The 108,972-nt window shown below is 40.2% G+C and overlaps 5 protein-coding genes across 12 annotated transcripts in view; 2 read left to right on the plus strand and 3 right to left on the minus strand.

Moving 5' to 3' along the window:
- The window catches only part of opn7d (opsin 7, group member d), a 22,114-nt gene extending 21,620 nt beyond the window's left edge, over positions 1–494 (minus strand). The window contains exon 1 of the mRNA XM_012875487.3: positions 149–494. The gene's annotated coding sequence lies outside the window, so the exon portion shown is untranslated. The remainder of the gene's footprint in view (positions 1–148) is intronic.
- Positions 495–12,107: 11,613 nt separating this feature from the next.
- emilin3a (elastin microfibril interfacer 3a) lies at positions 12,108–15,797 on the minus strand. The gene is made up of 4 exons (XM_012875488.3): positions 15,410–15,797; positions 15,188–15,307; positions 14,576–15,105; positions 12,108–14,476 (listed from the first exon to the last, which is right to left on the minus strand). Exons 1-4 carry the CDS (start codon positions 15,535–15,537, stop codon positions 12,540–12,542), a joined length of 2,715 nt encoding a protein of 904 aa, XP_012730942.2. The 5' UTR covers positions 15,538–15,797; the 3' UTR covers positions 12,108–12,539.
- A 15,675-nt stretch (positions 15,798–31,472) lies between these two features.
- samd10a (sterile alpha motif domain containing 10a) lies at positions 31,473–48,865 on the plus strand. Its single transcript, XM_012875456.3, has 5 exons — positions 31,473–31,976; positions 33,464–33,645; positions 45,260–45,428; positions 45,997–46,137; positions 48,520–48,865. Exons 1-5 carry the CDS (start codon positions 31,964–31,966, stop codon positions 48,540–48,542), a joined length of 528 nt encoding a protein of 175 aa, XP_012730910.2. The 5' UTR covers positions 31,473–31,963; the 3' UTR covers positions 48,543–48,865.
- Positions 48,866–48,910: 45 nt separating this feature from the next.
- On the plus strand, positions 48,911–67,099 carry uckl1a (uridine-cytidine kinase 1-like 1a). 6 transcript variants are annotated; one of them, XM_036140950.1, is made up of 15 exons: positions 48,918–49,053; positions 53,701–53,885; positions 54,063–54,169; positions 56,230–56,400; positions 56,583–56,654; positions 56,789–56,978; positions 57,053–57,114; positions 58,577–58,593; positions 60,625–60,723; positions 60,801–60,894; positions 61,526–61,588; positions 61,659–61,781; positions 61,956–62,063; positions 62,294–62,450; positions 65,793–67,099. In XM_036140950.1, exons 1-15 carry the CDS (start codon positions 49,034–49,036, stop codon positions 65,873–65,875), a joined length of 1,551 nt encoding a protein of 516 aa, XP_035996843.1. In that variant the 5' UTR covers positions 48,918–49,033; the 3' UTR covers positions 65,876–67,099. The 6 variants fall into 6 exon arrangements, with proteins under 6 accessions (XP_035996859.1, XP_035996843.1, XP_021178772.2 ...); XM_021323096.2 differs by having other exon boundaries at positions 48,919–49,053; positions 53,698–53,885; XM_036140961.1 differs by lacking the exon at positions 48,918–49,053 and adding an exon at positions 50,397–50,906.
- A 5,110-nt stretch (positions 67,100–72,209) lies between these two features.
- On the minus strand, positions 72,210–106,399 carry si:dkey-70p6.1 (uncharacterized protein LOC570575 homolog). 3 transcript variants are annotated; one of them, XM_021323095.2, is made up of 7 exons: positions 105,969–106,399; positions 91,701–91,927; positions 86,358–86,415; positions 84,540–84,573; positions 83,217–83,764; positions 79,949–80,086; positions 72,210–74,554 (listed from the first exon to the last, which is right to left on the minus strand). In XM_021323095.2, exons 2-7 carry the CDS (start codon positions 91,832–91,834, stop codon positions 74,015–74,017), a joined length of 1,452 nt encoding a protein of 483 aa, XP_021178770.2. In that variant the 5' UTR covers positions 91,835–91,927; positions 105,969–106,399; the 3' UTR covers positions 72,210–74,014. The 3 variants fall into 3 exon arrangements, with proteins under 3 accessions (XP_021178770.2, XP_012731076.2, XP_012731073.2); XM_012875622.3 differs by having other exon boundaries at positions 83,217–83,563; positions 84,495–84,573; XM_012875619.3 differs by having other exon boundaries at positions 83,217–83,680; positions 84,495–84,573.
- Between the last annotated feature and the right edge of the window lie 2,573 nt (positions 106,400–108,972).

Below are 108,972 nucleotides of genomic sequence, written 5' to 3' on the forward strand. Positions count from 1 at the left end.
ATCACCTTTATATTAATTTTGATTCACTCTATCCAATCAAAACAACATAAACAAACTCAGGAATCTTCAAGTGCATCATCATCATCATCCTCATCCCTGATGTCTAAAGTCACCGTTTGGCTCTGGAGACACACATCCTGCTGCTTACCTTCCAGGGAGGAATGGCTTGTCCTCAATTAAACTCATGGAGGCCAGGTGGAGAGCCAGACGTGAAGGAGATGAGCTTGACTAGCCTCTGGGAGAAAAACGGAGAAGAGGCAAAGACGGAGGCAGAAACAGACAGGAGGGAGCGCGGGACCAGTTTCACGCTGACGCTCAGGAGTCCAACAGAGGTATGCTCTTCCCAAACGCTGACGCGGACAAGCATGTGAGCGTCCAGGTGGACGAGCGCTGGCTCCGTCACGCAGCGTGTGCGCTCCTCATCCTCGTGGACATGCACCCGAGTCTGGCTGATGTACAACGAGAAGCTCACAGTGACGGCGGGCCAGAGAGAGAGGGTGGAGGAGGAGAAGGGGGGAGGGAGAGGGATCAACATAATACTGTGAAGATCGGCTACTTTTCCTGCTTATTCTCCTCTCTTTGTTTTGTTTTGAAGGACTGTTGCTTAAAGTCTCTTCTTCATCCCCTACACTGATTACTCCTGGTGACCACAAAGAACATACGTAATCATTATAATCAGCTCCCTATTCTTTTTATGTAAAGTAATTTTGAGTTGCTCTTTTTATCCCCAACTCATTGTGTCCTTTTCACTTCTGACTTAATTGAACCCAAGTGGAGAACGCCCAAGTTGCATTTATAAAATTTCACGTCTATTAGATCATTTATTGAAGCACCTGGAATTGAGCTGCAAACCTAATCACCACGGAGTCACTGCTAATATTCTGTATATTTAGGAAATTGAACAGCTAAATAAGAACATTTACATTAAGTTCACATTCTGGAATACAGTCATACTCAATAAATAGGAGTGTTATGGTAAGGTTAATTTAGCTCAGTAAATGATATACATTATTTAGATTAATTATACAAATGGGTGTTTTTAAGCCTTTATTCTTGTTAATTATGATTATTTTCCATGAATTAAATCACTTTTAAGATATTGTGAGACAAAAGGAGAGTAAGAATAATCACATCACTGATGGACAATGTCTTCCACCCCATGGATGGAGCTGTTGCAGAGCTGGAGAACTCCTGCATCTCAGATGCTCAAAGGAGAGTTTGCGCAGGTCGTTCCTCCCAGCCGCTGTTGGACTTTACAGTCTCTGCTGCTCACAACAAACTCAATAAGTGTTTTAAACACTTATTGTGTGGTTGCACAGGTTCAGATCTGATCAAGAATCATTTGCACTGTCTCATAGATGCTAATGACCGTTTGCACACGCTTTAGCTTCTCTCAGGTGTTTGCTTGTACAATCACGCTTGTTTCATACTTTTCTCACGTTGTTCTGTAAATAGGATGCTGTCTTTCATCTATTTGACTTGAATATTGCATTTTCTTCCCCAATGTATGCATTTTCTCCTGAATATGCCGCATTATCAGTTAATAATTCTGTGATATTCTCTTTTTCCTCCTTTCTAATAAGTTAATTCTCATCTGCGTTAGAACTTAACTTTAAATTGACGTTTTTATTCATAATACTTGGTGTGTAACTCTGTCTACGTGTTTTTTTCCCCACTATAACACCCAAATTTCCCCTTTGAGGGAAAATTAAAGTATTTCTACAAGGTAAGGATATTACATCAGACTCATAAAAAAACATTTTTAACACAGAAATGTGAATGTAAAAGTTATTTTCTACTTTTAATCTGACAAAGAAGCCTCATCCGAAACACACATTTTGATTTATTGAATATGGCTGTATATCCGACTAATCTGCTGTCTGCTATTGCTGCCAGGGCCAGCTACATCATTATTATCACTTCCACTTAAATAGAAATAGAAACCTTTTTTTCCATTTATTTCCATTGCTAATGCTATTGATTCGTCTTCCTCCTGTTGTGTAGATAGATTTTAATAACTTATGATTTGGTTTTGGTACAATTTGGACATGGAGACCAGTGGTGTGTATGTAAATTATTTTTGAATTGCAACAACATACAGAAAATAACAGTGCCAGTATTGCAATTAGTGCATTACAGTCAGTTGCTTTAGCCTCTGACAGTCAGGTAAAAAGTGAGTGAAGCTTTTTAAAAACAAGGAAGACCTTATAGAAGCAACAGACATTATCAGTACAAGCCAAGCTTTGACCGAGGGCTCATATTTTAGCTCTGCATGAGGACAGGTTACAGCGCCTTGCAAAAGCATTTAGACCTCTTGAAATGTTTCACATTTTGTCATGTTACAACCATGAACCATGGTGCACACTGACAGGCCGGGTAAGGAGAACATTTATTAGAGAAGGAGCCAAGAGACACACTTTAACTCTGAAAGAGCTGCAGAGATCCCCAGCTCAGGTGGGGCAATCTGTCGACAAGACAAGATGAGCTGCAAGTCCTCTGCAGTTTCTAACAGGTGTTTCTCCAGGATTTACCTAAATTTAGCTCAGTCCATATTCTCATCAACCCTGGCATGTTTCTCTGACCCTACTGATAAAAAAGCATCCCCACAGCATGACGCTGCCTCCACCATGCACCACCATAAAGACCACTAATGGCAAACTCCAAACAGGACATCTCATTGCTTTCTTTCCAAAACAGCTGTGTTGCTTCACGCTATAAACATCTAACCAGGGCCACGGTGAAATGGTGTGATTTATACCAAAGCACATTCAGGTGTTAAAATAGTCTATGTATCAAAACCCCAATAACACACATCAAAGCTTTGTTTGCAACATGGCAAGTGTGTAAAAAATGAAGGGTTATGAATACTTTTGCACGGCTCCTCCATAAAAATGGTCAGTAAATGGTGACTTTCAGTCTCTGTTTGACCGTCACACGCTTCTGCCACTGCCCGTAAAACACATCTTTGATCAAGTGCCCATCACTCATCTACATGTATGTCATATTTCTTCTAGTTGTGTACCTTTTTTCATCGAGTTTATTATTGGCATTTGAAGAAATACACAACAGATATTTTAATCTCAGGTAATTTGTTATGCACTGCCGTCTGGTACAGCCCAAGCGCTGCATCGATGCCCTGCTTCCCCGCTGTTTGTATGTGCAAATCACTCTGATTTGTGATTGTTAGGCAGTTATGAGGAAGATTAACTGTGGGATTTGTGCTCCATTTAATCTTCGAGAAATGTTTGCAAAACAGCGGGACAGTGACTAAGATGTTAGACGGCCATCTTTCACCGTGTTACCAGTTCAAAACGAAGAAATGAGCGGCTGTGCCTCAGGATGTTCGGTAGTCCATCCACTAATTGGAATGCTGGTGGTCTGTCCTCAGTGTCCCCGAGTTAAAATCCTGCAAATGCCTCCGCTGTGTGTGTGTGTGTGTGTGTGTGTGTGTGTGTGTGTGTGTGTGTGTGTGTGTGTGTGTGTGTGTGTGGGTGGTGTGTCAATTTGATATATGATAGAAATGCTCTCAATGCATACGACTAACAGTGTGGCGATACTGGTAACGCTGCCTCATTAGGACTTGGAGAGCTCAATATGATGTAGTCCAGCTAATAAAGCATCAACAACAGTTCTGAATATTGACTAGAATTGACTCAATTAGGAGCTCAAATCACATTTCCTCAGCAGTCCAGAACCAATGTGACATTCACTCGAGAAAGAAAGTATCATTTGCGGTCAGACAGTAAATTCAGACCTTTGAGGGAGGGTTGGAGCTGCACCTAAAGCGCTGTGTCATCCTCCTTTATCATCCCTGTCCATGCAGTTTGCTGGGAGCAGCACAGCTCGCAGACTGACAGTCATGGAAAGCTGCTTAAGGGAGCGTGGCCTCTCTGCCTGAGCTGTGCCGAGGTTGCAGGGCTGTCAGAGCTGTAAAGAGCAACGCTGTCATATTAAGACCTCGGCCGGGTCCTTATTTGGTCAGTGACATGGCCGGCCGCTCGAGCATATTTAGATGATCTCGGTGTCACAGCCAGTGGGCAGCCAAAGTGTGGAGTTGATTCAGGGGCTTATGGGAAATGGCAGGAAGTATTCATGATGAGATTAAGGTTTGGGGGAGCCTGGTGTCCACGAGTAAAGCTCTATGTTGAACTAGACGTAGACGTAACAAAAGTAGAGTTTTATGTATGGCGATGTTGGAAAGTTGTTGTTTATTTAAGTTAAAAATAAGCCCAAATCAAAAAGGAGCAAGTTCTTAAAAAAACACAATCTCTGCTGCTCGAATGGATCGCCGGGTTAATATTTTCCAGTGTAAAACCACTTTTTCTTTTCTGTCACCGTATTTCCATTTAGTATTTCTTCAGTCTTTGTTCTTTTTAAGCTCCACTTTGTAAGGTTTAGTGCAGAAGACTTTGGGGAGAAACTTTTCTACTTTAAGAAACTTTACTGTAAAACACTGAACACATTAAGTGTAGGAAAGTCTGTGGATTTACTGAATTTAGTATGTTTCAGATCTAAACAGGAAGGAATATTATTTGTGTTTCAGACTTTGAAAATATAATGTGTTTAATAATAATAAGGTATTTTATTATTTTTGTTTTTATTTTTTCGGGTAGGGGTGTTGGTAGTGATAGAAATAGTACAAATTTAATTAATTACAACATTATCACAGACCTTTAAATAAAATAAGCATTCTTCCCTTTGCCCAATATTACGGTAGTTAATTTCTCTTTTTTCTTAATGTCATTTTATGTCTAAATCCTGGTAATTCCACTCTTTTCCTTTTATTATGAAATATCCCTAAACTTCTATTGTCATGCTTATTGTTGATTGTATTTGTTAAAATTAAAATAACAAAACAACAAAAGTGAACATAAAGTAAATTTATGGTGTAAAATTAGCAGTATTTCATCTTGGTTGTAAATGCTACAGTAGTTTTATTGTTGTTGTTCTTTTGTATTTAATCATTGTAAATTAATCTCCTAAGAAATCTAGGTATTTGAGTTTAGGAAAAGTCTGGAAATCAGTAGTTATAACTTGTATTTCTTCAATAGTGCACCCCAAAATGTTACACAGTGCAACCTTTTCTATTTTTAGTTTAAAAGACTTGAAAATCATTGGGAATTATCATATTTATATTTCCACTCAGAGCAGAGTTCTCCACAGGAACCGGATTACAAAACTTCAAGCTGCCCAGGATTAATCCGACATGGCACTGCTACATGATTAAGCATTGCTGCTTGAAACTTTGTTCTAATTCTTAACCATAAATAACTTGACTGTAAGTGTCATCTATAGATTTAAAACATTCTCCTTCGTTCTGGTGTCTTTTGATCTAATTAATTAGACTAGTATCCTGGCTGAAACTGAGGTGGAACGAGAGATCCACTAGGAACATAAATGTCAAATTAGCGTCATGTTGGAAGTCTGGTGCACAACCAGAGAGGAAATTATAGATACAATTAAAAACAAGCCGATAGAAAAAGGTAAAAAAAAAAAAAAATTAGAGCATCAATGATGCTTTTGGAAAAAAGTCCAAAAAAGTTCCTGCAAGGTAATTGCACTTGAAAATGACATTCTTATATTTGCCAGGTTCTAAAAAAGATTTTATTTAAACATAATGAACAATCCAATGAATATATATGGAAAACAATTTAGGCTGTTATATAGACAGGGTAATCAGTCACATAAGGTACAGTAAGGTTATATAAATGTGAGTATTAATAGAGTGCACATGTTCTTTGTTTTTTTTTGACCAAATAAATTATATTGCGACTTTAGAGGCGTTTCTACTTAATTGACTGAGAGAAAGATCTCTTTGTTCAGGTGATAGCAATCTCAGTGGGTTACAATTAAATCCACATGGTGCTAAATCATAAAAAAAAACCTTCAACCTCACTTTTCCTAACTTTATTTAAGGACATTTTTGCAAAGCTACATCTATAGTTAGCTAAGTCTATTCAGACTAATGCCATGTAAATGGTGGTTAGAAGGGAAGTTCACTTGGCTCAGACACCAAGAAAAAGCAAGTACCTGATGCAGCTAATTATCATGGCTGATATAGAGCGGAAAGAGCAGTTTTTAATTTATCATAAAGCAGCAATGTACATGCGTGTACATGCGCGCGTATGTACGTGCATGTGAACAGCTGCCACTCAGGGCTTAGCCTCTAAATGAAATCATCAGGAAAACTGACACCCAATATGTAGTGCTAATTTTTTGGGGGCCGATTCTTGAAGCTGATGTTGCTTTTTCCTCCTCCGTTTACATAATAAACAATGACAAAATAATAAGAAATGTTACACAGCTGTCAATTTAAACGAAAACCTGTGTTGCATCTATTAAACTTTTAATGAACGTGTCCCAGCAGAAAAAAAAAGCTTTGGTTCAGTGGGAAGGGGAAAAATCCCTGACCACCAGCCTGGAGATCAGACATGGTATTTTAGACAGTGGAAAACGAGTTTTATGAGATAGAGAAAGTAAAAAAAAAAAATGCACCGCTGTTCCCTCCTGTTCACAGTGAAAGAGGCAGACTTTCAAAGGGCAGATACAGCTAAATTAGACAGTTTAAATGCAATAAAAGTTGAAAACTTATCCTTGTTGTATTATTTTATTTATTTAACCAGCATATAGTCCCATTGAGATTAAAAACGTCTTTTTTTAAGGGAGTCCTGAATAAGAGGCAGCATAAAAAGTTACATAGTTAAAAGAAAATGTTACTGAATCAGCGTCAAGAGCTTTTAGTTTTGAAGTAAAAGCAGTCGATGAGATAAGTTCAGTTAATTTAAACGTTTTCTGAAGCAAGTTCCAGGAGGAGGGCGCAGAGTGAACAGCCTTCTTACCCTTATCAGACCAAGCAAAAGGGACAGAAAGAAGCAGCAACCTGTGTGAGCGAAAGGTGTTTCATACCTTTAAGATTTTTCTGTTTTTATGATATTTTCCCTTTTAAGACCAGATTTTTAAACAGGTCAGTTTGAATAATTTTGATTGTTCATTGAGTCAGTGCCTCTGCTCTTTTTCCAAGACCGCTTTAACTTTCACTAGTAATTCAATTATTACTGTATTTTGATTGTGCAATGACAGTTTAAAAAAGACTTGCAAAATCCTATCAGTGCTGACGGGATGACAGGAATTGGTTTTAAATAGCCTGTTATGATTCATTGTATTTATTTCTCTACCCAAGTACAAGCACGATAATGGCAAAATTAGTTTCCTTGTCTCACTTTGATATTGACATCTACTGCTAGCGCATAGTTGCGATAATAGAAAATAAATTATATATTGCAAAATCTTCTTCCCCCCCCCCCATTTAATGTCTAAATAGAAAATTGTGTGAGCTGAGCTTGTATTCGTTTATGGGCAGGTTTTCCTATCGACAAAGTTGTGTGTAATGCTTTGGAAAATCAAATTTTTTAAGCATTTAGAGTAACTAATAAATTATTTGTAATATAAATGAATAGAAGCATATCAGCAACAGTGTTGTACAAGCAAACCGAAAGTTCTGTCAAGGTTTTGGTCTCTGAAGGGACCCTGAAAGAAAGAATGAAACAAACAGAAAATAAAGTCGTAAAGTGACTACATTTCCTCTTGGGCTTGTGTTGTACATTTTTAGGACTTTTTATTATAATGATGATATCCAATATGTTTGGCTCCTTAGTCATGGGTGCATTTCCCTTCTCCTTTCCTTAGTAAATAGATAATAACTTCTTTTCAGACTGAGCTAACTTCCAGATGCTTTGCACCCATTCATTGATTTATTTTGGTTATTTTCCAAAACACTCAATATTTTTGCAAACGTTCTCACTACACCTTTATACTTATTATTTGCTTCCTCTGTGAGGGATAAATGCTTCAGTACAGCTTTATATTTAGCAGCTCCTTGGAAAAAAGTCAAATCCCGGAGAAGCTCAGAGTCCTTGATTTAAACGTCACCCTCTCCTGGGCTTCCTTGTTTGTGAGCCAACTGTAATCAACTCTGTCTGTTCTCTGGCCATCACTGTAATGAGGACAAAAGCTCCACAGTAGTTTAACCTTAAGCTCCTGCAGAGGACATTATACAGGATGATTCACATTTTCGAAAGCTGCCGCCCTGTGTTTACCCCAATATCCTTTGTCCTTTGTCTTCGTGCCAGCTGTGCCTTCTGTGATTTGGGTGGAGGCTGTGGTCAGTGACGCTCTGCGTGTCGTGCAGGAAGGCGTAGCTCGTCCATGAGGGGAGCGCTGAGGAGGCAAATTCACCGGAGTCATGTCTGCCCTTTCTGTCCAAGTGTCTTGTTGGAAACAAACAATGATTAATGGGTTGTTGTCTGGTCTGGTGTCAGTGTGAACCTAATGGAGACATTGGGGGAATACAAAGAAGAGAACACAGATAATTAGACAGAAATCATGGTCCTTTTTTTCAAAGCAGCATGAGACTTATTTGGCAGGTGAAGTGTTAACTGTGAACTTTTTTCCCCCCCCTCAGAAACAGTGGATTTCATTTCCTCATCTTCTTTCTGTAAAGCGGCATCCTTACTGAGGTGTGATTCACTCTTCTTTTCAGCTCCCCAAACAATATAAATGTGCTGTCTTTAATTTCTGCCAGCTCCCCTGTCCATCCTCTGTTATTTAATGTCCTCGGTTAACATTCAGCCCGTGTCTCGGGCTAAAGCGTTTTCACACAGCAGCCGACTCATTTCCCACCAAGCTGTCATTTTAACACCTGATTGTGGAGCAGGAGCTAACGGGAGAGGGTTATTAGCAAGGTCACCTTTCAACATGCCGCAATGTCCAATGAGAACCGTACAGATTTGTAACCTGAAGACAGAAATGAGATATTGGCTGCTGCACTCGAAGGCTCTTGTGTTGTCTTTCTTCATCACCTTGGCAATAATGCAAATTTGTGATATTCTTCTGGCAAGCGAGCTCTGTCCCCGTTGACTCAATTCTTGGAAGGCAGAGTATTTTTATTTTTATTTTTTTTTTACACTCTGTAGACATCTTCACTCCACTGCAGCCAACTAGATGAATATGCCTCTACTGCTCTCTTGTGGTTCTTCAGTGGGACACCAATAGAAGAAGACCATCACCAACATATAGAGCAGGACTCACCAACCTTTTTGAAACTGAGAGCTACTTTATTGGTACCGTGTCATACAAAGAGCTACCAGTACTGACTTTTGAACCAGAATAGTTAAAGTTCTCCTTAAATTTATGTAAAATAAGCATATATTTAATGCTTTCTAGATATTATAATTTTACACTCTCTATAAATGGAAGTATAATTAAAAGGGGAAGATCAATGGAATAAAATAAAACAGGTTTATGGTGGTGTTGTGCTATTTTTAGAACAGGATCATGGGCACCATGTTGGTGACCCCTGATATAGAGTATTAAAAAAGCTCACCTTCACAGTTTTATGGTTTTATGTATATCAGGATATATTAAAAACAAACCTTTATTTTAGAGGTTGTACAATTGCTCATATGCAGCCATACTTAATAAATTAGAATAGTGTAAAAAATGTATCTCAGTAACTCAGTTGAAAAAAATCACGTAGATCTGTTACTCACAGGCAGATGTGTTCAAACCTTTATTTCTGTTAACTGATCCTTTTCCATTTACAGCTAATGAAAAGGTGACATTTAAGATCAGAATATTACATCAGTCCGACGTACAGAAATGTGGGGCATTAATCGGACAAGCCTCATAGATTCCACAGTTTTATTATTTAATTAAATAAAGCCCAAACTAAATGGGAGCGAGTGTAAAAAAACAAACAAACAAGTACACCCTCTCTGCTTCCATGGTAATTAAGTTGGAAAGTAGCCGCCAGCTGGTTTTACTAGATAACGCACATGATTAAATTCTGATCGGTAAGTGAGACCAGCTCTGTAAAGGCCGGCGTTTTGGCTGTATTAGTCTGTCAGATGTAGGTGTGTGTTAGCACAATGTCAAGAAGAAAAAAGAAATATCAGCAATATCTTTAGAGATGCAGCTGCTGCTGCTACCGTTCAATCTGAGAAGGACTGTTTCCATAAATAAAGTCCATCAATCTACAGGGAGGAGATTAATCACGGGGAGAAAACATTTAGGGCAGAATCTAATATTATCAGGAGTGGACGTCCCTGCAAAATGAGCCCAAGGTTGCAGTTTGCATTGATTGAATAAACTGCTTAGAACCCAAGAGGTCTATGTCTGTCTCCACAGGCCACAGTTAGCATGTTAATGTTAAAGTTCATCACTGTACTGTTAGAAAAATATAGAATAAGTGTGGCTTTTTAGAAGGTTTGCCAAGAGGAACATGGATGATGCTTTCTTTAGTTCTCTCTCTTTTTTAGGATTGATTTTGAATTTAGTCGTGTTTTAGTTTAGTGTTTTTCTTTTTTTCTTTCTATTCCCTCTTCCCTGTTTGGGTTCCTGTCTACAGTGTCTTTCCCCTAGAATTTATTATTTATATTTACTTAATTTGATATCCTTAGGACTATGCTCGTCTCTGTTTTTCCCTCCTAGTGTTATTTAATTAGATTTCATTTTCTCTCCCTCTGTTATTTATGTACATTTAGGATCTAGAAAGGGATTTCTGTTAGCTCATCTTTAATTCTGTTTCTGTTAGATTGTTTGTTTCCTCTCTGTCGTTATTCTACCCCTTCATGTCATTCACCCGTTGCTTGTTTTGTTAATCACGTTTACCTGCCCTCATACCTTTCTCTTGGTTTATTCCTCACCTATTTAAACCACTGGTTCCTCTCCTTCACTGTCTGATCCTCTGTTGTGTCAATTCTGCTTGTTCCCTGTTTCTAGACCTCTGTAATGGAAATGTGTCATGATTAAGGGATAACTATCACAGCACAAACATCTAAAACCAACTGTCAGGAACGGTGGTAGAGGGGGAAAGATTTGGACTTGTTTTGCAGCCACAGGACCTTGACAATTTTCAGAGTATTAGGGTCATTGTAAAACCAAGAAAAAAATATGGACACATGATGTGAACATTTTCATCAAAAGCACTCAGAAATTTCTTCATTAATTTCCCACATCTACACAAAGAAAATAGCACAAATGGTGATGTGGAAAAGTCACACTGTGAAGTGGAAAATTTTTCATGCCTGTGCAAATTCTCAGTTGTCCGTTTTCATCGCAGAACCAAAAACTCTTAAATCGCTCAAGTGCGAGCCACCGGTATTGACAAAGACTCCTGGATAGGTGTCGAAACATTTTCAGAAAGAATATTTTCCATGTTTATGGTATAAATTTACAGTATCAAAGTGAGGATATTCTCTAAAATTGTGAAGTCAGAAATGATCAGAAACAAACTCAGACATTATATGTCAGCAGAGAATCAAACATTTGTGACAAAACAATCACCGGAAATCCTCAAGGTTTAGGTTGTACATTTAGGAGATGTGCTTCTGAATATTCTCAAAAGTTCAAGTGGTAGATGTGAACTATTTTCTGAATCAGAACCACACCTCCCAGGTGCAGACTCTATGTTCATAACTTTACCGCTTAAACATTAGAAGTCTTCCAGCATTTTCTATCACTAATGTCTGATTTTATATTCTCAATGAACTTCTGAGTTTTTAATGTACATTTCTGACTTCACAAGTCAGAAGATATTTTGGCTTTAATATCTCAGAAACGTCCCTTTTAATCATTGACCATTATAACTTTTTTATAAAAAATTTACAACATTTCAACATCGGACAATATTTTTTTTCCTCCCATGACCACATCACTTTATTTTTCTCTGATTTACAGTGACCCCGATATGCTGTCGTACAAACTGGGTCATGCAAACAATAAAGCAAAGTTGCATAAAGAAGAGTGGTTAAAAATGCCTCCACAGCGATGTTATTGAAGTTACTGGTTCCAAAGGTGCTACATGCTGCTCCATCATACGGCGCACTTAGTTTTTCATACTCACCTTTCCCTTTTGTTTGCACCTTTGTGTAAATGATAATGACTTGAATGGATCTGCTGCATGTTTTTGCTCACTCAATGTTAGATAATGCTGATAAATCAGATGAGTTTAAAGGGAGCACACTTACTTTTTACTATGACTGTATTCAGATTTGTTTAAAATACTGAATGACACACTGAATGACGTTTTGAAAGAAAAAACAGAGATCCTCCGGAAACCTTCTTTATTGGATTTGAAGAATCGATACGTTTTTAAGTTAAACCAAAATAACTGAGAAAAACTAAACGTTCAAATAGGGATACATTTTAAAAACACCCACGGCATAAAAACAGTCCAAAATATCTTGCATATTTATAGGCATAAGAAAAATCGGTATAAAAAACACGGTTAGCTTCACACTCACAGATTCACGTCTCATCCTTCATTCAATCACCCTATATAAATGTTTATAAAAAGTATTTGTCATAGCACCTTTATGAATTGATCTCAACATGTCATAACTTCCATCACAGTTAGCTGCCTTCTTTATTTTTACTGCATACCATAATATAGCTAAAACCCTTCAATTTCAGTGCAGGTTTATAGGTTTCAGCCAAAAAAATATTTACCCCTCAAATAGCAGCTCTCCCTATGAACTGACCTAATTCGGAGTGAACGTGTCCCCTCGTTTCACCTGTGCGCTCGTCTCTACGCTCTTGGCCGGCTCCGCCCGTGAGGTGCAGTTTCTCAGCTCGTCTTTCAGCTCAAACAGCTGCTGGGCGTGGCTGGAGAGAGTCCCGTTAACTTGCAGAAGAAGACTATTGGACTGTTTCTCCAGCTCCTCCCGGATCCTCTCCAGGTCCTCTGCCAGATAGTTCAGGCCTTTGCATTGATCCTCCACACTGGCGACACGCCCTCCAACCTCCGTTACCTCCTTTTTGACCACCATGGCTGTGCTGCGGCAACCCCTGACCTCGTCCGCCAGGCGCCTCTTCATCTCCTGCAGCTCACCTTTGAGTCGGGTCAGCCTGCGCTCGCCCGCTCCAAGCATGGAAGCCTGATGTCCGACCAGCTGGACCACTCCCTTTATCTGCTTAGCCAGACGAAGCTCTCTTTCGTGCCAGGAGCTGTTGGCCTCTCCCACCTGATGGACCACTGTGCCCAGGGAGTCTTGGAGACTCATCAGGGTGTGGTTGACAGAACGAACATTGAGCTTAAGGACCGTCAGTTCTGCCTGAACGGGAAAATCTCTTTCCTCTTCCACAAGCCTCTCCCTGAGGGCCGTTGTCTTTAAGATCTCCTGCAGTGTAAAGTTAAGACTGGTCAAACGGTCGCCTTGTAAGTCTAACACCTGCTTTATGTTCTGCTCCGCCTCTTGGTTTTCATCTGGCCCGGCAGAGTCTCCCTGAGTGGCAGATTTCTGGGACAAGGAACAAGACGAAGAGCAGAGAAGCTCCAGGTTGTTGAGATGTTTTTGCACTCTGTCCACATCTAGCTCAAGTCTCCCTCGGAGGGACTCCAGCTCCGTCTCTAGTGTTGGAACGGCGTGACCTTCCAGCAGAGCGGGGGCAGTGGCGTTACTGAGCTCCTCCAAGGCTGTCAGCAGGCGGCCCTCCAGGTCTCTGAGCTTACCCTCCATCCTGGCCTCCAAACCCAGGCCTGTCACATCATGGTCTGCACTCTTCTGTTCAGGATCATCACTTTTAATTTGTCCGGTCAGGTTGAGCTTGGCTTCCACATATGCCAGACGACCCTCCAGCATCCCCTCTATGTGGTCCTTGTGAGCACTGAGCTCCACTCCCAAGTGTCCCTGGGACCGGTTTAGACTTGACACAGACGTTTCCAGATGCTGAACTCTTTCTGCCAGTCCAGTCATGGTGCTGCAGCAGCTCTCTGGGTCTGTGAAGTCATGGAGCTGTGACTGGATGTCCCCCAGCTCAGTTCTCAGCGTTGATGTCCTCTCTTCCCCTGCGTCCCTCATCTCCTCCTCCTGCTTACGGTGATCTCTCTGGCACTGGTGGCGCTCCTCCCCAACGTTCTCCCCGCAGCGTTTCTCTGCTCTCTCCACACGTTTATCAAACTCATCAAGAATTTCTGCCCTGACTTTGCTTAGTTTAGCGTTCATCAAACGTTCAATACCGCTCCCAGGATTGCCAGTGGAGTCTGGCGGCACTTGAGCTCCATTTGAAATCATCTTCAGGACTCCATCGTGTCCTTGCACTGTTGCTCTGAGCTCTTGCAGTTCTGCCGCCTTGACCTGCAGCTCCATCTTCAGCTCTTCTACCTTTCCACTCAGTTCTGTGAGACCTGAAAACACGTGGCTGCCATCTAAGCCGTCCATGTCAAGATCTCTGGCAGGAATTTCCACAAACCCGACAGTGGGTGGATTAGATGCTGTGGCTGGAGCAGCGAGAGGGCTTGGAGCAGCGGAGAGCAAAGCTAACAGCATCCTGTTGGCGTCCTCTCTCAGCGAGACTCTCAGGCTGCTCTCCAGTCCGCTCACAGTTCCCCTGAGAGTCTCCAGACCGTGATTCAGATGGCGCATGTCCTCCTCTATTCGAAATATCCTCTCCTCTGTCTCATGGTCCAGAGCTTGGCCTGAAAAACAGAAAAACAAACATTGACTGCAGCTGGAATTCATGTTTTTAGGTTGGCCTGTGTGCAAGAATGTTTGGGTTTCTCATGTGTGAGGGTTACCTGTGATCTTCCCGTCTGGCTGCTCGTCTCCAGGGGGTGGAGCAGGGATTCCCTCTGGGATGACATCCTCTGGTCTTTGGTCATATTCCTCTCCATGCTCTTGGTCACTGTCTGAACGATGTGGCTCCTGGTGTTCTGGTTCTGGCTGAGCTTCTGGTGGGTAAGGCTCAAAGGACGTGTCGGGGTAAGAGGAGGACTTTGGTGGCCCAAAGTGAGACAGTGGGTAGGAGCCAAAACTGTTGGAGGGAGGTTGTTTCATTTGGCTCCAGGGATTGGGTTTCACAGCCGGATTAATAGGTGGAGCCTTGAACATTGGACCTTTGAACATGGACCCTTGGTGCTGCGCCCCACTAAACTGCGGGCCTTTCATTGGTGGACCCTTGAATGGTGGCATCATCCTCATTGGATGCTGGTAAATCTGTTGTCCCTCCATGCAGTTGTACCCCGAGTATCCAGGACAACAGCGCCACTCCAGTTCTGTCACGGTTTTGTGTGCTACTTTATACATGGGCTTGTAGAGCAGGCGATACCTAAGCAAAACGTTCAGCTATCAGTCAGTTTGTCAAAGCTCTGAAGCCAACATATGTAATACAAGCTTCTGTCTACACTTACAAGAGAGTTGGGCATCTTTTGGCCCAGGAGCACTTGTTGTATTCAGCCTTTACATACGGCGCCGCCCCATCCTGGACGGTGAAGGACACCGTCTTCTCAACGACGTAGGCACAGTGGTTCCTTTTAAGGAGAAGACACAAAATAGATGCTACAACCTCTAGGTCTAAGAGCTGTACCTAAAATGTGATTTAGTGTTTACCATAAAAGAGGATCTGAACTTACTTGTGTCTGCTGGTGGGTTTCCCTTGCTCCTGGTGCGGGCTGAGACCCTGATGAACCGGGAATGAACCGTGGTACTTGGCTTCAACCAGTGGCAAAAACAAGCTGATCATAACTGCAAAATGCATCATGCACAAAATAAAATTCAGCCTAAAAGAAAAAAAAAATCCAGTGGCTGTAAAACAGAAGACAAAGTTCCTCCAGGAAGAGTTATTAAAATCCTAGATAGTCCACTCCAGGAACATGAAGTATTTTCAAACGACTTAAATCTTTCTACTGGTGCAAACTGGAAAAGCAGGCAACAGAAATATTAGCAAAGACTGCTGAACTCTGTGCTGTTCCTGGTGGACTCTGCTCGAGTGACAACAGTCCAGTGTGGGTTGGAAGGACTTCAGACGCCACTAATAGGGTTCCCCCCCCCCACCCCGGCACCATCTGCATATCTCCTCCCACTGATCCTCCTCAGATGTAACACCAGAGTGACGATGAACCACATAAAACGAAGAAAGAAAACATGAATCTTAGGTTTTTCCCTCATATCCCCGATGCTTTCCCTCATTCAGCTCTGTAGACAATCCAGTTTTTATTAAACATCCAGGCTGAACGCTCCTTATATTGCTGTGGCTGAACCCATATTAGCTTTTTTTTCCCATGGTGATGTCAGAAGGAAAAAATAACACTCCACATCCACAGAGCACAGCAGAAAGCCTTGTCTTACAATAACTTGTAGCTGTATTTGGCACATAAAGACAACTTCAGGTTCTTTTATTTACATAAAAAAAGTAAAAAAGTGAAATAAATTAGCTGAATTGCATGTTTTATCTTTGGATAAATGAACATATTACCTTTGATGTTTCAAAACTAATATGTCAATACTTCTGTTATTATTAGGTTTCTTAGAAATCAGAAAAGTTGAAATGTTATGTACTCCCCGTGAGAAATTGTGTAATATCCAGATTATTGCCTGTGTCCATGTCGTCACGTTCTTTTTAATTCAGTTTATTTTTTATCACAACAAATATCATCACAAGCCACTTGACAAAACAAACAGATCTGATTTATACACAGAAATAACCATTTGGTCTATGTGAGAGCTGAGTTTGAACAGCTTTATTTAGTGGGGGGAGAGGGATGATCACACAATAATACCAAATCACTGTGTTTGCACCCCTAACAATTCCTAAAAAAAATATTGTAAAATGTATTCTTTTTTAACTATCTACAAACCTTACATCATAAATCTGCAACTTGTTGTTTACCTGGGGTTATAAATATAGTGTTGCACAAAGTCCCATGTTTCTTACCCCCTCTTCAAAGTGGGAAAAACCCGAGAACATGCCATTGAAGCGAGGCAAATATGTGCTGATCTTCATAAATCAGGAAATGGCAACTAGAAAAAAAGTCTGCTTACCTGAGCTTACCTGTGTCTACAGTCAGCATGTGCCCACAGGATCTGTGATGATGTGACTTAGCTTTCCACCAAAAGGTCCTGGGAACCTTACTGAAGTCTATGGCATCATGAACACTTTAATATACTGTTTACTTTTTTTTTTTTTTTATCTGTTGACCAGATAACCGACAGTCATTTGGTTTTCTCATTGTGTTTTCATAGTTCCTGGAGATAAGTTAACAAGTTATATGTTTGTTTGTTTTGTTTTTTCCCCGTTTTTCTTTTCTTATTTCGTTCATCAGCTTGGTGATAATCTAAAACAAAATCTCAAATCGACACAGAAATGGTTCACAAGATACAAAATCACAGTTATTTCAGGATGATGTTTGTTCGGGGGCCAGAACCCTGCAGAAAACCCGTGGAGTAATTTGAACAAACGAGTATAAGAGAAAGTCTGGATGATCTAGTGAGGTTAAATATCCTTTTCTGGTCAAATGTTGAAGGAGAAGATTTGAAGTAGTTCTGTTGCCAACAGTAGCAGCGCAGAAAAAAAAAACAAAACACAATGTGCCATGTGTGAATGTGCTAAACCAATTATTTCTTCAAGTAGTTTTTTTCCAACAAAATTCATGTTCTCTAACTAAAGGGTGAATTTTTGTAACTTCTCCAGTGTGTTACTACACTACAAGTGTGGAAGGCGCTGTATTTACGTTACAGCTGTTCAACATTTATCCAAAATGTCCACCATCTCTCCTCTGCACATGACCAAACCACCTTAGCCTTACCTATTTTACCTATTAGCGCAGCTCAATGTGCTAATCTGCTCATTTATTTGATTTCCATTTTTGGGGTTAATACAATTTTTTTTTAACTGAATTGGATTTCTTATCCGAGTTCTCTCAGTCGTACAAACTTCACAATAGAAAGAAGATTGAAAAGTCGTTATTTTACCTTTCGAGGCTGGAGTTATGCCCACAGGTAGAACTCACAAAGCGTCCTTGTTTATGTTCAATGAAAAACCAACAACTTTCAAAATTGAGTAGCCAAAAACACAAGGCCTTTGTTCTGCTTTTTTAGTTGTTTCCTTCTTTCATGCTTTCTGTTTCGTTAAAGTCTAAAAAAAAAAAGTTTCAAATGGCATGAATTTTATCCAGGAATCTCTGAAGATGTTTCAATTTTAAAGACAAAGCTTTAATTTCTATTTAACATTGTTCTTTCTGTGATCATGTCAGATCAGCTGAGCCTTGATGAAAATGTGGTTTTGCAAAGCCTCTATAGAAAAGTTCTAGATTTTTTTTTAACTTCACATACCCACTGAGCTTTAAACTCAAACTTCACAGCAAACCTCCAGAACCGGGAGCAAACACCAACAAACACTCTGTGTTTAAGACCGTGACAGTGCACACCCAGGCCTGAGTGCTTTGCCCCATAAGACCACACATTCATTCACAACACGGGTCTTTGTACTCTTTTGCTACGTTCTCCACCCTGAGCATGGAAAACAGACCATGTAGCATATTTTTTCACAAAAAGGTCCCTTTCTACCCAAAACCCTGTTAAACTTAGTCACATTTTAGCGTCATTCATTCATCACAAACCTGTTATTGTAACATATTTCCAACATTCTGAACTGTATGGATCTGCATTTCTTTAAGATCAGCTTGTCTTACCAAGGTTAACGTATTTCAATAAAATTTAAAAGCAGGTTTTAACTTTAAATTTATTTTTCGTTATATTATATATATATATATATATATATATATATATATATATATATATATATATATATATATATATATATATATATATATATATATATATATATATATATTCCGTTGTCGGTCCTCCACTCAGTATCATTAGGGAATGGAAGGTAGCAATAAATTAGATAATTTAAATCCTACAAGCATTTTCCACTTATTCTTTCCATGTTTTATGTTCCACCTTTTGAAAGCCAGATGCATGTGGTGTGTTTGATGCTGAAATATAGCCTCCGTTGGCCAAAAGACCTGTTTCTAAGTCCTGGTAGAGTTTAGCAAATCCAATATGTTTACTGTAAATTTGTGACGTTTGGACAGAAAAAACTATTTCTTGACATGCCTCTTAAACAACTGGTTGGCTTGTAGATAACATATGGTGGGAGAAGCTGGCAGTCACAAATTTAATCAAGTTGTTAATGAAAATCTGTTTCATAAAAAAAAGCCAAGACCATAAAAATCATCTGTAGCTCATAATTAAATTCGCTCAGACAAACAAGAATGAAGACAAACATATATTAAGCGGAAACTGCATTCCCACCGTTAATTAATTAATCAATTAATTGTTTTTCCATTCTTTTTGGTTCATTCTCTTTGTTCTTTTTTGATATTTTGCCATTTTCTCCCAGTATCGTTCTTCTTTCCAGGAAACCTTTTGAAATTGCCTTTAATATAATGTTCACTGTATTAAACAATCATATTACTGTAATATGACTCAAGGATTGTTCAATTAAGTTTAACTAACTGTAGGTGATTTCAAATGATGAATTACAAAATATTCGAATATTTAACATGTGATCTTCAAACTTAACTTTTAAATATGTGCAAACAGTCTGAGTTTCATCCAGCAAACTCAGACTCTTACAGTAAGTAAAGTTTTGAACTCGTAATTGAAGAGCTCACATTCAGAAATCAGTGCACCAATGCAATGCTGCAGTTTATAACAGTTTACTATAGAACTTTAATATGTACGGTCCAATTCATTAAATTAAAATGTGCGTTTAATTGAGGCTTGTTTGTCAGATTAAATTTACGTTTTTAAAGTAACAACCTTCAAGTAGGTATTAAACATACTTTTTATTCAGCCCACTTTTTTGTTTTTAGAAATGCTATTTTTATTGGTCTGATGTAATATTCTAAACGTAGATGTTCATTAGCTGTCAGTGGAAAATCCTGATAATAAACAGGAATAAAGGCTTGAAAACATCAGTGTGTAAATAGGTTGTATGTGTTTTACTAAGCTGCTGAAATTAATTACTTTTCCCTGATGTTTTAACTTATTGACCATAACTGTATTTTTTTTAAAATGAACAAAAATGTGATTTAATGGTTTTTCTGCAAGGTGGAGCATTTAAGAGTGGTGTTGCCTTGCAGTAAGAAGGTCCTGGGTTCCAATCCCTGCATGGGTGGCGTTCAGTTTGAAGTTTGCATGTTCTTCCTGTGCATGCATGGGTTCTCTCCGGGTTCTCCGGCTTCCTCACACCGTCTAAAGACACAACTGATGGGTTAATTGGTCTCTGAATTGTGTCCATGGCTGGTTGTCCTATATGTCTCTTTGTTGCCCGTGTTAGACTGGCAGCTGACCCCTGGAGATGGTTAGCATTGCTGGCTGACACAAGATCTGGCCCGGACCTTTCTGCCATGTGGGTTACCTGTGTTCATTATGCAGCTGAGATATTTAAAGCAAACCTTTGTCCCGCATGCCTGTTTCTTCCAGATCACACCTTCTTCATTTAGAAACACCCAGAATCAGCTCAGAAACATAACAGTGAGTGTTTTTACTACATATTCTTCATGAGCTCTTTGGCCCACTTCACGTCTTCACTAAGCTCCCATTGTAAGACGTGAAACATGCCACAGAGAGCCCCGCAGCACACGCTCGGGAACGGAGCTCTGCTGCTGCGGTGGAACAAGCACAGCTTTATTCTGCAGCACCAAAGCGGCCCCACCCCGACTTTCCCTCCGGTGGCATCACACAGTCCCGGTCTGTTTCGGCCTCCGCTCACCTGCGGGGTCACGCTCCTGGCGTCAAAGCTGTCGCAGTCCACGGACCTCTCAGCTCAGCCACTTGGTGAGCAGGGCGAGGCCAAGTGTGAGCGGCAGTCTGTGCAGCAGCTGTGTTATTTGTTTGTCCGCTCTTTATTTCAGTTTGGTTTTGACAATGATGCTCCAGATTCTGAGCCAGCCTGTTAATCGCCTTCGCCGTGTCTTTGGTTTGCAGTTTATTCCAACAGTGTCTGAACGGTGTGGCTTTGGTAGTATTTACCAGACAGTGCTACTGCAGCCCTGGGCTAAAACCAGAGGAGTTTTTTTCTTTTTCTTTTGAGAAACAATTTTGAATGGAGTTAACTTATCAGTGGGTTTGATTCAACATCTAATGGGCAGCTATTCAGGATAACCGGTTGTCCTGTCTGCATTGTTTTGTTTCAGATTGAACCTTTGCGTGTTCACATCCGTGCAATGAAAACAAAAATGAAGCTTGTTTCCTGTTTTTCTTCACACACGTGTTTTTTTTTTTTAATTAGCAAAAATAAATGTATTCAGAGACATCAGCGTGTCATTAGGGAAGACCGCTGTTAGCATGAACAAACCTCATTTTGGGGCCACTGGGGGAGTCGGGGGGTGCGCGGCACACTTCACACTCTTGCTGGAAGGCGGTTGTTGCCGGACAGATGGCAGCAGCGGCGGTGCGTACATCTGGAGACAGTTAGCAATCACACTAAAAGTCACTCACAGGGAGGCTTAGAGTCACTGCAGAGGAAATTCCTTCCTCCAAAGAGGGATTTGAACAGTTTTATTATTCTTTTGTTTTTCTCCGAAAAGAGTAACGGCTGATTGTTATTTTCAAGTTGTTTTTGTTTTTTGTTTTATTTTTGCTCCATGATCACTGCAACATCTAACATTGAATTTTAGTATATTTATTCAAAACGACACCTCAAGAAAGGCGAGTTACGCCCTGGACAAGTCGCCAGCCTATCACAGGGCAGCAGTCACATCAGCACTTATCTCTTATAGCACTTCAGAGGGATGGAGCAGACAGACCAATAAGTTACAACCATGCAACATTCAAAGTATTTTAAACCTCCCTTCCTCTCCCTTCTGATGCTCAGTCTGGACAGCCCCACTTCCAGCTGCTGAGTGACTATTTGTGTTAACAAGCAACAAGCAACTGTAGCTAATAAAGAGGCCCCTGAGTCCACAGCAAACCTGTAATGTTTTAATTCCCTTTAACACAAAGCATCCATCCATTTTCAATGCCCATGTTGTTCTCTTTATGGATTATTGTCATTGCATTGATGGTTGCATTAATTTAACTAATTAACTGCACATAATGTGGATTTGGACTTTGAGCTATAGTTAAAATCGACACATTCTGCAAAAACAGCAACAATCACTAAACGGTGCAGAGAATAAGCCTGCCCCCTGGTGGTGAACAACTGTCACAAACTACAGACTCAGTAGCTCTCCTGACCTTCTCTTCCAACAATGAGGAACATTATTGTTCAATAGGAAAGCTATCCCCTCTACCTTGTATCTATAGTCATGATTTTTTTATACGTTTACCTGACAGGTCGAGACTTCCTGTCGCAAACAGAAAACAATGACTATTGAAAATATATTTTGGTTAAAACTTTAAAACAAAAGCCAGCAGCTCATTGTGAACCTCAGATGTGTAGTATTAATAATGGATGCTCTTCGATGTTTTCCTCTGTGGAAACTATAAATTCAGGGAGTCCCTTTGATCTTTTTCTGATCCAATCAGGGCAAATGCGCCCATGCTTAAAGTTTTACAAGAACCTAGTGCTGACGTTCCTCTGAAGTATCCACAGAAGTGTCTCCTGCAACAGATTTAAAGTATCAAAAACAGGTTTTACTTGTGACCTAAAAACATGCAACACATCTCTGTGACTGCTGTTTAGTACAAATTTACTAGAATAGTGTTAGTGATGTTTTGAATGCTGATTGTTGAAGTCTCTCAGCTGCTATGAACCTTTTGGCAAACCTTTATAATGAGCTGGAAGTGCGTCCTTCGGTACATAGTAAGCTGTTTTCACATATGCATAGTTGCATATTATACATACGGAGGGAAAAAGCTGCATTCTTAATCCAGAGAGGAAATCTTAATTTGAATGATAATTTTTTAACCTGCCAAGCCAGATGGATAATGTGTAGCACTCTCCGTTCTGCACATTCTCACGTGTTTGCGAACACACAAGCTTGCAGGCAAGGTTAATTAGTTTTATAACTCTGTGTCTCTGTGACAAGCTTCGGAAGAAACGAGCCTCTATGTTCATGCAATTAACCCTAAAGCTGGAAAGATTTCCTAAAAATTAGGAATAAAACCCGGTTAATTTTACTATGCATTACAACAGCTAGAATTTACGTCTGGTATAACTAAATACAGTATCCATAAGTCCTTTTATAAACCCAAAGACCCTGTGGACCCCTGAAGGTGTGTGATGGTATCTGGTAAGGTGTTAGCTGCACATCTTGTCTGGAAGAACTTTTTTCTTAATTTTGGCAACTTATCTAAGTTAAAAAAGAAGTTTTTACAACAGGACTTATTTGCGCATCAAATTTAATGTCACCATCTAGTTTCATCCCCAAATAAGTGACAGTGGACCTCACATAAGGAGACAGGGAGCCAACATTTAAATCATCAAGAGTGTCACAAGAGCCAGTTGTGCAGAAAAGTATGACATCAGTTTTCTTTTCATTAAAACTCAGAAAATGTAATGCTATCCAAGCTTTGACTTCTTCCTGACATTTAAGCAGAGTATGAATGGAGTTGGCATTGTGCTGTTGCAGAGGAAAGTAAAATTGGCAGTCATCCAAATAACAGTGAAAGGACACATGAAGTTTCTGAAAAATGTAACCCAAGGGGAGGAGAAATAAAGAAAAAAAGAAGGGGACAAAATATCGAACCCTGCGGCACCCCATAGACAAGGGATACCGTGGAAGACATGAAGTCACTTACAATGACACAAACGGTTGTTTCAGTCTGCTTAGATGAAAAACATTTCAGAGCAGCACATTTAATACCAACACAATGTTCAAGAAGAGAAATTAAAATGTTATGTGTTGGGTCAAAAGCTGCCATAAGGTCTAAATGCACAAGAATGACACAAGTGCATGCATCAGTAGCACCAAATATATAATTAAAAACCCTTCAAAGAGGATATTCTGTGTTGTGAACCTATTCAGTGTTAATGGTGTTAAAAAGCAGACATAGTTTTGAGAAAAAAGTTTTTTTTCTTCAATTTTAACAGTTGTCTGATCAATATTGCAACTGTCTTAAGATTTCAAAGGACACCTGAAGCTTGAAGAAGAGGAAGGCCTCAGAAGAAAGAAATAAGACCAAAGTGTATTTGGGACCCCTGAGGAGCAGAAGAGGAGGCTGGCGCGGATTCAGGCGGTGGCGCAGGGGGCGCGCGCACCCCCCTTTTGGAGACCAAAAGTATTTTTTAAAGAGCCCGAATTTTTAAACATCCTTCATAGAATTAAGATTAATAGCCAGTACCTGTCATTTAGAACGCACTGTGATGCCGGCGCGGCATAAATTGTCGTTGCAATCACCGATACTGGCGGCGGCATTTAGTGCCCAAATATGGGCAGTAATGGCGGCCTGACGTCACATCCTGTGTCGTTTCTTAGCAGAGGCACTGCGCTCACACAGCTGTGATAAACAACAATTATTTCGGATTCCCAGAGGACTTCACCATTGAAATTTTCTAGAGCTATTGTTGAAGAAATAATGCCTACGTGCATGGCAGTTTGATGTTGCAATACATCGGGTAAAAGTGGAAAAAACATCACAAAAATAAGGAGACCGCTGCCGCAGCAGACAGATTCAACTCACATCGTTCCTTTTTGGTCTCCTTGCCTCAAATTGGTATGGCTGGATTTCGTCAAAAATCAGGTTGCTGTCAAGAAAGTCTTCTATATTATCCAAATCGCTCTCAGATGATGATGATAAATCCATGAAACTCCATCACTATCGCTAAATAATCACTCTCTGCCGCACCGGTCGTCGCCATCTTGGATAATAGCGCGCAGTGACGAGCCTGTTCTTCTTCTACTACTACTACTTCTTCTTCTTCTTCTTCTTCTTCTTCTGTTGTGTTTTCTGGCAGTTTACATCCTGTGTGCATTACCGCCATCAGCTGGACGGATATGTAATTTAGAAATATATTTTCCTATACATCTTTATATCTTAATGAAACTAAATGATATCTATACTTTCACACTCACACACACATACACACTAAATCCTCCCAGCTAATTCTGTATCTTTTAAATATTTAAGTGCTTTAAATATTTTATCTGATTGATGCTTCCCTAATAAATCAGCCATCTTTACTGAACTCCCCAATACCCTTTCCAGTTCTTTCCTCTCTTTTATATATTTTCTACAATAAATCAAAACATGTTCTACTCCTTCGATTTCTCCACAATAAGAACAATTACCTGTTGGATGTTTCCCTATTATTTTTAAACCAGTATTTAAACTAGTATGCCCTATCCTCAACCTGTTTATCCATATTTCCTCTCTTCTATTCATTATACTATTATATCTTATGATAATATCTTTCTATATTTTATATAAATGTCTTCCTTTTTCTTCTAAATTCCATCTCTCCTGCCATACATTATTTATTTTATCTTTAATAATTACTTTTATTTTTTTTCTACTTAGCGGGACATCATATTCAATTTCTCTTGCCTCAACTGCTTCTTTAGCTAATTTATCTACTTTTTCATTACCTAAAATTCCTTTATGTGCTGGAACCCATGTAAATTGAATACTTATTTTTTTGTTGCTTTATACCATATATTAAATAACTGACTTCATCTAGAAGATCTTGACGGCTTTCAGATTTTCCACTTTTAAAACTAGTCAGGCAAGACAATGAATCTGAACAGATAACTACATTTCTAGGCTTCACCTCCAGCACCCATTGTAATGCCAAAATTATTGCCAACATCTCTGCTGAAAAAAATTATAAATTATCTGCTGTTCTTCTTTTTATAGAATTTTTTTCTTTCGGAATATATACTGCTACTCCTGTTTTACCATTTTCCTGTTTTGATGCATCTGAATATATTTGTGTCATATTTTTATACCTTATAACTAAATACTGCTGAATAATTTGATACAAACCTCCACAGGACTGTTCTATTTTTTGGTTTCTAAATTTACTGTTGACATTTCAAATAACCATGGAGCAATTTTAGATGTAATTACAGTTTTACAGTATGCTATATTACTTATCCCAGAATACTCTGCATAAATATTTCCTTCCCATCCAAAACTCCTTATGTGATGGCCATATTCCCAACATTCTCTGAATATCTGTTTAGTAGGGTGATTTTCCTCATGTCCTTATAAATTTAACCAGTAATGTATTGACAGTTTCATTCTCCTTAAGTCCAGTGGCATTTCTCCAGTAATCACCTGAAGAGGAGGAATTGGAGATGTTCTAAAAGCACCACAACATATTCTAAGCGCTTTGGCTTGGATTCTATCTAAATCTAATAACAAAGAATTTGCAGCTGACTTATAAACGATACATCCATAATCCAACACAGATCTAACTAAAACATCATATATTCTTTTCAAAGATGTACTAGTTGCCCCCCTGTCATTCCCTGACAAATATCTCAAAATATTAATACCTTTTTTTACATTTATCAATGATCTTCTGTATATGTATCTTAAATGAAAGTTTTTCATCAAACCATACGCCGAGGTACCTTATGATATTTACCTGTTTCAATGTATGCCCATATAATGTAAGATCTACTGTTGGATTAACCCTTTTCCTTGAAAAACATATTACTTGTGTCTTCTCAACAGACAAATGAAACCCCCATTTATGTGACCATATTTCAACCGTGTTAATTGCTGATTGCATTCTATTTTTTAAATCACTAATATTTCCTCCTCTCACCCATAATGCCCCATCATCTGCATATAATGCTTTACTAATTCTAAAATCTATATTATCAAAAATATCATTAATCATTATATTAAAAAGCAATGGACTACATACACTACCTTGAGGAGTTCCATTTTGTATAGCATAAATATTTGAATAATTTACCCCAACTCTTACTTCGATTGTTCTATTCTTTAAAAAATCCTTAATTCAATTAAACATTTTTCCTTTAATTCCCATTTTATCCATCTTCATTAATAAACCCTCCTTCCAAAGCATATCATACGCTTTTTCAATATCAAAATGTAGCTAAGAGCATTTATTTATTTACCTGAGCCTTTCTTATTTCATTTTCTAAACAAACAATTGGATCTACCGTTGTCCGTCCACTTCTAAAACCACTCTGATAAGTAGATAAAAGACCTCTTTTTTCTATTTCTTACATTAATCTCCTAGTTATCATTTTCTCCATCAATTTACATAAATTAGAAGTAAGAGATATGGGCCTATAACTAACTACTACTACTTCTTCTTCTTCTCTTTTTTAATAGTGGTTTGCAAACAACTTTTAGGTGCATTACCACCACCTTCCAGATTGGAGTATGGATCAACCTTAATCTTATATTCTCCCCACAGAAAACAAGTATGATGATCGTTAGAAAATGTTGATAATGAGAAAACATGGGGTTCTCACAAGTTGTGTAAAGTTGTAAAGTAATGCGATATCAGGAAAACTTTTTCAAGTAACGGCAAAGTTATGAAAATTTAATTTTTGTTGCAGTTTTTGAAAAGTAATGAAAAAAGAGTGTAAAGTAAAAAAAATAGTGGACATTGACACCCATACAATAGTTATTGTGTAGTGTGTATTGTCTGATTTTAAACCTTTTAGTGCCACATGTGTTTTATTGTTAAAACTAAGAATGGTCTCCTTTATGAAAACATACTAGGCTTAAAACTATTGCCAAGCAACTTGCATATGATGAACGATGAGAGTGAGAAAGAGATCTTTACATCATATAAGGATGATCTATCATCAGGATCAACATTTAGACAGGAAGTGAAGTTGTGGCACACAAAGTGGTCATCATCAGTGGAAAAACCCAGCTCTCTCCCTGAAATTCTAAGGATAACAAATATGAAGTGCTACCCAAACATTTCTATGATTCGTCACCTTCTGTCTACGAGTGCTTCTGTGGAACGTGCTAACTCAGGTCTTAAGCAGTGAAAACTTTGCTAAGGTCGACTATGGGACAAGAAAGGTTTGTGGCTTTGCAACTCATGTATGTCCACAAGGACATTCATTTAGACATCAACAAAATCATAGGCATGTTTTGCACAGAAGCATCCTAGAGGGTTGACATTCATAAACCCATTATCATCGTCATCATAAAGTTGAAGGTGTTGTAGAAGAGAACAATATTCTTTGTCAAGTCTTACAGTTCTATTATAGGCTTATGGCTTAACTTCACCGTACATGTTCATTGGTTTAACTTACTTTAAAAAAAATGTTCTCAACATGGTTTATCTTGTTAAAATGTGTTGAAAAATCCTTTGTCACTTGAACTATACCAAACTGTTCTTAAGTCCTTGGGTCTTTCTAAGTATTTTTTTTTCTTAATATAGTTTATATGGTTAAAATATATTGTTAAAATACATGTATATTTTTAAAACTCTTGTCAATTGAACCATACCAAACTGTTCTTTAGTCCTTGGGTCTTTTTATTTCATTTTCTGTATACATATCATTTCTGGCAATAAAGAAAATCTTTGTTTGATTAATTGTTGATAAGGATAATTTTTTCTTCAAACTACTTTTTAACCTTGTGCATGCTGTAAAAAGCACGAGATTTTGACTTAAAAACCCATTTTCAATTACAATAAGGTAATCATGCTAATTCCACTTATGTTCATCCATTAAAATTATTATCAATTAAAAAATCCTTAGATGAATAATTAGGGTAGTGTAAAAGAGTAAAGATGGCATTCTTTGGTCATTTAGCCTCACATTGTCTCGACCCCATGACCCTTGACCCTTAACCCCATGACCCTTAGGTGCGCACCCCCCTTTGAAAAATCCTGGATCCGCCCCTGGGAGGTAACAGGGTCATGGACATGTGGCGTTATTCAAAAAGTGACTTGGCCGTTTCTTACTTACATTTCCAGGAAAAATCACCAATTCTACCTTCAAGAAACCTGCTATTGACCAAGCTAACTTAATAAATTACAGACCTATATCTAATCTTACTTATCTAAAATTCTTGGGAAACTAGTTTCCAATCAAATATGTGAACATTTACACACTAATGACGTATTTGAAGAGTTTCAGTCATGTCTCAGAGCTCATCATACCACTGAAACTGCTCTGTTGAAAGTCACTAATGATATTCTCATGGCCTCAGATAATGGACTTTTGTCAGTACTTGTCCTTTTAGATCTGCATTTGATACAGTTGATCACAATATTCTCCTAGAAAGACTTGAACGTGCTGTAGGGATTAAGGGGAAAGCATTAGGCTGGTTTAAATCTTATCTGACTGACAGGTTCCAGTTTGTTCACGTAAATGTTAAATCTTCTTCACACTCCAGGGTCACTTGTGGAGTACCACAGGGTTCAGTATGTATGCTTCACATTTGGTAAACTTGTCAGACAACATGGGATAAATTTTCCCTTGTTATGTTGATAATAGTCAGCTTTATTTAGCCATAAACCCTGATGAATCCAATCAGTTATGTAGACTATATCTCAAAGAAATAAAAACCTGGATGACTTTAAAATGTTCTGCTTTTAGATCCAGACAAGACAACACTTATCGTTTTCATACCAATGTCTTTGAAAAAGAAACTGCTTAGTCGGTCATGTCACCCCGGTGGCATTAACTTGGCTTCTGATAATAATATGAAAGAACCTTGGTATTACTACATGTATGCTGCATATGAGGGGGATTTCTGCAAAGTTAACAACAGGATGCAAGCGACTGTCCATGGCCACGGCATTCTCATCCAGGAGGAGCGAATGCTGCAAGTCAAATACTCCATGCAATCTGCTGGGATAGAAAATTTCTTATCAATCTGTCTGTATTATTTGATAGAATTGACTGTGTAAAGTGCCTTGAGATTACATGTGTTGTCAATTGGTTTTGTATAAATAAACTCAGCAGAAATCGAACTGTCTGAAGTTGGTTGAACAATGGTTCAAGTAAACCTGTCAAGCTTCTGAATCTTTTATGTAAATTTTTGTTGTTGTTGTGCCATATCACCTGAATCAACTCCTGATGTCTGCAGAAGCCTCAGAATGATCAAGTCAGGTAATGTGAAGGCTTGCTGAAGCAGGTAAATATCTCAAAGTAGCTGGGCATTAAGATTCAGAACCACTGGCTTAACTACACTAGAGGGCAGCACATGACAATATGAACACGTTCATCTGCACACAAGAAACATTCACATTTGAGTGTCTCTCCCTTGAATTGCCTCATTCCTCACTTAAAAGAATCTGTCACATTTTGGAATCCTCTCTTTTCTTATCCCCTTATTTTCTGTTAGATTTAAAAAAATTAAAAATCATGTTAGTTTTGTAAGGATGGTTACACAGAACTCAAATGCAGGAACTTAGGAGGCAGCTAGGATAAAATTATTAACTTTAACCTTTTTTTACACTCCATGGCAGGTTTGGGTGCTGCTTACTTCAAATATGATTTTACACACTACATGATATTTCATTAGTTTATCACCAATCTTTTTGTTGTTTTAAAAAAAAAACCTGTGTCCCATTTGAAGTATGCAATTAATTTCTTTGTCGATTGCTTTAACCACATTTTTCCAGCTAATTCAGCTGCACTCCTGCACATTTTCTTCTCTCTAGTTTTAGTGGATAATTGAATTTATTATGTAAGATTTCCAGCTCTGGATAAGTAATGGGTAAGACAGTAAAGTATGAACAAGTTGGATTGCAGCTGACATCTTCCACCCTGCACACAAACTGTTTTAGACTTTCCCCTCTGGCAAGAGGCTGCGGTCCATCAGGACCAAAACTTCTTACCACAAAAACAGCTTCTTTCTGTCTGCATCTAGCTTCATTAACAAGGCAAGTACTGTCTGTATGATTTTCAAATAATACAAATGTCTCCCCTCATGTAATTACTGTTTAATTTAGTTTCATATCATGTCTAAGCCTGCCATTTTTTCACGTCTGTAATAGTTGTTTTCTATATTTTTATTTTTTAGCCAAATTTAGGTTTATATACACTGTATCCTATCCCATTGCTTTATGTCAGCACAACACAAACCCACAATAATGCACATGTAAATATCTGCCACGTTGTTCTTCATTCTTTTATTATTCTTGTACAACTTGCATTTATTCATTCTGTGTTATATATTTCTACATTACGTCAACTGTATGTTTGTCTGCGTGTAGCACCTTATTACCAAAGAATACATACATACATACGTACATGTTTAATACTACTTGGAAGGAAAGCTTGTTCTGATTCTGATCTTTATTTATTTATTTATTTATTGTAGTTTTTGTTCCCTGTTCCCATCCATTGGTTTGTGTTAGGCTTTGTAGAAAAATCTGCAGATCAATAAATTTAGGCAACACTCTTGTATTTATAGTTGTAACTAAGAGCTTCCCTCACTTGAATCTGGAAAAATATGTCAACAATATCTAGGAGCACTTGTACTTACCATAAAATCTCAAACATGGTATCTGTTAATATTTTAATCTTTATACATTTGCTCCATAAAACATTTTTGTTTACAGTTATACTTGCTTTTTTTCCCTTCAAAAGCGCTACACAAGCTGCGATGATCTCGTAGCCTAACTGTAATAATGACGGTGATGATTCGTGACAGCAGCTTATAGGTCACCTATCGAGCCTGTACTATATATGACCCCGTGTGGCCATAACAAGTCAGGTCAGGTGGAAGTAGGCAAAGAGCTCAGCGATTGGCTGTCTGTCCTGCAGCCCTTCTGCACTAAAAGGGTCCATCAGAAAGAGAGAGAGACAGAGACTAGGGGGGTGCGCACAGAGCTCCATACGGAAGGGCAAAGGGGAATTCCCTCTGATGGATGCTGCAGTGATGATGAGAAGCCTTTTCATCCGCGCTGTTTAATTACAGGGCCCGGGGCTGCTCTCTGAGCTCACCGCGCTCGTGCGTGCTCTTGAGAAACAGCCGCGCGCGTGATTCTCACGAGGAGGGAAAAAAAAAACAAAAACAAGAAAACAACAAGGCAGAAGGAAGCGCTCGTGGGACCGGTCTCAGGGAAAACGTCCTGCGTGTCATACCGACAGCCGGACAGGACCTTTGGCTGGTTTAAAGGGGATTTAACCACCAGGAGCAGAGCAGGAGGATGAGGAGCAACGCTGCTCCTCCGGTCTGAGAGCGCTGAAACTTTTTGGAGGAGAGGAGCGTCGCTCCGCAGAGACCATGGGAAGCAGTCGCTAGACTCACTCCGGCTCGGACTCGTCATGGCTGTGGACGGTAGGAAGCTTTATTCGTTTTGTTCGTATTTCGTTCGTTCTTTAGTTAGAATACAGCGTGTTCCAGTTCCGGTTGCTTCACTTGTCAAACCAGTTCAGGCAGACCGTAACAAAGCGCCCAGTGTGCGCTCTCGGAGAGATACCAGTGGCTCCCACTCTGAAGTCAAAGCATTCCAGTATCAGCCAAAAAAAAACTGGGCGACTCTCAGTCTACAGAGAAGCGTAGATAAAACGCCCGCAGGGGCAGCTTTACGGTTAAATCAGCGCAGGGCACAATCTGGTGATGGACAGTGACAGGGTGCTGAAACGCGTAAATCAGCATCTGCAACATCATCAAAGCCCGGGCCATTTACCCCCCCAATTCAGCTCAGGTTTCCCCAAAAGCTTCCTTTTAGAGTTGGATCCAAGCTTCCTGAGAGGTCTTCGGAGGCTTTTAATGTCAAAGTTAACCAAGAGGAGCTTTTATCAGCGGCATTCACTCCAGCGAAATTAAACAAACTGCAATCTTGCTCCACTGGAAATGTTTGCCCTCTGAAAAAAGCGGTTTGGCAGTTCGGTTAATGAGGACCTCTTCCTCTTACAGAAAGAGGGGGGGAAAAAAACAAGAGGATATCTAAAGGGGGCGAAAAACTGCTCTTACAAATGGCTCTAATTATGTGTTTTATAGCGGTGAAAGGGGAGTATTAGTGTTTACAGCGGCAGGCTTACTGAGGAACACCGTTAGCCAGAACACGTATTTCAGCAAAGCTTCAAAGAAACGCAAAATTTCATGCAGAGTTTCCTTCAAGATAACCTGATGGTGCAGGGATGCCTTAATGACTACTGGACTGGGTATGGCCGCGCTGCGCAGCAGGAGAGCCTGACTGACAGAGAGGAGAGACTCACCACGGCTCTCTTTCATCTGCTCAGAAACCAGCTCCCCCCATCCCTTTTCCTTCTGCTCTCCTTTCAAATTGTGTCGGTCAACTTTGTATATACCGCGTGTGCACACTGGCGCACACACCAACACACACACACCGGCTAACACAACTGCACACGTATTTTTCAAAGTGAGAAAATCCGTCCAATCTGGCTCATGAATCCATAATGACCCAAGGCTTTCTGCCAGAATCTGTGCCAGTAACAGCGTGTTTACTGTAGTTCCACACTCTTTAATTACTGGATGTGGAGAAGCCACCTGCTGTTGAGGGGGCTTGGATCTCCGCCTGCAGGCCTCCTCGTAATGATGAGAAATTGGCTTGTCTCACAGCTCTGACATCTGCTCGCCAGCCTTTCGCTATAGGTAATTGTACCACCTGAGCACTCGATTTCAAAGGCCTGCGCAGAGTTAATGGAGCAGGTCAGAGCAGGCATTCCATAATGACGTCAACCCTGAGTAATGGTGTGTCCAGGCCTTTGTTTTGAAGTCACGCAGAGTCTGGGAGGGTTTTTGCATGGGAGTGCTGTCTATCTGATCGTTTTACTCGCCCTTGGCCTCTGTCTCTCCAGCTGCCTCCAGTTTCAGTTTCTGCAGGCCCGCTGTGGAGTACAGGGCGCTGCCGGAGGACTTCAAACACCAGCTGAGTCGGCGGACAGGTGGGAACCTAACGTGGCACGACGGTCGCGGACAGAAAACGGCCGGGGGAAGAACCGTGAAGCTTCTGCAGCAGCCCGGCACAGAGGTTCTGCAGGTACAGAAGGCCCACATGGCTTCGACGTGTCAAACGGCACACCTCCTTCTCCATGGGAGACCTTTCTGAACATTATTTTTGCGTTCATATTGGAGGCGTGCATATTGTGGTTCAGCTTCAAAGCTGAGGGAAACATTACTGCTAAATAAAATTATATTAAAATAGGGTACAGAGCCTTTCAGTCCCATGGTTTTGGATTAAAATTGATCAGAGACAGGTAAATATAATCTGGTCTTTTCTTGGTTCTAAAATTATTTAAATCTGATACACACCTCCACGCTCTCAGTATTCATTGAACAAGAGTGAAGCCAAAATGAGAAATCTGGGACAGGATTCCTATGTAGTGTGGAGTTTGCTTGAGACTATGGAGAATGGAGAAAAATATGTATAAATAGATTTTATCCCATTACCTAAACATCCATTCATCCAACCATCATATTTTTTTAATGACAAGTGTGAAAAATGTATATTATGAACTCAAAAATTGTGTTGCAAATCAGACGCACTTCAGCGGATTATCAGCAAGTGTGACCAACTCTATTACAGCAGGAGCTTATGCAGGTTGTGGGTGTGGAGCATATGGGTGCATGTCACCACAATGCCCAGGTGGAGAGACATCAGCATTGGCCTTGGAGAAACAACTGTTGTTGCATAACAAACTACAAAGCACTGTAGGTCCATTTTCAAACTATTTAAAATACATAATACTACAAGAAGAGATTATTCATAAGGTGAAACATTTAAACAGCTGCCTATCTTCCAGGGAGTGGACGTTTATCATGTTAAATGTTAAAGTCCTTTGAGGGACATTTAAAACATACTTAACAAGTATGGATTGTTTAGATGGTTGCCAGGAGAAATATTCTTCATAAAACAAATAATTGTGTATCTTGTTCTTTGCTGCTACATCAAAATGCTAATTTCTTATTTAGCCCTATCCACAGCAAATAGCACCAAAGGACTTTTAACAGAGATGCTAAACATATGGAAAAATCTGTGACAAAAGCTAATCAGATTTCATGTAATGTTAAAGTATGAACAAGTAGAATATGCTCTAAGATTATTTTATATTATATGAAATGGTGACCCCATGAGGGATTAAGCGGTTTGGAAAATGGATGGATGGATGGATGAAATGCTTTCATTTTTTACTTCAATTTATAGCAAAAAAAGACCCTTCTGAGTTTTTTTCTTCCCTTTTTGTATTTGGTTTATTTCTGCATCAAGAACTGTGAGCATGAATTCATAAGCTGATGATTTGGGTGGTACATTTGATTGTGATGACCGCCTCTATCTCCTAGAAATGATGAACAGCTGGAGGACGTTGAACCAAAATAAATGCAAATCTGATGATCTCTGCTCTCGAGTTTATAGACAGAGATTGTTACTTGTGCATTCGTAGCACAGCCAGCTCAGACTCCAGCCTGTTCCTGACCCACTCTGGCAGCTTGTTAAAGGCTTTTATGTAAAACTTTGTTGCTGGAGAGAAAAAAAAACAAAACACAAACCCACACATTCATCCCAGAGCAGCTGCCTCTGCTTTCACTGAAAGGTTCAAACAACTCCGTTATTTTTATATTTTTATTTTGGGGAAACTTCAGTCAAATTCCTTTTATGATGTTTTCAGAACGTATTTATCTGAGCCCACCACTTGCAAATACAAGCTGTTTTTACCATATTATTGCAATTACACTGCAGCTGCTTTGTGTTTTTTTAATCCTGGCATTTTCTTTTTAATCTCAGCTCTAATCGCTCCAGCTGCATGGGCGATAGCGTTAGCTCTTTCCGAGTGATGAATATAACTCGAACATGCTCCCTTTACTTTTTTTTTTTTGTCAGGACAAAAGGCTAAATCATCAACTCCATACCTAAACAGAGCTCAGATGCACACAATCCTAAGTATGCAAGATAATTTATTGGCACTCCCAGCATAATTTTTTTTTTTTTTTTAGGGTAGAAGCACAATTTAACCCTTCAAAATTTAGAAAAATCTAACACTATATTCAAAGAACATTCAATCAGTCGGAACAAATACCACAAGAAGAAACTTATTTTGTCTTAAAATCACAAATCACATAGTTTTTACCACCCTTAACAATTTTTAATGAATAAATATGCATTTACTTGAGCTTCTTACCACCTGACTAGACAACCAACTGTGAACAATATATTAGGAATAATCTAAGCCACCCTAACTGTAAATGTTATGAAAAAACGGTTTCCATGGGAGAGGAGCCTAAAAACACAAAAAGATCTCCCTCCCATGATACTTTTAGGAAACACCTCATAGCCCTGCACATATTATAAAAAAAACAAACAAACAAAAAAAACTTTTCTCCCAACACAAAAATGAATTAACAGAATATTTCAACTTTGATATAAAATATTTTAGACAAAAAAAAAAAAAACATCGGACTAATTGAAAAAGAAGAGAATAAAGAAAACTAGACTGCGGTGGGAAAACGACAAATAATAATATAACTGGAACAAGTAACCAAGAAATCGATGCAGGGATGTCACTATTTAATGTGAATATGTATGTTTAAGAACTAACGCTTGTTTTAAGGAACTGGGACTGAGATCAAATTAACTTTAAAACTGATTAAGAACAACTGGAATTTGTTCAAACAACCAGTTCACAAAGCGGAAGGGAAAATATAAACACTATTTTGAAATAAATATTGTTTCAAAAATATTTTGCTTAAAAATTAATACACGTTTAGACAATTGATTCTTAATATTATATTTTAAATGGCGAGTTGGACTACCAAGATGGTGGCAAAAAACAAATATAGAGACACAATTTGGCTATCTTAAGGTGTGATGATGTCACATCTGGAATTAGAGGCTCAGTTAACAACAAAGAAAATAATGGACTGTCTTAATATGTATGATTGCTAGCAGGGTGCTGTGGTCGATCGCAGCTCGCACAGAATAAGTTGTGTTGCAAACACAGCTACAATCTTAGCATTAGCATTAGCAGCTGTGACAATGCTTATAAGGAAATATGCTGAGATGTGTCAAGCAGATTAATGAGAGGAGATGAAGGGAAAACACCGATAAAATTGAACAAGCTCATGTTACCAGACCGTCAGCGCTCTACTGAGACAGAGTTTGAATCACCAATAGCCTCAGCTCCCGCTTGTTCTGGCCCAGCTCCGGCCTGACACAGTTCTACCATCAAAATTAAGCAAAACACAATGAAGAATAGTTATATTGTTTTATCCATGACTACTTTTCTCTGCCTGGACATTCATGAACTGGTCTGGACGTGCAGGAGGACGTCCAATAGGCCCAGTGAGTGGTAATAGAGAGTTGTGTGCTTGCCACTCTCTGTCTAGCCGCTGGGGTGAGCGTCTGCTCTGACTATCGCATGAGTCAGGCGTGCCGAGCTGTGGTTTCAAATGGGGATTTCTCCAGGTGGAACAAAAACTACTTCATCGACGTAATCAGAGACGACGTCTCTTCTTGGCAAATCTATAATCTATTTCTTTTAGATTATTTTCTGCAAGAACTCAGAAAGCCTGTTACAGGTGGCTGGTCTTATTTTCGGCTGGGTTAACCACCAGGTACACAGGATCTAGGGCTTCCACAGAGATGCAGTCTTCTATTAATTTTATTTTATTTTATTATGAGATAAAGACGTTCACACGTGTCTTTTAACGCAGCCTGTGGAGATTTTCACGCAAAGATTAAGAATACTGCTTCACTCGTGCTTTTGTAACTGTATGAAATCACCTCGAATCCAGCTGTCCTTCCTGGGAGTTGTCATAAAAGTGGGTTAATTAGCAGTGCATTCTGGGATTCGGGGTTTTTACCAATCTCTTATTGTTCTCTGTGTGTAGTGAAGTCCCTGTTTCCTCTGGACCTAAAACCATCTAAATGTCATTCCTGAAAATTGAGAGTCCTCAGACCAGGCAACGTTGTACCAATCCATTTTTGTGTTACTGCGGCCTCCCTCACCTGTTTGTAGCTGAGAGGAGTGGCAGCTGCTGTGGTCATCTGCTGCTGTAGCTCAGTTTCTCATTTTCTGTGGTCAGAGATGGTTTTCTGCATACCTTGAGTATAACAGGTGGTTATTTAAGCTAATGTTTCCTTTCCATCACCTCAAACTCCTGTAAAATCATAAAGGCCCTGTTGCCCACACAGCTTTTAACCCACTGCTCATTTTCTGTTTGTTTTTTATGGACTATTCTATGTATTCCTGAGAAAATATTAAGGATGAAATCCCAAGTGTAAAATCAGTAGTTTCTGAAACACTCAGACCAGCCCATCCAGCAGCAAAAACTAATGTCACAATCAAAGTCACTTAAATCCTCTTTCTTCCCCATTTTTGTGCTCTGTTTGATCTTCAGCAAGTCGTCTTCCCTTAAATCCAGATGCCTAAATTCATCAAACAGCTGCCATTAGCTTCACTGAGCTGCTATTTGTGAGACCATTCAGTTGAACAGGTGTACCTAATAAAGTGGCTGGTGGACGTGTGCCATCTTGCAGTGAAGTTTGACTACTCTGAGCTTTATTTATAAGGATTGTATTTTATTCTTATTCAACTTAAACAACATTTAAAGATGTAAACCTGAGATAGGAAACTAATGTCTTGTTGGTGTGAGGAAAATTGTCTTCCCTGGTGGTCAGATACTTTTTCTCTGTGCAGGAAAGTATGACCAGAATAAAAATCTAAGTCTAACCGGTCCAGCTGGTCATCATGCTTTGTTGCTAATGGACACTTTGTTAACACAGAATGGAAGCTGCTCTCTCCCCAGCGGGAGAGCGGGCTCTTACAGCCTTTTAGCTCTGCTTTAAATAGTACAGGTCTTCCAGCGCTCACACTTTGCTGCTGCACCACTGTGTCTGTTTATTGGGAGAAAAGAAAGAAACAGAAATTACCGCGCCGCTCTGTGCCAGATAGCATCCAGCGCGCCATTAGCAGCGAGCCCGTCTCGTCTCCGTCATCTGTTGTTGTGAAACCTGGTCACAACCATCTCCCGCAGCGTCTCTGTATCTGCGAAAATTGACGTTCATTGTTGAACATTGCAGCTTTGTCAGCAGTGATGTCAGCAGAGATGGTCCATTTATGTTGTGAACTGACCCCATTTAAAGCCCTCGGTTACAAGTCGGAGAGCCCACGGCTTTGTTTTCAGCCCATGCAAGGCTGTTTAAAAGGCCTTTAGGAGCTGAAGCTCAAGCTGCAAACAGAACTGGGCTGGGCTGATAACAGAGTTGTGTGCATTTCTTTGTTTGCCTCCTCTCTCTTGCAATACACACAATGTGTAGTGGTTGGTTTATTTTGGTCTCAGGCCACGTGAACTTAATCATTTCTGTGTGGTTGTGCTGCTTTGAGGACAGTATTATTACTGCTTCCACACTTTACTTTCTTCTTGACATGTTGTCCTTTCATTAACTCGGCCTGTATGCATCAGCCTTGCTGTCTTTTGTTCCTTTCCTGCAGACTTTCCCTGCAACAAAAACGTTTCATTGTTGAATGTTAAATGTCCATCCTTCCATTGCCGTATCCAAAACCGATTCAAACCGAAAATCTCATTACAGTTAGTCAGTAGAAATAAAAACCTTAAAAAGATATTGTTTATGATGCTTTTCCAGTCGTATCGACCACCCAAAATGCTTTTACCCCAGAGCCATATTCACCATGCTGCCCTCACCACAGTGCAAGGGCGGAAAATCCCTTTCATATTTGGAGGGCAGTAAACAGAGATTTCGCAAGAGCAATTTTGGGGGGAAGGAAAAGGTACAGTGACACGTACTGTTGTAAAATGTACTTTCTGTACTCTATAAAGCAAGCTGAATATTCGGTCATTAACTTGGTTGAGATGGCATGGCCAAATGTGCTGAACAATCATATTAATAGTGATCAAGAGAATCCAGAGAGTCTTTATAGTCATTATGCAATGATATTAAAATTTTGGTGCGACAATGGCTCAGAATGAGGGCTGGACGATATAGGAAAAAACTGTATTGATAAAATATAAATCATATTGATTGATATCAATAAAAATTCTAAACATTTATTTAAGTGCAACGCTGGCCATTTTATGCTGCTGCTTAAAGGTATATTTGCAAATAAAGAACAAACACTGAATTTAAACTCAACCCTTTATTCAACCAACTTTTTCGCAAAAAAAGAACAAATGCTCTATGAACTCTTTGAAAGGGGCGGAGCTTGTTGGCGGAGCGTTTCTGGGTCCGCGTTTGTGATTGGTTGGGAGGATGTAATGACTGTAATTAATTAACCTACATGATAGGCTAGAATGCAAAATGAAGGAAAACTGCTCTTCTATCAAACTTTTTATTTACCCTCTTTTTTTAATCGCACCACATGTCTATGGATAAATATATATATTGTTATTGAATTATCGTCCTGCCCTACTCAGAATTCACACATAACACAGACGTAAAATTAAAGACATAATGTTCAAGTTGAATGTACCGACAACACTTCCTGAGAAGCTAAAAAGTGCACAAATAGTCTTCAGCATCTGATAAGATATAAATATTTAAGTCAAAAAAGCCCATTCTTATAAATTAATCAGTTCCTTGAACTTCTCATTTTCAATCTATGACTTTCCATTTTCCTGGGGTGCAAATATTTTGTGCATGAAGCCCAGTTCCTTTTAACCCTTTGTCACAAGACTGGACATGGACCTAATTTTGATCGGCATCAGGCATGGTAAGCAGAATCAATAAATCTTCAAAACCTACTTTTAGATAGATGCAGCAAAGAATGATATTTTAAGATTGAACCTCCATAAAAACTATTATCCAGTAAACTGTTTGTTTGGAAGGCGTGCCAGAAACTGCTGCAGCTTTAACTAAAACCGTGTGCTTGGTTCAGGTGAGACTAAGGATGAGCTTATCTGTGACAAACTCTCCTGGTGGGTTGGGCCTAAAACAAAGTAAAGTTATATGGAGATGCACCACATTCCTCCTGATGAATATGGAGGCTGTGGGCCTGTTTCTCTTTCGAAGGCCCTTGAAACTGTTTTTAACTGCATGGCGTCGTGATCTCGTTAAAGTACTTGAACATATCATGAATAAACTGGTGAACTTTGCCTCTAAACTGAAGATATTCATTACTGACAAGGTGTTTCAGCAGGATAATGATCCAGGACACATCAATTTAAATCAATGAAACGTTGGTTGGGCGGACATCAAATCAACCTTCCTTCATGGCTGCTTCAGACCTTAGATGTACAATCTGCCAGACAGCAGTTAAATTGGGTCCTTAGGTTGTTTTGTAATGTGCCGCAGAAAAAGAATAATTTATTTTCCATTTTATCTACAATCACACTAAAAGATTCATCCTTTTGTTCTTGATGATGCTCAGGGGAAATAGGAAGATAAGCAGCCAGCAGGAAGTTTATTGTAGTCGTGCCTTTCACTGCTCTATCCAGTGAACACTCCCATTCTCCCCCACCTGCGCCAATGGATTTAGTCAAACAAGCAGATGATGTGTGAGGGGAAAAGGGTTTAGGATCTAACTAAATAAAGCCTGTCAGGTGAAGAGAAGAAAGCATAAAAAAGGACGATATTCTAGAGCAGAGGTTTCAAACTCCAGTGCTTAAGGGCGTCCTGTAACGTTTGGATGTATTTCTGTCCGCTTGAAGCAGACGCTCATCCCAAGGAAGGAGGGAATTAATAATCACAATGTAAAATGTAGCTTTCCAATTTCATAACAGATCCCTTTTGCAGGAGTTTAAGTCATCCACAGACTTGTTTAAAATGTATTAGTATGACAGAAAAGATTGCCAAATGATAGAACAGAATAATTATATTCTTTATTGTTGTCCATCAGTGGGGAAATATACCAGCAGCAAAGAGAAAGACACAGAGGATACTGAAAAATAAGAATAAAACATAATAAAGTAAGGGTAAATTTACAACTTAAGAAAACTGTGCAGTTATTAAATTCTGTATACTCATATTAACATAAATGTGCAACTGAGTAAGGTAAATTTTGAAGCTGTGCAAAATCTACATGCATACATGTGCATAAAAAACAGACTATTTACATAAGTTAATAAAAACCTGCAAATAACTGCTTCTCCCATAAAGAGCAAAAGTTCAGAGTGTTGAGGAAAAAAAATGTCAATCCATCCATTTTCTATCTCTTAATTGCCTCCCAGTCATTGGGGCCAATCTCCAGTAATCATTGGTCTCGAGGCAGTGTACGTCCTGGACAGGTCGCCAGTCCATTACAGGGCAACACAGAGACACGCAGGACAAACAACCATGCATGGGCACACTTCCCCCTTAGGGCAATCTACAGTGGAGTGGCCATTTAACCCAGCATGCATGTTACTGATCTTTACTGAGCCACAGTGCAGCCTGGGGGCAAATGCTGACCACATTTTTTACATTATGCCAACGTGATGTTTGTACCTGGTTATAAGAAATCACTGAATGCAAACGCTTAGAAAACAACTCTTATTCTGCGGAGAAATAATTAAACAGCTAAATAAATGGCTTCTCCTGTCCATGAGCCTCACAATTTAAAGAAAAAACTCATTAGCTGCGTGGTTGCTTGTAAATACAATGTCCAAATAAATATTTCTAAAGAGGCATTCTACTACAGGTTTATGATCAGTAGATGTCTTACCTGGAGTGACTGAGGTAACAGCCAGTTAACATGTGGCTCAGAGAAACGTCTATAATACAGTGCCTATCATAAGTATTCACCCAACGGATACTTTACTCTTTTGCTGCTTTTATTAATCATTCTTGGACAATAAAATTTGGCTTTTACGCACACAAAAATATTTGAAGAAAACTCCTTAATGTGAAAGTGAAAACTGATTTTTACAGTGTTGTCAATGAAACGAAAATATATAAAGAAATGTGTTTACATAATTATATTATTTGCCCACTTTTAAATTTAATTCTCTCTCTCTCTCTCTCTCTCTGTATATATATATATATATATATATATATATATATATATATATATATATATATATATACATATATATGTGTGTGTGTGTCCCGACCCCACACTCAACAGAAACTTCCTAAAGGGAAACATTTTGACAATTAATCATTGACTTTTTTTGGAGTTACTGCTCCTAAATCAAAGGAAAGCTAATTTATTGAAATGATGTAGTTTATTTATGTTTCTGGAGCCAAACAGTTTGGTCCTTTCAATCTGTATCTCTCCAGTTCTGCTAAATCTGCTTCTGAGAAAATTCCCCGACTTCACGTAAATAGGGAAAACTAACCGTAATGCTCCAGCTCATTAGGGGCAACTGCAGATTGACTAAAAAGAGCAAAAGTGACAAAAACAAATGTTTATTAAACAAAAATCCCACTTATAACTAAAGATAAGAGTGAATGTTTGAATCTGTTATGACATCAAATAATAGATGCTATTGGTGTAATTAGAAATGTCCAATATTTTTACTGTTGTTGTTTTACTTCACACAAGCTTTTTCTGGAGGTTTATCGCTTGATGCATCTGTAAAGGACACTATCTGAAGTGTAGTGTTGTACAAGGTGTTTCAACTTATACGTGGTTGTATTTTAAGAATGCAGCTGAGCTGACAATACATTCTCAGTTGCATGTAAACCTGCCCCCCGCTGACTCCTCGCCATAAGCACAACCTTCTCACGTGGCATCCGAGAACATTAGAGTTGGAGAGAAGCTGAACTTGCTAAACTTTAAAAGTGAGTTGCTGATGAGAGACACAGCGAGATTGCTGATCTACAGTTTTACATCGCCCTGCTTTTATTCTGTTTTATTTTGCTATATTTTAATCATGTAAAGCACTTTGCATTGTCTTTGTACTGAATTGTGCTATATAAATAAATTTGCCTTGCCTTGCCTGTGCTTCTTTAAAACTACTTACTACCCAGACTTTTCCTGAAACTCAATCTAACTTACTTTAGGTTTCCTTTTCAGACTTACAGAACGTGTCATGGTCAGTTTTGCTTTTTGTTTTATTACTTTGTTTCACTTTAGGTCTTATCTACCCTCAACAAGCCTCACATTCCTCTGGTGACATCACCTAAGGCAGGGATCACCAACCTTTAAGAAGTTGATAGCTACTTCACTGCTACTGTGTCATACGAAGGGCTACCTGTACTGTCCTCTGAACTAGATGAGCCAGAGCTCAGCTTAACTTTATGTAAAATAAATATGTTTTTAATGCATTTATCATTTTAAATCTATGAAAGTACAACTATGATTGAAAAGGAAGACCAACTAAATAAAATAACATTTTAGCAGCAGCTCACTGGAGAGTGTTGCAACACAAGCCCATGGGGACCATCTTGGTGACCCCTGGCCTAAGGTATATGAAAGCTAATTGTCTTTAGTTATTTGGAGTACATCCTGTTGTTTTGTCTTCATTTTATTTTATTTATTAAATTTCTCATTCAACCCATAATCTGCATGGTGGCGGCAAAATGTTAGAAGTGGTTTGTAAAGAAAACCAGAGAAGTACCCCGTAACCTCAGGTGTGCCCTAGGGCTCTGTCCTGGGTCCTCTCCTCTTCATCATCTACCTCCTTCCCCTTGGCAATATCTTTCGCAAATTTAACATCTACTTCCACTGCTATGCCAACAGCTTCACACTTATTATTAGCTTCTCCATCTCACCCTCCGCCCAGGTTAAGAGTCTGGGTTTCATCTTCGATAGCACCTTATCCTTTCAATCCCATATCAATAACATTACCTAGTCTGCCTACTTCCACTTAAGAAATACCAACCGCCTCCATCCCTCCCTTACCCCCAAACACTTAGATGGTTTTTATTCTGTGTTTTGACTTTGTTTGTGACATTGTGTTTTTATCTTTTTGTACGGTGACCTTAAGTGTCCAAAAAGGCGCCTTTTAAATAAAATGTATCATTAGTATTATCATTATGTGACAAAACGTTTGGACTCAACGAAAAAATCTTAAACCACATTCAACTCAAAAGCATCAAATGCTCCAAACTCAATGTCCAAACCTGTCAAACGATCATCCGTCATAGCATCTGCTGATTCCAGCAGATTAGCTTGATTTCTGAGCCTGTTGTGATGCCATCGACCCAAATACATACTAAAAATGATTAGCTTTTTTACTTGATATGGAAATTCACACTTCATTACCCAACTCTCTTTTTGTTGTCAATGAACATTTTTCAATGTAAACTAAATACACATCTTGATGGTATCCTTAGGATTAGACAGCAGGTGAAAGCCTGTTTTTCAGCCTATAGACATGTCTGAAAAACAATATGCAAACCTATACATTGTGTAAATGTTAGTTGCCGTATTTCCTTTACAGATGTTTGTGTTTCTGCATAAATACAGATGGATGCAATTCCAGTTTAAGACATTACTGTCTTAAGGACTGTGTTGTGACCTGTTTGTGCATGTAAATATTCCTATTAACTGTTGGTCATTCTGCAAATCACCTTTGAACTAAGCAGCTTACATTCAGAAATGTTGGTGGGTTCACTCATGAATATAAATAGGTTTTTCCAGCCTTTATGCGTGGCTGCAATAGTCTTTTCAATAAAGTGAGGGTCCACAGTAAAACATTTACCAGTTTCTTTGATTTTCTTTCTTTTTTTTCTATTTTTGTCCTAAAAGTTTTCCCGTTCATCTGTGTTCCTGCAGTACCGCTCCAGTGACAATTACGGCATATATCACACGAGTCCGACGCAGCCCAGCCTGATCCGGCCCGTCGTTCTCTGGTCGCAGCAGGATGTCTGTAAATGGCTTAAGAAACACTGTCCACACAACTACCTGACCTACGTGGAGGCATTCTCCCAGCACGCCATCACAGGTTGACGCACACGCAATGCACAAGAAGACACATGCGTCCATCTTTTTTTCCCCCATCTGACATAAAATTAGACTAAACTTTTCCTGTTTTAGCTCAGTTAAATTTTCCACAGTTATTTCTGTTTGCTTTAGAGCACAAGTGTCAGGCTCCAGTTCTCGAGGGCTGGTGTCCTGCAACTTTTAGATATGTCCCTGGTCCAAAAACACCTCAATTACCTCCTCAATATGCAGTCAAGTTCTCCAGAGTTCTGCTAATGGCCTGATTATTTGACTCGGGTGAGATGCATATAAAAGTTGCAGGACACCAGATCTCAAAGATAGGGGTTTGACTCCCCTGCTTTAGAGAATTCAGAAGTTTTCATGCACTAAAATACAGCTTTTAAATATGTGCAAAACCCTAAATGATGATGATATGCCTTTGACAACTTCACATTTTAAGCTTTTAATTGGTCTTTTTAAGCAGTGTATGTAAATATCTGGTTTCTTCTGTAAGTAACAAATACCGTCTTTGGATATCAGGTAAAAAGACGTATAAAAGCAGATTTCCGAGCATTGTTTTCACCTTGCAGGTCGTACATTGTTGCGTCTAAATGGGGAGAAGCTGGAGAGGATGGGTCTAGTGCAAGAGACGCTTCGACAGGAGCTGCTGCAACAAGTGCTGCAGCTCCAGGTGCAGGAGGAGGGACGTAACCTGCAGCTGCTCAGCAGAGGTAACCAAACCAAAAACCAGCATAAAGTTGTCTTTTCTGCCATTTTCTGCATTAAAGAGAGTTTGGACAGCATTTGTCATCCCCATTCTGAACATCTCCCCTTGAACATCTCCAATCTTATCTCTAGAAGCAAGAGCGCAGCTACAGCACAGACTTCCCTGCTGTGTAGAACATGATTGAACCGCAGCTGAAAAAAAATCTGAACAAAACGTAAAAAAATTACTCCAGTATGATTAAAAAAAAAAGAAAAAAAAAAAGCCATATTATATTTTTTACTTCAATTTTTCAACCGACTCAGTTGACAAGGCTGGTGTTATTCAAGGGGTTTAACAGTGTTGAAGGTTTACTGGAGTTTAATGTCATGTCATTATTGCACTAAATGGTATCAAAAAGCATCTATTTCTCTAAGTTGTCTTTACATTGTGCCAGACCCGTTCAAAGTTTTGAATATGCATGCAAAATGCTTTAGTAGACTTTTTGGCACTATTGCCAAAATGTGTGAGAAAAGGAAAAAAAGTAAATCCTTGTAATAATCAATAGTCTAAAACTGCGAGAGCATCTTTATAAATTAGAATATCATTAAAATGTTAATTGATGTTTGTAATACTATTTAAAAAAAAGTGAAACTCGTATATCGGATATAGTTCAAATATTTCTGTTAATCGTTACGATTATGTCTTAAAGCTAATGAAATCCCCAAAATTCAGTTTCTCAGAAAATGTATATTATTAAATTAGACTAATTTAAAAAAAAAAATCTGTTTTAATACAGAATTTTAGTGTAATGGCAAAGCTGTGGCTTACATAATCATCAGGAAGACTGCTGATATGACAGCAGAGTCACTGGCACTGTCTGCAAGGAGGTGAAGCCACAAAAGGTTATTACTTTAATAAAAAAAAAAAAAAAAAAAAAAAAAAAAAACACACACACACACAGGCTATTCAAAGTCCTGTACCAAAGAATATCCATGTAAAGGTTAGTGGAAGTAACAAATGTGGTAGGACAAAAATGTGCAAGCAACAGACAACAAAAATCTTGAGGATTGTGACATTAGGGCCATTTAAGAGTTTGTGGTCAAATCACAAGGTGTGAGCTGCAGCTGGAGTCAGTGCTCCAAGAGCCTGATGTATTCAGGACACGGGCTACAGCTGGTGCATTCTCCAGGTCAAGGCACTCCTGACACAGAATGTTTTTCCACCTTTTTCTCTGTTGCTTTGTGTCCCAAGTACTATTTACAGAAAAACAAAGGTTATATTACATTTGGAAATCTAATTCCCAGAGTCTGGAGGTGGAGTGTAGAGGTGCAGAGTCCAAGCTGCCTGCGGTCCAGGGTAAAGGTTCACTGTCTGGGATTATTCAGGGGGCCAAGTTTTTATTAATTTATTAAGTCCAAAGTCAGTGCACCACTTCATGCTTACAGCACAGTGTCATTTGATAAAGATTTTTACATTAGTTACACTGAAAAACACAAACAACTAAAATCCCTTAAATGACTGTAGAAATGTCTTATAAACACATGATCGCCATAAACCTTGTAAAACCTTTTAACATGAAAGGTTTGAACCCATTTATTCCCAAATTACTAACACATATTGCTGAAAATAGTCAACTAGTCTGAAATGTTTAACACCCTCCCTCCACAGACCTCCAAGCTCCCAAAAGGTTTAGGTAATACGAAACGGACCTACTATCTACCAGAGCCATGTTCTAGTACTCTGATTTTACTCTGGCAGCTGCAGTAGAATCTGGATAATGGAGTGCAGGGAGCAAAGACGACTACCCTGGCTCTACAAAAAGGTTCCTGAGCTGGAAATGCACCTTTACAGCATGTTTTTCATGCATAGACCTGTCAGAAAAACAAGGATCATTCAATCTTACTCTGACCAGTCCTCACAGAGCAGGGGCCTCACCTTAGCTGGATATAACTAGTTCAATAAATAACAGCCCATTAAAAAAAAGACAACAATATAAGCTGCTAACCTCTCATTATTTGAGTTTTAATAAAGAGATATTCTGTTACCTTACAGAGTATTGTGAGCTGGATTGTCTTTCCCTGACAACTGCTCAAACACCCCTTTTCTTTTTTAGTGACAACACAGCTTTTTGCTCTTTTTTTTTGTTTTTACATTTTCTTGTAGCGCAGACTTTACCAACAAGCTCTAACATGTTAGTGTTGTTTGGTGGATTTTCCTTTGTGTGTGAAGCCACCCCAGCTGTTTCCAATTATTCTGCCCCGACGAAATAAGATGCAGCTGGTTTCAGCCGGGGACACAGAGGGATGTTGGCCTGATTAGTCTTTGTCTGAAAGATAACAAAAAAAAAGACTGAAAAATGTGACTGTAATAAACTTTCTCAAGGTTTTTGTTTTTTATACTCCTATAGGTACTTTTGGAAGGATATCTTAGCTGAGGAAAAAAGTGGATACTGTAAATCATTGAAGCTCCAATGTGAATCAGACCCGTGGATTAAACCCATCCATCTTACGATGATCTCCAGGATAATATTGTTGGCTAACATTGGCAGCTTTTTTTTTTTCCTTCAACATCTACATGATGAACAGAAACTATCTTTACAGACTGTAAACTGTGACGGAAAAGCATCACGACAATCTGATTCAACATTGTTCTCTGCTTAATTATTGTATTCATGTCAAACTGTTGTCTTTCATGACTGTTTGAAACCTTTTTTTATGTCAAAATTTAATTACTGAATAAAATCATAAAAAGCGTCGGGGCTTTTTTTGTGCCTTTTTTTTGAGAGAGAGATCTGAAATGGGTGCATGCGTGACCATGATGTTCACTACATTACCCATAAGCCCCTAGCGTGCCTAAGAAGGACTCCATTCAAGGCTGCAGCCCGATGCAGGATTCCGGCGGATGCAGAGAGATTGAAAATAATGACGTCCCGCTCGGACAGGTACTCTGCACTCCCCGTGATTCTATTGCTTGACTATTCACCCAGAAAATGAAGCATTACGTGTTTTTATTTTTATTTTTATCGCGTCCATTCCGCAGAAGCAGGGTGTTTATCTGTGACGTAACGCTGACCGGTCATCACACCGACGCGCTCCGTTTCTGCTCCGTATCCAAACCAAGCAAAAGCAAAAGCGCCTATCGCCATTCTGTCATTGTGCAGTCTTCAGACCATCAACATAATTGTTTATCAAACACGGAGTTAAACATAAGTAAGTGAGGGGTGACGTCACGCCGACGTCACAGATTGTTAGGAAACCTCTGGCTCTCCACCTAGAGGAGAATAACATGATGCTGTAGGTTATGAAAGCTGTTTCTCCTAAAGTCAGCAGCGCCCACCAGTCTAGACCAGGGCTCTGCAACCTAAGGCCCCGGGGTCATAAGAGGCTCCTTACCTTCTGTAATGGCTCTTCATAACTTTAGTCAAAATGTCACAGGAGAATAAAATGTTTTTTAAAAAATGTTATTTTATTTTCAAGGAATAACTGCATTAAGTTTACACAACAGAATCACACCAAATGTACCTATAATATTTATTTTAGATCTATTTTTCTTATTTTTTCTTATCATTAGATTGGAAACACACCACCCAATCTATGGAGGACAATGCATCCATCCTCTTTCTGCAAAGGGTTTCTGTTATTTATTTATTTTTGTTTTAAAACCTAAAAATAATGCGGTGGTTCTTTAAAAGTGACAACAAACTTCTTATTTTGGATTTTCTCGAAAGTTCATCCTGTTACCTTTTTTGTGGCTTTAAACAAGCTTTATGGACTGAGGGTGGAAATTACTCTTTGGATTGTAAAGGTTGCTGCCCCCCTGGTTTAGAAAAAATGTACAGTATCTGAGTGTGGGGGGGGGGGGGGGGGGCAGTTCCTGTTTGAATTCAGGTTTATTTGGACATGAAGTGATTGAGGCCAGAATATGTGGCAAAGCAACAGGCACCAATCTATCAGCTTTGAAGTATATCACCAATACTACTCTAACTGAGGTGGATTTCAATCTTAGCAGATAGATAACAACCTGAAAGACTCCTGGAAATTTAGTTATGTCGATATTTAGTTATTCTTTTTTTCCAGAATTATTTATTCTTGAACAAGCTCTAAATTTGAAAGCAAAACCCTACAATTATCTGTATATTTTTCCATGCGACAGCTCTGCTGTTTGTCTTCCTTCTCTGTACAATGACTTGTGGTTTAGCCTGTTATAGAGAAGAAATGTGTCCCGCTCTTCCTGAGGGTTATACGGTTTGGTCTCTGGGAGGAACTTTGTGGGGAGCTTTTCCTTCACCTCGGAGTGTAAATTATAGAGGCGTGTTGATTGTTTGCAGTGACTACTTACTCTAACTCCATCCTAGAGAAGTTGAGCGTTTTTGAACACTGTTGCGTTTGCTCTGAGGTGTTCAGTGAGAGCGGACCGACGGGTGAAGTGCATCCCGTCCTCTTTGCGTTTACAGGTGTCTCTAATAATACCAGCCAAGCGGCTCTTTGCCGTCGGTGTTACCATGATCCTCTTAGTGTCCCATGCGTTGGCAGCGGCGTGGAGCAGGTTTACAGATGACAGTTCAAGCTTCACAGATACAAATGAGAGAAAGCAGGCCACAAACAGACCTGTAGCTCGCACACAGTAACAGGTTCCTCCGCAGCCGAGGGCCCACCTGTGGTTGTTTTGGAGAGAGTGGCGTGGTGACCGGCGTGACACAGAGGGCAGCAGGATGTCACGCGGGTCAGATATGACTCTGCTTGAATGCACCGGAGCCAGAATCTCTGGCTGCTGGTCACTGAGAACCGACCGCAGGTAAGATCGCAGCGATCGCTGTTGTTACTCATCACAGATGGGAGGAATGTTTCCCAGCATGGATGTGCGTGCGTGAGAGAGCTTTAAATAGTCTCTAAACGAGGTGTGTTCAGAGGTCAAGTGAAGTACAGGGTCTGGTTTGGTTTGGAGGGATTTACGTAGGAGCGAGGGCGGCTGTAATCTGGCTCTGTGTCACAGTTACAGATGCGAAAACAGTCATTTGTCTTCATTACCATTTGTGTCTCGCCTCATTCTGTATGCATATAAAGATTGTGTAACAGTGCAGCCTGTATGAAATGAGCAGACTATTCCTTTGGCTGCTAATTATAGCCACAGGGAACACAAGAGTCCTTAAATGTATCTTTGCAGAGTGCAGGCTGGAATATACCATAGGGCTGGATGATGATTCAATAACAATATATATGGATCTATCGATAGACGTGTATCGATGATAGAAAAAAATGGTAAATAAAAAGTTCAATAGAACAGTTTTTCTTCCTTTTGCATTCTAGCCTATCATGAAGGCTAATATTACCTTCTCCCAACCAATCACAAACGCAGACCCAGGAACGCTCTGCCCTCTTCCAAGAGTTCAGAGAGCACACGTTCCTTTTCATTTTTTAAAAACTTGCAGTTTTGGTAAAGAGTTGGTTGAATAAAGGGTTTGAATTCAGTGATTGTGTGTTCTTTATCTAAAAGTAGGTCATCAAGCAACAGCATAAAATGGCCAGGGCTGCACTTAAAATCTATGTTTTGAATTTGTTGATATCGATCAATATGATTTCTATTTTATCGATATTCTTTTTTTTTTCTATATCATCCAGCCCTAATATACCATAACTTCAGTATTTCCAGGTTTGGATGATCAAAGAAAAAAAATTGTTGTATTTCCAAACTATAAAATCCATCCGTCTGTCTGTCTGTAGCAAAAGAGTGCGGTTTCCACGTTTAAATCCTTCATAATCATCAACAACAACTTCATTTATAAAGCGCTTTAACACCAGGCCACAGCTGACACAAAGGGCTGAACATCAAAAGCAATAGAATTAGGGCTGGGCAACGATTAAAATATTTAATCGCGATTAATCGCCCTGATTAATCGCGATTAATCGCGATTAATCGCATTGTATTTACAAACTCCAAGAATGAATTCAAAAGTAGTGTAAAGAACACTTTTATTTTAATGTTCTGCTGCCATATGAACAAAAGTGTTGTAACATTTGTAGCACTTATCAGTAACACATATTTAGTGTAAAGCTCAACTTAAACATGTAAAACAAAAAATAGCAACAATAATAAATTAAAGCTTATTGCCACTGACAGGGAATTCTCTTTATGGGGAAAAAATCTACCAAAAACAGGCAATTTCTGAGGTAACAGCAGGGAGCAGCATTACCATTTTATGTTAAATACCAAAGTTTAACTTGGCAGTGGTTACAACTAACTTGTTTCTGTCATATTCGATGCTGGAAGAACTTTAAACTGAAATGCTTGCTAACTCGATATGCTTGCGTTTATTTGACGTTGACACGCGTTTTTTTGTTGTTGCTTTTTCGCGTGCATATAGTGAATGGCAGGGAAAAACAGGCAAAAACACATGGATACTTTGAAACGCGAAGCGACTTCACCGACGGCGTCGATGCAGACCCCCGCTCCGCTCCGCACAAAACTTGTTCCGTTCGCCAACTCACCGCCTCGCCTCGCCTAAGCTCGCTCGCGGTACCTGCGGGAAACACCGCCTTCCGCATGTCGGCTTTGTTTTTTTCCGGCCAACACCTTTCTTCCTCTGAATCCGAGGCTGGGCTGACAGCGATTATCGCCACCTACTGTTCTGATTCAAACCCCTACACCGCAGCAACAGACCTTCACAAAATAAAAGCATGTGAGCAACATGCGTTAACGCGCGTTAAAGAAAATATCGCCGTTAATAGTCTAATGAGTTAACGCGAAATTAACGCGTTAACTTGCCCAGCCCTAAATAGAATATATATATATATATATATATATATATATATATATATATATATATATATATATATATATATATATATATATATAAGGTATAAAATGAGAAATCTAAGCACATAATAATAAATAAATAAAAACTTCCTACAAAACACAATAAAACAATGGAAAAACAGATAAAAACAATACCGGTACAAATTAAATCAAATCTCAGTTGGGTTAAAGGCCAGTGAACAAAAGTTCATTTTCAAACAAGTTTTAAAAACATGTTCTGTCGAATGGCGAAGTATAGAGCGCTCCATAACTTCAGGGCCCCAGTGGAGGAGGCCCTCTGAGCTTCTGCTTTGATCTATAAACCACCAGGAAAACCAACCTAAACTCATCATGAATGTTTAGATCTAAGAACTTGGAGATTTCCATCTGAAAAGGTTTAGAATTGTGACATAAAAGATGTGTAGGCACCCTGAGGGAAGCTCAGATGACTTATTTTCCTTTATGAAGGAAAGAATGCATCGATCCTGATCCTAAACATTAAGATCTGAGCCATGATGTTCCTGTATCGAGTGCCATGGAAAGGCTGAATATTATCCTCACAGCATCACCCAATGTTTAGATGCACTGTCAGAAAAAAAACGTTCCAGAAAGCCAACGCTGGGCACAGCAAAACATCTCATTACGTACTCCAAAACAAGCCGCCACAGATCGTGAAGATAGCACAAGCAGAGCTGATTTGATCTGTTAAACACAGGTTGGCGTAACTGCTGCAGCCTCACGTGCATCACGTCTGTGTCAGGCTGTGACCTGTCTGCTGTTTGTTGCGCCGCAGTGGGAGCGGGGAGGACTCGTTGGACCGGCTCCTGCCTCACGCCAGGGCCCCGCGCCGGAAGAGCACCACCTCGCTGCGTAAAACAGAGCCCCCTCTGCTCCGCACGGGCACACGCACCATCTACACCGCCGGCCGGCCTCCCTGGTATGACGAGCACGGGGCTCAGTCAAAGGAGGCCTTTGTCATTGGTATGACGCTGTTTGTCTTTATCTACCTCTGTGCCAAGTTGTGGCTTTGATCTGCAGAATCCGTCCTTTTTGTGCCATTCTCTCTTCATAACCATGAACGCTTTAGTGAAATCACTCGTGCATAAAGCCATACAGCGTTAGATATCTGTATTCCTGAAACGCTGTGTGGATCTGCAGGGCTGTGTGGGGGCAGTGCCTCGGGGAAGACCACCGTGGCCAATAAGATCATCGAGGCCCTGGATGTGCCGTGGGTTGTGCTGCTGTCTATGGATTCTTTTTACAAGGTGAGCGGAACCGTGCATGTGTTCCCGATTATAGGCAGGTTTATTGCAGCCAAAAACTGGGAAATATTGTGTTTCTCTTCCACCTTTTTCATCACGGAACCACTTGGGAGCCCTCCTGCTGTTTTGTTGTGGCGACGCTTTCAGTCGCACGCTCTTACTTTGACAGGAACAAAGCGTTTAACAATCCATGCTTTCTCTTTGTCAGAATCTATCCTGCACGTTTTCTCTGTTGCTGAAACCAATAAACTGCTGACGAGTCAGGTAACCATTAATATGATTATAAATATATTGGCAAATGCTTTTGAAGATGACAAATAATTACTCAAGAGAAGAAAGCAAAAAGCCACAAAATTTTGTTAATTTATCCGTCAGAGCTGTCAGGATATTGGCATTGGAAAAACATTTGTTTTACTGGTAGATCGACATGGAGTAGTCCATAGTTGTGGACTGGTTTTCTTACTGTATAAGTATATGTTGTATTTTTACTGTATAAACTGAAAACTGTGCATTCGTTTTCTGCTCCTTTTAAACTGATACCCCTAAATATAATCCAGGGGAACCAACCTCCGTTAGAAGGCGCCTAATCAGTGATTAGATGTGAGTAATTTAATCTCAGTATAAACCCAGCTTATCTTGAAGCCTCAGAGGTTTATTGGAGAACATCCCACAGGGCACAGTTCAGTCCATCATCTGAATACAGATAGATTATGGAACAACTGCAAACCTCCAAAGCGGCTGCACCCCACCTCTACTGATAGGCCAGGAGGCAGCCAAGAGACTCACAGTAACTCTGGAGGAGCTGCAGAGGTGCGGGACGCAAATCTGACACTCATACGCCTCATAGTCTGACACTCATAGCCATACGCCTACATGTATGTATGTATGTATGTAGGTATATATATATATATATATATATATATATATATATATATATATATATATATATATATATATATATATATATATATATATATAGATATAGATATAGATATAGATATAGATATATAGATATAGATATAGATATATATAGATATGTATGTATGTTTATATACATATAGATCACTATGTATGTAAATAGGACATCATATGCCCATTCCTATTTCTTTTTGTATTTTTTTGTATCCTTTTTGATCCATTGTATATATGAAGACTCGCTGTATATAACTGAATGCACCTTTCCTACTCTGCACCTTCTTGTATGAACTGATGTGGCAAGTGAATTTCTCCATTGTGAGATCAATAAAGCCTATCTTATCTTATCTTATCTTATCTTATCTTAGTCGTTAGAAGTCCCATCTTCAGTTTGCCACAAACTGTGTGGGAGAGACAATAAGCATGTGGAAGGTTGGTCTCTGATCAGATTCAGCTGACCTCTGTTGGCCTACAAACACAGCGCCATCTTTAATGGGAAACTAACATCTTAATGAACACAACATCCCAACTGTGAAACACGGTGGTGGCAGCATCATTCTGTCTTCTCCGCAGGGCCAGGGAAGCTGTTAAGAGCTGATTGGATGATAGTTAAAAGCAGGGCAATCCTGGAAGAAAATCTGTGAGGGGCGAGGTTCATTTACCGACAGCAGTGGTTCCCAAACCTGGTCCTCAGGGGTACCTGTCCTGCATGTTTTAGGTGTCTCCTTGCTGCCACACACCTGACTTAAACGAATGGATCATTGAGAGGCTTCTGCAGCACTTGGCGGCATGCACAGTAGGTCATGCAATGGGCAGAGCAGCTAGAGATATAGTACAAAAGACTTGTAGCTGCAATTGAAAAGAAAAGTGTTTCTCAGGACATGAAATCTAGACAAATCCATTAAAGGTTATGGTTGCTATATGACAAAAAAAAGAGGAAAGGTTCAAGAGGTGTAAATACATTTGCATATGAGCAGACCTGTCATCACCCAGCTCAGAGGCCAGGACTGAAATGGCAGAGACGCTGACTTTACCCAAACCTAAGAACAGATTTGTAAAATAAACAAGCTACTTCTATCTCTGAGACTTCACAAAGCGCTCCTCTTACTCCTAGACGCTTCAGCAGCCCCACGCTGTGTTTGCTCCAGGTTTTATCCCCAGAGGAGCAGCTCCTGGCGGCACAGAACGACTACAACTTTGACCATCCCGCGGCGTTTGACTTCGAGCTGCTGGTGGCCACCCTGCGAAAGCTGAAGCAGGGAAAGAGTGTGAAGATCCCAGTGTATGATTTCACCACTCACAGGAGACAGAAAGACTGGGTACGTCGCTTCTTAAACATGCTAGGTGTGCATCTTATGATTTTTGAGAAAAAGAAAGTAGAGCGTGCTTGTTTGAGGTGCTAAATCTTTAAAGGGAAGTTGATTAAAAAATGTTTTCCTAAAGAGACCCGCTGCCGCTTTCCTCTTTACTTCAAAACGTTTGCCTTTTTCCCTTTTTGCAGAAAAACGTGTACGGGGCTAGTGTTATCATATTTGAAGGAATTATGTCTTTTGCGGACAAAGAGCTTCTTCAGGTACGGCAGCATATCTTTCATTCCTCCGTATTTGAAGAATTCCTCTGTGAAGAAGTAATCAGGAGCTGTTGTTTTGTGCTGAAGCCGCCGTGATTGAAGCCCTCTGAGGTGTTTTGCTCTCTCCCCGCCTGCAGCTCCTGGATATGAAAATCTTCGTGGACACAGACTCAGACATCCAACTCGTCCGCCGGCTCCGCAGGGACATCACAGAGCGCGGCCGGGACATTGAAGGCATCATCAAGCAGTACAACAAGTTTGTGAAGCCTGCCTTTGAGCAGTACATCGAGCCGACCATGAGGCTGGCGGACATCGTCGTGCCTCGGGGTGAGCGATGCTGCAGGCATACTGAGCCGGAAACACTTTGATTCGATGTTTATCTTATTTTGTTCTACCTAAAGGTGGTGGGAACATGGTGGCCATTGATCTGATAGTCCAGCACGTCCACAGCCAGCTGGAGGAGGTTAGTATGTGGCGCCCCCGTGTGTTCAACAGATGTAACTTACAGACATTTATGTTAAAACAGAAATGCATTTATTGTCCCACAGTGGGGGGATTCAGGCGTGACAGTGGCTAAAACAAGTGGACAAATGACATCAGACTTACACACAAGATTAATCTATATAAAAACGTCTAAATTTAAAGTTGAGCTTGACAGCAGAAGAGAAAGATCTTGTCAGAAGGGGGAAAATTATTAATGAATAATGAGGCATATTCGGGCAAATATGAAATGTTCAAGTTTAAAAAAAATGCAGTCGATTACAGAACAATGTAAAAAAAGATGTAATTTGCATTAATGTACAAACAAACACTCCCTAAAAAGCTTAAAAGTGTTCAAATAGACACCAGCATCTGACAGACGGTATAATAATTCTTATTCGGATCAAGAACCCGTGCAACCATATTTTTCTAATTAATGTGGTTCACTTGTAACTGTAGAAAAAAAATGCTTTTTTTAAAGATTGACATAGAAATATTATATATCAACCTTTCCTTTTCCCACTTTTTTATGTATGATTGTGCTATCAAATTAAGTCCTCAACACACTTTACAAAAAATTTTCTGACTTTCTAACTGGCCATTTATTTTGTTTTTATTTTGATTTTTTTTTCTTTAGAAAAGCTCTATAGAAAATATTTTTATCCCATATAGACAGATTTGAGCTTTTTTGAGGTATATTATCTGAGCCTATGTGAAGAATGCACAGCAACGCTCATTCTAAAAATATATATGCAAATTAGTAGATTTACTGTGGATTATATGAACAATTTTGTTCTCCTCGTAGAATCAAGCAATGTTGAGGGTGTTTCAAGATGAGGGGATGAAAACAAGACACGAATAGAAATTAAGTTACATTGGTAGTGTGGTCAAAACAAGAATTTTGATTTTTGTCAGAAGCTCAAAACAGCTGAAGGGACACATTACTCTATTTAATAAACATTATTAAATTCTAATAAATGTTTATTTATTGCATAAATTGATGATATATTTATGGTTTATTTCTTAAATAATGAATTTGTTTTGCTTACTTGGACATATTCGTATCCACAACATTAAGATTTTATTATCAGAATAATCAAAGGCTTAATGTTGGTTAATGTAGAAACAAAGAAACAGAGCAAAAAAAATCCCAGACCGTAAAATGTGGTTAAATGGATATGTTTCTTTCCTCATCATTAACACAAACAGTCTGTAGTTTAGCTTGAGTAAGTTTGGCTCCATCTGAATTAGATTTTGTCTTTTAAAATGATTAAAATGTCCTTCTAATCCAGATGTTTTAAAAATAATCTCTCAATTAAGTCTCAATTATGTATTTTATGTGGGGAATGTTGCATGCCTAACATTTTTTTATGCCTGAAAGTCTTTTCTCTTCTGCCTTGATTAATTTATTTTTGTCTTATCATTTAATTTCTCTCTTTGTGCAGCGTGAGCTCAGTGTCAGGTACGCAGATTTATATCTTAGCTTCTCCGACTACTGAAAACTTGACTCAATGGCAGATTTATTGCCCTTCTGTGTGAGCTCTGACCTTCATAGTCTGCACCCTAAAGTCTTATAGTCACTCTGCTTCATTTACAATTACAGACAAAAGTTCATATGAATATCATATTAATTCTGGACTTTTAAGGATTTATTTTCCCCAGTATGGAATCAGCACACAACAATAATATGATTTTTGTGCACAAGTTTAAATTTGCAGTGGATATTGTCTCTAAAACAGAAATATTCAAATATATACATACACCAAAGTTGCACCTTGACCATGTGCTGCCAGGGTTGGTAAAGCTTATTAAAATGTCTACGTTTCTAGGCACAGACCCAGTTTATAGGCATAGTGTACAAACATTTAATAGTATTGATGCCTGTGCAAATTCTCAGCTATCCGGATCATTGCAACAGCAAACCGGCTTAAATCTGAGGCAACCTGGCTTTCGCTCAGTATTTCTGTAAACGTTTTGACAACTATGGGTTGCTCAAGTGAGAGTCAACAGAATCGACAAAAACTCCTGGATAGGTGTTGAAACTTTTTCAGAAATACTGAGCGAACGTCCAGTTGCCTCAGATTTAATCCTGTTTTATATAAAATGATTTAATCCTGTTCGCCATTGTATTGATGTTAGGACTTTGAAAATGCCTTTCCAGAACCTTAGTATTAACCTGACTTATTTTCCAGAAGCAGGTTTGATGTGTTCTTATTAGAGATGCACTAATCTGATACCCGGATCGGATATTGGCTCCGATATCGACCAATTAGCAGCATCGGATATCGGATGAATGACGCCGATCCAGCATTCCGATCCAGTAATTTCTTCTTCTTTTTATCAATTTCATACACAGCAATACAGTTAGTAATCTAATCACTTCAATTCTGTGTTTGCAACACCGGTTACATCATCACGCAGACCACGTACTACAGCTAGCCATGAGCAAACACAGAGAGACATGGAGCAAACTTGATACACCAAGAAGTCTGACTGCAACATGCATTCAGACATTGGATGGTGATAAAGTTGGTAAATTAAACACCACAAACATGGCAAGGTATGCAGTTCATTCATTCAACAGTAGTATTGGCTCGGTATCGGTCGATGCACTCAGCCCAGGTATGCGGTTCATTCATACAACAGTAGCATCGGCTCGGTATCGGATTGGATAAAACAGAAAAAAAATGGATTTAGTTTTTATAGGAAGTCGTAATTTTTCGTTATTCCTTTCTCTTCTCCAGTGGCAGTCCCAGAGCTTGATGCTACTGCTTCTATGTCTGACACGTTGTACGCTGTTATTCTTCTGGTTCTGATGGCCAGATATCTCCATCTTTGTTTTTTTCTGACTGTAAAACCTTTCTCTAAAGGGAATTTGAACTTTGTGGTTGCTTTGTTGCTGTTGAACATCCTAACTAATCTCCTTCAGACAGCTAGAACCTGGACACAGTTACGTGTTCAAGCAATATAATTATTCCAAACCCACATCTAAGCTGGTGTTAAAACTGATAAAAAAAAATAAAAATGAAATGGCTTTTCCAGAGTCCCGATCTGAACCCTATTGCGCCAGCATTAAAGCACCGTCTGATTCACGGACTGTGCTCGAACATTTGTTTTTGTCAGAAAACAAACCGGTTTAAATGAACTTGACATGTCCTGATAAGAGGAGTGGTCAAATATCCACAGGAGGTTCAAACATGTGCACCAAATTCATGTGTTTACAATTCACTGAAGTTGTTTGTCGGGCAATATTTCCACAATTGAAAAAGAACGACTGAAATAGATCATTAAAAGTCCGGTTTACCTCACCGCTCGCCCAGTAACCAACCGCTGGACATAGGTACCACCCCCTCGACCCTCCACAACCCCACATGGATAAGTGGGAATATAAAATGGATATATGGATGAGTGTATGTAAACTTGTGGCTGGGGTTTGTATCCCTTAACAGTGCAATATAAAGGAAAACCTTTTCATCTCTTTGTTTTTCTGCAGAGCACTCCTGGCCTCTGTCCAACAGACTCAGCCGCTGCCTCAGACTCTCAGCGTGCTGGAGAACACGCCGCAGGTCCGAGGCCTGCACACCATCATCAGGTACCACAGAAAGCCTGAAATCCTTCCCACTGTGCCTTTTTAAAGGTCTGAAGACAGTTACTGTTCCCCCGCCGCAGGAACAAAGAGACCAGCCGAGATGAGTTCATCTTCTACTCAAAGAGATTAATGCGTCTTCTCATCGAATATGCGCTGACCTTCCTACCCTCTCAGGTGGGTTTAAATCGGGAAACTAATGTTACAAATGTGTGACCACGCCACCTGACCACCTTGATGTCATTGAGTTGACTTTATTTTCTACCAAAGTGTTCTGAAATTAATTGTGGGGCTTTGGTTTGTCGGCTGAAACTTGGCCCAATCTGGGTCATCAAAGGGGGCAATAAACAAATCAATGTGTTAAATTGACCCGGTCAAAGTCCAAATCCCAACCTGTGTATAGACAAACTGAAGCAAAGATTTGCTCCATACTGATGTGAGAGAAAATTTATGCTGAAAATGATTTCTGCTGAAGTTGGTTCCACAAGGTATTAAATTATGAGCATACTTTTCTTTTTCATGAGTCTAGTGTAGTCCTGACAGTGTAAATGTCTGCCATGAATAAGACCTGTTGTGTAAAAATAGAAATTCAAGTTCTTGTTTAGAGCCTAATGTGTATCAGTCTAAGAGGTCACACAAAATAAAAGCTGCCAAAGTCCCCCATAAACTTAGAAAGGTCTTTAAGAAAACAGAAAATCTAGTGATCAGGACCTCTTTACAACATTAGAGGCTGTGTCAGTGTCTATAATGAATGTTTGACCATTACCCGTGTCAGTTTAGACAATCTCCTCCTGTGTGTCTTTTGCAGCCCTGTGTGGTTCGGACTCCACAGGGCCCAGAGTACGAGGGCCGCAGCTACAACGGGAAAGGAGTGAGTAATGTTCTGCAAGCTTCCTGGTGAGCGTTTCCTCCCATCACTTTCCATTTCCTCGTCTCCGCAGATCACCGGCGTGTCCATCCTGAGGGCAGGAGAGACGATGGAGCCCGCCCTGAGGGCCGTGTGCAAGGACGTCCGCATCGGGAAGATCCTCATCCAGACCAACCTGGACTCAGGCGAGCCAGAGGTAGCAGAGCCCTCGACCCGACCCCAAACCTCTCGCTGTCCTACAGAGCAACTCAAAATGACTTCCACCATTGTTCTTTGAAATGTTCTTCCTCGCGATGCTTGTCTCCGTGGTAACTACCTGTCCTGCGCCTGTAACCATGGCAACTGGTCTCCTCTGCTCCGCCATGGCCAGCTGCACTACCTGCGCTTGCCCAAAGACATCAGCAAGGATCATGTCATCCTCATGGACAGCACCGTCTCCACCGGCGCCGCGGCCATGATGGCGGTGCGAGTCCTCTTGGTGGGTGGAGATAAGCTTTGCCCCCCCCCCCCAAACTCCAGTTTAGGCAGCTATAAGACCCCAAGATGTGATATTGTGGAGTATGTTTAGGTTTTTTTTTTTATTATTATTTGCTGAATTTTAGACATAAGATATTTTTTTTAAATTACGTTTTCCTCACAGCTGGAGCTGAGATAATTATAAATAAGTCTCTGACGGTCGTTTCTCTGTGACGTGTGTGGGCCGAGCAGGATCACGAGGTACCAGAGGACAAGATCATGTTGGTGTCGCTGCTGATGGCAGAACTCGGGGTGCACTCGGTGGCCTACGCCTTCCCGAAGGTTAAGATCATCACCACCGCTGTGGACAAGGACCTGGATGAATTCTTCCAAGTTGTTCCTGGTATCGGTAAGCAATCACGCTTTTAGTTTTTAATTCACCAATTTAATTTAGGTTTTAGCACATTTGGTTCACTTTATTGTTATTATTAGTTTAGGACAGAACATATCAATTAACAATTAATTAAATGTACCAGAGTTAGCCAAAAAGCTGTTTTTTTTATCTGTTGTCCCTGGTCAGGTGTTACACCCTATAAATAAAACACAAGCAAGCAAGAACAATACTTAACGTGGGTTCAAGATCCAGGAATAAAAGTTAAACTTTATTTCACTCTAACACCACCTCAGAATTACAGTAAGGGAGAAAATTAAAAGATTTCAGTCATGTGTTACTATTAGCAACCTGAAGTACTAAAATGAGTTAAACGATATAACCTTTAAAGAAAGGAAATAAGAATTAAGAATTAAGAAATAAGCAAAAATAGGACAAAATTCAAAATAAAATGTTGCAAGGAAATCAAATGTGGCATTTCTTGACGTTGCTGGTTGCTGTTCAACAGTTTGTTTTTATGAGATTTAAATAAAGTATTCGAGTGATGGAGTCCAGAGCAGACGTAACTCGAAATAAGAATTTTGTGTCACTTTAAGAGGCAAAAATCAATAAATCTTTGAGTCAGACAGCAATCATTATTGAAAATATGAAAATACACAAATAAAAATCATAATTTTCATAAATTTTCTAAGCAAATTTAAAACCATCTCTCTTAAAAACGGTATCTCACTGTCTGACAGACTGCCGTTCTACCTTGGACACAGAAGGTACTTCATTAAAAAAAACTTTTTGAGGTTTTTACGGCAGTAGTGGCTCGTTTTTCATATAGTGGGCTGACAGGAAAGGTGGCATGAGAGAAGAGGAGAGACATGCGGCAAAGGACCACAGGTCGGAGTCGAACCTGGGTCAGCCACGTCGAGGACTAAGGCCTCCATGTATGGGTTGTGTGCGCCAACCTCCGTGCCACCGAAGCAAATATGTAGAATAGATGTTTGTTTCTTGCACCACATCACACCACAAAAGGATAAAGTTAGCACTTTTTGTGATGGTTATATAAGCCTATGGTTGCTCTTCTTCCAACAAAAAAAAAAGCATATTGTATTTAAGGAAATGAACCATGGGCTAAGGGATGAGAACACAACAAATCAGGCTACAGGTAGGACAGATAAGTCGAGCAGGCAGTCAACAGCCAGACCACTGGAGTGACTGTGGGTGTTTGTCAGCGTAAGGTTTATCGGATAAGAAAATTCTTTATTTGGCCGCATTGTTTACTTTTTAAGTTTCTGCTGATGTCCACAGAACACTGAATCAAAAACCAAGCTTTGCATAAGTTACTCCTATATGTTTAGTCACAACAATTAACTTCAGTTTGTATCTGAGCCAAATAAAGGAGAGTGTTTCTCTCCCACCCCCTCTCTAATATTATCACACTAAAGTGACTGTTTAAAGTCAAACAACATGCTGTGGGAAAAGTAACTGTAGACGGGCTTTTAGAGTTTGAGAGGTCTGACAGATGTTGGCCTTAGAGTAATGTTCTGACAGCCACTTTACTGTGGCGCAGTTAAACCCTCTTGAGTGTAACACGGATTATATGAAGAAATGTGAGACTTGCACAACAAAGTATGCTTTTACGATGACAGACGGTTGTTGGGAGGAACATGCTGACGCCGGCATGTATACGCCAGAGCGGCAGCGCTGGTCAGAACCAGAGCAGGAATCCTGTATCCCCTGAATGCTGCCAGAATTTCTTAGAGATCACCTAAGACATAAGCAATGACGACATCTACTGTGCGCTGCATATTTACTTGACCTTCAAATTGCACAGCAGGTGCACCGGACGTGCACAAGAGATACGATAAGATGATAAGAAATTCCTTTATTGTCCCACAATGTGAAAATTTGGAAAAGACAGAGTTACACACAATTCATAGTAATGAAAAAACAAGCTAATCTAATCTAAAGTTAGTTTGAAAGCAACAGCGAATAAGCTAATCGGAAAGGCCAGGATAAAAGCAAAATTAAATACCACAGTAAATATTGCACAATTATTGATAATATGGTATATTCAGGTAAAAAAGATAAAAATATTCAAGCTAAACTTTAACATAAAGTGTAAGTGTTTGATTGTTTGGTGTTTTTTTGCTTAAAGCATCCTTAATCTTTTTTTCAGTCAAATAACTAGAAGTGTGTAGAATAGTGGGAAATTCTACTAAAATAAGAGAGGCATTATTTTTAGTATAATATTCCTCAAGTAAAAGTAAAATATATGGTGGAGTTAAACTGCTACAGGAACTAAAAAAAATTCAAAAAGTTGCTCAAGTAAATGCAACTGGGTAAATTTAATTAGTTACTTTCCACCTCTGAATGCTAGTAGAAAGTTAGCTGCATTTAGCTTTAATACTGTGGTTGCTTAAGCCTGAACTCCTGCTAATGGCCAGCAGAGGACGAGTTGTTCAGGTGCAGAAATTTTTCATATTATAGGATCTATAACAGATTGCAGGCTGCAGACCCTTAACCCAGAATCAAAGTTATAAATACCAGGCCAGGGGTCTGTAACCTGCGACTCCCGAGAAACAAGGGGCTCCTAGGACCTTTTGATGAGCTTTCAATAACTTTGGCTAAAAATTAAAATAGGAACCCAACAATGTTTTGAATGGTTTTAGCAGCTTTTCAGAGTTTTCATGGAATATTTGAATTGCATTTTTACAGGCGGACACATAGTACCAGTAATATTTTTTTAGATCTGTTTTCCATGTCTTTAGCTTGTAAATTGTGTTCTTGCATCGTGTTGTTATGAGAGAGCAGAGAGAGAGAGAGATAGAGAGAGAGAGAGGATAGCTATAGCAGATAGATAGAGGAGAGAGAGAGAGTAGAGAGAGATATATATATATAGCATATATAATATATGTGGTTATATATATATATATAGATAGTAGTGGGGTTATAACTATCATATATATTATATGATATATATATATATAATTATATATTATAATATATATGTTGTTTATATACTATATATCATATGTGTTTATATATATATATATTATATATATTATATATATATATTATAGTGTTTATATATATATATATATATTATATAATATATATATATATATCTATCTATATATCCTCTCTCTCTCTATATATTATATAAATATTACAGCCAAATCCAGGGTGTTTTTTTTTTCAGGGTGTTTTAGCTCAAGGTTAATATCATACAGGCCCTTGCCTGGTTAAAATTATTCTGTTTTTTTCTTACATTGCAACTCACTGTATGTTTGTAGTTTCATTTAGTTTTCATGCTCTGCCTGATTTGCATCCTGTTTTTTCCTTTGTATCTTTGTTGTGCGTTTGAAGGGGACTTTGGGGACCGGTACTTTGGGACGGACGGGTCCATCAACTGGAGCGACGACGAGGACCAGGAGCAGCTGTCATTGTGACTCAAACTGCTGGGAAACACAAACTACCTGAAAACTCTGGTTGAGGCATAGACTGCAAATACAGTATATTCTTATATTCATTTTATACACTATAGATCCTATTTTCTGTTATAAAACTGCTAAAAATAAACTCAGTATTTATATAAAGAGTGATAAAGGCAAAAGATGCCAACAGTTTTAAAGGTTCAACATTGCAATACCTTCATTTATTTATCAAGGTAATCTAGGACGTGGGCGGACAATCTGTTTTTAAATCCAGCACTACTTAAATTTACAGTTTTATGAGATCTTTTTTAGGTTTAATATAAGCAGTCAGATAATCTCAGCCAATGAAAACAGGGACTCACTGTAATGTTCATCTTCTTATTAGTTTAGCATGTCAGGCTGATGAAGATCTTCTGTCCCAGGAAATGCTGCACCTGCCAGTAATAGGCTATATTTAAGAATTACAACAAGTTTTTACACAAATTGCTAAATATCTTCACCAGCTTTAAAGTAAGTTTTTTAAAAAAGTGACCCGTTAACCCAAACGACCCTCTGTCTGCTGTAATGTTTGACATCCTTCTCTCTTGCCAGTGCTCCAGCTTTACTTAGAATTCAATTGTTGCTGTTTTGTCCAATAGTTTCGCCCTGAACCTTTCTCAGGATCAGTCGGTTTTCAGCTTAGATTCAGGGAAAGTTGAGCAAATGAAGTCAGTCCGCTGACACGAGTCGCTCCTCCTCAGTACTGTTCTACACTGGTGCAGCTTCTTTGCACAGCAGTTCAACTTTTAGAAGAAGATAAGTCTCAGAAAGAAGCAATAAAACCACAAAGAGTCGACCATGCTGTTGTAAGCTTGAGCTCTGTAAATGTACCACTGCAGCAGAAAATACTCCAGAATGTCCTGGTGGTTCCTTTCACAGCGGTTACACTCTAATGCATAAGTAGTCTTAGCAAACCGTGCGGCATCATTAAAGCCAGATCGCTCCTCGGCGGTGGGCACCGTGTAATCACTCGAAGAAAATATGTCTGTACACCACAGGTGGCTGATGATGAGGAAGTTCTTATAATTCTGCGTTTATTTAGCTTTCAAGAATTCTCAATATAAATTAACTTTTGCAGTTCGAAAGCTTACATATTTGGACTGGTAAGAGTTTAATTATAATAATTAACTATAACAACACTAGATTATTCTACACTGAGGTGAAGTTTATGAAACACATTTCAGTCTGTTTGTAAAAAACTAAAAAAATAAGTGAGATTTCTTTCTACAAGAAAGAAAGAGATGGAAAGAAGATGGAAAACAAAACCGCTGTTGGTGTACTTCTGTTGTTGAATGTCTGACTATAGACATATTGCATAAGTTCCAAAGAAATTCTGCCTTTTATTAGTTTTATGATTAAAAACATTGCTCATTTCTTAGTTTTTGCTAAAGTTATTAGGAGTCACATGGAGGAGCGTCTATAAATGTCTCCTTTCTCCTTTGTTGCATAGACTGACATCGGTCAGCAATTTTATCAGAAGCCGATTACGCCGATATTTCACTCATTCATGTCAGTCAGGTTATTTAATATGCTTATCTACTAGCACACAACTTAATATTCAACTTAATTTAAGTGAAATTTTGAAACAAAAATTCAAGACTGAATTTTTGCTTTCCTCAAATGTCAGGAAAGAAATCAACATTTTGATGTTTAATGAAGTTGCTGTTGGTTCATTTTTGTTATTGGTGCAATTTTCTCAAATGTGTCACAATAAACACGTCATACATTTGAAAATAAAAAACACACACACACACACAGAGGCCAATTGCTAATAGAAAACAATCATTGCCTTTACCAAAGGTAAATACCAGCTGCCCTGGCAGAAATTACATTCTTTTTAGAAAGTTAAGGCAAAGTATTCAGCTCTTTTCTACCCTCTTTATATGTTTTGGATGAGGCTGCTGGTGTCTGTCCTAGAGGTTGGGCGTAATCGGCAGTTTGTCTGAGAAAATCCATGCATCCGTGGAAAGAACCTGCAAACCAATCACTGAGGGGAGTCCAGCCAGGATTCAAACCCAGAACCTTCTTGTTGTGAGGCAAAAACGGGTTCTGGGTGCAGCGGAGGCATAGATCTGCATGTTTTATCCACCATTTTAGAAAGTTCCTGGTGATTTAAAATAAGATAAATTTTGTCAAGCAAACTAGAATTAATAAACAGTTGGTGCAACTTGCCTCTCTGAAACTCATATGTTGAGTTATTCATTGACTCAAAGTAGAGCTGCACATCAACATGGACTTTGCAATAAGTGTACAATATTGTAATTTTGAATTGTTTTAGACATAAGGGTTGTTTATTTCAGGAACCATGCAGAACCAAGCCGTGCATCAGATCAGAATCGGAATCAGACATACTTTAATAATCCCAGGGGGAATTTCTTGCATGCAAGACATATTGCGACAGACTTTCACTGCCTAAGATGCACACACTTGATATACAATTTATGTGACCAAGATGCCAAAACAGAGATTTTTTGGAGAAATACAGATGATGAAAAGAAAGAGAATAATGAGGAAAATGTGGGTTAATTGCAATATACAACAATAGCATTTCAATATTGTTTTGTGGACACAAAATTTACACTACAGAAAATGCCAGACATTTTGTATTATGATGCAATTTTTATTTATTGCACCAGGTCTTATGTTTCTCATACCCTAAATATTTCGTTTTCATTGCAAAATGAATAAAACTAAGCAATACTGCGAATATTATTTGATCTTTCATTTACTCTGGGCCTGAAGGAGCGGTTTGAGTCTGCATTCGGTTTTCTCTGCACACACGCAACCTTTGAAACCACTGCTTGAATTCAGAAACACCCGTCTGAGGTCAGGGACGGTTACAGGCTGGCAGCTGAATATTTTAAACGCTCCTCAGACTCTCAGGGTTCACACGCAGGCCGCTCAGCTCTCCCCATCCATGCTGTATTACACTGTCAGGCCTGCAGGGGTCCGTGTCGCTCACACTAAGCCTCCTTTCCAGGGAGATATCTCCTGCTCTCCCTTTTCCTTTTGACAAATGTGTTCTTTACAAACACAGAAGAGACACCGACTCACCTGACTTTCATCTAAGTGTTTGGTCATGTATTCGCCTCTGTAGCTTTTAGCTGGATGATTTGTTCATGATGAGGTGCTGGATTCTCTGTTTTTGCTTCGCTGACTGTAACAAAGATAAATATAATGATGTTCAGGTTGTTTTGGGGCTTTTACAACCAGCCTGTTTTTTTTGTTTGTTTTTTTCGTTTCTACTCTGTTGTGTTGATGCCTCTTGATCAGTGCTATAAAACCCACCCTGGAGATGCTCCCCTTTATGGTGTAATCTCCCAGTTTAAAGCATGATCTCCCCTCTTTGTCTGTGATCCCCTGTCCCTCTCGCCCTCCAGTGAAGCCTCAGCTCCTCATTCATGCATCCATTCAGCCATCCACGCTGCTCACACACTGAGACTATACAGCACATCACACGAGCTGCGAATGTTGTGTCATCTTCACACCTACAGCATGATCTCGTGTTTTGCTTTATTTGGGCCGTGTGTGTGTGTGTGTGTGTGTGTGTGTGTGTGTGTGTTGGTTGCCTCTCTTTTTTTTTTGTTGTTGTTGTTCTTCTCTCCAACCCACCGTGACTGGCTGGCACCGTGATCGGGGATGTCACACGACGTACTCTGTATTCTCCAAGACAGCAGAAGACTTGCTCGCCCATGTGACTACTGCCTCAAGGTTAACCTGTTACCATGGAGACAGGCCAGCCAATGAAAAATCAGCAGACAGTTACGATGTTGACTGCGAAGCTTTTTGTTTTAAGGGGTGACCTATTTTTTTTTCTCCTGCCTCCCCCCTCCTCCATCCACAGCTACACAGATGCAGACCCCACTACTCCAACACATGTGCTCATTTATTTGTTTATATATATATATATATATATATATATATATATATATATATATATATATATATATATATATATATATATATATATAAATTGGGTCACTTCTGTCAATTAATTGTTTTTTTTTGCTTGGAAATGTTCTTATATCAGTAACTAATCTCTTTTTTAATCTGAAAAAAAGTAGTTTAATTGCAATCAAACAACAACAAAAAAAGATAAACTTGTTTTACTACTTGAAACAAAGGAAAGAAACAAAATGTGTTTTGTTGTTGAGGAATAGGTTATATCTACTAGTAACCACTTTGGTTTAAATATCTTCTGGTGGAAACTTCTTGTAGACATCTACTAGCCTCTGGCATTGGTCTGTCCCTCTCCTCGCCTTCAGCTGTGAGATGTTTGAGTGATTTTTTTAGGGCTTGTAAATTCACAAACAGCATCTCAGATCAAGATCTTGGCTTTAACTAATCCTGGGACGTTCAATTTCTTCATTCCCTCATATTGTTTGGTGGGTTTACTGTTATATTTTGGGCTATTGTCATATTGCAAGGATCAATTCTGCCTCAGCTTTAGTAGTTGTTGTTTTTTTTTTACAGTCTTAGCCTTTCCTTAATGCACCTTCTCACACATGGTCCAAGTCATGGTGGATTCTGTGATGGTGAGCAGGCTAAAACATCCCAAGAACCAACCAACCAACAATCTTTGGGACTGTTGATTCTCAGAGCAGTCCACAGCTATAAACTTTGAATCTGATACTAATGACTTATCCAAGAAGACACTGCCAAAGCAGACCTCTACCTTCTTTATAGTTCTCTAACCCCCCCCCAAAAAAAACATATCAGTTTGTGAAAATGTTTTTTTTTTTACCATAAGTGAGATATTAAATGCTCATAACCTTTAGATACTACCGCCCCTAAAAAAAAAAACAAAAACATCAACTGTCTCTTTGAGGTTGCAGCTGCATATTTTAATAGCGTATTGTTTTGTGTTGTCATTGTGAAATGGAAAAGAGTTGATACACCACCAAGGATAGCCCTTGTCTGCAACAGAAACATGTAAAGCATTTTTAGTCAGAGAAATAAAGCATTGTCCAAAGCAGAAATATTACAGTGCTTTAAGTGGACGCATATCCTCTTTATTTTTATACAGCTCTGCTTTCCTGTTCATCAGTTTTCCTGAACGGAAACTCTTTACAGTTTTTCTCTCTGTACCTGTTTCACACCGGATGAAAACGGATGGCGGGCTACTTCCCACCCTCATTTCCGTTGTACTTAATTGTCCAATGCAAACATAATCCTAGTTTAAAGATGGCGGCCGTCTGTCTTGGTCTTAGTCCCGCTCAGACTAACTGTTAGCTTTAGCCTCCAGGAGCAGCTAATCTATTAATGCCGTGTTTCTTCTGTACCTTGAGGTTTGCTGGTGAAGATTCTCAGTCATCCAGGTCATGGTCATTTAAAAAAAGTAAAAAACAAAGCAACTGGATTTGTTTTCTGTAGTTGAAGACGTTTCGCTTCCTCTCCAGTAAGCTTTCTCAATTCAAAAAGTCTGGAGTAATGTGGAATACCAAGCTTTATACTACTGTCCAACATCTAAGACATTACAAGGCCTTTATTTGGACAGTAGTATAAAGCTTGGTACTCCACATTACTCCTGACTTTTTGAATTGAGAAAGCTTCCTGGAGAGGAAGCAAAACGTCTTCAACTATGGAAAACAAGTCCAGTTGCTTTGTTTTTACTTTTTTTGGAATACCTTGAGGTTAGATCTTCCCAACTGGAAACGCCTCAAGAGCACCGGCTGAAGTCTGAATACTGACTGGGAGAGTTGGACATTGTCAGGCAGCACTATGTTTAATATCCAACATGGCTGCCGCACTTTTAAAATATAGTGAAAGTTGGTGGCATAAACTATTTATTAACCCTTCGTTTTGTAAATCATTGACCAGATAGCAACGTGCGACTTCTGTTCCTGAGTAACTTTCTTTTGTGTTTGACTGTTATCTTCTTGTTTTGCTTAAATTAGTGAAGACCAAAGCAATGAGCAAGTTCCAAAGTTATTTTCTGACATGAAAATGGAACAAGCTCAGCTCGGGTCTAACTTCATTCCATGAGCCGACATCCAAGCACTAAATCAGAATAAATGAAGACGCCATGAGAGCTACCGACTCCAGGTAAGATATTAACTCCTTATAACCGTCTAACAGAACTTCACTGCAAAACTCCTGAACTCCCCTTTTAAACTTGTGTAGTAGAGAAGCAGCTTCAGATCTAAAAATGGGGCCAGAAATAGAAATAAAAAGGTATGCAAATCGTTTTCTTTCTTTTATACGTCTAAAGATAGAAATCTTCACGCAGCTTTTAAGATCTGAGAACCTTTTTGCTTTTTTTTTTCCCTCCCTCCACTTTAATAAGCGAGACTATGAGATAAAAATGTATTTTTTTTTAAAGTGCCACTTTATTACAAAAGTATAAACTTGACTTGACATTTCATGAATAGTAATCTTGATATAAAACATTACAATCTTTTGCACTTTAGCACTTAAATTACACGCTTGTTCGAATACAAGACCCTGTAGTCTGAATAGCAAACACACAACATTAGCTGCCACATTTAAAACTTAGCAGGGCTTTTTCCAAGAACACAACAGAGCTTCATGGCTTCGAGAAAACAACAAACAGAGAGTAACACGCAATATTTTTTTGAGTTTTTTTTTTCTTCTTTTTACATTGCAGCTGTTTTGCAGTTTTGTGTCACAATATAAGTCATTCCAAAAAAAAAAAAAAAAAAAAAACACAACTGAACATAATAGAAAAAGATAGATTTTCTTGACACTGATGATATATTTATTATTCTTTCTCTTTTTGTCATGTACATACACGTTGCATCAACATACAGTATAATCACATTGTTTGTTTGGGGGATATTTGGTTGAGTGAAGTTGCTTTTATTGTTCAGGTTTTGGATGTAAAATTAGGTTTTTTTTATCCTCAGTGGGGGGGTTGATGCTCTTTTGCTTCATGTTTTTCTTTTTCTTTTTTCTTTTTTTTTTCCTGCGATATACTTTAACACTGATAACAGAGAGTGTGTTCATTGATGGGTTGGTGATGAGACATGATGTTTGCTAACACAAGCTTCTGATGATCCACAGATGTGACTGAGCAGACAGGGCATGTTGAGGGGGTGGGGGGGGGGGGGGTACCGTCTCCACATCTATGACTCGAACAGTTCCTCCTGTGAGCCGCAGGCGCAGCAGAGCATTTAGACGCTTCCTTTCGGCTGCGCTGATCCCCACTAAGCCAAACACATCCTTCATCACAACGGTTTGAGCTCCACAGAGAAATAAAGCAACACGGTAAGAACAGAAAGAAAAGGGAAACGACCAAACTACAAATGAAAATAAAAACATTCATATAGAGAAACCACATAACGGTGTTTTTTTTTTGTTTTGTTTTGTTTTTTTTGCTTTTATTTAATTTATTTTTTTTAGGCATGCAACTTGTAGCAGGCAAAGTGCAGGAACAGGATCGACAAAGTAAAACACTTTCATATACAGACAGCAGTGGAGACAGTGTTCAGTCCGTGTCCAATGAAACTTCATGGAGGGAAGTATCCGATTGGCTTTTTTTATTTTTTTTTTTAAGGTGAAATGGTCTCAATTTGTTGAAGCTTTTAGGAGGAATGCAAAATGTGTGCAATTTTATATTATAACGCTCTTTATAATTAGTTTTTCTTCTTGGTCCCTGAGCTTTCAAGTGTTTTGATTAATGTTTCATTTAAATTCACATCTGATCAAATATACAGGGAAGGCCTGTTCACCACAGACTAAGTGCTACTAAAATATTTCCCCAATTAGAGGTCCAGCTCGGACCGAATATAGGACTATTTTTACCCGCTCGACTTGAGGAAGAATTTAGGCTTCTAACTTTATTGTGCTTTGCACAGATGTATCAGTAAAACTGAAGTGCTACTGTTCACCTACAGATTGCTCTGCAATGGTCTTGTGCTCATTTATTATTCACTACCTTTGGATTCCTTTAAGGTTTGCAGACAGAACTTTGTATTCAGCCCAGGTCATAACAGATCAACATTACCACCCAAGGCCTCTGGAGCCTGTGAAAGGCCCGATGATATGACTCGAATGTAAACAGTATGTGTGGGTGAGCATGGCAGGGACCCAGCAGTCACTCCTGGTGGTGTAAGCTCAGAAAGGTGATGGGGGGGTCACAGTGCAGCCGCTGCCTCAGAGCCCTGTAACGTACATCTCCATGCCGTCGTTGAAGGTGAAGATGGTGGTGGTGCTGGAGGTGGCGGAGCCCTGCTTCAGGTCGCCGATGCTCTCGTACAGGTTCTCCCCCGGCAGCAGCAGGGCTTTGGCGGGCAGGTGTTGTAACTTGGGGGTCTGCTGCGTGGGCGGCGGTGGAGGAGGGTGCTGCTGCTGCAGGGGCTGCTGGGCTTTCTTCCTCCTCGGCCGCAGCGTGGCACATGTGTTCGGAGGCCTCTCCCGTTTCCAGGCGCCTCCACCCTCCATGTTATCGTACGCCGCGTCGCACTCCTCCGTGCCGATGGACTCGTAGCAGTGGTCGTCCAGGGATCCCCCGACGGCTTTGCCCTCTTGAGGGGCCCACGTCTGGGGTTTGACCACCACGCTGAATCCACCGTCTCGATCCCGGTCCCAGTCCCCTCGACCTAAGGTCCTGAAGCCGAGGTTGGCTGGGGGAGATCCCGGCATCGTTCTCTTCTTCTTTCCAGGTTTGCACACTTTTGAGTACATCTCAGCCACCTGGAATCAGAAAAAAAGCATGTTTAGATTTCTATTCATAGACTTTGAAAAAGGTCTTGAAGGATTCTGTCCTTTAGAGGTTCAAATAGCTGCTTGTTAGCTTTAGCCCAAACTTAAACGGTTCATGCTGTTATGGAAGACAACCTGACTCAACTACTAACAAAATTTTCTCAAATAAACATTATCCGTTTTGTTTTACTTAGCATATATACAAGTGTAAAAAAAATTATAGTGCTTTGGAAAAGTATTGGTTTGTATTTGGCTCTCTGCAAAATAGCTTAAGCTCCTTCAAATTGGATAGAGAGGATTCAAAAAGGGGAATTTTCAGGTCAAGATAATGACTGAGTTGGATTTGGATCTGGACTTTGCACCGTCCTAACGCATGAATATTATTTGATCTCAGGCTTCTAAATAACCACATCAACGCAGCGCGACAAGGAGGCAATCAGCCTGCAGTTCTGCCGGGGAGTTCAGGAGGCCCAGGTTGCTTTGATAGCAGCCATAAGACCATCTTCATTAGTGGGTCTAGTGTCTCATCTTCCTCTCGACAATACTTCTTAGGTTCTCTATGCGGTTCAGGTCAGGCCAGCTAGCTGACCAGTCATGCTGTAACCTGATGGTCATTGAACCCGGTTCTGGTGCGTTTGGCAGTGTGAGCAGGTGCCAAGTCCTGTTGGAAAATGAAAGCGTCTCCATAAAGCTCCTCAGATGAAGGAAGCATGAAGTGCTTTAAAGAGTTTAAGGTACGCAGATGGGTTTGATCACTGCGGACGACAGAAACCAGCACAGATGACACAGATCATCGCTGACTGTGGAAACGTCAAACTCCAAGCACTGGACTCTGGTCATCCTCCAACCTCCTTCAGACTCTGGGACCTTGATTTCCAAATGAAATTCAAACTTTACCAAACTTTACAATCTGAAAACAGGACTTTGGATTATTGAGCAGCAGTCCAGTTCTTTGTCTCCTCGGCCCAGGAAAGACGCTGCTGACATTGTCTCTGGTTCAGTAGTGGCTTGGCTTCATGAATGCGACATTTGTTGCCCAATTGTAGGATCTATCTGTGACTCCAGCCTTAGTCCCGTCTTTGTGAAGCTCGCTCAAATTCTTGAATAGATTTTGATTGATAGTCCTCTCAAGGGTGCGGTTATTTCTGCTGGTGGTGAACTGTGTCTTGCTGCACATTTTCCTTACTCTCAATTTTCTATGAATATGCTGGACCCTGTGAAGAATCGGCTTGTTTGGCTCTGACCTTTGTATTTAACTTTATTTAACTTTTTCACAATATTCTGCCTCTCTGAGACATTGAGTGTAGTGTTTTTATCGTGTGTAAGCCATAATCATTAAACCTGCAAGAAAAAGAGACTTGACATTTTTCACTCTATAATTAATCTCAATAATATGAGTTTCACTTCATGAAATGTACGACATATTGAAAGTTTCCCCTATATTAAATATTCTTTAGATGTACATGTATGTCTACACATGTACAGTGCCTGTCGACAGATTAGATTTCTTCTTCTATAACTTCCATCACCGGTTCATGATAGTGGCTGAAATGGGCTCAAAGATCACCAGCAAACAGCTTGGGGAGAAGGTGACTGCTGGTGGAGCAATTATTAGGAAATTAAAAAACATAAATATCAAATCCCCATCCATCATCTTTGGTCTGGTGCTCCGTGCGAGATCTGCCCTTGTTGGGTGAGCACAATTATGAGAAAGGCGGGGGTCTTAGGGTTAGGACTAGTAACACCATGAAGTCGCCAATCCAGTGTCAAGACCTCAGTCCCACACAAAATCTCTGGAAGTAGCTGAAGCTTTGAGTTGCTTAGTAGGAACCAGGAGACCTGAAGGTTTGGTTTGGCTTTCTGAAAAGATTGGTTGGTTCAAATCCCTCCAGAGACGTTTCCAAACCTGGAGACCAACTACAAGAAGCAACTTCCTGTTAATGGTTTGTCTACATAAGTACTAAATCATGTTTTGATGGGGGAATCAAACATTAATTATACTGAATAACATTAATATATTTTTTTTTACTTTAGTGTAATGCATTTTCGCTGGATTGTATTTGATATTCTGTTTTGTTCACAATAAATATGACTACTACTGTTCTTTTATTTATTTTTTGTAAATAAGTGAACTTTCAAAATCAACAGAGAATGAAATACTTATTATTCAACCTTATATCCTTAGGCTGATTTTCATTCAGTAAATGACAAATAATTATCTTTCTATATTTTATTAACACGAGCGGGCAACATTTTGTAATAAAAGTGCACTACGCCGAGGTAGTGGACAGAAGATAAGTGGTAGGCAAAAGTTAACGTTTCTGGTGCAGAGACTGGGAGGATTAAAGGTATATAGCCATGTTATATGTCTATAAAAGAAACACCAAAAACCATTTGATCATGATAAAATAAAGTTATATACACCAAGCCCCCATCTTGATAGTGTATATAGTTTAAATTATCTGATAAGGCCTATGGCTTGTTCACAGTCACTGTGCAAACTAAAAAAAAATAATTAAGGAGACCGGTACTTCAAGTAGATGGCAGTTTTTGATTTAGGTCATGTAGGCAGTTGACCAGGGTGGCATTAGAAAGGGGGCGCACTTACACCAGATAATAAAATAATATTATCTGTCATTTCGGCCCTGAACCAGAAGGAGTGCCCTTCTTGTAAGAATTACCACTGTTTCTGCTCTTCTTTCATCATCTGACGAATCTAAAAACCTGCACCAAAATGTACAAGGATGATTTCCTCAAATAAGCATCCCCACACTGTAAAAAAATAAATAAGCAATGGCCACAGAGTACAGGATATTAACAGGAACAGTGCACACGGCTGCTCGCTGGATCATTTCACAGCCAAATCAGAACAGCCTGAAAGAAGGCCTGGGGATGTTTTTGCCTAATAAAATGCTGCCTGCTGGACGTTTTAAGCTGATTGTTACGGAGGTCACAAAGTGATGTATTTCGTGTACATCAAACACTGAAGCAGTTTTTCTGCACAAGAGTGCATCCATCTGTTGAGCAATAAAGTGAAAAAGACCTTCAGGGAGCTGAATGAAAGCAAAATACTCTGGCAGCAACACCTTCACAAATGTGACCTTCATTAGAAGTAATCCCAAGCAAAGGAAAAGAAGAGAAACCCTCACTTCAAAATGTAACACCAGTAGCTAACAGACTAAGCTTTAAACGAGCAAAGGCAGAAAAGGGTGGATTGCAGCGATCAGTTTTTAGCTTTATTTAAAAAACTTCATGGAATGTTTTTACCCTATCAGTTCCCTAATCTTTAAACAAACACCTTAAAACAACCATGATTTATTTCAGCACCTAAGGGCTGAAGTTAGAATAAAACAGTTTTAGTACAATTAGTAAGACTTAGGCCTAGTCCACACATAGCCTGACATCTTACATTTTTATGTGGTTAAGCCTTTCATCCACACATAAACAGCATTTTACATCCCTAAAAACGAATGATTCTGAAAACTCCGGCCAAAGTGGCATTTTCTAAAAACTGACAAGACTGAGTTTTAGGGTCCGGCGCGTCACGGCGCAGACGTCACATACGTGCAGCCATTGTTACAGACTTGGCCATACAGTGTAGTAAAAAACAGAAGTATTTTAAAGTCTATTTTCTGAGATACAGGGAGCCGGTGTAAGGACTTTAGAACTGGGGTGATGTTCTCTACTTTCTTAGTCTTAGTGAGGACGCAGGCAGCAGCGTTCTGGATCAGCTGCAGCTGTCTGATCCACTTTTTAGGCAAACCTGTGAAAACACAGTAGCAGTAATCAGTTCTACTAAACAGTCCATCACTACACCCAGATTTCAGGCCTGATTGGTGGTTTCCAGCTGAAGCAGCTAAAGCTGTGTGCTCACATAGGTTTTAGCTTAGTGGTACACTGCCCATATGCGTCTGCCATGTTTAAAGGCCTTATACTGTGTTTGTTATGTACAATCTTCAAGCCTTACATTTTTATCTTGTATTTAAAGAAACTTTAAAAGCCATAAAAACTGTTTTTTTTATTTGTTTCTTTTTATTTGGAAGGAAGTAAGTCAGCGATTTTAGCTGTGATTGTTTAGCTTTCTGTAGATAACTCACTGATGTGTCCTTTTGTTTTGGGCAACCTCGAAACTGATCTGGTTCTAATTTTTTTTTTAACGAACACTAAAAATAATAGGGGCTGCTACTCATTCATTATAAGAGATTTTCAAAGCTTTATTCAAATGAAAACAGTTTAAACTCTGTTGAAGAGTTCGTCCAGCACCAAGTAACACGTAATTGTGAAAATGGAAGGAAACCGACACTTTTGATATATAAAATATTTTTAAAAACAATGTGAGGGAGATATTAGTTTTTAAAAATACCTGGCTGTGTGTGTCCAAGGCCCTATACTGTGTTTGTTATTGTTATTATTAGTATTATTATTTTTTTCATTTAAAGAAACTTTAAAATCTACAAACAGATTTAAAAAAACTGTTTTTTAAATCTGTTTCTTTTTATGTGTAAGGAAGCAAGTCAGCGACTTACTAAATATCTCTGTAGGCCGAGGAAAACTCTCCTTTAACAAGACAAAACCTCCAGCAGAACCAGAACCAGGCTCTGTGTGAACCACTGTCTGTCACGACCGACTAGGAAGCTGGTCAGAGTTGATCAGAAGTTTAATGGAGCTAAATACAGGACAAAACAACAGGGGGAAACAGTCGGAGCTGTCGGAGCTGCAAAGGACTTGAAACTGAGGTCGAGATGAACCTTTCAGCTGGATAATGACCCTAAACAGACAACAACAAAGGGAAGGGTTTAAATCAAAGCAGATTAAAGTGTTGGAATGGCCCAGTCCACACCTAAATCTAACGGAGAACATGTAACAAGACTTTAAAATAGATGTTAAAGAAATACTCTTGATCCAATTAGCCTGCAAAGCTTGAAGACATACATTAAAACCTTATAAATCATTGACTCAGGGGAGCTGAATATGAAATGCACATTCAGCAATCTCTCAAATCTTCAAATAACCGCTTTCTTTATACTGAGAGTAAATTACTCAGTTTACTAATTAGGTGACTTGTGAAGGCAGATGTTTGCGCTGGGTTTTGATTTTGGGGTATAAGAGTAAAAGGGGCATGAATAGAAAAAAAACTTGTCTGATTTTTATCTGTAGAAATAATATATAATACTGTATAGACTTCCTTCCATTTCACAATTATTCATCACTTTGACTTGGCCATTTGTGTGTGGGGTTAAAATCTGAAAAAGGTCAAAGGGGGATGAATACTTTTCTAATGTGGATGAAAGCAAATAACCTGTGATTTATATTCTTTATATGGCGAACATTGGAAGCAGAGCATGACAAACAGCTTGAACCGCATCGTGAGGCGTCGCCACTCACCACTGCAGCAGACGGTTGTATATTCTCCACTGTATGCGCTCCCAGCGGACCCAGAGCTTTATTCTGGAGCATCAGCATGTCATCATCCTCCGGAGGCTTCCAGATGTACTGCTCTCCATTGCCCATAAACATCACTTCCTGTCAACACAGCGACAAACCATACTTTAGGACGGAGTTGGTCCCATGTTCAGGCGTGCTGCTGCAGAGATAGGAAGACCTCTATGACTGTGAAAAACTGCATTTTGAAACGGGCCCATGGATGACAAATTAACCTGCCTCTTAAGAATAGGCAAAGTGTTGGAGTCGTGCTGAATGGATTTCATACAGCTTTGAAGAGATTTTCCCTGAAAGGTGGAGCCTGTGAGGAAGTAGGTGCTTTTATTGTAGATGACTCAGTTTCAGCGAGTTGCATCATCCACAAGAAAATCCGTGGCGAACAGACCTGGGAGCAAACTGCGTACACTTGTAAGCCTGTGAACTGTGCGTGTAAATGAACTCGGGTCACAGCAGATCGCACAACCTGTCTGACCTCAAACGGGGGCAGCAAACGGTGTCCCACTGTCACCTGGAGGGGAGCAAAGATCCCTGCATGTACAGTAAAAACCAGCCTGCCGACCTGCAGCTCTGCTGCGGCGAACATATGGAGGAGGTGACACTGCTGAGCCCAGAAACCCCCCCGCCATCATCAGGAACCCTAGGACAAACAAACGGGTTCGCTGCCTGGACTTCAAAGAGATTTTAGAGAAGTGCAAGCGTTTCAGAACAGCTGAGGGCAGGGGGAAACTGCATCACTGGCACAATTACAGCCGTGCAGATCCTCCGCAGCATCAAGAGGAAATCTCACAGTAACTCCAGAACCTGTTCGATGCACCTCAAACGACAGAAACTGCAGCGGACAAAAACACTGGCATAGAAAAATATGCCACAAGGACATTTTTTCAGACGTACCAAAGCAGAAGCATGTAACTCCTCATACCTGCCAGTCTCAGACAAAGAATCATCTCAGTCTTACTTTACTTTGTGCATTCCGGTTAAAATGATTTTGACCATAAAACATTATAAATGATTTAAGTCAAACATATACTGTGCAGTTCAACCCCTCCAAAACAGCAAACAAATCTTTTAGGGGGGGGAAATGCATCAGATTAAACAAAGCAGCGCTATCACCTGGTTGCATAAAAGTGCGCATCCTTAATTGATTACTGTGAAGTACCTTTTGGTTCAGTTTCGGTATCCAGTCTTTTTCAGTTCACACCTGCGAACAATTAAAGTCAATTAACCTGAATTAATGTTGAAACATTCGCGGTAGGATATTCATGAGTTTCGCTCATCCGCATCATTCAGCTATAGCCATGGATAGAAAGAAACTGATCTTCTCATCAACCATTGTCTGTGTCTGACACGTTACAACAAGCTTCCATATTCTCCACGTTTCTTGACTAAGATTCAGGGTTTCAAGAAGACATCCTTTTCTTTCAAACAAAACTTCCATGGCTGACTAAAACCCCTCTTAAACTTTGTGGTACAGCGTGTAATGGTCCGATGAAACCAATCACCTCCAACTGAGATGTTTTTGAAGGTGGCTGAAATTATGAACACTTCCAAATTATACTGAAGTTTTACCCAAAACCTTGAGGTGTTTGCAGGAAAACCGAAGACGCCAAAACCTTAACCACACTTTTGAACTAATTTCCTTACGTGAATGCGTTCTTTTTGTTTGCGGTACACATTAAGGAAGATAGGAGCCTCAAAACTAGCTTGGAAGCTCAAAGATATCTGCAATATCTGCATTCTGATTCCCATCATCCACTGGAACACAAACTCTCTGAATTATCGGGCGGACAGCATTCCCTCGGCCACAGAGGAGAAACAACAAGAACACAAGCATGTCAGGAAATCACTGCAAGCTTGTGGTTACCCGAAATGGGCCACATGGGTCAAATCAGCCAACAAAGCTGAAACAACACAGCGTCAAACACAGAGGAAAAAACAGAGAGACGCAAAAACATTGTCATTCTTCTTCTGAGAAACTCAGGAGAATTTTCTCCAAACTCAACATGCCAGTAACTTTCAAACCTGACAACACTCTCAGACAAAAACCGGTTTAATACCAAAGACAGAACACCCAAACCACGGCTGAGCGGCGTTGTGTCCGCGGTCCAATGCATCGGAGAAACTAAACAACAGCTACATAAACGCACGGAGCAGCACAGGAGGTACAGCAGCTCAGGGCAAGACTCAGCAGTCCACCTGAACAAAGGACAGACTTTGGACGACAATGATGTCCAGATTATGGACAGTGAGAACAGATGGTTTGAAAGAGAGGTGAAAGAAGCCATCTTGGTTAAAAGAGAAAAGCCATAACTCAACAGAGAGGGAGGTTGAGCTTCCAGCTCTGCAATGTTTACAGCTCAGTCCTCGAACACATTTCACAGAGATTACATCAGCATCTCATCATGATTCAGGTGACCACGTGCTCCACTCACACCAAGCAATAGCTTCTAACAACCCACGACAGTGACGGCTGGGTCACTGATTTACATCTGACTGAGAATGTGCCTAAGGAGGATTGGCCTCCATGTCCTTAAAAACAGCAGCGCTCCAACTGCAGGTTGCTCAAACGCCCAGAATTAACAGAGATTCCTGGATACACTGCAAAAACGGAACTAAAAATAAGTAACATTTTCTTAAAATTTGTGTTTTTAATATTAATATTTAATATTTGAGCAGGCATATAAGATGATCTGCCAATAGAATAAGATTTTTGCACTTAAAATAGGAACAATTTATCTCCATCATCTTATTTCAAGTGCAGTATATCTAATTATCTTAGTTTAGGGGTCAAAATACTCATTGCATTGGCAGATAATCTTATTTACTTGCTCAAATCTAGGACAAAAAAAATAATTTTAAGAACATTTTACTTATTTTTACATCCGTTTTTGCAGTGTAGGTGTTAAAACGTTTTCAGAAAAACTAAGCACAACTCCAGTTACCTCTGTTTGGAGAGCCCTGCTCTAGAGAAGATCTTAGTCCTTGCTCTAGTCAGATCTCATATTACTGTTTTTATTTTACTGTGCTGATCTGACCAACTCATCTGCAGAACAAAAATCACGAGAAATGCAGAGAGATGCCCATTAAGATAGCTAGCCTTTGCAAAGAAATGTAGCAAAAGATTTCAGCTGTTTTTTTTTTACTTTATAAATGTCACTTATCCTAACATCCAAGTAAGGACCAAAAGGATTAAAAGACATTCAAGTGTACCAACCTTTGGGAATGATGGGACGTTGAAGGCCTCAATGTTTCTACGAGGCAACTTTGTGCTGTGGGGGTGTGGTGGTGGAGGGGCGGGATGCGACGGCGGGCCGTGGCGTAAAGGCGGGGCTGGCGGCTCTGCCATGTCCGTCCCACTGTCCCTCTTCTGAGGCGCCTTTTCAGCCTTCCGCAGTTTCCTGACGCAGGCGTACTCCGCCGTCTCTGGAGGGTGCGGGGCAGACATGACCGCGGCCTCGGGTTCGGGTAGCGCTCCATCCACCTCGCCGTCCGGATCCGGGGGCGCCGGGGTGTTGGCGGGAACGGCCGGAGGGGCCGGAGTGTCCGTCTGCCCGGCCCTGCCTACCATGGCGTAGAGGGCATCGTCAGTACGTGTAGTGGAGGAACGCTGGCCCACTTCTGAATAAGTGTGCTCGCTGTCCTCTCCAGTCCCAGAGGGGATCTGGGGAAGCTGCCTGCCTTGAGAACGAAGGTCAGAGTTAGACCAGCGGCTGGGCAGCAGCAGAAGGTCCATGCTGGCTGGACGTTTCTTATTAGATGCCTCTGCAAGGCACATACAGCCTGCTGTTATGCCCTACAGCTGATGCTCTCCAGAAAACAGAATTCACATCCCTCACACGACTATGCAGCGAAGGGTTAAAGGAACGTGGGAGAACGTGACGGTAATCTGGGAACTGACATAGATATTTGAGTATGTGGATCCAAACTGGCTTCATCACTCTGCAGTGGAAGCGGGACAAGTCTGAGGCAGGACATATGTTTCTATCTCTTGAAAACCTCCTGGGCGACTGTCACAGTGCCCACGACCGCAGCTCCCTGTGGAGTGATGGAGCTCCAGGAGTCGTCTTGGCGCTCTGATTTGTGTCTTTCAGACAGCGACGCTTGCTGATAAATTAGGTCTGAACAGTCTAATTAAATAAGGCTGAATGTTAAATACGATGTGAATTCTGTTTTCGGGTAGATTTCTCGTCTTGTGTCCTCAGATTTCATCATATTTTGAGGGAATTTGGTCCGTAACATGTATTAAAGAGTCCAGTAAACACTGCAATGACCTTCAAACTCAAGCTTTGGTGTCTTTAATGGTTACAAATAAGTGATACTTACAGTGCATACCCCGATGCTTTGTGTTCATGTTCCAAAAATCAACTTGAATGACACAAAAATTATTCTTTCATGCAGTTGAAACAGGAACAACAGTTTCTCCATGACAACAATGAGGTACACTTTACAGAAGAAGCACACAACGAGATTTAAACGCGAAGGATGCACTCACTTTTGCCATTGCAGTTCATCTTGTTCATCTCGGTGTCAGATTTACTGATGGAGCGCAGCTTTGACTGCTTGAGTATTCCCTGAAAACACACACGCACTAATAAGGCAAAATACGTAACCTCCACATGAGTTCCTCTTGATGAATGAAGTTCAATTAAACTGAGCACAAAACTTGTGGAAATTTGTGTTTGGTCGATTATTTCTTCTTCTTCTTTTTTGTAACAATGTATTCTGGCAGTAAAACCTTTTCATTTCACCTTCAATGAACCAACCTTGTAAGAAAAATTCATTTGCTGGTTGAGCATTGGAGCTCAGTTTGTGGAGTACAACCATGAAAATTGTGTGAAATCTTCTCTGCCAATACCGAGCAGCTTATTCTGCTATTGTCTCTTGTTTTGGGCTTCTGGTACCCCAGGTGCTGACAATCAGGTGTCCAAATGGTGACCAAGTAGAACCACATTTAAACTTGGACGCTGCTACAGCTGTACGTGGCTGTCTGACCTGGAGTTCCGACCGGGCGTCCCAGTCAAGGTTTGAGGGACGATTCTGCTTAAAAGCTGTCACATCATAGGGTCAATATGTGGAGAAGATGCGGAGAACACTAGCTGGAGATAGTTTAATGGTGTGGAATCTTCCTCACTTTAGTAGTATGGCAATCTTTTATCTCCAAACTCTGGTGCTCAAGTCCCACACCCCAGTGCTCACCTGAACAGAGTTCATCAGAAACTAGTGGCCTGTTTGCAGTCCTGACTTCAGCCCCAATAAAGGCATTCTGGGCGTGCTCTTCATGCCAGACTGACCAACACAACCGCAGCGGCTGACTTGTGACAAATGTCGGTGGTAGACTAAGTTGCCGTCCCACAGCAGCGTGCAACCAAGCTGGTGACCAGCATGAAGAGAAGGTGCCAGCCTGTTGTGCTTTTGAACAGTTACCCCTCTCCCCTAATGAGGTCCCTGTTTGCTAACTTCATAAATTGTTACATAGTCACTATGTCTTGTTTTTCAAAATTCATCAAATCCACACACAAAAAATGCCACCAAATGTCACCAATCAAGATTTTTGCACCATTATTATTTTGCACTGCCACCATTGTGGGGAGTGGTGGCCTAGTGGTTAGAGCGCAGAGCTTTGGTCCCAGAGGTTCTGAGTTCAACTCCCACAGACTGCCACTCTGGGTCCCTGAGCAAGACCCTTAACCCCCCCAATTGCTCCCCAGCCGCTGCACAGTGGCAGCCCACTGCTCCCCAAGGGGATGTGTTAAGATGCAGAAGTGAATTTCTCCATTGTGAGATCAATAAAGTTAAATTATTATTATTATAATTGAACTTTTCAAATTAATGCTTTTTTTTGCACCATTATCTTTGCAACTATAAACATGGTTGAACATTCTTTTGCACCCTTTTTTTTAAAACTGTTTTTCTCCTGCACTGTTACATCCCTATCACTGCTGCACTTTAAATTGTGATGTCATCTTATTTCAATTGCAATCTCATTACTTTGTCGTAAGCTGTATGCAACAATTTTTTTTTTTACTATGCACTCTCACAAAATGACAATAAAGTTTGTCTAAGTCTAAGAATCAATAGCAGAATAAGCTGTTTGAAGTTGACAGAGAGGATTTAGCTCATTTGTTTTATGGGTAAAACCAACATTCTCAAGGTTGATGCTCAACTTACACATACATTTTCTTTACAAGTGTGGCACCATTCAAAGGTAAATAAACATGCTTTGAAACTGTTTGATTTTATAAGCATTGCTACAGCAAAGAAATAATTGGTCGAATACAAATTATCCGTACTAAACTTTGATACATTAGCTGCAATCCAGTCGTGACATTAGGCCGTGTGGTTTCTTGATTCCTACCATGTCCATGAGGCGGTGTTTTCCACCTTCACCGGAGACATTGTGTGTCTTCCCCTTTCTATGATAAAACACACAGCACTCTGTCATACAAGATGCAAATCCGATGCACTGATTGTGTGCAGCGTTTGTGCCTGAGTCATTTTTCTTGAACAAAGCTGAGTCATTGTATGACTGCATGCAAGAGAACAACACTGAATCACGTTTGCACATATGCCTGCCAGTGGTGGGCGAAGCTAAGCACACTGAGCCGAGAACTGAATGCTTTTTCAAAGAAGAAATGATTGCTGACTTACAAAAAAACTATTTCTATTTCTGAGAAATTTCTCAATTCATTTCAACTCAGTCCCAGTAGGGAGATTTTTTCTTTTTTTACCTTTAACAATAAAGTCTCTGACAGGGAGAGCTCGGAGTAGTAGGGCTGATAAATGATATAAGTAGTTTAGGACCTGTAATGATCTAAATAGCTAGCCTGGCCAGCCAGACTGAATTACACAGAGCGTAAATCACGCAGTGCATACAGAGTAAGTCAGTCTAAAGAGATTTTTAAAAACATGTTTTTGCATAAATAATACAGCTCTATTTCCTTATCAAGCTGAGGATCAGAGCTTTGCTGTGCAGCTTTCTTGATTATTGTGTTGACCTGATCATAACCTCACAAGCTCAGCTATCCTCCACAGTATTTCTTAAACATTTTAATTTTGATATCTCTGTATTCGTTAGGCGTGCCAGTGCATAAACATCAAAGCACATTCTTCACACCACGCTTTTGATCTGTTCAGCTGGAAGAGCTTTTTCTTTCCGGATCATAATGAATGGCTTACCTAAACGTTAGATCTAGTCAAAGCAAATGTTTTGCACAAACAGGTGCCGTCCAGAGGTTTGATAAAACATGAGCAGTATGTGACATTATTCGTTATGTACATTTAAAAAGGTCGTTGTCTGAGTCCCATCCTTATGTTCTTCTTGTGTGAATTATTTTGTTAAATTTAGAAATCCAGACACTTCAAAATAATTGATAACTTTTTATATTGTTGATGTGCCAAGATTTGACTATGAACCTGTTTGATTCAACCTGTGTTGATGTTTGAAAATGGTTGAATGTGGAAAGAAAAGCCTCAGCAATGAAATAGTTGTTGTTATTATGGGCAAAGTGAATGATCATTGATATTTTTCGACAGAGAAGAAGTCGTGTAAAGGTGGTGATAATTAGAAGAATCAAGATTGGATGCCTAACGAGGCGTAGCTCCTGTGTTACCCTAAGTCCGTTTTTGATTGGTTGACCACTCCCCTGTGACGTCTCCTCCCCAGGAAGAGTGTTCTTCTTCAGACGGGTTTGGAGACTCAGACAGAAATGTAGACTCTACCAAGAACAAAACCTGACCGACAGAGTCAGACGGAGAACTGGCAAACATTTCAATGGCTGTAAATGGTTGGATTTTTTCTGTTTTTTGTTTTGCTTTTTGTTTTTGTGAAAGGACATTTTCATATTTTTAGTCATTCTATGTTTGCATGGTTCTTTGTTTAGCTAGTCATAAGTAACTAGATGCTGGTTGTTTAATAATAAAAGCCACTTTTCAATCCACTGATTAAAACCCATTTTGGTTCTTCTTGTAATCCTAAATTGAAGTGTTGGTTTAAGTGTTGATTCTAAATAAAGTCGAATCCTGAGAAATATATATATATATACATTTTCTCTTCTTTCAGTGTGTCATAAAGATTTCTCTGTGGAAAGGTGGAAAAAATAAATCCTCTTTTAGATTGATTCTTCACATATAGTGAGCCATTGGTGTCTTGGTGTAAGGAGTGGAAAAAGGCAACCCTGTTTGGAGCTCAGCCATAATTTACACTTGAAACACCAGTCAGAGTTCAAACTTTGTCTACGCAGATAGTCTACCATCTAGTCCCCGTGGATACTGGATTACCTCACTGGTCCACCGCAGTATGTGAGGACACAGGGCTGTTTTTCGAACAGGCTGGTTTTTGCTCACCCTCTACACTGCAGACTTCTCCATCAGCTCACCAGGCTGCCACCTGCAGAGGTTCTCTGATGACTCTGCCATAGTCGGTCTCATCACAGGTGAGGATGAACTAAGTGCAGACAGTGGATCCAGAGCTTTGTAGGCTGGTGCCAACAGAACCACCTCATGTTAAATGCAGCGAAAACAAAAGAGCTGGTGGTGGACGTTTCCAGACGCAGACCCACCTCACTGACACAGGTGAACATCCAGGGAACCAATGTGGAGATGGTGGACACTTATAAGTACCTGTGGGTTCACCTGAACAATAAACTGGACTGGAGTCACAACACTGATGCTCTTTACAGGCAGGAGTGAGAGCAGATTCTACCTGCTGGGGAGGCTGAGGTCTTTTTAAATGCAGCGGGCTCTCCTGAAAACATTCTTTAACTCTGTGGTGGCATCAGCCATCTTCTATGGGGTGGTTTGTTGGAGCAGCAGCTTATCTGCAGCTGAGAGGAAGCAGCTGGATAAGCTCATTAGGAGAGCCAGCTCTGTCCTGGGATGCCCTTTGGACCCAGCACAGATGGTAGGAGGACTGTAAGGGAAATCACATCATTGCTGGAAAATGTCTCCCACCCCATTGCAGAGCTGTGGAGCTCCTTTAGTGACAGACTGCTGCATCCCAGATGCTCTAAGGAGCGTTTCCACAGGTCATTCCTCCCAGCTGCAGTCAGACTTTATAATCTCTGCTGCTCACAACAGACATAATAACTGTTTACATCATGCTACTAGTTGCACAGGTTCTGATCCAACCAGTAATAGTTTACACTGTTCCCAGATGCTAAGGTAACTTGGTCACACTATAGCTAGGGATGCTGCTGCACTATTATGCATATTATATTATTGTGTGTTAAGTAAATAGGCTGTAGTTTGTTTCTCTATTTTTATTGTTATTTTTTTTTTGGGGGGGGGGGGGCAGTTACTGTCAAATATTTTTTTCATTGTTCAATATTTGCTGTGGTATTTACTTTTATCTTCTACTCTTGGTGTTTCTTTAGAGCTAACTTTAGATTAGACTGGTTTGTTCTTTTTTTCTCCTATAATAATTGTGTGTAACTGTCCATATGTTTGCCACTCTCACACCCAAATTCCCCCATTGTGAGACAATAAAAGAGTCCTTAACTCGTCTTAACTTATGTTTTTTGTCTTCTTTCCCCCAGTGTGTCCTCTACTATGAAAAAAAACTACAGTTTTCAGTCACATCCTCCCAGAATGCAGGGAATAAACACCCAAACTTCAAATTACTCATTTTAATGTTAAGCCCAAATTTTTCAAACTTTTGCCAGATTTAGGTGTAAAGTCATCTTTTAATGTTACCAACATGTTTCTTGTGACTGTAGGTAATAAAAAGATTTTGAAGGGGCCCAAACTAAGGTCTGAGTCGAATCTGAAACTGAGGATCAGGGTGATGGCAAAGGAGGCCTCTTACTTCAAAGACATGGAGCTTATCATCAAAGATAACTCATGAAAATGAAAGTAGAAACATGCAAAAGCCTCGTCTGCTATTAGAAAAAAGGGTTTTGATGGCTGTAATGCCAATAAAGATTCTTCCTTTCATTATTGGGGAGGGTATAAATTACTTTTGACACAGCATTTTTGAAAAATAATGTAAATATAGAAAGGTAAATTGTTTTACTGATGCTCCATTGACACTGTTTTATGTTGTTTTGTAGTTAGTTGGTTGTATGAAAATAATTAAAAATCTAAATCTACCAGGGTTGTGGATGATTTAGGGCTTAACTCTGTATTTCAGCTCTGAATTTGATTTAATAAAAAATTATTTCTATTACAGAAGACATAAACACTTATACATATCTGACCATCAGAGCTTTGAGCCCATCAAAGGTGAAGAATTATTTAAATTTGAATCAAAGTTTTTTTGTACTTTGACTGTTTTGTTTGAGGTTTAACTGAAGGGTGTTTTTAGCACTATTGCCTTTTAGCTCAAAAAGGTCCCAGGTTCAAATCCCAGCCTTTCTTCATGGAGTTTACGTGTTCTATTCATGCATGTGTGAGTTCTCTCTGGCTTTATCCCACAGTCCAAAATCGTAACTTTTAGGTCAATCGGTTCCTCTAAATTGCCCCTAGATCTGAGATCTGAGTGTGTGCATTCATTTTGGTAGGTTGCTCACTCCCGGAAGCCTTAGAGGTGACTTTAAACAACTTTTTTTTTAAGACCGATAGAAGTAATTTGGCCCTTTTCCAATAGTACAATTTCAACTCTTAGTGTTTTCCATTTGTAATGGTCTCGTGGTACCAGCCAACTTTTTAGTACCTTCTTGGCTGGGGTTCCAAGTGAGCCGACTTGGGCCAAAAAAACGCAACGTCAGAAGACATTCAATCAATGACTGGACAGGAGGAGGCGTCACTGGTTACGTCACTGGTGCCACTCCCTGACAAGAATCAGACGTGGCATTTGTAAAGGCTCATAACGGCAACCGAGTATGTTCTATTGAAAGAAATAAAGTACCTCAATACCCATTTGTCCATTTGATACCGCCTTAAGGGTTCTCATATTCGCCTGTTCTCCTCCAATGTGCTTCGTTTTGCTGCCTACAGCCTTTTCTGGCTCTCTTTTCTTACTTTGAGTACGTTATACATTGCTGCCATGTCCTCCATGGTTGGGTTGTGGTTTTGTCCCATACAAACCCGTCACTCTACCTCGCAACGACAACCCCACCACATTAATTTTGTACCTAGCTATAATGGAAAATGACCGTGTAGAAAAGAGTGGAGGCGAGTAAACGGCGATGGAAAAGGGCCACATGACTTTGTTTCTCACAAATTCTTCTATTTATTTATGACGCATAGATTTTTTGAGATCTTTTAGCCTACTTTATGTTGTCAGACAGGTTCTATTTATGTGATTTTTATTATTCTTATTATTATTACTCTGGAGGTCTAGGAGTAATCTGGTCTAGGTGTGCCAAAATAATGTAGCAAATTATAATTAAGTCATGATTTGACAAGCAGTGTTAAGGCAGTGGGACTTTTTGTCAGAATGAGGTTAGATTGATTAACTTGTTTGTCTTAATAAATTAAATCAATATTTAAAGACTAATTTTTTGTGTTCTCCCAGGTCTTTGTTTGATAATAGCAATTGGTTTGATGAGCTGAACAACAAAAAAAGATGAAATATTGAAGAGAAAATCATTTTGATAGCACCATACATTTCATCAAGTATTTTAAATTAATCCGTTAGTAAGACTACTTCTCTTCAGGATATATTCTTCCCACCACTGGTGCACTTTTGACTAAAAGAGGATTTACATGCAAAGGTTCAAATGCAGAAGTGTGTGCATGGATCATGCAGTGTTGCTCTCACCTCTGGCAGCCCACACAGAGCACCACAATAAGGATGGTAACAACAAAGGCTGAGGCAGCAGCGATAGCACCCAGCAGCAGGACCTTGCCGTAGGGAGGAGCCGTGAAGTTCAGCCCGTCCTGCATGGAGGCCATGTGGGAGCGCTGGCGCTCACTTGCTCTCACACACACACACACTCACACCCTTATGCTCATCCACGCAGCAAAGGGCCACGGTCTCACTGGGATCTGCAGACACAAAGAAGTGCTTAATTACAACATTATCTAACCTTTCTGAAACATTAAGAGGGTTAACAAAGCAGCGCAACCGGAAGAAAAACTTCCTCCCAGCTCTGGAAGCATAAGGAGAGCAATGGTTTGAAAAGAAGGACAGCCTGAATTCCCATCCAGCACAGGAGCAGTGAAGTGAACAGACATCCTGCCTGAGGCCCCTGCTTCTGCCTTAGCGTGTTCAAGGATTAATGTGTGTCAAAGTTACCCAGACATCAACAACACGGGCCGCGCACAAACACCCATTTTCAGCTCTTCAAGTGTTTATTGACAGCAAAGCAACAACACGAGCAACGACTCCTTTTTGTTGCCGAGTCGGGCCAGGGAAAAGATCGCAGAGCCGATCTGGTTGTCACACAACTGTTGATCCATATGGGTAAATACATCTCTTTCCCACATTTGAGCCACTGCAAAACCAACAAACATGCTTGGGAGCCGCAGTGAGTCAGAGCCGAGCTGAACACGCCAGCAGGCAGAGGAACCTGAAACACTGACGAGTGTGAAAGCAGAATGAGCAAACAGAAACATTTCGCCCTTCTCTCCCCCTCCTCTCTCTCTCTCTCTCTCTGCTCATCGGCGCCTGCCACATAATTTCTTCTGGCAGCGTAATATGTTATAAATAAACAACAAAAAACACAGAACTGCGCCAAAATACCAAGCTAACAAGTCCGATCCCTGTCAAATCACGCCATCTGTCTACCATGACACTGTGTTTTCATGTGTTTCTCACTTGTCCGTCAGAGCCAAGACGGCTGCGTTCTGCATAAGGACTCGTTTGTCCAGATTAATCTGCAGATCAAACACCAGATCTTCTCCTTCTCTTGAATATTTATTCTGTTCTTAATTCAATTTAGTCTGCATCTTGTCCTTTAGCAACAAACCTTTATCAAAGTAACAAGTTATAGCGCCCCTCGTTTTTATTCCCACCTCTTGTATGCCTTTCTGTTTTCCCAGGTCATGAATATGAAGTGTTACAGAGGCCAATTTCTCTCTTAACTACTCTTTAAAATGAAGCAAATAAACTAAAGTAGTCAGAGTTGATCTTCGCAGGTCAGGTTAATGCTCCCAGAAAACAGCTACCACACATATCTGTAGTCAGAGCAACGTGTAAAATGTGTTGTTTCAGACGGACGCCGGCAAAAAACCTTTTCGGTCCTACCATCGCAAACTAAAACATGTGAAGTTTGTTAAACTCTACTGGGACTTTAACTGGAACTGTGCGCTTTGGTCAGATGAGCCTAAGATGAGGCCTTTCTGTGACAAATACTCCCTGTTCGTGTGGAGTGGGAAAGCTCTCCATGCCCACTGTTAATATGCGGGGAAATCTGTGATACTGTGGGGCTATTTTTCCTGAATGGAAAACATCTTAACAAAATACTGGGTGGCCTCTGCCAGAAACAATCGGTCACCATTTGCTTATTAAACGGGGGCAATGATCCAATTGCAACTACAACCTTAGTTGTAATATGTGCCTTCTTCTTTCTCATCTGTGCATCACTGTGAGACCTTTAGCATTCTGGGTAATGTCATTTGTGTCAAGGGTTAGCATCTGCTGTCGTGAAACTCTGTCCAGCTGGCTAGATGTTACATTAACACGTAAAATGCAAGTTTATAACACTTGGTATATATCATCCAATGATTACTGCACTCCAAATAGTGCATTGCAATATTAATATTGCATACAATGGCATTGTGATGGTAATATGTTCGCAATATATTGTTCAGCCATAATACAAAGTAAAATATAAAGACGACTTTTAAACAGAGGGGATTGGGTATAAATTCTGTAAATTTAAATATTTTTCCACAATGTATCCAGAGCATAAAAATATTTTAATCTAAATTAGAGACTTTTCCAGACGAAACAGGACCCTCACCAATTTAAAAAAAAAAGCGCTCTGCTGGTGTGTTTGATGTTGTCTGACAACCAGCAACACCTCTTCATCTCCTCCCACGCCTGCTACAGTTACAAATAACCATGTAATCACAATTATTTGAGGTAATTTGGATCATGTCTGTATAATTATCAAGGCTGGCCTCATTCACATGCATTAGGCAGCATCTAATGTTAACTATAATGGCACAATCCAGATAGGATATATCGCACAAATGTCATATACAAATGGCAAATAAAACGATCATGATGCAGTTAACTGCAAATGTTTTTATAAACGAAACAACTTATTGAAAACTTTCAATTGTGGCATTGTGGGGTCTATAGTGGCACCGTTGTGATTATGTGATTCCCTTAATGATAGTCTGCTGTTTTTCCTTTGACTGCTAGAAATTCATGTGCGTATGATTTCCACCGATCAAACTAAACTTGCGCTTTCAGCCTAACTGGACTCCACCTGCACCGTTCGTCTGACTGACCATGATTTGAAACGAAACACATTTTTCTATATGAAGTCTCAAAGTTGATGGTAGATATCATAGCAGGAATCAATGAACTTAAAGCAAATATCTGTAGACCTCCTAGACCGGCTTGTGTCAAAGCACAAATCTGCAGCAGGATAAAGGACAGACTTGGCAGCAATGATCATCCCAACAGCACCATGGCCTCCAATATTAGGAAATAGAAAACGTTTCAAATCTCTAAGACCCCTCCAGGAACTGCCTACTTTGCTAAAACTGAGCAACTGAAAGAAAAAGAGACTTAGTCAGCAAAGTGAACAAGAACCCAACAGTCACTAGAGTTGAGCTGTTTCATTCCCTTGCAGAAATAAGACTATAGGACCATCTTCTAGGTAAACTATTGGTGATGCATAAAGCCCCTTAGAGGTGGAGCTTTCTGTGAAGCCATCTGCCATCTGGATCTAAATCCAATCAAACATCTCTAGAAAGACCTAAGAGTGGCTGCGCTCTGACAATGTCCATCTATCCTGACCGAGCCGGAGAGAATCTACTGAGAAAATAGATTCTCTCAAAATTGGTGTAAATAATCAAAAACAGGAGCGTCAAGCTTGCAGAGGTACACCCAAGAGCTATTGAAGGTACCCTGATAAAATATATACCTATAAATACTTGAGAAATACACCCAGGTATTAACTGTAGGACTATTTCAAGGACATTGTTCCATAGCCTACAACATAGGTGCCGCCTGATTTGGTAGATCCCAGCCAACATTGTCCTTGTGCTACCAGTCTGGTCCTCTGCAGCCATGACTAGTGCCTAGAATAGCAATTTTATATATGTATACATATATATATATATATATATATATATATATATATATATATATATATATATATATATATATATATATATATATATATATATATATATATGTATGTATGTATGTATGTATTTGACACTAATGGGCTTTATTGAACAGTCATTTGACAATAAAGAAGTGAGGACATTCAGCAAATGGCTCGAGATCAGGAGTCAAACCCAGAACAACCACGTAGAGGACTAAAGCCTCTGCACATGGAGTGCCTGCTCTACATACTGAGCCCCTACTGTTTGAATTATTTGAGAAAAATAAACAAATCTTGTGAGAAACATGACAAAGGAATACTTTCTGATGCCCCTGTAGTAACTTACAACATACTCTATCCATTGATCCACCCACTGTCTATGTCAGCCTATGTCAGCCAATGACTGCCTATACAGCAGTCATTGGGCAAGAGGCGAGGCACCCCCTGGACAGGTCACCTTGTGATCACAGCGAAGCACAGGACAAACAACTTTGCACACACACAAACACTCAGTTAATTAATACAATCAAAAGAGACCAATTTGCCAGGATTCGTACCCAGTGGCTACTTGCTGCAAAACAATAGTGCCGCCAATGGAGCCACCATGCACTTGCTCTGCCAACACCTAAATAAAATTAACAAAACTGGTTTAAAATATTAACAGTATTCTGCTGAAAATGTAATTTGGGCGCCAAACGGACTTAACTGGCAGCCCTACTTTCCTAGTGCAAAACTATTTGTAGCTGGTAAAGTTAAACTGCATGAATCAAGATGTGATTTTTACCTTGTTTCTTGTTTAATAGCTAAGTTTCCTCTTGCTAATGACAACTTTCTCTTTATTTGCTCCATGAGAGTGGCCTCTATGAGCAATGGGTTCAAAATAAACTTAACCGTCATTTTCTGATAGGCTAAATAAATGTATCCTGGATATAACCACACTTGTCATTACCATTGTTTGCTATATTGCACTTGCAAAACTCGGTTAGATATCATATTTCAAGAACCAAGTGCATTTACACTCTTCAGGCTAATAGTTTATTTGGCCAGCTGGATGATACCTGACTGCCCTAGAGGCACATTGTATGTATATTATTAGAGGCTAAAATAGTTATGCTCACAGAAAATGGTGGATAAAAAGAAAGAAAAGAGTCTGGACAATGTGAGTTAACACTAACTGATATTGCCATTGCAATATTAATTAATAGTAATGCAATTAAATGTTATCTTGATATGATGCGGCCTCATTGGATAGTAAGACATCTGGAGACAAATTACTCACCCGAGGTTTCTCTCCATCCCTGACATCAAAATCCAATATGGCCGGCACAGGTGTAAAAAGTGATAGCTGCTGTAATATACTATATTTGAACCGGAGGCATGCATAGCACTGTCCAACCCCAATGTGTTGCTGTTGTGTGACAAACACAATGTTATCAGCTTACAAACCAAACAAGAACCAAATTCCGCTGGTTTTCCAGGTTACAGCTGCAACACATTTCAGGTGGGGTTGAAGACATTCCCAGAGCTAAGCTCCAACCTCTGATGCATAGGAAATGCTTCTTTAAGCCCCACCAAAGGCACATTTTCATCAAATGGAGTCTGAAATGTTACCATCCAGCTGCACTTTCCTCACGAAAATGTTATAATTTGAAGTTGCAAAAATCTAAATCTGCCTGAAAACCTGATTCAAATACTCACCAAAAAAAAAAAAAAAAAAAAACACAGGTAGAGGATTTAAATCATGGATTGTGAGTTTATTTCAGCCTGGACTGAAGGAGCAGGCCGACATCTCACATAGCACACATCTCTAGTAAAAAGCTGCAGCTTGCTTTTTGAAATGAATGTCTCGGTTATTGACAAGGGGAGCCTTTTACTCTGAAGTGTTTGCGGGAAGCGATGTTGTGGTTATCAGCACGAAGACGTGATTTATTACTGGAGCAGCTAATAAAATATGCAGCGTTCAAACGGTTTACTCGTCCTTACCTGCCTTTTTATTAGCGGCAGAGTTCAGAAGAAACACTTTGTCGTTTTTTTTTGTTTTTTTTACAGTGATGTTTCTTCTTTAAAATGATTACATCAGAACACGTGGCTTTTATAACACAACTCATTTTCTGTTAACATATTAAACCCATTGAAGACGTGCGCTGTGTGCTTCCCACTATTGAAGTTTTGCAGACTTTGTGGTAATTTGCATTTCCCTCAGTAGACATCCAGACACGAATCCAACTGCTCCCAGCATGAAATCTAATTTGCACCAAATTTCATGCTCAGGCCTGTATAGTTATTCTCTGCACACTGATTTGAGGTTCCTCACTTTGTTTAGGGAGTCCTAACAAGCGGGAACACAACATCTTTGCTTTCTGCGTCAAATCACTTTGATTATTAATATTATTAAGATCCGTGAATAAGGGACATTTCTGCAGCAGAAACCCAAGTACTATAATTACTTCTATGAAGATATCTAGCAAAAGTGATTGCAGTAGTCAATATGTTTCCCCAGCATGTCTATCAAACTTGTCTTATTAGCTGTAGGTTTCTGTGGACTGCCTTAAATGTCACAGGAAAGAATCCATCATCCGCCGATCATGAAAAGTCTGAAACATCAGGGCGGATTTGGAACGATATGCATCTTTTCTCGACTGCCACTGTGTCAGGATAATTGTATCTTTGCTCATTCGACAACGCCGCTGAGCGGTGGAGACAGAGAGCGTAATGAGAGAGATAAAAAAGGGGGAAAGGTGTAGGTGTGGAGGAAGAGAAAGACGAGAGGAGGAAGGAAGACACGCGTGGGAGTCGTGCGGCAGGTGTTTGAAGATGCCGAAAGAAGATGATGATGAGAACAACATGTCACATTTCCCTAAGAGGATGCCTTCCCTTTCATTTAATTTCCTTCATTTTCTGTTTTTTTTTCCTTTTCTTTATTTTACTTTCCTGATTTTCTTTTTTCCTTCTGATCCACTTCCTTCCTTACACCCCTTTCTCCACTCTTCCCACTCTTTTAGTTCACATCATTTTGCTTTAATTAACCATCTTTTTCTTTCCAGTTCTTCATGTTCCTTTTATTTTCCATCCTTGACCTTCCATTAACTTTGTGATCTTTTTAAATCCTTTGTCCTTTCCTTTCCTACCACATTTCCTTTCCTTTGCCTTCCTTTAACTACCCTGTGTCTATGACTTACACTCCTCCTCGGCCATTATTCTCTCCCTCTACCCCCCTGCCTCAGCCTGCGGTGTTTAGTCAGAGTGTCGCCTCAGCACTGCGGTCTAATCTCTGGCCGTAGAGCTTCTTCGTCTGTCTGAGCCAACCAATTGGACAGAGTGCTAACAACAGGAGGAGGAAATAGCTCTCCACTGTCTTGCCTTCCTGCTAAACACAGGGAGCTCCCGTTTCTGCGTGGAGAGCTCTGTTTGCTCGGCACGAACCGTCGGTGCTCCCCCCGAGGTTTGGATTTACAAGGTGCTTCTTACTGAGGACAAACCTGCATGCAGTGAAGAAAGTGGAGCATCGCTGATCAGTGCCATCAGTCTAAAAGTTGGTTGAGAATTTTTTTTCAGGATGTATTTTAGGCCACCAGAAGCAACAGAAAAAAAAAAACAACGTTTGAGAGTTTTTCATTTGTTATATAAATAGGACTCAGGGCCAGATTTCTTTACCTATTCAGGCATTAGAGCACAAAAAGGGAAATATGTCCAATTAGAATTCAATGTTTGGCCTTTAAGTCGTAAAAAATAAAAAATAAATATTTCCTGTTGCTCTATCAGTCTATCACCTGACACAGCCCCCTGTGTAGTTTGGTTTGATAAAACCACAAACTTCAATGTACCTTATTGACATTTTACATGAGCGACCAGCATAATGCAGCACATAATCCCAAAGTCAAAGGAAAATCATACAAGGTTTTCAAAATGTATTACTGATAGAAATCTGATAAAAAGAGTGACTTCTATTTGTATTGAGTACCCTTTACTCTGATACCTCTAAATGAAGGTCACTTAATATGAGCGGAATTTAGTGTCGGCATATCTCTACATTAGTGAACAAACCGAAACATAAAGACCAGGAAACACAGCCGACAGTTCAGGGAGGAAGTTGTGGAGTTAGGATATAAAACAGTTTCCAACGTTTGAAAATCTCACAAAGCACTGTTTAATCTATCTTCTGAAAACGAAGAGTACAGCACAACTGCAAAGCTTAAAAGACAGATCCCTCTACTAAAATTAACAGAATGGCGAATAATCAAAGAAGCAGCCAAGAGGCCCATGGTAACTCTGGAGGAGCTGCAGAGATTCACAACAGGAAACCCACGTATTATCCCAGCACTCCAAAACTCAAGAATTCATGGGAAGCTGGGTAGCAGAAAGCCAATTTAGAAAGAAATTCACCAGATTTTTTATTTGCAGTTTTCCTCAAGTAACGTGGAAGACACAGCGAAAACGTGGAGCAGTCCAAAACTGAACGTTTTGGCCAACATGCAAAACAGTCTCTGTGGAGGAAATTCTCTGAAACCTTATACCTACAGTGAAACATGGTGGTGGTACCATAATGCTCTGGGGATGTGCTGCTTTAGCAGAGACAAGGATGCTGATAGGAGGTGATGGATGGAGCTAAATACAGGGAAGTCCTGTCAGAAATCCCGTTAGAAGCACCAAAAGATTTGAATCTGGAGATTCAAGGCAAATTAGGAAAGTAGGAAGGCTTTAGATCAAATAGTTTTTGTGTTAAAATGGCTCAGATCTAAATGTAATTTAGGATTTGTGTCAAGACTTGGAAACAGATGTTCACAGACTCTCTCCATCCAATCTGACTTAGCATGGGGACGTTTTGCAAAGAAAAACAAGTAAAAAATTACAGTTTCTACTAGAGAAAATCTAGTAGAATGAGTCGGTTGGCTTAACACAACGTTTCAGATATTAATTCGTAAAACAACACGTTAAAAGCCATGCATCATTTTCTTCCACTTTACACTTTACACATTTTACACACAAAGCACACAGTACTGCTTTGTGTTGGCTTGTCACATAATGAAGTCCACATAAAGTAAAGCATGTGGCTGCAATATGACAAAATGTTAAACTAACAATACAAAACGATGAAACACTTGCAATCAAATAAAACTGGTTAGCTATTTGAAAGAAAGCGTACCAAAAACGAGAAATCTTTCCTGTCTTGCATTACATAAAATAGACTTGCTGTATTTTTCTGGATGGTCAGACAAAACTCAACACCAGAATGAAGCATGTTGTCGGCTGTTTACGGACTTGGAAATGAATTAATTAATCATAAAGGTGGCTGTTAGTTCCAGCTCACCTGTTGACTTGGATCTATTTCAGCCTCTAAATGCCTCAGGAGGAAGTCTGAAGCAAGCCAGACAGCACATTTGCTTGACTGCACACATTTCATATCACTTTTAAAGGTCGCCATAATCTTCTTTAGCTGAATGTTTATGGTTGTGCTCAGAATGCCGGACAAGGCCTCGAAGGCAGACAAGCATTTAAAGGTGTAATCCTCGTGGAAAAAGGCACTTTGAGGAGCACAGTTGGCCCTGGTAACAGCCAGCGAGAGTTTCATTTTCTAGGAACATGTTGTGCATTTACATGTGTTTTCATTATTGATTAAACCCAGAGCCCCTCTGGAAACAGGCTCAGGCAGCCAGGAGTGGCCCGGCTCTGCCAATCTGCTCAGGTTCTGATAAACCACCTGGGAGTTCATGTGGAGCAAAATCCTCACCCTCCGTGTGACACAAATAACAGTGACGCTGTTGAGTGTGTGTGTGTGTGTGTGTGTGTGTGTGTGTGTGTGTGTGTGTGTGTGTGTGTGTGTTAGAGGGAACGGCAGAGAGAGAGAGAGAGAGAGAGAGAGAGAGAGAGAGAGAGGATGCTATTGTGTGAGAATGTGAATTAGGTCAAATGTTTGCTTGCAAAGATTAACCATGCCCCTGTGAGGAAGACGGCTGAAGCCTGCATGTGCAAAAGGGGGTCTAGTATTTACAGTGCTGCCTCTCACACAAACACCACCTGATATGGAACAAATATAATGTCTGTCGTCTCTTTAAACATTAAAGCTACTGCTGGGACTTCTCCATAAAATCAACCAAACTCACAGTGTGTGTCCTACAGAACAAGGTACGCCAGTCAGGCTTTCCGTTTCTGTTTCTTGCGAATTGCTATTTAATTTCAATAAAATCTACAGTCTCCCCCCCCCCCCCCCACACACACACAAAAAAAGGCTTGCTTCTAGTGACATCACAAAAGGCACGTGAACGGTGTTCTTGATGTTTTCTTCTCCTTTTTCATGTTTCAATCAAATTTCTCAATTTAAAAGGAGCATAGCACAAGTTTCAGGCTCCATCTGAATACCCTTAATTATAGCTCCTCGCTTCTGCTCCTTGACCTTTCATGGGATCAACGGTTAGAACCATAGACATCATATACGTAGACGCCTCGTTGGGCGGGTTCTGCCTATGCTGCGGATGCGTCAGAGAGTCCGCCATGTTGAATGTGGCAAATCCGCAGTTAGTCTGAGTCACTTAAACAGTATCAGAGGGACTTTAATCTCAGAATATACTTTATATTCGTATTATTTTTTATTTTTGTAATATTACAAGTTTATTTTTGTATCCCTTTGGCTTCATTCTCCTGAATTTATACTCATAAAGAATAAAAATAATTAAAAGAATCTAACCTGGCCCTATTACCCCAGGACTGAAATAGTTCTGCAAACTGTGACTATTCTGGAAATGGAAATATGATGTTTTTCTCATAATATTACCACTTTTTGTCTTTTCTTTTACTTTATTGCCCTAGGACTTTGTTTTTCTCATATTAGTAACTTTCTCTTTAATACTCCCCCAAAACGTCTGTTCCTAATCTGTGACTATACCAGAACTTAAAAGGTTCACATGTGACACGGTTTAATGAAATAATGAAGACCACAATGTTTAGATTTAAACATCGGCATCTTCTGGCACATTGGCGCAGGAATGAGGCATCTTCCGTCCCTACAGCCTTCTGAAAATGAACTATAAAGTGAGCGATCTCTTCTCTCCGGTCATTTTCGTTCATTTCTGTGAGGTGGGCTGTCCTTCTAAGTCATGTCACACAAAGGATTGTGGGATTCCTTATAACTCCTTAGTGCTGGTAAGGGACATTACGAGGTTTCTATGCTAAATTAGCCGTGAGAGGAAGCATACAGGCTCCTTTTCCTACGTCCTTCCTTATGCACTGCACCATTCGTACAACACTTATCATCGAGACTGCCGACGCACCTTCGATTTGGCTAGAGAATCTTAACCCAATAGAGGTATTCGGATGGAGCCCCAGAGTTTTTGCAGCGGTCTGCCCCCTCTGGCGACAAGCTGAAATGACACCAGTGTTGTGCTCAAGCATGGGAGAAGAGGAAAAGTATCTGCCGCTGTGACTAGACAGGTCTTTTGTTTAGTGGGGTAATGTCTTCTGAGGTAACAAAGTGGTAAATATTGAAGTTAGCCTGTGTTTTCTCGGTAATGCGTCAATGGCGGTGGAGACTCAGTAAAGTTGTCGGGTGAACAAGAGCGTGCAGCATCCCAGATCGCTCTCTAATGAATTGACTAATGGAGCCTATAGAAGCAACTGTGGTGAATGGAGGAAAACTGATATTAACACGTTGGGTAATTGTAAGTGCATGTATGGGAAAGAAGTATTTAACCTTAAAACTCGTACAATGTTCATTTAATGCATGTTTTAATGCTGCAGCAAAAATATTGAGTTGCGAAAAACTACATGGATTTCAGGAAGAGCAACTATTCTATTATCAGAGATTCTCAGTGACAAAATTTTGAGTTGCCAAAGAAATATAACCAAACATCTGGTTGGTTTGTCATCAAGGTGTTTTTTTTTTTTTACATCAAGATGTTGTTTTAGTCTGAACAATGCCTCCTCTGGATCTGCTGCATTACCCACTACTTCTGTCGAAAACAGACTTATCAGAAGCCCGATGCTCCCAATTAGCCCTTCCATGAAATCACCAGGAGCACAAAGCTCAGATCATCTCAAAATGTTTTTTTTTTTAAAACAATGGGTTTGCTGTACTCCTATAACCTCCCCATTTACTCAATCCCAGGCCAACAGAGCATCCTCGGGAGCCGATACCAAGGGTGTCCAACTCCTTAAGTGCCGTTGTTCTGCTTGTTTTATCTGTGTACCGTATTTTTTGGACCATAAGGCGCACCATAAATTTTTGAGAAAAATTTAAGGATTTTATGTGCGCATTATAGTCCGGTAATCCAAATCCAACTGATAAGAAGACAAGGAAGCTCCCCACGATGCACAGAGGGACCAACATAGAGTCTACCACAATAAGCCTGTACACCAAACAGAAGTAGGGAGGCCGATGTCTTGTAAGTGTCAAAGCTGCTAATCGGGATGAAAGATCAAAGAGCAGGGAGTATGTCAGGAATATGGCCCTCAGTAAAGAGCTGCTAAATGACTGTCTCAACCAGCAGAAACCTAGAGTGCAAGAAGAAGTCCAGGAGGAAAATTCATGCAGCGGCAAAATGTGGCTGTCGAATCAACAGGATAGCACAGAGGCACCAACCACGGCTGCAGAGGAAGAGACTCCTGGCACAAGGACAACAGAGGCTGGGGCCTACCACAGGGGACAGGACCTAAGAGGGCATGGAAGGATGTCTCTGAGACAGTCCAACACATGTAAGCCATAGTAGGTTAAGCATACGTGATACGCTATAAATGGAAAAGTGAACACAAAGATCTGTGCAGGGGCTGAAGGTCTCATGACCAAAGAGTGAAACACCACCAAGAGTGGCGGAGAATGATAAAGTTAAGATCCTCCGGGTCTTCCAGGCTTGCTAAGCGGACATAATGATGGTGGACAAAGTAGTAAAACTGCAAGAGCAACCTCAGAGCAACCTCAGAGCCCTCTGCCCAGAAGAGTGCAGTTCTAGCAACAGCTAAAATACTGTGCAGGACCCTCAAGGTCCCAGGACACAAGCTGGAAGTTGAATCTGAAAGGAAATCTGTGTAATAAACTGAAAATTAGGGTGATGGCAAGGAAGGCTTCCAACTTCAAAGACCCAGAGCGCATCGCCAAAGATAAACCCTCAAAATACCAGTGGAAACATACAACAAGCTGACCAGCAGTTATATGAAGGGTTTGATTACTGTAATTCTATTAATGAAGATATTTTCATTAGCTTGAGTTAGATCTGGAGACTATGGAGGGCATTAGAGTACAGCCCACTGCCACGCTCTAAAAAACAGTTTGAGATGATAAGAGCTTTATCAAAGGCCAAAGTTTGTGGTTGAAATGTCCCCCACACCATCACACCACCAGCAGTCCGAACTGTTGATGCAAGGCAGAACGGATCCATGCTTTCACGCTTCTTCCACCCAGTTCTGACTCTAGCAGCTGAGCGTTGCACCTGAAATCCAGACTCACCCAAGTCCAAACCGTTATGCCCAACGTTGGAGAGCCTCAGTTTCCTGTTCTCAGCTGACAGGAGTGAAACCTGACGTGGTCCTCTGCTGCTGTAGCCCATCTACCTCAAGGTTCAAGGTGAGATGGTGTTTTGCATGGTTGTACGGACCGGCTAATTGAGCTGCTGTTCCCTGTCTATAATCTCAAACCAGTCTGCCCATCATTCCTCTAACCTCTGACACCAGCATGCATTTTTATTGCGATGATGCATTTGAACTTCGAGTTCTCTTCGCCGCCACCTAAATTCCCCAACGGTAATGTTAGCTGATTTGCTGTACACATATACAGCTATATATTTACAGTCAGAACTTGTGCCCCAGTATCCTCTCAGCTCCGCCAACGCCCCTGCTCAGCATCATGTCTTTGCAGCATGGGTCTTTTTTTTTTTTTTTTTTTTTTTATCTTTTCATTTGCTAAAACAAAGATATTCATGCATGAAGGGCTTCTCTGAGTGTGTGTGTCCAGGGAGGCTGGCTCATGATGGTAACAGCTCAGCAGGCATCAATCACACTCAGACTGCTGGCTGGCCGGCTCGCCGCGCCTCTGGGCTCAAGCTGCAGCAATGCTGCTGACAACAGGTTACAAACCACAAACTCAAATGATGCCGAGCGACACCGACCTCCATGTAAGGGGATTTTTTTTTTCTACAAGCAGATAGGCGGTGACAAAAAAAAAAAAAAAAAAAAAAACAGGGAGGGGGTAAAATCTATCATGATGGTGTGCTTATTTTCAGGGTTTTGCTTCATTGAGCCTGCAGCTCAGTTCCTTTTGCCTCTTCTAATCATCAAAGCGTTTCCGATTAATTTCCAGATCAAAGTGTGGATGGGAGGGGGGGGGATGCTGTGTCCCCCGAGGTCAGCTGGTAACTAACGCGACAAAGCCAGTTCCCCTCCACACCCCCTATTAATCAGCCACCGTGGGGGTGAGGGAGGAGTGAGGGGACATCTTCAAGTGAAGATCTGACGCCGGTGATCTTTATGTGGCCCCGCGTTCACACGCATCCAACCGCTCCTCGTTAAAACACAATGAAGTTGTCCGAGGAATGCGTCTTGAATCCCCAAAAAATAAAGGCGATGCGGTGATGCTGAGGGCGGCTGCGCACGTGTGTTTGTGTTGGACGCATGAGCGGATCAGCGGATGGAGAAAAACAAAAAAGCCAGCACAAAGAGACAGCTTACATTTCCTCGAAGAATAAAAGATGCTTATCGAGCTGAATCTACGTGTACATGAATGACCCCCCCCCCTCCTCTTCCTCTTCCTCCCCCTCCCTGCCTCCCTCCAGCCTGTCACACTCAGCTCTGCGCTATAGCAGCCCCCCTGTACTCACTCAGCTCAGAGGTTTGGGGAGGCGCAGCATCAGCTCCGGTCGCTTCCTTCAGTTTCTGCTTCCCCTCAGACCAGCAGCTCGCTGCCAGCATAATCACCGCGGAACCGCATGCTGCGCTTCTTCGCTGGGCTTCACAGAGCGGGGATGCAGCATAGTTCATGTGGCATCCTTCATGCGCCCTGTCCGCGCACCCCCCAGCCAGCCAAGAGGAGAGGCTGGGAAGAGCTCAGCCTGCGTGTCCGTGTCCCCCCCTTGATCCTGATTCTTCTCCCACTGCTGCTGCTGATAAAGACGGCGCCGATGCTTCTGCGTCTCCAAAATTATCTCCAACTGGCGGGTTTGTGCTCCTCGGTCCCTTAAGCCCCCTCCATCTCTGCTCGCATCCCCTCAGCTCAGCTACCCTGCTTCCATGTGACACAGGCAGAGCTGGAGACCCCAAATTATTAACGTGCATTTTCGTTTCTAGCGCCACCCCCCGGACAGATGGGGACGTGCGACCAAAGAGGACTGATGAATGGACTGACTTGAAAGTTCATGATACTTGAAAGGTTGAGTTAAAAGATTTTTGAGCAGTTCATATCTCAAACTTCTTTTTCTTTTTCTTTTTTTTGTCTTCATTTAGAATAAAATCAGATTGATCTGATCTTGTCTGAAGGGACTAAGACCAAAAACAGGCTTTTGCGGTCTTGAAAATTTTTTTTGATTTTCAACATGTCAAAATGGTTTGCATAAACGCTATACAAACATTATTTTAAACATCATCAGGCCTGCATTACCTGGTTATTTACAGAGACACCAGTGATTACACACATGAGCGCTATATAGGAGGGGAAAAGTCAGGACAATTCCAAGGTCTTCTGACTGATAAGGGCCCAAAAAATGTTTTATATATAAATATGAGCTTTCTGGATGGTGATTTTTTTATTTTATTTTGGGACCCAAAATTGGTAAAGGCACCCCTGATTACACACACCAGCCCTCTTGCCTTTAGAATCACCTTCAATCTCCACGACAGGGATGTTGGCTATGGCAGCATCATAGAGGTGTTGTCAGCTGAACATCCACGATGCAGAATCTCCATTTCTAAAATGTGCTCTGCTGGCTTCGGATCCATTGACTGCAGCCGCCCACTGGATTATACAGGGAACACATTGTTCAGGAAACCAGTTGGAGATGATCTGAGTTTGTGCGTTATCCTGCTGGGGATAGCCATCAGGACCTGGTCAGCAACAATGCTCAGGTAGACGTTAGTGTTTGCATCCGTTGGTGCTGGAAATTAAGTTGGGGCTGGTGAGAAGTAAGATCTTCCTGGGTGAAAAACTGAGAACTGAGAAGGCTGCCCCAAAGTGGATGCTTTAGGAGACAAAAAGAGGGAATAAAAAAAAAACATCCTAATGAGGAAACACATGTAAACTGTTTTCTCACAATTCCAGCCCTCCTGATTCACACGCTGTTGGGTTTTTTCTCAACTTTGTGCATTTGGACTCTGAATGTGGGGAGGGAACATCTCCTGCTCTGAATGCAACTGGGAAGGACTGCTTTGCGAGGACTCGTCCGTCTGTGAGGGCTTTGGGACCAGGAAGGAGCCAAACACCAGCCTTCCATGCCTGCCGAGAGGGAAAAGAACAAGACGTGGCTTTATTGTCCGAGTGTCCGACATTATTAATGTCAAATTAATTAATAGACAACATTTAAGAATGACTGATGATTCTATAATCTGAACAGCGTGGGCATGTAGAGGTAAATTTTTTGGCTTGCTTGGGGTAGTTGCAGTAAAAATCCTATCACCTCTACATTTTAATGTCTTTAAAAGTCAGTTTGGGCTGAAATGCAGAAAGAAGCCATGTTTGTCGTGTGGCAGGTTGGGTTAAGGGTCCAAATTAATGAGGAGGTTTACTGGTAAATACGAACTAAAACATTTTTGTCTTTTAAATATGTTTAACATATTTCTTCAATGAAATGTTTAGTTGGCACGAAAGAGAAACACTCCTGGCAGCCATGACACGGACTCTTGCTCCGGCAAGAAAGCACAAGTGAAGCCACATGGTAATTTTTAGTATTTTTTTTTTTTATTATGATGAATATTTTTTTAGAACAGGGAAATTTGTTTTACAGCAAGTTAAAGATCCATTACTTTTGGCTCCAATACAAAAGCCTTTTTCCACTCCTCTGAAACTCAGCCACCTCAGCTTGTTTTTGACCTGTGGTGTGTGTTCCTTCGGTGTAGTTTAGTTGATGTTGTTTTTTTTTTTTTACACCTTTGGAGCCTTGGGCTCCACCACTGCCACCACCTGCTGGAGTCTTCAGAGCACTGAAGACGAGCAGCCACCTATCAGAAGGCAGAGGACAGTGTTGCTGTATGAGGGTCGATCCACGCCGCGCTCAGAAAGACACGCAGAGATACTAAAACAGAGGTCTGGTGAAGGTCTGGAATATAGTGTCCTGCCAACAAAGCACTTACATATCGGCACTGCATGCATAAAGATCTCTTCACTTCTATTTAAAATGAAAGTTAATGTGCAGGGTATTCTCAGGGTTCTGTGGCTTTTGAAGCTTTCGGTTTCATGTTGTAAATCCTTTTCTTTTCATATTTCTTGTGTTGTTTACTGAGACTGGGGCTGCATCCAAAATGTTCTAATTATAGCTCCTAGAAACCGCTCCTTGACCTTTCATGAGGTCAACCGCATAAACTCTGTAATGGGGAGGAAAGAAGAGTGTTGTGCCAATTTTGGACAGCCTTTAAATCTGACGTCATTACGCAACTTAAATACACATGGATGATTCTAGTGAAATCCGGGCCTACAGGTTTCTGAAAAATAACTACAAAGTGCACGCTGTCTTCTCTCCAGACATTTTTTTTTTAGTTTCCATGATGTGGGCTGTGCTGATATGTTATGTTACGCAAAGGATTGTGGGATTTCTTATAGCTCGTTAGCGACGGTAAGGGACATTGCGACGTTCCTATGCTAAAGTGGCTATGAGAGGTAGCATATATGCTCCTTTC

The sequence above is a fragment of the Fundulus heteroclitus genome, chromosome 1, assembly GCF_011125445.2.
Source record: "Fundulus heteroclitus isolate FHET01 chromosome 1, MU-UCD_Fhet_4.1, whole genome shotgun sequence".
NCBI classification, from domain to species: domain Eukaryota; kingdom Metazoa; phylum Chordata; class Actinopteri; order Cyprinodontiformes; family Fundulidae; genus Fundulus; species Fundulus heteroclitus.

What these genes read in the sequence shown, in the direction of transcription:
- emilin3a (XM_012875488.3), bottom strand. Translation starts at nt 15,537, where the DNA reads ATGATGCATTTTGCAGTTATGATCAGCTTGTTTTTGCCACTGGTTGAA. An exon ending in AAACCCACCAGCAGACACAA is followed by an intron (nt 15,308 to 15,409) that starts GTAAGTTCAGAT and finishes TCTCCTTAAAAG; the next exon opens with GAACCACTGTGCCTACGTCG. An exon ending in GCCAGACGGGAAGATCACAG is followed by an intron (nt 14,477 to 14,575) that starts GTAACCCTCACA and finishes TCTGTTTTTCAG; the next exon opens with GCCAAGCTCTGGACCATGAG.
- samd10a (XM_012875456.3), top strand. An exon ending in CTCCCAGCACGCCATCACAG is followed by an intron (nt 45,429 to 45,996) that starts GTTGACGCACAC and finishes TTCACCTTGCAG; the next exon opens with GTCGTACATTGTTGCGTCTA. An exon ending in CCTGCAGCTGCTCAGCAGAG is followed by an intron (nt 46,138 to 48,519) that starts GTAACCAAACCA and finishes ATACTCCTATAG; the next exon opens with GTACTTTTGGAAGGATATCT.
- uckl1a (XM_036140953.1), top strand. Translation starts at nt 50,824, where the DNA reads ATGTCACGCGGGTCAGATATGACTCTGCTTGAATGCACCGGAGCCAGA. An exon ending in AAAGGAGGCCTTTGTCATTG is followed by an intron (nt 53,886 to 54,062) that starts GTATGACGCTGT and finishes GTGGATCTGCAG; the next exon opens with GGCTGTGTGGGGGCAGTGCC. An exon ending in ACAGGAGACAGAAAGACTGG is followed by an intron (nt 56,401 to 56,582) that starts GTACGTCGCTTC and finishes CCCTTTTTGCAG; the next exon opens with AAAAACGTGTACGGGGCTAG.
- si:dkey-70p6.1 (XM_021323095.2), bottom strand. Translation starts at nt 91,834, where the DNA reads ATGGCCTCCATGCAGGACGGGCTGAACTTCACGGCTCCTCCCTACGGC. An exon ending in CTCTGTGTGGGCTGCCAGAG is followed by an intron (nt 86,416 to 91,700) that starts GTGAGAGCAACA and finishes GTTTTATCATAG; the next exon opens with AAAGGGGAAGACACACAATG. An exon ending in ACGTCCCATCATTCCCAAAG is followed by an intron (nt 80,087 to 83,216) that starts GTTGGTACACTT and finishes CTGTGTTGACAG; the next exon opens with GAAGTGATGTTTATGGGCAA.